The 117,500-nt window shown below is 43.7% G+C and overlaps 3 protein-coding genes across 5 annotated transcripts; 1 reads left to right on the forward strand and 2 right to left on the reverse strand.

The window, feature by feature from the left end:
- Positions 1–44,767: 44,767 nt before the first annotated feature.
- On the reverse strand, positions 44,768–52,729 carry aldh8a1 (aldehyde dehydrogenase 8 family, member A1; the record flags this gene model as incomplete). Its single annotated transcript, XM_083643293.1, has 7 exons — positions 44,768–45,220; positions 47,551–47,712; positions 48,518–48,774; positions 49,414–49,563; positions 49,825–49,980; positions 51,711–51,858; positions 52,580–52,729. 7 exons carry the CDS (start codon positions 52,727–52,729, stop codon positions 44,768–44,770), a joined length of 1,476 nt encoding a protein of 491 aa, XP_083499419.1.
- Positions 52,730–55,167: 2,438 nt separating this feature from the next.
- hbs1l (HBS1-like translational GTPase) lies at positions 55,168–95,438 on the reverse strand. 2 transcript variants are annotated; one of them, XM_083643410.1, is made up of 18 exons: positions 95,299–95,438; positions 94,560–94,625; positions 93,558–93,692; positions 93,046–93,312; positions 77,345–77,453; positions 76,694–76,932; positions 73,410–73,575; positions 71,635–71,752; positions 69,006–69,152; positions 64,739–64,813; positions 62,588–62,705; positions 61,839–61,907; positions 61,600–61,704; positions 60,029–60,119; positions 59,645–59,753; positions 58,271–58,371; positions 56,889–57,033; positions 55,168–56,333 (listed from the first exon to the last, which is right to left on the reverse strand). In XM_083643410.1, exons 1-18 carry the CDS (start codon positions 95,339–95,341, stop codon positions 56,322–56,324), a joined length of 2,115 nt encoding a protein of 704 aa, XP_083499536.1. In that variant the 5' UTR covers positions 95,342–95,438; the 3' UTR covers positions 55,168–56,321. The 2 variants fall into 2 exon arrangements, with proteins under 2 accessions (XP_083499536.1, XP_083499537.1); XM_083643411.1 differs by lacking the exons at positions 55,168–56,333; positions 56,889–57,033; positions 58,271–58,371; ... (9 more) ...; positions 76,694–76,932; positions 77,345–77,453 and adding an exon at positions 90,186–92,472.
- Positions 95,439–103,458: 8,020 nt separating this feature from the next.
- Positions 103,459–115,763, forward strand: myb (v-myb avian myeloblastosis viral oncogene homolog). Of its 2 annotated transcripts, none has more exons than XM_083643551.1 (15): positions 103,459–103,532; positions 106,180–106,297; positions 106,652–106,723; positions 106,960–107,052; positions 107,947–108,167; positions 109,109–109,346; positions 109,650–109,718; positions 110,009–110,113; positions 110,988–111,248; positions 111,923–112,059; positions 112,214–112,328; positions 112,634–112,753; positions 113,105–113,203; positions 113,468–113,551; positions 114,299–115,763. In XM_083643551.1, the coding sequence occupies exons 1-15, from the start codon at positions 103,510–103,512 to the stop codon at positions 114,413–114,415; spliced, it is 1,872 nt and encodes a 623-aa protein (XP_083499677.1). In that variant the 5' UTR covers positions 103,459–103,509; the 3' UTR covers positions 114,416–115,763. The 2 variants fall into 2 exon arrangements, with proteins under 2 accessions (XP_083499677.1, XP_083499678.1); XM_083643552.1 differs by having other exon boundaries at positions 114,302–115,763.
- The last annotated feature ends 1,737 nt before the right edge of the window (positions 115,764–117,500 follow it).

A 117,500-nucleotide genomic window follows, 5' to 3' on the forward strand; every position in this document is an offset into this window, starting at 1 on the left:
AATTATTTTTTATTACTTTTACTTTTGCGTGTGTGTGTAATAGAGAGACCAGACTGGTTCAGCCCCTCTCAGTGGACCACTGTGTGACTGGTTCAGCCCCTCTCAGTGGACCACTGTGTGACTGGTTCAGCCCCTCTCAGTGGACCACTGTGTGACTGGTTCAGCCCCTCTCAGTGGACCACTGTGTGACTGGTTCAGCTCATCTCAGTGGACCACTGTGTGACTGCTGGTTCAGCCCCTCTCAGTGGACCACTGCGTGACTGCTGGTTCAGCCCCTCTCAGTGGACCACTGTGTGACTGGTTCAGCCCCTCTCAGTGGACCACTGTGTGACTGGTTCAGCTCATCTCAGTGGACCACTGTGTGACTGGTTCAGCCCCTCTCAGTGGACCACTGTGTGACTGGTTCAGCCCCTCTCAGTGGACCACTGTGTGACTGCTGGTTCAGCCCCTCTCAGTGGACCATTGTGTGACTGCTGGTTCAGCCCCTCTCAGTGGACCACTGTGTGACTGGTTCAGCCCCTCTCAGTGGACCACTGTGTGACTGGTTCAGCCCCTCTCAGTGGACCACTGTGTGACTGCTGGTTCAGCCCCTCTCAGTGGACCATTGTGTGACTGGTTCAGGCCCTCTCAGTGGACCACTGTGTGACTGGTTCAGCCCCTCTCAGTGGACCACTGCGTGACTGGTTCAGCCCCTCTCAGTGTACCACTGTGTGACTGGTTCAGCCCCTCTCAGTGGACCACTGTGTGACTGGTTCAGCCCCTCTCAGTGGACCACTGTGTGACTGCTGGTTCAGCCCCTCTCAGTGGACCACTGTGTGACTGGTTCAGCCCCTCTCAGTGGACCACTGTGTGACTGGTTCAGCCCCTCTCAGTGGACCACTGTGTGACTGGTTCAGCCCCTCTCAGTGGACCACTGTGTGACTGGTTCAGCCCATCTCAGTGGACCACTGTGTGACTGCTGGTTCAGCCCCTCTCAGTGGACCACTGTGTGACTGCTGGTTCAGCCCCTCTCAGTGGACCACTGTGTGACTGCTGGTTCAGCCCCTCTCAGTGGACCACTGTGTGACTGGTTCAGCCCCTCTCAGTGGACCACTGTGTGACTGGTTCAGCCCTCTCAGTGGACCACTGTGTGACTGGTTCAGCCCCTCTCAGTGGACAGGAGTCCTCTCAGAGCACAGGACACCCGCAGCTGCTGCCTCTGTGACGCCATGTGCCTCATTAGTGAAAACATTTAATCACATAACTATTGTCCCCGTGGACTTATTCAGGTGTGTGTGTGTGTGTGTGTGCGCGTGTGTGTGCGTGTGCGTGTGTGTGTGCATGTGCGTGTGTGTGTGTCTTTCATAGTACAAGGCCAGTGCAGCAGAAGAATCCCCGGAAAGTGTTCCTTTCTCTCCGCACCTCCTCAGGAAACACACTGAAGGCTCCATTGTCACTGTAGGGCTGAGAGTGTGTGTGTGTGTGTGTGTGTGTGTGTGTGTGTGTGTGCGTGCGTGTGTGTGTGTGTGTGTGTGCGCCCGCGTGTGCAACAAAGGGTTAATGCACTATAACGATTTGACTATTTATCTGACCCTAGTTGAAGGCCAATTGAATTGGACTTGTGCTGGCTTGATAGGTAAATATGAGGGCTGTTTATTAGTCTGCATTAGGACAAGCGGCTCAGGTCACTGGACGGATGGACGCAGGGACAATGTCAATTTAACTGATCAATTGGACAGTATTCCACCTCCCTCCTTTTTTGCAATGACTTTATTCAGGAGGCAAAAACACTGTATAACCTGGATAGATACTTTTGATTGGAATTCAGTTGACTATTGAACTCGTCTCATACATATCAAATACATATCAAACACATATCAAATATACAGGCCGATGACTTGAAACAGGTGATGGTGGGTGTGGCCTGTGGGGTGGGTCAATATTGTCAGACAGCAGCATGACCGCGCTGCCAGTCATGGACAGGAAGCTAATGTAGACACACAAAGGGAATACATGGCGCCTTTTGGTCATGTTTGCTGTGTGTGTGTGTGTGTGTGTGTGTGTGTGTGTGTGTGTGTGTGTGTGTGTGTGTGTGTGTGTGTGTGTGTGTGTGTGCGCGTGTCGGTAAGTGTTTGATCTTGTTCCAATCCTAGGGGTGGTGTGTCCCCAGGCTGACCAATGAAAAGATGGGAAATGGAACGAGCCTCACAGCAATTGAATCTAGAATGCATGGTCAAATCCAATTCAATTCCTGGTGTTGGAATTGAAATGGCATCCATGAAACAGACTTGGAATGTCATCGGAAAGACAGAAGACATGATTGAATTAAAAGAAGAAAAAAAATCAACTATTACAAATAAAATAAAAGATACTTAATCAAATCAAATGCATTCAATCATGTTATGCATCAGGGGCGGACCGGGACAAACAAATGAGAGAGCACACACAGTATTTAGACTTGGGGAACATTGAGCCCTTTGTCATGTTCCCATCAGGTGCCATATGAATCTGGGGAACACTGATCAGAAGATATATATATATATATATATATATATATATATATATATATATATATATATATATATATATATATATATATATATATTATAAATAAAATGACTAAGTAATAAATACACCGAATTAAATTCAACTTCCAGGAGCTCCAACTCAATTCCAAGTCTGTTCCCTGTAGGTTTGATCAAATTCCAATTCCAGCTCCTCTGTTGAATTGGAATGGGAAGGAGAATATCACCCTGCTATACGATCAATATCGTACAACGTTCATCACATGGATAAACAGAATGTACTTCCAACAACAGCCAGTAAACATGCAGAAGAACAAAACAAGTGCAAAAAGGCAGAGGGGGAGACAGACAGACAGACAGACAGACAGACAGGCAGACAGGCAGACAGACAGACAGACAGACAGACAGAGAGATAGATAGGCAGACAGGCAGACAGACAGAGAGACAGAGAGACAGATAGGCAGACAGACAGACAGACAGAGAGACAGACAGACAGACAGAGAGACAGATAGGCAGACAGGCAGACAGGCAGACAGACAGACAGACAGACAGACAGACAGACAGAGAGACAGAGAGACAGATAGGCAGACAGACAGAGAGACAGAGAGACAGATAGGCAGACAGACAGACAGACAGACAGACATAGAGACAGACAGACAGACAGACAGACAGACAGAGAGACAGAGAGACAGATAGGCAGACAGGCAGACAGGCAGACAGACAGACAGAGAGACAGAGAGACAGATAGGCAGACAGGCAGACAGACAGAGAGACAGAGAGACAGATAGGCAGACAGACAGACAGACAGAGAGACAGACAGACAGACAGACAGACAGACAGACAGACAGACAGACAGAGAGACAGATAGGCAGACAGGCAGACAGGCAGACAGACAGACAGACAGACAGACAGACAGACAGACAGAGAGACAGATAGGCAGACAGACAGAGAGACAGAGAGACAGATAGGCAGACAGACAGACAGACAGACAGACAGACAGACAGACATAGAGACAGACAGACAGACAGACAGACAGACAGACAGAGAGACAGATAGGCAGACAGGCAGACAGGCAGGCAGACAGACAGACAGACAGACAGACAGACAGACAGACAGACAGACAGACAGACAGAGAGACAGAGAGACAGATAGGCAGACAGACAGACAGAGAGAGAGACAGACAGACAGACAGACAGACAGACAGACAGACAGACAGAGAGACAGACAGACAGACAGACAGACAGACAGACAGACAGAGAGACAGATAGGCAGACAGGCAGACAGGCAGACAGACAGACAGACAGACAGACAGAGAGACAGATAGGCAGACAGGCAGACAGGCAGACAGACAGACAGACAGACAGACAGACAGACAGACAGACAACACCACACCTGAGACACGAGGAGACAGAGGAAGCAGACGTAGGTGGGACAGATGGAGAACTCGGGGATTTTGTTGTTGTTCTTGTCTTTGAAAAATGGTACAGGCTCCTATATGTCCCTCATGTTGTGTCAGTGACACCGTACGTTGCCATGCACTCCCACACACACACACATCTTACAGCTTCCTACGCCTGTCTTTATTCACTGTCACCCTCGCTTCACAGTCACATGCATGAATCTATAGCTCCCTCTCCTTCCCATGTCACTTTCTCCTCCCCACATTGTTCAGTCAGTCGAACCTGAACAATGAGCAACGGGAACAGGCTGTAAATTGAGCGCATTGTAAGAATGAGAGAAAGTCATCAAGGGGGAGATATGGTACAATTGCGTGTGTGTGTGTGTGTGTGTGTGTGTGTGTGTGTGTGTGTGCGCGCGCGCGCGCGTGCGTGCGTGCAAATGTTCTCAAAGGCCAAGAGGAATCAGAGGCCAAACGGGGCCATCTGCTCCTACAGTCAGGAACTGACCAGTCAGCATTAAGTAGACCTCTCTCTCTCTCTCTCCCTCTCTCTCTCCCTAGCTCTCTCTCCCTCTCTCTCTCACACCCACACACACACATCCTCCCACACACTGACAGACAGGCTGTGCAGTCTCAGCGGAGCGCTAAGGGCCGTCGCAGAGCAGCAGCGCTGGAGGCGACAGGCCACCATGACACGCCGGCATCATTACTCCTCCATTCACAGAGGATTCGGTGTCAGCCTTCAGAAAATGGCTGATTTTGTTGTCCTCCCCACCTAGCACCCCACCCCACACCCCCCACCCCCCCCCCCCCCACCCCTCATGGAAAAGAGGTATCACGCCTGGTGAGCTTCTCCCAGCGAGACACTTGGTGCCAGGGGGTGTATTTTTAAAGACGGTTTGGAATTCATTCCAGTGACGGAGTTAGAAGTTTGAGTTTCAGAACAAACTCTGCAGCAGAGCAGCCCAGCTTGAGACCTTGTAAGCTTAAGTATCTCTGCTGGTCTGGCCTGCCTGCCTGCCTGCCTGCCTGCCTGCCTGCCTGCCTGCTCAACCTGATTCTGTTCGATACACACAAGTCTTATATTTGCATCCTCTCTCACAGTCCCATGAGAGCCATTTCCTCTTGCAACATCCACTTTTCACTCATCAAACAACAAAGTAATAATACTTTGTTACAGTACATTACTTTGAGAGGATCTGTACTATACTTCAGTATTTTATATTTCTTTCACTTTTACTCCACTCATTTCCTAAATAAAAATGTATACTTTTACTCGACATTTCCCCCAAAGCAGCTCCGTTACTCGTTACTACAAAATAAAATTGGAAGAGATTTGGTAGTCTGCGAGCAAGCAGGTTTGGTGAATCAGTGCTCCTACAGTAGCTTGGAGCTTACATGATCACGATCCACAATCAATCCATTCCAGTTAGTGGTGGTAACTGGTAATGCACCATAACGTTGTTCGCCAACCGTGATCAAACTCAAGAAGAAGAAGATTTGCACTCAAGCCCGGGGACGTCAGCTGGACATGAACACGAGGAGAATCGACGATGACTGCTTGCTTTTTTATTGACAGCCCATTTACTTGTACTTTTACTTTCAATACTTAGCTACATTTAATATCAGAAAATTATTTTGCACAATAAATATCAGATACTTTAAGACTTAAGTAATATTCTAATATTACTTATTCTGGTAAGACATCTGTACGTTTATTCAAGTGTGGCTTTCAGATAGCCTACTTCATCCACAGCACTGGTTAAATAACTCACACAAATGACAGAACAGACAGAACAGTGTGTTTGTTTCTGCCTTTATACTCCTGCAATGCTTCAGTAGCCAGCTGTATAGGACAAGTAGGTGGAGCTGGGCAGACAGGGATTAACACACATGATCATCATCATGTCAAACAGTGAAGACGAGTTATTATCTCACACTGAGCTGTGCATTCTCTCTCTCTCTCTCTCTCTCTCTCTCTCTCTCTCTCTCTCTCTCTCTCTCTCTCTCTCTCTCTCTCTCTCTCTCTCTCTCTCTCTCTCTCTCTCTCTCTCTCTCTCTCTCTCTCTCTCTCTCTCTCTCTCGTCTCTCTAACACACACATAATAAACACACACCTGCGGTCTGACCTACATACATATAAGTGACAAGTTCCTCAGCGTTGGGTTCCCTGTCAGACAGCCGTTAGGTAACAAAGAGATGGATTCGGCCTTATCTGTGTTGCATAAGGTGTTGATGGACCTTCTGCATTTCATAAGGTGAAGATGACCTCTGCTGCTGCTCACCTGGCTAGCTGATACCCAGCAAACATTTAGATGGTGAACCCCAACAATTCTTAGAGCGGGCGGGGTTACGATTTTTGCATCAATAATGTCATATTTTCTTTTTGAATTTCTTTTTGCAATTCAATAGGTTTGCTGATATAGGCATGTTTTGTTTTTGTTCTTCCAGCAGCAACCTGCGCGTTGAATACATTAACAAGCAGCAAAAGAACAGTCTTTACTATGGAGCATCCCCACCTAAGGACGTAGAAAGTATGGGACAACATTCTCAATCGCTTTCCACCATCAAAGGGCTTTCAGGTGGTTTCTCACCACTTCCAGTTCTCCTCGTGATTCATCATATGTAGCCTAGGGCCACCATAACCTTTTTGTATCTGAACTAGTATTTCAATGAGTGCATTAGCGTATCGCTAAAAGGCCTGCTGGAAACATCTTCTGCACTGACCTGATTTCCTGATTTGTTTTGCAGCAGGTCACCCAAGACTTTGTGTGCTCTCTCGTGTCCTAGTTTTCTAAGGCGACGTCCAGTCACTTGACAGTCAGTGGATGCTCCGCTATTGTAAACCTCCTCTTAGTCTTAATGGAAACAGCTTATGTAACAGCAGTATGGTGATGACGCGCATGGAAATAAGGAAAACAGTAGAGTAAACCAACAACCTGTGCTCAGTGTAAACCACACTCAGCCCATCATCTCAGGGCCATTCGTTTTAGAGAGGACCAGAGCAGAACATCAGAACAACCAACAGAAGAACAACCCAACCTGTATCACTGCCCAGTTCAAGCTGTGCAAAGCATCCTCCTGTCCTTCTCTATTATAGTGAGAATAAGCTTCTGTCTATAGCTCTTCCTAAAGGCTGGAGAAGAGCACGCAGTTCCCCAAGGCCAAAATACTACAACATGTTCTTCAAATGGAGAAGAACACTATTTATTCAAGCATGACTCGTGGTTGCCTGAGGAGTTGAGCACATTAGCTAAAGTGCGCATGTACTGTATGGCCATCTTTAGCCTACTTTATATACACATTTTCATCTTTGTGTCATCTTGGATAAACAGTGTTTTATCTATATCTTACTACTATAATGAGGCAGCCTCCGGTTCCGCTCTGCGGCGCACAATTGCTCGAGTGACATCACCCGATCATCAGCCTAATCTTATCTTTCTTTAATATTGTCCTTCCTTGTCCAAGTACGGCACCCAGATGGTGGCGGTGCAGATGATGGGCAAGGTGGTTGAATTGTGAGATTTCAGTAGGGACAAACAAGGTGAAAGGATCTTCCTGCCAAGAATTCCTCGCCATGACAAAAATGATGGGCTTCCGTTCATCTTTGTCAGACAGCAGTTCACAATCAGATTGGCTTTCTCAGTTAGCATCAACAAAGGTCAAAGGGCAAGAGAATGACTGAGTTGGCATCTACCTATAGCCTACCTCAGCCAGTGTTTGCTCATGGCCAGCTCTACACAGCCTCCTCCGTGAGAAAGCCGGCCAGCAGCAGGAAAGTACTCAGTGAAGGTCATGAGAATAACAGACAACGTGGTCTATCAGGAGCTGCTGTAATCCTGTACTCATATAAACATTTCCATAACTGCGCCCATTGCGCATCATCTCCAGAGTCTCCGCCCTGGAAATCAAACCCACAAGAATGGCCTGATGCCCAAAACTCTCTGTATCTCTCTCTCTCACACGCGCACACACACACACACACACACACACACACACACACACACACACACACACACACACACACACACACACACACACACACACACACACACTTTTTACTATTTTTCTCAGTCTGCATGAATGATGGAATGATGATATACATCATGATATATCATGTAGCCTACAATGTCAGAAAAGGGTCCATCTATGCACTACAAAATGTGTTCCAACTCTAATGACTGCCAATACATAGTACTGTTACACATTTGTTTTTATTATGACAACACACGTTTTGCAACACAGCCAGAAAACATTTGGTAACCAGCAAAACAGTCATTAGGACAGCAGACATGTATGTAGGCTAGTTAGAGGAAATGTGTGTGATGTTGAGAGGTTTAGGTGGGCTTACTTGTTGCTGCGTGTCGCCCCCCGGCACTGATGTGGTGCTCCTCACTGGCCAGCTCGCTCTCCGGTTCAACCATGGGTTCAACTTCAACACGGTTTGGCTGACAGTTCATGTGTATGTTTTCTAACAACCTCTGAAAACGCAATTGAGAGAGACTGAACACTAGCTATCTAGCATGTAGCCTACAAGTCAGGCTGAGTTCAATGGTTAAGTCCGTTTTGAAATCTGTTGCAGTAGCTACTACGGTTGCACTGCATCCCCCCCCCCCCCCCCGAGTAAATTTGCATTTTTCCATGAGCTAAATCAATTAGCCTACCAAACTTGCTAGCTAACTCCATTGTAAACAAAACGCACTTCGTCCTCCCCAAGAGACCTTTCTCACGGGGGCCATTTTGTGTCAAAAAGGCAGGGTGAACACAGGTGCAAGCAAAACACTAAATGAGGGTTTCCAACTTCCATGATTGGAATTTGGAAAGCCTCATGGAAAGCCACCAAAATAGAAAACTTTTTTTTTACAATACAATACAAAATTAAAACTAAAATAAAAAATAATAGTGATGAAAAAAGCTAATCTTTATTGTAAAGGATATGGAGGGTTTAGCCTTGCTAGCCCACAGCAGCCGTCTCATACACACCGTAGGCTATAGCCTATCTTGTAGAAATGTTTTTCCTTATTCTAGCTTTCCCTAAGAGCAAACAAATGAACCATTCTTCCAGTGAAGTGCAACCACCCGGTTTTAGTTCCTCCCTTTCCACGTTCCACCTATTCTATTGCTCATCTTTTATCAGATGACATGTCTGCACTCCTCCATTTTACACCAGTCTAAAATAATACACATTCCCTGAAACGTTGTCACTGCAAGAAAGTGCTCCACTGAAAACACATTGTCCTCGTAGCAACAAAAAAATCACTCATCTGAGAGGAGTGTGATCACAGTGGAGGATAGGTGCATCTGACTGACTGCATCTCTTCTTTAATTACACACCCCATGTTCTGCTTGGTCATGTGTCGCTTTCACCTGCTGGAGGAGTGTGACTCTAGCTGTCATACTGCCACAGTGGCCCCTATAGGCCGTTAACTATATTGCACGTCACAGGCATTGACTGGTGTAACTCCAAATATTTTGCCTTCTGTAGCCAAATGGCTCTCTCTCTCTCACACACACACACACACACACACACACACACACACACAGACTGGGGTTCCTTGGCTGAGTTTGTTTAACCTGCTTGAACTCTGTATTTTCTCAGGACTGGGCTTCATTTCATGGCTTATCTTCCACAGGACCCGACCTGTGGAAAATTCCCTAACCAAAACCTGACATAATAGCCTTGAGAGAGGGGAGTCTGCAGAGAGAGGGAGAATGAGATTGAGAGAGAGAGAGAGGAAGGGGGGGTCTGCAGAGACAGAGAGAAAAAGAGAGGGGAGGAGGAGAGAGACAGATGGGGAGTCTGCAGAGAGGGAGAGAGAGGGGCGACAGAGAGGGGGGAGTCTGCAGAGAGAGTGACAGAGGTTGTGAGAAAGAGCAAGCCTGCAGCGTGTGACACATGACATTCAAGTGGAGAAAGTGATGAAGGGAAACATGATAAGTAACCAAAGCAAAGAAGGGTGAACGTGACAGACAGACAGACAGACAGGCAGGCAGTCAGACAGACAGACAGGCAGACGGACGGACAGACAGACACAGAGAGACAGACAGATGAAAGTGATGAATAATGGGGGGCTTGGATAGGGAGACTAGAAAGTTTGAAAAAAAATTCTTTGCTTTTGTCTTTAATGTTCTGTTTTGTTTCTCATGAATACTGAGTTACTGCTGAGATACTGCTTTTATTTTTGGAGAAAACAATGATTTGAAGTGTATCAGATGTCACACCGGATAGCATTGTATCGTGTTATACAAGATTCAAGTTTATTGTCCCAGAAGGGCAAATTGGATATCTTTACACGAGATCTTGAAAGAATGAGAATTGGGACATAAACATACCTGTCAGACTATAGAATCTGAGACACGAAAGATGATGCTTCTAGGTCAAATTCAGATGGGATCAATGTTATGTTTCCATAAACTCTCTCACCCTTTCTCCCTCTGTTTGACTTGGAAAACCTATGTGAACGATCATTCTTCTGTGCCTTCTGTCACACACATTTTCCAAATAAAACATCTGCTGTTCGCGCATGTAAATGTATGATTGCAACACGAGTATCGAACATTCACAGAGATCTACTGTATCATTCTCAGCTTTTGGAAAAAGAAAACCCCCACCTCTGGCCATGAAACTACCGTGCACAGACATATCAACGAGAGACTCTCTCTGGGAGGCCTATCTCTCTCCCCTGTAGTCGGCACTGAAAACAGATCAAATACTAACGTTACCGGGCGAGAGGTTCAAGTTTCCCTTGTGATGCAAAACGCCATATTTTCTCTCCCCTCTTGGCCTGAGGCTAAGCGAGGTGAAAGTGATATGCTTGCTTTGGCCGGAGCTGCTGGCAGTGTCCTGGCAGTCACGTACAGCAGGGCGAGACCTGGCTTCAGTGAGCCTTCCTTCTCCTAATGAATGAAACATCCAGGAGATGGAAGATAAGGAGAGGAAACGGAGAGAATGAAGATAGCGGATTGCTTTGTTCCCATTCTGCTTCCAAAAATTAAAAAAGAGGTGGTGTTTGTGTGTCTTCTTATACAGCTATCTTAATGAGAACCAATTTGAGTTTTGTACCTGGGAAGTGAGGACATGCAGATTTATTTCACCCTCTGCCCACAGTAACATGTCATGTCACACGTGGCTGACCTTGCTTGGCTCCAGCGTGTGCTCCAAGTCAGATTCCCTCCCCCCTCTTGCTCTCCTCTCTGCCTACTGTATAAGAAGAATCCATGACAACTGTTGAATCTTCACTGCATCTATGACCCTCTGTATCCTATACATCATGTATACTGAGAAGATCGCAGTCCCCCTTTAACGCAGTTTACATGGGTTGTTCGGCCGAATACATTTCTTATAAGACAACTTCCTGACTGCTGGCTTCATTCCATATGGTTCATATTGGCTGGAAATGCTGTTTATTGCAGGATGAGGAATGATGATTCCATTCCATAACAATGTGTCTCTTCAAGTCTTCTTTACAAACAAAATCTTTACCACAGACTGAGCAGAGCAATTAAACTGTTTATCTCCTGTGTGGACTATCATGTGTGTCTTCAAGTTTCCTCCATGGCCAAAACCTTTACCACAGACTGAGCAATTAAATTAAGCCTCTCCTGTGTGGATTTTCATGTGTGTCTTCAAGCGGTCTTTACGAGTAAAACCTTTACCACAGACTGAGCAATTAAACTGTTGATCTCCTGTGTGGACTATCATGTGTCTCTTCAAGCTAACTTTTTGACCAAAACCTTTACCACAGACTGAACAATTAAACTGTTTATCTCCTGTGTGGACCATCATGTGCTTCTTCAAGTCTCCTTTTTGATGAAAACCTTTACCACAGACTGAACAATTAAACTGTTTATCTCCTGTGTGGACTATCATGTGTCTCTTCAATTGTTCTTTATGACCAAAACCTTTACCACAGACTGAACAATTAAACTGTTTATCTCCTGTGTGGACCATCATGTGTGTCTTCAAGGTTCCTTTATGACCAAAACCTTTACCACAGACTGAACAATTAAACTGTTTATCTCCTGTGTGGACTATCATGTGTGTCTTCAAGTATCGTTTATGACGAAAACCTTTACCACAGACTGAGCAATTAAATTGTTTATCTCCTGTGTGGACTATCATGTGTGTCTTCAAGTTGTGTTTATAACCAAAACCTTGACCACAGACTGAGCAATAAAATTGTTTATCTCCTGTGTGGACTACCATGTGTCTCTTCAAGGTTTGTTTATAAGCAAAACCTTTACCACAGACTGAGCAAACAAATTGTTTCTCACCTGTGTGGACTATCATGTGTGTCTTCAAGTGTGACTCATTACGACATATTTTACCACAACCTGAGCAGCTGAAGTGTTCCTTCCCAACTTCACTGTTTTTCTGTGGGTCTAAACCTGACTGACTGACAGTCTCAGAAGAGTCTGAAGTCTTGTCATCACTAGTTGGTTGTGAATGACTAGCTGGATATAAGTATATAAGATATAAGTTCCTGGCTGGTTCTGATACTCCACAGTCTTCTTCATCAGCTTCTGTTTTCATCTGTTCAGTTGAGCCGGTGGCTAGAGGCTCTGCCTCTCTGTTCTCCTCAGTTTGGCTTTGATGAAGCAGTGAGGACTGAGGTTTCTCTTCATCTTCACTCTTCACAGGGACAGCAGTGAATGGGAACTTGGTGATATGGGCCTCCTCCAGCCCTTGAAGCTGCTCTCCCTCCTGACTGGTCGAGAGTCCCTCCTGTTCCTCTTTAATGTGTGGGGGCTCTGGGTCCTGTTCCTCTTTAATGTGTGGGGGCTCTGGGTCCTGTTCCTCTTTAATGTGTGGGGGCTCTGGGTCCTCCTGACTGATCCAGAGTTCCTCCTGCTCCTCTTTAATATGTGGGTGCTCTGGGTCCTCCTGGTGCAGACTGGGGCTCCACTCCTGCTGCTCAGGGGGAACCTCTTCTTTAATGACCAACTGCTGCTGGAGGTCTGGAGGCAAGGCTTCTCTGTGTAACTGCACAGCGTCCAGTAGTTTATCTCCAACAGCCGCAGTTAGGCGCTGCTTCACCACAGCTCTCAGATTCTGGACTTTAGACATTTTCATTTTCACAGTGACTGTTAGTCACTGAGTGACAGGAACTTTTCCTCCTTAACTTTACTGATAAGTTTTATCCTTCAAAGCTCCAATAAATAGCTTCACAGCTAACGTTAGCATCACAGCTAAACCATTCATCTGAGTCCATTGAGTCTTTCTTCTTCCTCTGAGTTAACGCCGACCCGGTTCCACTTAATATATTCGTGATAATATCATACGAGTCTTCTGTTTGTAAATTAAACTTCTGAAAGTATAACCGGGAAATAATACGCTACTGCTAACGTTAGCGTTACTCTCATACATGGAGCTTCGATCACCACCACGCAATACCCAGAATTCTTCTTCTGGTGTTTTATGCATTATTCTTCTTCGTCTTCTTTCGGGGTTTACGGCGGTTGTCATCCTTAAATAGTGCAGTACCGCCACACACTGGTTTGTATGAGCATAACAAACTAACTAGCTATATCCGTTGTCCACCCAAAGTAGAAAGGAAAGTACTAGTAGGCCTACTTCCATGATACAGTGCGAGCCGTAGATAATAATATATCTATCTCCGTCGCTGGAAGCTTGATGACGTCGACGGTGGGTCTGACTACGTGAGACTATTCCATACACGATCCTGTCCCATGGATGTATTAAAAGAACGTACTGTCCGGACTATACAATACCCAGAAAAACGAACAGTCGGGGGGGGGGGGGGGGGGGGGGGGGAAGGTGGGGAAGGGGAGGGAGGAAGGGAGGGCAGAGAACACAACAAAACAATCAGAGAACAGTTAGCAAGTAGTGTCAAATCACACCACATGCGCACATACCATGTTGACTCCAATCCTAATCTCCCTTCACTTGCTCCCAATTCAAGCTAGATCTGACTTTAAGGTGCTCCTCTTAGCATTTAAATCATAGGCTTGCACCATCATATCTTTCTGACATCATCATCCCTTATTCCCCCTCTTGTCCTCCATTCTCAAGATGCAGGCTACCACTGTTCAGAATCAAGAAAAAAAATATCAGCAGGCAGTAGGCCTAGCCTAGAGGTTCTCCTACCAAGCTCCCTATCTCTGGAACAAGCTAGTCAGAGAAGCTACTTTAGTTGACATTTTCAAATCTAGACTCAAAATCTACTTGTTTTCACAGTCACATGACTTACCTTAGCACTGCTGCTTGGGCTCAACACAGATCTTTCTCCTACCCTAGCATTCTGTCTGTCTGTCTGTCTGTCTCTCTGACCCTAGATTACTGTCCTTTCTCTATCTTACCCTAACCCTTGATTGAAGCTTCTTCTGTATTAACTTTTGTTTTTATGTTCATTGTATTATTCATTATTCACTCTTCATTGCCTTTTAATTGATCATTTGATCATTCTGTTGTTTATTGGAAAGTGTATTGAGACAACTTGGTGTGATTGATTGGTTGATTGTGATTGATGAGAAGATCATATATCATTATCTTTCATTTAACTTGAATGAGAGAGAACATCCAATCACAGCATGTTGTGGCCATATGTTTAATAAATAAACAGACAAACACATTTCTCTGTGTTTATTCATTATGTAACATGACATGAAAGCAGAGTTGAAGGCACTATCAACCCATGAATCTGGCAGCAAGATCAAATGTATTTCAGCAAGTTGAAACTCTCTCCAGTCATTTCCTCTTGTCCTCTTTCATCACACACAACACTACATTGAGTAGTAGGAGTAGGAGTAGGATAGGAGTAGTTACTGTTGTTGTTTTTACAAACAGGCTACATCAACAATATTATTCTTGTTAAGTCACGTGTAGTTTTTCCTGCCAATAATGTATGTAATAATGTTCAGTACCCTATAGGTGTCAGGCTTCACCAAACATTTGAGTTTAGCTGTAGTTACACTGGTGGTTTTCTTTTGGTGCTGTTTTGTTCTGCTATTTTACATTCAAGTATATGGAGTTATTTTGCATTTTCCCAGAAAAGGGGGCAGGGACATGTCTGATGTATAGTCCACTATTTCTGCAATAGTTAATGGTTCTGAACATTGTTTCCATTTTTACTAAAACATTTGCCAAATAGCCATTTTTGTGATACATTTTTATTGCATTTTCTTTGTGTGATACATAAACACAGGACCACAAAGCACAAAAACAACCATTCCACATACAGACAGAAACACTCAAATCCCCCCTCCACCACAGAGAGCAATTAAGAGAGCTCCCACACATGTTCATGGATAGAATTTCAAAACGTTTGAAGATGTTTTCAATGATCGATAATAGAATTTCCATGTAATGTGACTCTGAATCAATTCAATACCAGAAATTATTACTATGGACAAATAGGACATAGCTGCTCTTTATATTGGTTTTTAGTGCTTTAGTGTCACTGCATCATGGAAGCTATTGAACTAAAACAGGAATTTCAATTTTACATAACAATATTCATATAAAATACAAGAAGCACTAAAATCGACACATATTAGACTATAGAGCTACCTTACGTCAACAGCTACAGAGAATAGATTTGACGTTATGTTACATTACATGGAAGGTTATCCACGGGAAGATGACTGTAACAATTGCATTACACACAACAGAATTTCATGACTTTTCCTAAACTTTCAAGGATTTCACTAATTCCATGACTTTTCCAGGTTTTCCATCGAACTCTGAATTAAATGTTTACACTCGTGTGGATTTTCATGCGTGTCGGAGAAAATTTAAGTTACATTCATTTGTATTTCATATTCAATAAGCTATAATTGCATACAGTGATTGGTATTACTTATACTCATAAACTGCACACACACACATAGGTCAAAGCAGATTTCACCCTCTGCCCACATTAACATGTCACACGTGGCTGACCTTGCTTGGCTCCAGCGTGTGCTCCAAGTCAGATTCCCTCCACCCTCTTGCTCTCCTCTCTGCCTACTGTATAAGAATCCATGACAACTGTTGAATCGTCACTGCATCTATGACCCTCTGTATCCTATACATCATGTATACTGAGAAGATCGCAGTCCCCCTGTAACGCAGTTTACAGGGGTTGTTTGGCTGAATACATTTCTTATAAGACAACTTCCTGACTGCTGGCTTCATTCCATATGGTTCATATTGGCTGGAAATGCTGTTTATTGCAGGATGAGGAATGATGATTCCATTCCATAACAATGTGTCTCTTCAAGTCTTCTTTACAAACAAAATCTTTACCACAGACTGAGCAGAGCAATTAAACTGTTTATCTCCTGTGTGGACTATCATGTGTGTCTTCAAGTTTCCTCCATGGCCAAAACCTTTACCACAGACTGAGCTATTAAATTAAGCCTCTCCTGTGTGGATTTTCATGTGTGTCTTCAAGCGGTCTTTACGAGTAAAACCTTTACCACAGACTGAGCAATTAAACTGTTTATCTCCTGTGTGGACCATCATGTGTCTCTTCAAGTCTCCTTTTTTACAAAAACCTTTACCACAGACTGAACAATTAAACGGTTTATCTCCTGTGTGGACTATCATGTGTGTCTTCAAGTCTGCTTTTTGACCAAAACCTTTACCACAGACTGAACAATTAAAATGTTTATCTCCTGTGTGGACTATCATGTGTCTCTTCAAGTGTTCTTTATGAGCAAAACCTTTACCACAGACTGAGCAATTAAATTGTTTATCTCCTGTGTGGATTATCATGTGTGACTTCAAGCTGTGTTTATAAGCAAAACCTTTACCACAGACTGAGCAATTAAATTGTTTATCTCCTGTGTGGACTGTCATGTGTGTCTTCAAGCTACGTTGTTGACCAAAACTTTTACCACAGACTGAGCAATTAAATTGTTTATCTCCTGTGTGGACTATCATGTGTGTCTTCAAGTTTACTTTTTTACCAAAACCTTTACCACAGACTGAGCAATTAAATTGTTTATCTCCTGTGTGGACTATCATGTGTGTCTTCAAGTTTCCGTTTTTACCAAAACCTTTACCACAGACTGAGCAATTAAATTGTTTATCTCCTGTGTGGACTATCATGTGTTTCTTCAAGTCTCCTTTATGACCAAAACCTTTACCACAGACTGAGCAATTAAATGGTTTATCTCCTGTGTGGACTATCATGTGTCTCTTCAAGTCTCCTTCATGACCAAAACCATTACCACAGACTGAGCAAATGAATAGTTTGTCTCCTGTGTGGACTAGCATGTGTCTCTTCAAGTTTCCTTTTTGACCAAAACCTTTACCACAGACTGAGCAAATAAATTGTGCCTCTCCTGTGTGTATTTCCATGTGTGTCTTCAAGTTTCCTTTTTTACCAAAACCTTTACCACAGACTGAGCAATTAAACTGTTTATCTCCTGTGTGGACTATCATGTGTGCCTTCAAGTTTCCTTTATGACCAAAACCTTTACCACAGACCGAGCAATTCAATTGTTTATCTCCTGTGTGGACTATCATGTGTGTCTTCAAGCTTCCTCTATGGCCAAAACCTTTACCACAGACTGAGCAAATTAATAGTTTGTCTACTGTGTGGACTATCATGTGTGTCTTCAAGTGTGCTTCATTACCAAATCTTTTACCACAAACTGGGCAGCTGAAGTGTTTCTTCCCAAAACCTTCACTGTTTTTCTGTGGGTCTAAACCTGGCTGAGGTTCACTAGTTTCCATCCATTCGGCATCATTGTCTTCAGTCTCAGAAGAGTCTGAAGTCTTGTCATCACTAGTTGGTTGTGAATGACTAGCTGGATATAAGGATATAAGATATAAGTTCCTGGCTGGTTCTGATATTCCACTGTCCTCTTCATCAACTTCTGTTTTCATCTGTTCAGTTGAGCCGCTGGCTAGAGGCTGTGCGTCTCTGATCTCCTCAGTTTGGCTTTGATGAAGCTGTGAGGACTGAGGTTTCTCTTCATCTTCACTCTTCACAGGGACAGCAGTGAATGGGAACTTGGTGATATGGGCCTCCTCCAGCCCTTGAAGCTGCTCTCCCTCCTGACTGGTCGATAGTCCCTCCTGTTCCTCTTTAATGTGTGTGGGCTCTGGGTCCTGTTCCTCTTTAATATGTGGGGGCTCTGGGTCCTGTTCCTCTTTAATCTGTGGGGGCTCTGGGTCCCCCTGAAGCTGTTCTCCCTCCTGATTGGTCCAGAGTTCCTCATGTTCCTCTTTAATGTGTGGGGGCTCTGGGTCCTCCTGACTGATCCAGAGTTCCTCCTGCTCCTCTTTAATCTGTGGGTGCTCTGGAGCCTCCTGGTGCAGACTGGGGCTCCACTCCTGCTGCTCAGGGGGAACCTCTTCTTTAATGACCAACTGCTGCTGGAGGTCTGGAGGCAAGGCTTCTCTGTGTAACTGCACAGCGTCCAGTAGTTTATCTCCAACAGCCGCAGTTAGGCGCTGCTTCACCACAGCTCTCAGATTCTGGACTTTAGACATTTTCATTTTCACAGTGACAGGAACTTTTCCTCCTTAACTTTACTGACAAACGTTATCCTTCAAAGCTCCAATAAATAGCTTCACAGCTAACGTTAGCCGTTAGCGTCACAGCTAAACCATTAATCTGAGTCCATTGAGTCTCTCTTCTTCCTCTGAGTTAACGCCGACCCGGTTCCACTTAATATATTCGTGATATCATCCGCACGTACTAGTCTTCTGTTTGTAAATTAAACTTCTGAAAGTAGAAACCGGGAAACAATACGCTACTGCTAACGTTAGCATGGGAGCTTCGATCACCACTACGCAATACCCAGATTCTTCTTCTGGTGTTTTATGGATTCTTCTTCTTCGTCTTCTTTCGGGGTTCTACGGCGGTTGGCATCCTTAAATAGTGCAGTACCGCCACACACTGGTTTGTATGAGCATAACAAACTAACTAACCTAGCTATATCCGTTGTCCACCCAAAGTAGAAAGGAAAAATTTAATACTAGTAGGCCTACTTCCATACAGTGCGAGCCGTAGATATATCATCTTTTTTTTTTTTTCGTAGATATATCATCTATCTCCGTCGCTGGAAGCTTGATGACGTCGACGGTGGGTCTGACTACGTCAGACTAGTTTCCAATATTAGTATGTACTGTCAATGTTTCCAACATACACGATACTGTCCGGATACAATACCCAGAATGCCTTGCGGCACCAAAGAAAGACGAACAGTCGGGGGGGGGGGGGGGGGGGGGGGGGGGGGGAGGGAGGGCAGAGACCACAACAAAACAATCAGAGAACAGTTAGCAAATAGTGTCAAATCAAACCACATGCACACATACCATGTTGATATTTATTTTACTTAGATGAGAATACTAACTAGAACTAGAAAATGTCATCACTTTATAGCCTACTACTCCAATCCTAATCTCCCTTCACTTGCTCCCAATTCAAGCTAGATCTGACTTTAAGGTGCTCCTCTTAGCATTTAAATCATAGGCTTGCACCATCATATCTTTCTGACATCATCCCTTATTCCCCCTCGTGTCCTCCATTCTCAAGATGCAGGCTACCATGCTGTTCAGAATCAAGAAAAAAATCAGCAGGCAGTAGGCCTAGCCTAGAGGTTCTCCTACCAAGCTCCCTATCGCTGGCCTGACTCCGCCAGATGGGGGCGGCATTGTTCCACATGTGAACCAACTTACATCCATCTGGCTGCGTCAGGTCACCCTATCTCTGGAACAAGCTAGTCAGAGAAGCTACTTTAGTTGACATTTTCAAATCTAGACTCAAAATCTACTTGTTTTCACAGTCACATGACTTACCTTAGCACTGCTGCTTGGGCTCAACACAGATCTTTCTCCTAGCCTAGCATTCTGTCTGTCTGACCCTAGCTTTCTGTCCTTTCTCTATCCTACCCTAACCCTTGATTGAAGTCTCTCCTGTATTAACTTTTGTTTTTATGTTCATTGTATTATTCATTATTCACTCTTCATTGTCTTTTAATTGATCATTTGATCATTCTGTTGTTTATTGGAAAGTGTATTGAGACAACTTGGTGTGATTGATTGGTTGATTGTGATTGATGAGAAGATCATATATCATTATCTTTCATTTAACTTGAATGAGAGAGAACATCCAATCACAGCATGTTGTGGCCATATGTTTAATAAATAAACTGACACATTTCTCTGTTTATTCATTATGTAACATGACATGAAAGGAGAGTTGAAGGCACTATCAACCCATGAATCTGGCAGCAAGATCACATTTATTTCAGCAAGTTGAAACTCTCTCCAGTCATTTCCTCGTGTCCTCTTTCATCACACACAGCACTACATTGAGTAGTAGTAGTAGGATAGGAGTAGTTACTGTTGTTGTTTTTACAAACAGGCTACATCAACAATATTATTCTTGTTAAGTCACGTGTAGTTTTTCCTGCCAATAATGTAAAGGCAGCACTTCACTTCAGGACTTAATTGTGTGACACAGTTATTATGAAATTTGTGTGGCAAATGGCAATGGACAAGCTGAGCACTGGCTTTATTACCTTCTATCCCCTGAGTACATCAAAGAGCCAGGTCATTTGCTAGATACATTAGATAGATTAATAGATATATAGATATGTTTTATTTGTGTCATGCACCATGTGGTGCCCAGCCCAAATGGACTTACAAGACACAGAGCATTCCGGTTCAACAAAACAAACAAATTAACAAGCAAGTTACACATAGTTCATACATGCACAAAACAAGACAGAATCATATATTCAGATAAACAACTTCTCCATTCTCAGTTGCCAAGCTCTCGAAATGCATGATGTTGAAGCTCTCCTGATAAAACTGGCAAAAAACTGAAGACTTCCTCTCTGAATAGCCCTTCCAACTTAACGTCATCTCCTCACCAGGATAATTCAGGTTTCTTATTTTGCATTAACTGAAATAAAGGCAGTCTTGGTTCCTCGTATAGCGTACAATGAAACAAAAAATGAAATTCATCCTCCACAACACCCAGTTCACATGATCTCCTCCTCAGGACAATGTGACAATCAATCAAGTCCAGGAGACAAAACCCATTGGAATTATATTAGATAATAAATTATCTTGGTCAAAACACCTTGATAAACTTGTAGTTAAAATGGGTAATGGGATTTTTGTTGTTAAAAGATGTGCAAAATTTCTGTCGCCGGTGATTCTCAAGCAGGTTATTCAAGCTATAATTTTGTCGTATCTTGATTATTGTCCAGTGTTGTGGTCTAATGCTGCAATGAACAAGCTAAGGAGACTGCAGATGGTACAAAATAAAGCAGCTAGGATTGCACTTCATTGTGATAATAAAACAAATGTGTCAGCCATGCACAGCTCCTTGGCTTGGTCATTTGTAAAAAATAGACTACTCTACTCACTTCTTATGTTTATGTGGAATATTCTTGACACTAAAGACCCCTTATCTCTGTATGAAAATGTATCTGTAAGTCATAACAGGCACACATACTCAACTAGACATGCTACTGCAGGAGGTTTTACACTTCCAGTAGTTAGAACAAATGTGATGAAAAGAACTGTCATGTTTAGAGGTATGCAGGAATGAAACACCCTTCCCACATATATTACACAAAAGAAAAGCAAAAAACATTTTAAATTCTTGGTAAAACAGCACTTACTACTGTGATAATGCTATGTATGTGTGTGTGTATGTATGTGTATGTACTGTATATATATATGTGTGTATGTGTAATGTGTATGTATGTATGTATGTGTATATATATAGAGAGAGCATATTGAAGCATGTCCATAACTAATATATATGGTGATGGTAATAGTTATATGTATAATTATATATATAAGATATGGTAATGGTGTATATATATAGGTATACATAATATAATATGTAATGTAGTTTTATGTATATTCTACACATCTGTAATGGTATGTAGGTAATTCTGACTATGCAATATCTTGAAAGGTACAGTATGTATGTATGTAATATCTGAAGTTGTACCGTTTGTACAGAATGTATTTTTTATACAGAATGTAAATTTTGTATGATATCTTGAAACTATGCAAGTTGTTTGACCCCAGGAAGAATAGCTGCAGCTCTGCTGTAGCTAATGGGGATCTTAAATAAAGACAAAGACAAAGTAATAGAATTGAACCTGCCCACCTGAATTGCCAGAGGGAGGGTACCAGTTCTCAACTGGGCACATAGATACATTCTGCATCTATCCAGGGGTAATGTAACGTAAGGTTCTGGACTAAACATATTTTTTAATTTGGATATATGTTCTGAGTTTTGGTTTGAGCCAGATGTCATTAGCCAATTTGTCTTTAGAGTCAAGAAATAGCCTATGTTTAATATAGTGAACATTACAGCGTAAACCGTTTCTGAAAATAAATTGCTGGTCAGCTTCCCTGAACACAGCATTCATATCATTACACCATGGATAGTTATGTGCTTTATCCCAGTTACAAACTTGTTTTGCTATACTCTCTCTGGCATATTAGATAGACGGATCCACAATCTCAACATTTCACCTTTTTGTTTGATCAAACAAAGCTCCCAAGTTACACGTCTGCTTGAAAAGCCAACACAGGTGCACATAATAATCAGATTGCATGTTTTGGATGGCATTCACCTTGGAAAATTCCTTACTTCCCCAAACTCCAGCTGCATAAAATAAAAAAATAAAAATGGTGACACACATGCATAATAAAGCTTTGAAAATGTAGCATAACCAAGTTAACCAAGTTTTTTTTTACAAGTTTTCACTTTACATATTACTGTACCCCAGGGCTCTACCAGCAGTGTCGGCCAACACACTAATGCCCTCTTCAAACATAAAATGTTCATCAAAAGTAAATCCAAGATATTTATCTGAACTGCTATATGCTAATGACATAGCTCCAACATGAACATTCCATTCCATAACAATGTGTCTCTTCAAGTCTTCTTTACAAACAAAATCTTTACCACAGACTGAGCAGAGCAATTCAACTGTTTATCTCCTGTGTGGACTATCATGTGTGTCTTCAAGTATCGTTTATGACGAAAACCTTTACCACAGACTGAGCAATTAAATTAAGCCTCTCCTGTGTGGATTTTCATGTGTGTCTTCAAGTAGTCTTTACGAGTAAAACCTTTACCACAGACTGAGCAATTAAACTGTTTATCTCCTGTGTGGACCATCATGTGTTTCTTCAAGTCTCCTTTTTGACCAAAACCTTTACCACAGACTGAACAATTAAACTGTTTATCTCCTGTGTGGACTATCATGTGTCTCTTCAAGTCTCCTTTTTGACCAAAACCTTTACCACAGACTGAACAATTAAACTGTTTATCTCCTGTGTGGACTATCATGTGTCTCTTCAAGTCTCCTTTTTTACCAAAACATTTACCACAGACTGAACAATTAAACTGTTTATCTCCTGTGTGGACTATCATGTGTGTCTTCAAGTTTCCTTTATGACCAAAACCTTTACCACAGACTGAGCAAATAAATTGTGCCTCTCCTGTGTGTATTTCCATGTGTGTCTTCAAGCTGTCTTTACGAGTAAAACTTTTACCACAGACTGAGCAATTAAACTGTTTATCTCCTGTGTGGACTATCATGTGTGCCTTCAAGTTTCCTTTATGACCAAAACCTTTACCACAGACCGAGCAATTAAATTGTTTATCTCCTGTGTGGACTATCATGTGTGTCTTCAAGTTTCCTTTATGACCAAAACCTTTACCACAGACTGAGCAAATAAATTGTGCCTCTCCTGTGTGTATTTCCATGTGTGTCTTCAAGCTGTCTTTACGAGTAAAACTTTTACCACAGACTGAGCAATTACACTGTTCATCTCCTGTGTGGACTGTAGGAGCCATGTATGTGTTGCATATTGAGTCTACTGCATAACTGTCACTTATGGTAATTAGTGGGTGTTACTTACCTGGGAGGTGTGTGTTGCTGATGAGTGTCATTCATAATGCCTGTCAATCATTCAATCAGATGAGTCAGAGGGGGTGAGTGGGGAGCTCTGATTTTCTGTTTACCGTTCATACTAGTTTGATTTGTTTTCCGCAAGCAAGACGGCATTTATTGTATGTGTGCTGCACGGATGGAATAAATCTACAAAACGCATCTACTGGTCAAGGTGTGTTATTTTCCAACGGCGAGTAAGACAGATATCCTCCCCAGCTTAGCCTCTCAGCGGCTACAAACATTTTGAGTTTGCCGCTACATATTTGTAAACAGAAATCGCGAGGATTACGGATCGATCTTTCTATCCATGGAGCCACTTCAGCATACGGATGCGTCGGGACTTTGATCGGGACTTTTATGTTCGGGACAGTTTGCTGGCGTATCACGCTGAACACAGTGAACAGGACGAGCAAGGACTATCAACTGTCACTTTCTCCGGGAGAACAGCCAGATGACAACGCAGCGCAACCAGTGGTATGTGTGACCCAAAGTTGATTCTTGCTGTGTATTGGTTGTTGTTTGACGCAGTTTGAATGGGTTACTGATACCTGTCCATTGGGGACGTGGTTGTGCATTTTTGCTGTGTTGGCTTGGCTGTTGCCCGGGTTGTGGTGTTAACAGGTTGGAGGCCTGTTGTGCCTGCTCGTCTTTGGATTTGATTTGGATGTGGAGATGGACATTGGATGCTGTTTGATGGGAATGCTGCTGCTGTAGCATATTCATGCATCGTTTGCTGTTGAATTTGGATTTTGCTCTACTGCACTGTGCATAACTTGTTGAGGCAACATGAGTACATCGGGGATTGGTGCTGCTGCTGCTGCTGCTGGATTGGAAAAAGAAAAGAGGAAAAGTACTCTTACTGAAAAGGGTGTTGGCTGGAAAATTGAAAATCTCCAGAAAGAGCGTCAGTCCACAGTGAACAAAATTAAAGGTGTAATACATAAATTGAAAGAGCTCATGAAAAATGATGATAATGCTTCACAAGTGCGTTCACAGCTTGATACAATGAAACAGCTGACAGAGGAAAGCATTTCATTTCATGAGTCATTGATGCCTTTAATTTCCCCTGTGGAACAGGAAAAACAAAATGGCTGGTTCACAAGCATAAATACATTCAACAAAGGCTTCATTGTGGATGTACAGCAATGGCTGTCAGAAACTGGGAGATCCCACATTCAGACTGATGAAAACACAGCTAAACCACCTGACAATGATGATCCTCATGGCAACATGCACAGTCCGGAAGCCACAGATAACCCTGATTCTGGTGGTCAAGATGTTCTGCGTGAACACCAGGATGGAAATGCACACAGTTTGGAAGCACCAGATAAGCCTGACTCTAGTACGTAGTCAAGATGCTCCACTGATGGAACACCATGCCACCACATCCATTGCAATACTTGATGAAATTAGGCCATGTGACAGTATTTCAAATACAGGCCGCAGAAAGCGTGGTTCCAGGTGCAGTAGCTCCAAGTCTAGTAGTTCCAGTGGTTCCAGTACTACTTCATCTGCTCGCATTAAGGCAGAGGCTGAAATGGCTGCCCTCTTAGCCCGCCAAAGGATGCTGAAGGACAAACACGCTCTTGACGAGAAAGAGGAGCAGCTAAAGAAACAAAAGGAAAAATTTGAACTTGAAGTGGAAATTGCAGCATCTGAGGCTAAAGTAAATGTTTTAAGAGCTGCTGGCGGATCTGTTGCACACAGCTCTGTGTTTCGCAAACTCGAGGACATGGATTCTCACTTGGATAAAAGGAGTCACACTCTAAATCCTGATGCAGATTCATTCATTCCACCTAAACAGGTGCATTATGGGAAAGCCTTCCTAGATACTGGAGTTGTTGATCCTAATGTGATAGGCACAAGGCCCAAAGGGAGTAAAATGGCTGCAGCGGTTACATCAAAAACGATCCAGTATGTTTCACAAAGTTCAAAATCAGATGGTGTAGTGCCTCCACAGCCTCCATGTTCAGATGCTGGCATGCCTGGCATCATTTCAGGTCATGAGGAGAAGAATGTTTTTTCCATAATGGAGAAACAAAACGAAATAACATCTTTGCTGGTGCGACAGCAATATCTCTCTTCCCTGCCAAGGAGAGAGATTCAGATGTTTGACGGAGATCCCCTGCAGTACCACACTTTTATGAGAGCCTTTGAACACAGCATAGAGGAAAAGACTGACAACGCAAGAGACTGCCTGCATTTCCTGGAACAATACACTAGGGGGCAGCCAAAGGAGCTTGTCAGGAGCTGTCAGCATATGGCTGCGGACAGAGGATACAATAAAGCCAAGGCACTACTGCAGGAGCATTTTGGAAATGAACAGAGAATTGCATCAGCCTACTTGGAAAAGGCTCTCTCATGGCCAACAATTCGCTCTGAGGATGTGAAGGCTCTGAAAGCATATGGCTTGTTTTTGAGAGGATGCTGCAACGCCATGGAGGAGGTACACTACATGTGTGAGTTGGACATGCCAGTCAACATGCTCACAGTGGTCAAGAAACTGCCCTTCAAGTTAAGAGACCGTTGGAGAACAGTAGCTTGTGAAATTCAGGAAACCTACCAACGCAGAGCTACTTTTCTTAACATTGTGGACTTCATCGAGAGGCAAGTGAAGATTGCAGCTGATCCTATATTCGGGGACATACAGGATGCCCCAACAGCAACAGCAACAGCAAACCGAGACAGAGGTAAACCATACATCCAACCTCGCTTGAAATCCAAGGGAAGTAGCTTTGCTACTACTGTTGCTACCATGGAAGGAAAGGCTCAAACTGAAACCAGAGTCAATGAGAGAAGCTCATGGGTGAAAAGTACTTGTCTGTACTGCAAAGGTGGACACAAATTGGAGTGTTGCTTTCTATTGGAAAAGAGAGCTCACAATGAGAAGATGGCCTTCCTAAAGGAAGGTGGAGTCTGTTTTGGCTGCTTGTGTACAGGACACATCAGTAAAGACTGTAGGAGGCGTCTCTCATGTAAAGCATGTGGTTCCAGACACCCAACTATGCTTCATATCCACCAAAGGGAGAGAGGAGCAGAAACAGACCAAGTTAAGAGCAACTCCGATGTAGCAGTGGGCAGCACTCTGGTTGTGCAAACAAGTGGTCTTACTGGGGCCGGTGACCAAGACTGTAAACTCTCCATTGTCCCTGTGCAAGTTAAATCAAAGAAGGGGCATAAAATAGTAGAAACTTATGCTTTCCTAGATCAAGGGAGTTCAGCATCATTCTGCACAGTGGATCTGATGAACAGGCTGAACATCTCAGGGAGGAAAACCAGGATTCTCTTGCGCACCATGGGACAGGAAAAGGTGGTGGAAAGCTGTATTGTCTCAGGCTTGGAGGTGGCTGGATTGGATAGTGACCAATATTGTGAGCTGCCTGCTATCTTCACGCAAAAGAAAATGCCTGTGAACAGAAATAACATTCCACAACAAGAAGACCTGCTCAAGTGGCCTCACCTGAAATATGTGCATCTGCCTGAGATCAATTCAGAGGTTGAACTTCTGATTGGATTGGATGTGCCCAGAGCATTAGAGCCATTGGAGGTCATCCGCAGTGTTGATGATGGGCCATATGCCATAAAAACTATGCTGGGATGGACCGTCAACGGACCTCTCGGCGGAGACATCGCTGCAGCTTCTGATGGACGACATGGAGTCACCACCAATAGAATTTCTGTAATAAAACTGGACGAACTGTGGAAACAGCAGTTTAAAGCAGACTTCCCTGAGTGCAGTCATGATGAACAGCTGGGGCCGTCGAGAGAGGACTGCCAGTTCATGGATATGGCCAAGAAGTCTACTAAGCTTGTGGATGGCCATTATTGCATCGCTTTACCTTTAAAGAACAGTGAGGTAAGCATGCCGAACAACCGCAAAGTTGCAGAACAGCGTGCCCTGAACCTGAAAAGGAGGTTTCACCGATATGAACCATTTCATCGAGATTACATCACCTTCATGGACAACCTCATATCACAGGGCTATGCTCAGAGAGTGCCGGATGAAGACCTTGAGCGCAGTGACGGCAAAGTTTGGTATATTCCCCATCATGGTGTATACCACCCTACAAAAAGAAAGATCCGTGTTGTCTTTGACTGCGCAGCGACATTCCAAGGCACTTCCCTCAATGCACAACTTCTACAGGGGCCTGACTTAACCAGCACTTTGGTTGGAGTCATGACCAGATTCCGAAAGGAGGCTGTCGTTCTGATGGCAGACATCGAAGCCATGTTTCACCAGGTGCAAGTACCAGCTGAGAATGCAGACCTGTTGAGATTTCTTTGGTGGCCCAATGGGGACTTCGGACAGCCCATGGAGGAGTACAGGATGGTTGTACATTTGTTTGGGGCAACTTCATCCCCGAGTTGCGCAAACTTTGCTCTCAGAAAGTGTGCGGAAGACAACAAGGAGCTCTTCAGCCAACAAGTAGTCTCCACTGTTCTAAATAACTTTTATGTGGACGACTGCCTTGTATCAGTGGCTTCTGAGCAGGAGGCAGTACACCTCTACCAGGATCTCCGGGCTATCTGTGCCAAAGGGGGCTTCCTGTTAACAAAGTGGATAAGTAACAGGCGTCAGGTGCTTGCTACGATACCTGAAGAACAGAGGGCAAAGGAGGTTAAGGATATGAACTTGGATCATGACACCCTTCCAGTGGAGAGAGCTTTAGGTGTGCAGTGGTGTGTTCATTCTGACACCTTTAAGTTCAAGATACTGATTCAAGACAGACCTCTGACACGTAGGGGGATCCTCTCCACTGTCAGTTCTATCTATGACCCTCTTGGAATCCTTTGCCCTGTGGTCCTTACAGCCAAGAAGATTTTGCAGGAACTGTGCAGGAAAGAGCTTGGGTGGGACGACAAAATACCAACACCTGTAGCTGAAGAGTGGACAGACTGGGTTGCAGAGATCCAGTTGCTGGGAGAGTTCAAAGTTGCCAGATGTTTAAAGCCTGCAAACTTTGGAGAAGTAACGTCTGCACAGTTACACCACTTTGCAGATGCGAGTGAAGATGGGTACGGCACAGTCACCTATTTGCTTTCATGTGACAACCACTCCCAGCTGCACAGTGCTTTTGTTATGGGCAAGGCGAGGGTGGCACCTTTAAAGCAGATCACCATCCCTCGTATGGAGCTTACCGCTGCTGTGGTGGCTGCTCGTATGGATAAGCTGTGGAGGAAGGAGCTACAAATGCAGCTTCTTGACTCAGTTTTTTGGACTGACAGTACTTCAGTGTTGAAGTATATCAGAAATGAAACATCTAGATTTCGGACCTTTGTTGCCAACAGGGTCTCTGAGATTCTCGGCGTATCTCATGCATCTCAATGGAGATATGTTAATACATCAAGCAACCCTGCTGACCTTGCCTCAAGAGGAGCCAAGGTGGAGTCATTCCTGAAAAACACAGTCTGGATATCAGGTCCTCAATTTCTCAAACAACCAAAGGAGGACTGGCCTGTTAACCCAGACTCTTTGAGAGTACTCCCAGATTCAGATGATCCTGAGATCAAAGGCACCATTTCTGTCAATGCTGTTCAAGCCAAGGAGGAAATGGATGTAGTGACGCACCTGAGTAAGCGTATCTCATCCTGGACTCGTCTGAGGAGGGTCATGGGCTGGATCTTGAGATTCAAGAATCTACTTTTGAGTCTCAGTCAGAAGAGGAGAGAGATTGCTGCTTGTCACGCTCAGTCTGCGACAGATCAAAGTCAACAAAGGGATGCTATAGACAAAGAGATGCAAAGTGTCAAGACTCAGATGCACCGTGACTGTCTCTCAGTAGAGGAGCTTGGAGAAGCGGAGCTGGAGATAATCAGGTGTTGTCAAAGGAGAATATTCCCAGAAGAATTCTCCAGTCTCCAGAAGGGAGAGAATGTTAAAAGGAGTAGCCATATATATCGGCTCAACCCAGCGCTTAAAGACGGCATCTTGAGAGTTGGCGGACGTCTCAGTAGGGCTGCTATGCCCGAGGAAGCCAAACATCCCATCATACTGGCTAAGGATCTTAACATCTCAGATCTCATTCTTCGACATGTACATCACGAAGTGGGTCATGGTGGTAGGAACCACATGCTGTCAAGACTGCGCCAGCGATATTGGATCACCGGAGCCAGTGTGGCCATAAGAAAGATTCTTTCTAAATGTACAGTCTGTCGGCGGTTACATGGAGCGCCAGGCCAACAGCAGATGGCAGACTTGCCGCACAACAGAGTTTCACCTGATGAACCACCATTTACTTTCGTTGGAGTGGATTGTTTCGGTCCATTTATGATTAAGCGAGGAAGAAGCCTAGTAAAAAGATATGGTGTTATCTTCACATGCCTATCTATTCGAGCCATACACATCGAAGTGGCTGCATCTCTAGACACAGACTCGTTCATCAATGCTTTACGCCGTTTCGTGGCAAGGCGAGGACAAGTCAAAGAGCTACGCTCAGATAATGGTACTAACTTCGTTGGTGCAGAGCGCGAGCTGAAGAGGGCCATCGAAGGATGGAATCGTGAACAGATCAGTGACGTACTGCTGCAGAAGGGGATCAAGTGGCTGTTTAATCCTCCCACTGGTTCACATCATGGCGGAGCATGGGAGAGGCTGATTCGGTCAGTACGAAAGGTGCTCAACTCTACTCTGAAGACACAAAACCTTGATGAGGAAGGTCTCTACACAGTGCTCTGTGAAGTGGAGGCTATTCTTAATGGCCGACCGATTACTAAAGCATCCACAGATCCGAATGATTTAGAGGCGCTAACTCCGAATCACCTGTTGCTCCTCAGAACTCAGCCATACTTGGCACCTGGACTGTTTCAAAAGGAGGATGTCTATGCTCGTCGTAGATGGAAACAAGTTCAATATATGGCTGATCTATTCTGGAAGAGATGGATTAAGGAGTATCTTCCACAATTGCAAGAACGACAGAAATGGTCTGGTATCAAACGGAACTTTGCCAATGGAGATGTTGTGTTGATCGTTGATGATTCAGCACCTCGTAATTCATGGATCACAGGAAAGGTCGTGGCCGCTGTTCCAGACAAGGGAGGACTTGTACGTCAAGTGAAAATCAAGACTCAAACTGGATGTCTGGACAGACCTGTGACGAAGATTTGTCTGCTTCAAGAAACAGAGGATTACTGATGGATTACTTGACATGACTTGACTTGACTTGCTGCTGGACACTTGCTTGACATGACTTAAGAGTGCACTCTGACCTTCTAGGCTCCGTAAGTTCTAGAACCTCTGGCCTCAAACAATTTAGATTAGGTTTCGAAAAGGACTTCCAAAAGAAGGACATTCAGAAAAGGAGTTCTAAAATAAGGACATTTCGAAAAATACTTCCAGATTAATTACATTATATTTATATATATTTAAAAAAAAAAAACGCAAAAAAAAGAGTTCCGGATCAAGCTTTTGATTGTTTTTCTTGTCTCCTATGTATTATTGTGTAATTATTATTGTAATGTCATAATAATTAGGGGCCGGTATGTAGGAGCCATGTATGTGTTGCATATTGAGTCTACTGCATAACTGTCACTTATGGTAATTAGTGGGTGTTACTTACCTGGGAGGTGTGTGTTGCTGATGAGTGTCATTCATAATGCCTGTCAATCATTCAATCAGATGAGTCAGAGGGGGTGAGTGGGGAGCTCTGATTTTCTGTTTACCGTTCATACTAGTTTGATTTGTTTTCCGCAAGCAAGACGGCATTTATTGTATGTGTGCTGCACGGATGGAATAAATCTACAAAACGCATCTACTGGTCAAGGTGTGTTATTTTCCAACGGCGAGTAAGACAGATATCCTCCCCAGCTTAGCCTCTCAGCGGCTACAAACATTTTGAGTTTGCCGCTACATGGACTATCATGTGTCTCTTTAAGTTTCCTTTTTTGCTAAAACCTTTACCACAGACTGAGCAATTCAATTGTGTATCTGCTGTGTGGGCTATCATGTGTCTCTTCAAGTTTCCTTTATGACCAAAACCTTTACCACAGACTGAGCAATTCAATTGTGTATCTGCTGTGTGGGCTATCATGTGTGTCTTCAAGTTTCCTTTATGACCAAAACCTTTACCACAGACTGAGCAATTCAATTGTGTATCTGCTGTGTGGGCTATCATGTGTCTCTTCAAGTTTCCTTCATGACCAAAACCTTTACCACAGACTGAGCAATTAAATTGTTTATCTCCTGTGTGGACTATCATGTGTGTCTTCAAGGTGTGTTTATGACCAAAACCTTTACCACAGACTGAGCAATTAAATTGTTTATCTCCTGTGTGGACTATCATGTGTGTCTTCAAGTTTCCTTTATGACCAAAACCTTTACCACAGACTGAGCAGTTAAATTGTTTATCTCCTGTGTGGACTATCATGTGTGTCTTCAAGGTGTGTTTATGACCAAAACCTTTACCACAGACTGAGCAATTAAATTGTGTGTCCCCTGTGTGGACTATCATGTGTGTCTTCAAGCTGTGTTTATAACCAAAACCTTTACCACAGAATGAGCAATTAAATTGTTTATCTCCTCTGTGGGCTAACATGTGTGTCTTCAAGTTTGCCTTATGACCAAAACCTTTACCACAGACTGAGCATTTAAATTGTTTATCTCCTGTGTGGACTACCATGTGTGCCTTCAAGCTTCCTTTATGACCAAAACCTTTACCACAGACTGAGCAATTAAATTGTTTATCGCTGGCTAGAGGCTCTGCCTCTCTGTTCTCCTCAGTTTGGCTTTGATGAAGCTGTGAGGACTGACGTTTCTCTTCCTCTTCACTCTTCACAGGGACAGCAGTAAATGGGAACTTTGTGATATGGGCATCCTCCAGCTGCTCTCCCTCCTGACTGGTCCGGAGTCCCTCCTGTTCCTCTTTAATGTGTGGGGGCTCTGGGTCCTGTTCCTCTTTAATGTGTGGGGGCTCTGGGTCCTGTTCCTCTTTAATGTGTGGGGGCTCTGGGTCCTCCTGTTCCTCTTTAATGTGTGGGGGCTCTGGGTCCTCCTGAAGCTGCTCTCCCTTCTGACTGGTCCGGACTCCCTCCTGTTCCTCTTTAAATTGTGGGGGCTCTGGGTCCTGTTCCTCTTTAATGTGTGGGGGCTCTGGGTCCTCCTGAAGCTGCTCTCCCTCCTGACTGATCCAGAGCTCCTCCTGTTCCTCTTTAATATGTGGGGGTTCTGGGTCCTCCTGAAGCTGCTCTCCCTCCTGACTGATCCAGAGCTCCTCCTGTTCCTTTTTAATATGTGGGGGTTCTGGGTCCTCCTGAAGCTGCTCTCCCTCCTGACTGATCCAGAGCTCCTCCTGTTCCTCTTTAATATGTGGGGGTTCTGGGTCCTCCTGAAGCTGCTCTCCCTCCTGACTGATACAGAGCTCCTCCTGCTCCTCTTTAGTCTGTGGGTGCTCTGGATCCTCCTGGTGCAGACTGGGGCTCCACTCCTGCTGCTCAGGGGGAACCTCTTCTTTAATGACCAACCGCTGCTGGAGGCCTGGAGGCAAGGCTTCTCTGTGTAACTGCACAGCGTCCAGTAGTTTATCTCCAACAGCCGCAGTTAGGCGCTGCTTCACCACAGCTCTCAGCTTCTGGACTTTAGCGTGAGTCATTCTCATTTTCACACAGTGACAGGAACTTTTCCCCCTGAACTTTACTGACAAACGTTAATATCCTTCAAAGCTCCAATAAATAGCTTCACAATCACAGCTAACGTTAGCTTCACAGCTAAACCAGTCCATTGAGTCTTCTTCCTCTGAGTTAATGGAGCCCCGCTTCCACTTCATATATCCGTGATAATATCATCCGCACGTAGGCCTACGAGTCCTCAGTTTGTAAATTAAACGTCTGAAAGGAGGCTATAATCGGGAATTACGCTCCTGCTAACGTTACTTTCGTGCATGGGAGCGTTCACGTCCCCACCACATACCCACAATGCCTTGTGGCACAAAAGAAGGGACGAACAGTTGGGGGGGCATTGCCCCCGGGGCAACAAAACAATCAGAGAACAGTTAGTTCCCGTTGTGTTGTTTGTACTAGAATAGACAATTTGATCACCATCTCCCTTCACTGGCTCCCAATCCAATTCAAGCCAGATCTGACTAGGTGCTCCTCTTCGCATTTATAAATCATTACAGAGGCTTGCGCCGTCATATATTTCTGACATCATCATCCCTTCCCCCTCGTGCCCAGCCCTCCATTCTCAAGATGCAGGCTACCGTTCAGAATCAAGACAAAACCCAGCAGGCAGTAGCCTGCCTAGAGGTAATACGCTGACTATCTATAGGCTAGAAACCGCGTAAAACAATAGAACCTACATTGGAAACAGTTACCTGGTCACTATAGTAATGGAACATAACGTGAATACTCTTTATCCAACGACGCTGAAGTTGGCATCCGATTCGCAGCTCCCGATTGGAATTTTCCAGTCCACCTTAAAAAGTGGAATAACGCCTCTAGATGGCGTGGTTCGACCATTTTCAAGCGAGTTCATGAACTGGAAAACATAGGTATATAGGAGGGATATGTTTTGAGAATACATTATAGAATGAATCCTGCATTTTGTTCATTTTTAATGTTGCATGCAATTCTTATTGACCTCAAAAAGGTTCTCCTATTGGTGTAAACAGCTGGAAAAAAGAGTTGATTTCACAGCTTTTGCCCATCTAGACTGCATAAAACCACGTCCAACTCATAGACCATTACATGTATTATATTCAAACCTGGCCTAGATTACAAAGGGGACATTAGACTCTCATTATGGCACAGTGGCTGATTTGTGAAACATATTTCTGATTTGTGAAAGTGCTATAATTGCAGTTTTCCGCTGATTTTGCCCATCTAGACCACATCAAACCAGGTCCAGCTCAAAGACCATCACTCTAATTCTTTTCAAACCTGGCCTAGATTACAAAGGGGACATTAGACTCTCATTATGGCACAGTGTCTGATTTGTGAAACATATTTCTGATTTGTGAAAGTGCTATAATTGCAGTTTTCAACTGATTTTGCCCATCTAGACCGCATCAAACCAGGTCCAGCTCAAAGACCATCACTCTAATTATTTTCAAACCTGGCCTAGATTACAAAGGGGACATTAGACTCTCATTCTGGCACAGTGGCTGATTTGTGAAACATATTTCTGATTTGTGAAAGTGCTATAATTGCAGTTTTCCGCTGATTTTGAGGATCTAGACCGCATCAAACCAGGTCCAGCTCAAAGACCATCACTCTAATTCTTTTCAAACCTGGCCTAGATTAGAAATGGGACATTAGACTCTCATTATGGTCCACTCTCAGATTTGTGAAACCTATTGCTGATTTGTGAAAATGCTATAATTGCATTTTTCAGTGGATTTCAAGCATCTAGACGGCATAAAACCAGCTGCAACTCACAGACCATTACACTTATTCTTTTCAAACCTGGCCTAGATTATAAAGGGGACATTAGACTCTCATTATGGCACAGTGTCTGATTTGTGAAACATATCGCTGATTTGTGAAAATGCTATGATTGCAGTTTTCAGCTGATTTGGAGCATCTAGATGGCATATAACCAGGTTAACTTCAAACACCATCACTCTAATTCTTTTCAAACCTGGCCTAGATTATAAAGGGGACATTAGACTCTCATTATGGCACAGTGTCTGATTTGTGAAACATATCACTGATTTGTGAAAATGCTATGATTGCACTTTTCAGCTGATTTGGAGCATTTAGATGGCATATAACCAGGTTAACTTCAACACCATCACTCTAATTCTTTTCAAACCTGGCCTAGATTATAAAGGGGACATTAGACTCTCATTATGGCACAGTGTCTGATTTGTGAAACATATCGCTGATTTGTGAAAATGCTATGATTGCAGTTTTCAGCTGATTTGGAGCATCTAGATGGCATATAACCAGGTCCACTTCAAACACCATCACTCTAATTATTTTCAAACCTGGCCTAGATTTTAAAGTGGACATTAGACTCTCATTATGGCACAGTGGCTGATTTGTGAAACGTTTATTCTATTTGTGAAAACTGAAAAAGAAAATGTTGATTTCACTGTTTTTTTTACCACCCAGGTCCAGATCAAAAACCACTACACTCAGACGAACAGCTGCACCTCCAGTCATCAGTCCGTCAAGCTCCTGAACTTCGTGGATGACACCACCCTCAGAGTTGACCATCTGGTGACTTGGTGCAATCAAAACAACTTGGAGATTAATGCTCTAAAGACACTGGAAAGATGGTTGTGAATTACATGAGGAACATAGGCCCACCTACCCCCATCACCCTGGTCCACTCCCAAGTTCACAGTGTGGAGTCCTTCCGCTTACAAAGCTCAAACCCCCCTCTTATTCCCCAACCACAGCAGGCCTCAACAACAGGCTAGAAACCTGACACGGAACATTAAATTACAACATTAAATTATAAAGTAGCTGCAGCTTGACTGCATATGTTACATGAACGTACAATAGCCTATTGTTGCTTCCCTCATAAGAATATTTTTACTCTGTCCTTTTCATGTGTATACCATGCACCTTTTGAAGTGGAAATTACAATTGACCACTCCAGACCCTCTTAATACATAATGTATAATACGTAATCTAGTCCAGAGTCTAGTAAAAGGTTCAGGAGCTTAACAGACTGATGACTGGAGGTGCAGCTGTTCGTCTGAGTGTAGTGGTTTTTGATCTGGACCTGGGTGGTAAAAAAAAAACAGTGAAATCAACATTTTCTTTTTCAGTTTTCACAAATAGAATAAACGTTTCACAAATCAGCCACTGTGCCATAATGAGAGTCTAATGTCCCCTTTAAAATCTAGGCCAGGTTTGAAAATAATTAGAGTGATGGTGTTTGAAGTGGACCTGGTTATATGCCATCTAGATGCTCCAAATCAGCTGAAAACTGCAATCATAGCATTTTCACAAATCAGCGATATGTTTCACAAATCAGACACTGTGCCATAATGAGAGTCTAATGTCCCCTTTATAATCTAGGCCAGGTTTGAAAAGAATTAGAATGATGGTCTTTGAGCTGGACCTGGTTTGATGCGGTCTAGATGCTCAAAATCAGCGGAAAACTGCAATTATAGCACTTTCACAAATCAGAAATATGGGTAACACTTCATAATACTGTAACACAAAAAATGGGTAGTTACTGAGGAACGAGTAAGGAACGAACCATTAGTTCATGAATAGTTAATGATTAGTTAATGAGTAGTTGATAGGTAGTTCCTTAATGGTAGTTACTTAAGAACTGACCATTAGTTACCATGTTAACGAACCAGTAAGTAATGATTACTTCCCTAATTTTTTTTTTTTTTATATGTTTTCATTCACTAGTTCATTAATAGTTAATGGGTAGTTCCTTAAAGATCCTTAATGGTAGTTACTTAAGAACTGACCATTAGTTCCCATGGTAGTTACTAAAGAACTGACCATTAGTTACCATGTTAACGAACCAGTAAGTAATGATTACTTCCCTAAATTTTTTTTTTTTTTAAATATTTCACTAGTTCATGAACAGGTAGTTCCTTAAGAACTGACTATTAGTTACCATGTTCGTGAGCATGACTCCACCAAATACTTACCAGTTGTTCATGAGTACTCATCGTTACTTCATGATTACCTTACCATTACTTACCATGTTAGTGCATCATTACTTCCTGCTTACTTTACCATTAGTTCCCATGTTTGTGCCCCCTCAAGTGAAGCAGTACATCTTACTGAGTAGTTACTAAGGAATACACCATTACTTCCTGCTTACTTTACCATTACTTAACATGTTTGTGCCCCCTCAAGTAAAGCAGTACATCTTCCTGAGTTGTTACTAAGGGATACACCATTACTTCCTGCTTACTTTACCATTAGTTCCCATGTTTGTGCCCCCTCAAGTGAAGCAGTACATCTTACTGAGTAGTTACTAAGGGATACACCATTACTTCCTGCTTACTTTACCATTAGTTCCCATGTTTGTGCCCCCTCAAGTGAAGCAGTACATCTTACTGAGTAGTTACTAAGGAATACACCATTACTTCCTGCTTACTTTACCATTAGTTCCCATGTTTGTGCCCCCTCAAGTGAAGCAGTACATCTTCCTGAGTTGTTCCTAAGGAATATACCATTACTTCCTGCTTACTTTACTAGTGAAGACGAATTTATTCAAGTATGCAAATTAAAAAAGTGTAGCTCCTCCCACTTTAGTAAAGTACCCTACCCCACTTAGGAGATCGAGGTACCCCACTAAAACCACGCCCCCGAGGCTCTACGACCTTCAGGGGCGGAGTTACCTTTTTTGGCTCCACCCACCCCCGCCGGAAGCCAGGGAAAGGGGGCGGAGGCTATTTTTTCACATTCGAACTCCTTGGGGGCGTGGCTACAGTTCTAGCCTACTTTGGTTAGGCCACGCCCACCGGAAGTGCGATATGTAAACCCTACCAAAAAAAGTGTTTTTTTTACTAAGTGTTTGAGCCAAGAACTAGTGAAATATTAAAAAAAAAAAATTTTAGGGAAGTAATCATTACTTACTGGTTCGTTAACATGGTAACTAATGGTCAGTTCTTAAGTAACTACCATTAAGGAACTACCTATCAACTACTCATTAACTAATCATTAACTATTCATGAACTAATGGTTCGTTCCTTACTCGTTCCTCAGTAACTACCCATTTTACTACCCTAAATTTTTTTTTTTTTAATATTTCACTAGTTCTTGGCTCAAACACTTGAAACAAAAAAAAAACACTTTTTTTGGTAGGGTTTACATATCGCACTTCCGGTGGGCGTGGCCTAACCAAAGTAGGCTAGAACTGTAGCCACGCCCCCAAGGAGTTCGAATGTGAAAAAATAGGCTCCGCCCCCTTTCCCTGGCTTCCGGCGGGGGTGGGTGGAGCCAAAAAAGGTAACTCCGCCCCTGAAGGTCGTAGAGCCTCGGGGGCGTGGTTTTAGTGGGGTACCTCGATCTCCTAAGTGGGGTAGGGTACTTTACTAAAGTGGGAGGGGCTACACTTTTTTAATTTGCATACTTGAATAAATTCGTCTTCACTAGTAAAGTAAGCAGGAAGTAATGGTATATTCCTTAGGAACAACTCAGGAAGATGTACTGCTTCACTTGAGGGGGCACAAACATGGGAACTAATGGTAAAGTAAGCAGGAAGTAATGGTGTATTCCTTAGTAACTACTCAGTAAGATGTACTGCTTCACTTGAGGGGGCACAAACATGGGAACTAATGGTAAAGTAAGCAGGAAGTAATGGTGTATCCCTTAGTAACTACTCAGTAAGATGTACTGCTTCACTTGAGGGGGCACAAACATGGGAACTAATGGTAAAGTAAGCAGGAAGTAATGGTGTATCCCTTAGTAACAACTCAGGAAGATGTACTGCTTTACTTGAGGGGGCACAAACATGTTAAGTAATGGTAAAGTAAGCAGGAAGTAATGGTGTATTCCTTAGTAACTACTCAGTAAGATGTACTGCTTCACTTGAGGGGGCACAAACATGGGAACTAATGGTAAAGTAAGCAGGAAGTAATGATGCACTAACATGGTAAGTAATGGTAAGGTAATCATGAAGTAACGATGAGTACTCATGAACAACTGGTAAGTATTTGGTGGAGTCATGCTCACGAACATGGTAACTAATAGTCAGTTCTTAAGGAACTACCTGTTCATGAACTAGTGAAATATAAAAAAAAAATTTTTTTAGGGAAGTAATCATTACTTACTGGTTCGTTAACATGGTAACTAATGGTCAGTTCTTTAGTAACTACCATGGGAACTAATGGTCAGTTCTTAAGTAACTACCATTAAGGATCTTTAAGGAACTACCCATTAACTATTAATGAACTAGTGAATGAAAACAAATGAAAAAAAAATTAGGGAAGTAATCATTACTTACTGGTTCGTTAACATGGTAACTAATGGTCCGTTCTTTAGTAACTACCATGGGAACTAATGGTCAGTTCTTAAGTAACTACCATTAAGGATCTTTAAGGAACTACCCATTAACTATTAATGAACTAGTGAATGAAAACATATAAAAAAAAAAAAAATTAGGGAAGTAATCATTACTTACTGGTTCGTTAACATGGTAACTAATGGTCAGTTCTTAAGTAACTACCATTAAGGAACTACCTATCAACTACTCATTAACTAATCATTAACTATTCATGAACTAATGGTTCGTTCCTTACTCGTTCCTCAGTAACTACCCATTTTTTGTGTTACAGTATTATGAAGTGTTACCGAAATATGTTTCACAAATCAGCCACTGTGCCAGAATGAGAGTCTAATGTCCCCTTTGTAATCTAGGCCAGATTTGAAAAGAATAAGTGTAATGGTCTGTGAGTTGGACGTGGTTTTATGCAGTCTAGATGGGCAAAAGCTGTGAAATCAACTCTTTTTTCCAGCTGTTTACACCAATAGAAGAACCTTTTTGAGGTCAATAAGAATTGCATGCAACATTAAAAATGAACAAAATGCAGGATTCATTCTATAATGTATTCTCAAAACATATCCCTCTTATATACCGTTTTCCAGTTCATCAACTCGCTTGAAAATGGTCGAACCACGCCATCTAGAGGCGTCATTCCACTTTTTAAGGTGGACTGGAAAATTCCAAACGGGAGCTGCGAATCGGATGCCAACTTCAGCGTCGTCTTTATCCATACAACTAACGCTTAATGATATCATCGAATATACACGGAATGACAGTGCCAAATCTGATGAAAACTTGTAATTCACATGCTCGGCATACGGGGTACGATCATGATGGTACAATGGGTAGGCCTACATCAAAAAACTACTCCACCCACCAGTCGGCAACTGTGCTACAACGGAGGGAGGTGGTTAGATAGAATCGCGCATGCGCAAAGTGGGTCTCGATGCCGTTGCTGTTGCTCCAAGCTGTGGTTGCTAACAACTAACATACTCCAGCGGTTATCATCATCATCATCATCATCATCAGTATATAAATGGGAGCTATAGGGCTCTGTCTGTTTCTCTGTTTTTCTGTGATGTCATAAATCAGGGGACGGCTTTAGCTCAGGAGGTAGAGCGGGTCGGCCAATGACGCAAGGGTTGGCGGTTCGATCCCCGCTCCCTCCCAGCTGCTGTCGTTGTGTCCTTGGGCAAGACACTTAACCCCAAATTGCTCCCGATGGTGTGTAGGCACCCTGCGTGGCAGCCTGCCGCCATTGGTGTATGAATGGGTGAATGTAGACTATCTACTCATTGTAAAGCGCTTTGGATAAAAGCGCTATATAAATGCAGACCATTTACCATTTTACCATTTATAAATCCCACTGTGACATCATCAGTGATGTCATAAATCCCACTGTGACATCATCAGTGATGTCATAAATCCCACTGTGACATCATCAGTGATGTCATAAATCTCACTGTGACATCATCAGTGATGTCATATGCTCATTCGTTTATGGTAGGAGCTGGCAAGTGGCAAGTGAGAAACGCGTCATCTCTGGCAAAACCATGGATGCTAATAGCCGTTAGCTGTCTAAGCTAACAGCTAATAACAACATTAACGTTTAGTTGTATGAGTTTAACCAACTATTGTATTGGTATGCTGATTGGTCTGAAAGCTTTACTATTATTGAAAAGAAAAGAAAAATGTGTCAAAAATGTGTTTTAAATTCTTACAATCGTGGGCGCCATGTTGAAATGACGTCAAATGACGCGGTGGGAGCTACTGGGGGTTGAGAAATCATACCCAAGTTTGCGGGTAGGAACTCCGAGTTATAGTGGCGTTTTATTTGATTTTTGCTAGTAGCAACTGGCAACTTGCCACATCCCACTTATAAACGAACGCAGCAATACAACTCACTGATGAAATCCCACTGACATCATCAGTGATGTCATAAATCCCACTGATGACATCATCAGTGATGTCATAAATCTGACATCATCAGTGATGCTGGTCTCATTGGCCACACAGCAGCATCATTTGGAAAATGGAGACCATGGAGAGCACGAAAAAGACTTGAAATCGTTTTTTCAAACCATAAACTCATTTGGAAAGTGTTTATTTAAGCCATAGACCGGGAGAGAAGTCGTTTGATTTTCCCATTGAGTTCAATGATACATTTTTTCCTTTTGGACTGTCATGCAGCTAAATTTAGCGAAGGAAAAAAATGGCGTGGCCATTTTCAAAGGGTCCCATGATCTCTCACTTCAAGATAGGCTATCTGAATGAGAATGGGTTATATGGGTTGGGTTAGGGCTACACACACCTTGAGTTCCATGCACTTTCTGTTGAAAAGGTGTCTTTCCCTTTGAAAATGTTTAAAGTCAAAAATCAGTTTTTCTTGTTCCTTCAGTTAGATGTCTGAGCTTCACTGTGCTGAATGATGTCTGAGTTTGACACTAGAAGCTGTTTCCACAATTGTCTGCTGAAAGTGGAAGTTTCTCTGAGCTCACTGAAAAGGCGGTTTTCAACAAGCATGATTCGTGACATCACGACTCCTGGAGCCAATCACTATCAAGTATTCAGCAGTTAAAGCCTCAACACATTCTCACTCCCAACTTGTCATATAGCCTACTGCAGATCGGTCAGGAACCCTTGTTGTCGTCACTTTGTCATGAGTTGGGAGTGAGAATGTGTTGAAAGACTATGTTGTATGCTGTGATTGGCTATTTCGATTCTAGATCACCCTGATTGGTGGCTTTTAGGGGTGTCACAATATATCGTCCCACGAAATTTCGCGATAGTAAAACGTCACGATACGTATCGTTGAGATGAAATCTCATATCGTGAAAAAAAAAAAAAAAAAAAAAAAATTTTTTTTTTTTTTTTTTTTTCAAAAGTAGACAAAGAAACGTCTTTGTTTGTTGAAGTTCAATGTGTGGAAAGTAGTTCAGTTGAACAAGTCTCTGAAGAGACACATGAGAAGTTATACAGGAGAGAAACCATTCAATTGAGTTTCTGGCAAAACTGTTTACTTGACAGGAAAAACTGAAGATGCATAAAAAATAGACTAAGAAAAGTCTTGTTGTTTGAGTTTGAAGAAAAACTGAAGATACATAATGAGAATTTATACTGCTGAGAAACCTTTTAGTTCAAAGTAAATCTAAGTGACGGTGTAACTCCTTCTATTTCAAGATAAGCCTTATCTCCAATCTCATGATTTTTCTAGTTGTTATTGTAATAACAATTTCCCACAACAGCATGTTTTGTATTTGTGCATTTCAAATAAAATACTACTTTTCCAGTCATATATTGTCATTATTCAAGTTTAAAAAAATATTGTTAAAATCGTATCGTATCGTATCGTTATCGTGAACCCAGTATCGTGATACGTATCGTATCGTGAACTGAGTGTATCGTGACACCCCTAGTGGCTTTGGATTTTTTAATTGGGCAGAAGTAGGGAAAGTTATTTTAAAGTCGAGCTGAACCCGTTCGTCACGTGCATCTGAGTCCGTTTCAGACTGAAAACAAATTGAGAGGCGGACCATATACGGTGTCGATTATTTGATTTGACAATTCTGAGGACTGGCTTAAATGTATTTTATGCTCTCCATCATTTTTGAAGAACTGCCACTTTAAAGTGACAACCGCTGGGGAAAAAGCACTGCTTCAGAAAAATCCAACACTTTATCATTCTCATTCTTATCACTCTCTTTATCATTCTACTGCATGATTGGAAACAATGTCACTTTTTAATTGCCTGGTGAGAAGTGTCATCACAGATGCTTGGAGCATGAGTGTCCTGTAGTAGGGCGTCATCCAGTCCATTTAGCTCCCTCACATTCCTGTTCCCTCTCCAAACATGTTGAATGACTGCAGGGACAGTTCATTCACCTTTCAAACTACGTCAGCAAGCCAGGGAAAATATCAACCCACCACAAAACAGTGACTTCTGAGTACGCAGGCTTTGCACTAGAAGTACACATTTCCCAAGTGTATATAATCTACAGACTAAAGCCCATGATGACACACAGGAAGTACAAAGTGTGCTGGTGAAAACAGAATCACTGACTCCATCTTCAAACCGATCCCCCCCCCCCTGTCAGCACATTCTAGTAATAAGCACAAAGTGCGACGTCTTATCTTCCTGTGAGGAAATAGTTCACACGAGATGGTTTACTGACCTTGTGTCAGAATATCAAGAGCTGCCATTACATTCCACAGACAACAATGACATAACTCAGAGTTCACTTCAAAGACCCTCAGGGGGGAAAAACACATTGAACTGCGTATGGTATGTATATGTATAAGTATATTATATCAAGTGCTGTAATTGAAAAACAATTTCAAATTCACTGGACTAATTCAAGCACCATGAGATTTAGTATTGATGAGACATTGGTGAAAACATGATTAGTTGGTGAGGTCCTGAGATTTATTTTGCAATAAAAACTCCCCAGCCACTGAAACTTTGAGACACTCCCAATAGCCTCTCCCCACGTCACTTTGGTATTCGCGACATGCGAGCGACTGGCGTAGCGAGATTTCAGCTACCAAGGCAAAAAAAAAATGTATCTCTTCACTACACATTTCTGTTTGTTCTCTGCTCTAACTAGCTAGCTTACTTGGCTCTATTGTAAACATGTGACTTTATTAGCCTTTTTCACTTCCCACCCAGTTCACACATTTCTTTGTCTAAAATACAGGAAGTAACACAGGTGCAAGCAAAACAGTAACGAAGGCCCCAGCACTGGATCACCAAATGGATTGGAAGTTGAAAATCCTCATTAATGTTCTGATTGCACCTGTGTTACTGCCGGCATTTTAGACACAGAATAGGTGAATTGGGTTAGAAGTGAAAAAGGCTAATTGTTTACAATTGCATGAATGGGAGGAGTGAGAGGCATGAGGTCTGCATCAGAGACTTGGTTAGTTAATAATAAGCAAACCCTTAATTTAGTGACCCTTATTGTAAAGTGTTACCCTTATTTTCTATTCTTTTATTGTCCTAATGTCTTCTGCATTTCCCAAACAGAGAATTCCAGACAGTGCTTGTTGTCAGCCATCTTGCTTGCCTCCCTCAGTGTTTGATGGTGATCGTCTTCACCTCTGTGAAGAAGTGGTAGGAGTCCTTCCCTCCTTCCCTCCCCACGCCGGAGTTCTTCATCCCTCCGAAGGGCAGGTTGAGATCCCTCACCAGCCAGCAGTTGGTCCACACCAGCCCCGCCTGCAGCCGCTTGGCTACCCGGTGCACCCTCCCCACGTCCCGGGACCAGACGGTGGCGGCCAGGCCGTAGCGCACGCCGTTGGCCCGGGAAACGGCCTGGTCCTCGGTGTCAAAGGGGCTGAGGCAGGTGACCGGCCCGAAGATCTCCTCCTGCATGACGCGCGAGCTGTCCGGCAAGCCCGAGATGACAGTGGCCGGCATGAAGTAGCCGGAGGCGTTGCGCTCGGGGAGATCCAGCTGGTCAACCCCCTCGCCACAGTGGATGGTCCCGCCTTCTGATTTGGCCAGTGCCACAAAGCTACGAACCTGGGGATCAAGAGAGAGAGAGAGCTTCTGGTTAGGGATGGACTGGGATGAAATCCTTGGCCGATAACCGATATTAACATTGCCGTTAAGGCCGATAACTGCTATTTTCTATGGTAATCCAATTTTATACATAGAGACACTGCATGAAATAGGCCATGCCCATCACGGGGGAAAGCTCTCCATTCACTCCCATACACCAGCATCATTTTCCTTGAATTAAACATAGCTAAAAGCTGTTGTGTGGTGGGCTGTGCAGACAACAAATGTAAAACATCGCCTATTAACGTTTTTTTGTACTCCCAAGCAAAACAAGGAAGCCATTGAGAATTGGCGAGAAGAAAAATGTGGATCTTGCTGTCAATGAAGTAAGTTGGAGTGTTCATTTTCCGTATATATGATCTTTGTGTGCACACCTGACCATGCACGTGACATAGGAGAATGCCAGGATTGGGGGGGAGTTTGTGTTTTCCCCCATTTTGGGCGTGGTTTCTGAATGACGACGCGCTCCGCAGTGTCTCTATACTTAAAAACACATAAACAATGTGAATTGTATTTCCAAAACATTTGGAAAAGCCCATAAATCATAGATTTACTGCATTGTTTCCTCAAAATATGCAAATCTGGGCCCATAACAATAACCAATATTAATATTGCTGTTACTTTGCTCATCTGACCGATACCGATATGATTGCCTATTTCTGACGCAATTAAGGGTAAGGAGGAGTGCACAAATCAGCATATCTTTGCAAAGATAGAAGCATCAAATAATATTCTGCAAGAAAAAATAAAATGCCCCCAAATGGAATTTCTTTCTTTCTCAGCACTTGTATCTAAGGATGACAATTCACAGATTTTAAATGCAGACAAGACCAGATTGATGTTTTTTTTTAGTAAGACAAAGAGGTAAACCACAGTCACTGCCACAGATCATCTCTACACAGGGCAAGGAACTTGAAAGAGTGTCAACCTACAAGTACTTAGGTTTTTGAATAGATGACTTTCTCACTTTTACGTCTCACAGAGACACTCTTGTGAGAAAACTCAGGGTGAAGCTGGGGTTCTACTTTCGCAATAGGGCATGTTTTTCTTTTGTGGTAAGAAAGCGGCTTGTCTTGGCTACCTTTCTGCCGATAATTGATTATGGAGATATCCTATACATGCTCCTGTGGCAGCACTATGTAAGCTGGACACAGTGTATCAGATGTATACATGCTCCTGTGGCAGCACTATGTAAGCTGGACACAGTGTATCAGATGTATACATGCTCCTGTGGCAGCACTATGTAAGCTGGACACAGTGTATCAGATGTATACATGCTCCTGTGGCAGCACTATGTAAGCTGGACACAGTGTATCAGATGTATACATGCTCCTGTGGCAGCACTATGTAAGCTGGACACAGTGTATCAGATGTATGCATGCTCCTGTGGCAGCACTATGTAAGCTGGACACAGTGTATCAGATGTATACATGCTCCTGTGGCAGCACTATGTAAGCTGGACACAGTGTATCAGATGTATGCATGCTCCTGTGGCAGCACTATGTAAGCTGGACACAGTGTATCAGATGTATACATGCTCCTGTGGCAGCACTATGTAAGCTGGACACAGTGTATCAGATGTATACATGCTCCTGTGGCAGCACTATGTAAGCTGGACACAGTGTATCACGGAGCACTGAGGTTTGTCTCAAACTTTAATCCTCTAAACACCGTTGCACTCTATATATGAGAGTAGGATGGCCCTCCTTATCCTTGCGCAGGTTGAGTCACTGGTACTTTTATAAGGCCATTCTGCGACAGCTCCCACCTCACTTATTACCTTGCAGGAAAACGGCACTTATCGGTTACGTTCTCAAAATAGAGTCCTGCAAAGGCTCGGACTGAGTTTGGCAAAAAAGGCCTTCCAGTTGTCTGCCCCTCTGGCCTGGAATGAGCTTCAACAATCAATGAATCTGCAGGAGCTTGTCTCACTAAACAGTTTTAAAGCTAGGATAAAAGTCATGGAGGAAAATGAAATGCAGGTCTGTAAGTATTATGACCCATGAATGGTAAGAGTATTAGTTTGAATCCTGCCTGTATTCACTGTGAAATGTGTTGTATTTCTTTCTTTTAATCTTTGGTTGTTTGCCTAATTTATGCAAATGTTGTGGTGATATGTTATGATATGTTGTAATTGTATGTCTGTAACCTTGTGCTGCTTCTTGGCCAGGTCTCTCTTGCAAAAGACATTTTTAATCTCAACGAGACCAACCTGGTTAAATAAAGGTCAAATAAAAATAAATGAAACAAGTTCTAAAATATAAATAAAGTGGTTGACGGTGTGTCACTACCTTCTCCAGGTGCTCTTTGCTGATGAGCGCTCCGTTGTTGTTGCTGGGGTCAGAGGGAGCACCTGTCTTCCACTTCCTGGCCGCAGCCACAAACCTTTCCAGGAATTCTGGGTAAATACTCCGCTCTACGTAAATCCTGCTGGTGCACAAGCAGACTTCTCCCTGGGAGGTGGGAGGAAGACAGAAAAGAAAAAAGACGTGGACGAAGAGGAAAGGGTCAGGCAGTTGACCTGCCCCTGCCTCATGCTGAACTATGGGCTGTGATCGCCCCCATGTGGACAACTCATTCCACTGCATCCTCACCCCTTGATAAGAAAACCTCAACTTGAAACAATCCTCCATACCAGTGATTCTCAACCTTTTTAATATAAAGGACTCTCAGACCCAAATCGGAGAATATGTTCACTGTCAGAACCCCTTCAAGGACCGCTGGTGGTCCCCGGACCCCACGTGGAGAAGCACTGCTCCCTACACATAATTTCACTCATATATCTAATTAGCAGACAGCTTTTTAGCCTGGTAAACCATCCAGTTATGTGAACTCACATTTTGTTTTGTTCTCTGGGACCATCTGGCCTCCAGCGCAGGGCGGGCCTTTTGAGAAATTACAAAGTGTGAACGGGCCAATGAGGGACCTGCCTCGTAATTGACATTGTTAACTGGCCAATCAGGGACGCCGCTGGCAAAATAGTAATGGCTGCTTCCATGGCTGTCCGGCTCCAGATTTGACTGGATCCGACGCTGGATTTGGCGACGCTGATTGCCTGAAGGAGTTGTCTGTCAAGGCAAGTACTCCCACCCACCCACCCACTGAAATGACTGTGTACTGCTTGGAGTCCAGACTGATGCATAGAGTGAAGCAGAATGTGAGATCACAAATCAGGGTGGTTAACCAGGCTAATGGGTCTTACCCAATGAGAAGACATGTTTATGATACCGAGTGGCTCATTAATCACCCGATTCTCACCTGATTGGAGAAGCTGGAGCGAACGGTGGTGGCGATGCATTGGTCCAGGTCTGCGTCGGCGAAAACGAGGGCGGGGTTTTTACCCCCCAGCTCCAACGAGAGCTTCTTACAGTAAGGGGCACTCCGCTCTGTGATTCGCTGGGCGGTCGCCGTGGAGCCGGTGAAGGAGACCAACGGGACGTCGGGATGGCCGACGAGGGCGTCGCCCGCTCTCGGCCCGGTGCCGAATACGATGTTGATCACTCCTGGAGGAACACCTGGAGAGACAGACGGCTTCATCCATCAGTTCACAAGGTAGTAACAAATGGGAGTAAAGAGGTGTTTCAATGGGGACAACTGGATGGGAGAGTGTGGGGAAATCTAGTCATGGGATATGTCGGCACATCTTCACACTGTGTTACCATAGAGACACTGCGGAGCGTGTCATCATTCAGAAACCACGCCCAAAACGGGGGGAAAAGAACCCCCCCCCCCCCCCCACCCACTCCCAATCCTGGCATTCTCCTATGTCGCGTGCATGGTCACGTGTTGCACACAAAGATCAGAACGCTACATACAGAACATGAACACTCCAACTTACTTTACTGACAGCTAGATCCACATTTTTCTTCTCGCCAATTATCAATGGCTTCCTTGTTTTGCTCGGGAGTACAAAAAAACGTTTGTTGTCTGCGCAGCCCACCACACAACAGCTTTTAGCCATGTTTAATTCAAGGAAAATGACGTTGGTGTGTGGAAGTGAACGGAGAGCTTTCCCCCGTGATGGGCGTGGCCTATTTCATGCAGTGTCTCTATACCTGACGTGACGGTGAAAGAAGTAGGCAACTGTGAAATCCCACAAATCAAGATACAAGTTTTTTTTCTTTGGCATTGCATTGTGGGTACTGTAGTCGTACCTGCCTCCTGCATCAGTTTGCACATCATCCAGGCAGTGACAGAGGTCATCTCACTGGGCTTGGCTACCACTGTGTTGCCCGTAGCAACCGCAGGGGCAATCTTCCAGGTGAGCAGGTAGAGGGGGAAATTCCAGGGGCTGATCAGGCCAGCTACACACGCACGCACACGCACGCATGCATGCACGCGCACACGCAGACACACACACACACACACACACACACACACACACACACACACACACACGCACAGGGAGAGAGAGGAAGGGAGAGAGACATTGGGAAATACTTATTTGCATCTCCACCATTCATCGTGAGCCACTCTTAACAGAGAAACTCATAAAGGGCAAAGGGTACGCTGTAAAGAAAACCGATTTCAACACACACACACACACACACACACACAGCTCTCACCCACTCCCACAGGGCAGCGGACAGTGTAGTTTAGGCAGCCCATGTGGTCCATGCTGGTGCAGTCGGTGGTGTGGTGGAGCACCGATGAGGCAAAGAAGCGCAAGTTGTACACCGATCTGGGAATGTCCACCGTCCGTGCAAACGTCACTGTTTTACCTGCAGTGTGACACCAAATCAGTAGAAACGGTTAACGGATAAGAAATACAGGGCTTCTTCCCATGATTCTACATGCCCATTATCGTAAAAAAAAATCTACCAATATTTAAAATAAACAAGGATGATTCGATTTCCAATATAATGTGCTGAGATACTGGTCAGTTACTACACTTCCTCAAAATTACCTAGACAGGCATAACTACTTGCATTTGCAAACCAAAAGGCCAACCAGGGCTGTGGTCAACACACTTTCATAAATTGCAACTGCAATGTGTAATATGTGATAATAACATAACATAATAGTATTATTATAGACTGGCTCTGAGAACCTCTTCTGAGTTGAGACTTTTGCTCATGTTTCAATGAGACCCTGGTGTCGGCTGTTTATGAGTCAAGACCGGTTACAAGAAGGCACATTTGTTGATTACACCCGGATGGATAATAGACCGTAAAGTTGCTTTCAGTGGAGACCGCAAATCATTTTTTTAATCACAGATGGTTGAGAGTTAATGAACCCGTCAACAAGGCAATCCAATTTAACTCTTTAGCAGACGCTCCACACTGCTTTAACCCAGGGGGGCACGGTGGTGCAGTGGTAGCGCTGTCGGCTCACAGCTAGAAGGTCCTGGGTTCGATTCCCACCTGGGACACTGTGAGCGCTGAAGGAGTGCGTGCCCGTCCGCCCGGGTGGGGTCGTCAAAAGGGCCTTTCTGTGTGGAGTTTGCATGTTCTCCCCGTGCCCCCCTGGGGGTTTCCTTCATATAGGAACCCTCCTGTAGTCCTGCATGCAGGGCGGACGTATCTCTGCAACCGTAACTCGAAAAGACTCAGGGGTGGCGGCATTGGATTCGGGGTGAAAAAATACATATAGACCTTTACTGGCATCGCTATTGGACCTTCCGTTTCTCAGAAAATGTCAACTTTTCTCTGATTAAATCAGAATTGGCGGCAACCTCAAACTATCCAATCAGAGAAAAGTTGACATTTACTTGGAAACGGAAGGTCAGATCGCGATGCCTATAAAGGACTAATTTTCAATGCCACCATCTTTGAGTCTCTACGAGTTACGGTTGCCGAGATACATCCGCCCTTCCTGCAGGACTACAGGAGAGAGATAGAGGACAGCGGGGGGTGGGGGGGGTTTCAAGTCACTGACCAAACACTCTATTTCAGTGATTGCTGTCAGAATATAGAGCCATTTAACACTTATTTGAACACAAAAACATCGCTGAATGCAGCTTTAAACCTACATCATCCACTTTATTCCCACCCACCATTTGTGTGTCTATTTTTGCTGTTGACTCATTTAAGGTCAAGTCTGGACAGAAACAACAAACGGTTGGCTTCTGATTGTGCTTGTTGGCCTCCATGTTGAAACCACAGGCAGCAGTTGTATGGATTTAGAACCTATGGTCCTTTTAACTGTATGCATCTGTGCAAAATAGTTTGGTGATCTGCATCTAATAATTTGCCATATTGACTAAATAATAACTCTTAGTCGGTCATCATCAGGCATTGCTACACCTGTCCTGGGAAATATACAGTAAGTGGGTTTTGAAAAAGTGGGAAATATTTGGTTGAGAGAATGAACATGGGGGGGGGGGAGGTCAGTTTTTGACCCTATTCTCCATTACAGGTTGCCACTGACAGATGAATATGCAGATTGTGGAGTAACTGGTTGTTTGTTGTAACACGTGTTAAAACCACCATATTCAAACAGGACATGACACCTTGGTCTCTGGACTCTGCTTGGGCGAACTCCTCCAGGTTGGCTTCGATCAGGCCGGCCAGCTTGTTGAGGACCTGCGCTCTCTGCTCTGGGCTGCGGGCGGACCAGTCAGGGAACGCCTGCTTAGCTGCTGCCACCGCCATCTCCACCTGCAAGCAGCACGATGTGAGGAGTCTGCACACTGCTCTCCATGCCTTATATTATGTCATGCTTCAGCGTGGAGTGTGTTCTGTTGATTCAGAGTGTGTGTGTGTGCATAAATTGAGAAGTGCTGATGACTTCAAGTTCAAGTTCAAGACTTGTGATTATATAAAATACTAAATGGCAGGGATTGGCAGTGACACAATTCCATTTCTTGTTTTCTATTGTCAGGTAGTAGGCCTAACGCCCATTGACCTGTGTGTTTAATGTGTTTAATGATTAACTGACTGTTGACTAAGTACAGAGCAAAGGTTCTTCCCTCTGACTAAGCTCCTTGAATGCCTAACATTCTGCATCAAAATGCATTTAAACTATCCCATACAGCATACAAAAATGTCACATATAGCCTACTAGAGATTATGCTCTTGCATCAAAATACACAAAAATCGAATTTGTACATGCTTTCTATGAAATATGTTTTGAAATGCGTTTTTTTTTTTTTTTTTTTTTTACACTTTCTTAATTTCTTCCTAGATTGAATGAATGGCATCCTAAATACATTCTGGTTATATTTTTCTATTTTAAATCAATTTCTATTAAACAGCCTGTAGTGGGTTTCATGTGCGTCTGTTTGCATTCCTTGCAGCTCATACATCTTGACCCTATCCAGAAAACAAACAAACAATATGGCTATAGTGACAGGAGGAGAATGGACGACCCTGCTCCCACCTCCTCTTCACCGCTGTCCGGTACTTGGCAGTAGACCTCTCCGGTGGACGGGTCGTATGAGTCGATGTGACTCCGGCACGGGACGAACTTTCCTCCGATAAAGTTCTCCAGAACCAGCTGGTGCGTGCGCTGCTCGGACGGTTTCGACATGACTGTCAACTACTAGAGACAAATTAACAAACAATCAAACAGAACCGACAGAACCCAGCAGACTGCAGAAATGCCTCCAGTCCTCGACACAAGAATGTGTCTTGTCGTAGAAAAAGTGCAAAATCATGTCACTAACAGTCCCGCCCCCTTAACAACGGTGGCCTCAATAGACATATAACAATATCTCTCACATCATGACATTTCTTGAATGTCTCTTATTTGATTTAACCTTTGTTGAAGCCTATAGACTATTTCCATAATGTACATTTCTAATTTTGTTGTTTGACATAAAACATGTTTTGTGTTATTGACTTTTTCTCTCCATATTCTGCATTTCACTCAAGTAAAACTGCAGAGTATTTTCAAGTATGTTTCCCCCTGAAATGTGGCAGTTTTCATTGCCTCATTAGGGAAGGAGGTGTTGACTGTGGAGAGGGGCTGCAGACAGTGGTTTACATGGAGGAGAGGAGATAGGGGGCATAGTCCTCACATAGACCTCCAGTCTCCTGCACTCATAGCCAAGTTTCTCTGGTAAAGACAAACTATAAAATTAATCTTCTGTACCTGCATTCATATTGTGCCACCCACCAGCAAATGTGTGTGATCTGTGACCACAATAGGTTATACGGTGCCCCATATGGGACATATTGAGATTGATAGGTTTTTGAGTTCTGCATGTGACAACAGCATGAGTGACTGTAAAGAAAGTCATGACCCTGATTGTTGACCAATGACTGAGGCCACAGCATTACTCATCCAATTAGAAGAGACTGATTCATTGCCAATGAGGGGGGAAGGGGTGTTCTTACCAGATAGCCCGTGAGCCGCCATAGGAAGCTGATGAGCAAAACATACAGAAAGAGTGACAGGAATCATTAGGATCATATTGAGTTTATGCCCCCAAAACACATCGGAATCATGACACACAGCCATAGTCCACTTAGATAGCAATGAAATGATCGGTGTGCTGCACTGGTCATTTAGGGTCTAGTTATGGATTTATTTATGTTTTTCTGACTTCTGACATCCAGTCAAGTCACCCTTTATGAATAAAATATTTGTGTTTTTGTTTAACTCTTTGTATTATGTGTGTGGTATGGATTTCCTAATGTTTATATCAGAAAAAGCTCTGATTAGTTTTCAGTTGACATGAGTGACACACACACATGGTGGGAGTGAGAGGAGTCGCAGCACTAACGGTATGTTACGCGACAATGCCACTTTTGAGCTGCATGCAGAGTCCTACACAATACACAGATTGTCATCCTCCCAACTTAACACTTTGATTAGAAACCAAACATTGTACAGTACAGTACAGAGCTATGCGCTGTTTTCTGGGTGTGCATAAAATGGCCCCTAAACTTGCAGTATATGGTGACATGGGATGGGAGCCATGTGAAGTGCGACATAGGGGGGACATGGTGCGACTGTGGAATAGATTTATTAATATGCCCGATAACAGACTTACTAAACAAATTTTTCTCTGGGATCTTTCAAATAATTACTCTTGGTCAAATGCGCTTGAAAAGATATTTGATATGTCAGGTCTTCAATATATATATAGAAATAAATTATCTTGTTCTGTTAGTCAAATTAAAACAATATTATTTGAAAATTATAAACAGAAATGGTCAGAAGAAGTTCTGTGTAAACCAAAATTGAGAACGTATAGTCTGATTAAACACATTTATCACCCAGAGCACTATGTCACCCTTAACCTGAGCAGAGCTCAGAGGTCAGTTTGTGCCCAGCTGAGATGTGGTATCCTGCCTCTGGCTCTGGAAACCGGGCGCTTCCACTCAATTCCTGAGGAGGACAGAAAATGTCACCTGTGTGATCTGGGAGAGGTTGAAAATGAAATGCACTTTCTGTTTTACTGTCCGTTATATCACAATCTTAGACATAGGCTTTTCTGTAAAATTTCTTTTGATGAAGGTCCTGATCTGTTTTCTATGTCTGATGATTGTAGACTTCAGTACTTGTTTACTGAAAAAGTGTTCCAGGTTGCTCAGTTTGTGTTAAATGCCTACCAACAGCGTAGGATGGTACTTTATGTTTGAGATATAATCTTTTCTTTCATTGTCTGACATGTTCTGGAGATGTATCATATTCTGTTCTTTCATTTTCTTTTTCTTGCTCCTGTATGCTTTGCAACTAGTGTCTTGTAAGCCCATGTGGGCTGGGCACCTTAAGGTGTATGACACTTTGAAAAATAAATAACTAACTAACTAACTAACTAACCAAATTCCTCGTATGTAACAATACAATTGTTACATACGAGGATAAAAGTGATTCTGATTACAGTAGTTGAACATGACAATATCAATGAAAACACTTGTCTAGATGTGGTGTGAATTTTCTAATGTGGATGCAGTTCAGCTTAAGACTGTTGAAATCAAAACTCAAATCACAGATCACATCACCTTTATTCACACCGTCATCACCAGCATGTCTGATTTAACACAGAGAGAGAGCGAGCTGCTCCAAACTCCCTCTCTCGACCCAGCTTAGTTCTGGATAGGAAGCAACACATCAGCCCTTCAAAAAGCATTTTTGCTTCATCTCACTTGAAGTGTTTTAAATAATGTCTCTTTTTTTTAACACAAATGAGGTCTAAATATTAAAAAAAATAATCATGGAAGCTGTTGGGTTTTCAACCAAACTTCTGGGATGAAGGCAGAATTCAGTTGGCCAACAACTGAAGCTTCCCTTTTTGTTCACAAACTACTCGACCTTGGTTCGAGTAAACCGCAGCTTGTTCCTGCAGCTTTGTCATTTGAACAACGCAAAAGAAGCTGAACTCGGAGATGGAAATAAATCTTAATTGTGTTAAACTGAACATCAAAGACTCCTGCATAAAATAACAGACGCAACGGTTCCTCTCACTGTCATCTAAATTTTGCTTCTAGCGAGGAGATCGATTTTGTCTTATAATAAAAAAAAATAAAAGATTTGTGATGTGCCCTATCTCCACTCCTGTCCTGCAAACACAGTTGAGAATGGCTGAACCAGATCGACGTAAATTAATTTACATAAGGGATAAAAAATGGACCGATTCTTTCTCATTGAGACACACTCCATAAATACCGCAGCAAGCAAGTGGAGTCCTTGTGCCTGGCTGATACGTTACGCGCCTCCAACACTTTAAACTACCTGAACTAGTTGGGCCAAAGCCAAGTTCTTATTCCTATTCAGTCAAGATTACGGATCGGCCGTAGCTCCTTCAAGGGTCTATCAGTGTGAAAATACTCTCAGCGTGGCCGGATTGTCTTTGGGAAGTGGATGGATGGAAGGGTGGATGTGGGTGTAGCTGGGTTGGGTTTGTTTGACGGAGGAGGCTGTAGCGTGGTGCTCCGCATCACGGGGAGGATGTCAGGCTGCGTGGGCATCTTGCCACGAGGTTGTTGTGATCTAGGTGGGCCGTTGCAGTTTAGTGTTTGTGGGAAGCAGCTGTCACAGCACTGGATGGACAGATGGATGGATGTGACGCTCTCTGAGTTCGTGAAGGACACGTCTGTTAAGGAATTGCACTTTTGTCTCGCGCTGCATGCAGTCAAGCATCTGCTTTGGACCGTCCGGATGAAGACGGTCGTCACTGTTTGATCTGCAAGGACAGAAAAGCCAAAGGGACAACGGCTAAGGTTACTTTTATAAGTGTGTGTGTGTGTGTGTGCGTGTGTGTGTGCGTGTGTAGGAGGGGGGGGGGGGGGGGGGGGGGTAGGGCGACGACACAGTGGTTGGTGTCACTTACAAAGGATGGCAAGTCCAGTGCAAGACATTGATTCTAGTGGTATTAAACACAATATTTCAGCAATCTTTCGGTAAGAAGAACCTTTCAGTCTGATGTAGGTCCTTCCTTGTGACCAAAACGCAACATTTTTATCGATAGAAAAATAAAGTTAAAGGTTTTTATTATTATATTGGCCCTTTTTGCCTTTATTAGATAGTAGATAGAGAGAACGTTGTGCCCGTTCATCTATTTTTTTTGTCTTATTTCTCATTTCTAAAAGCCAAAAATGAGTCGCAAAGAAGATTTGAAGCTATAAAACTCAAGTAGTGCCGGTGATGAAAAACAACTACCCCTTATCTTAAACAAAATGCTACAACATACAATGGTTACTCTTGAGATGACTTCTGCGGCCGTTTTGTTCCACCTTACCTCAGTGACGACCCCTGCAGCAATGGTGGAGCCTACGTAGCGCAGCATGAAGCGTCCCAGTTCTTTGTAGTCCTTGTACAGCTCCAGTGACACCGGCCTCTGGGTCTGGATCTCCACAATGGCATTCATCCCCTTCCCCAAACACCTTCAAAGGCGAGAGACACAATAAGCCACCGGGCCACACCCGCCGCGATTTCATCTCAACCGCTCAAACTAAAAAGACCCGATCTCGCAGCTTTAGAACTGAAAGGCAATTAAGTATCGTTTTCTGTGTCCATCGTCTATGAAGAAGCTGTGTGAGGAATAATGGTGGAATAATGCAAAGCGCCGTTTCTTGTGCGTTTGTCGCATGGAAAGAAAGACTGCACAGAAACATCTGCCCTCGCCATGTTTTCAACTGAAAAAGGGGGTTTCACTTCGTTTCCGAACTCAAGCTCTCACTCTAGTGCCATATCGCTGCACTAGGGTGAATCAGAAGAAATTCTATCAAGCCGTTCTTGAGATATTGCGTTAACCAACTTGGGAATGGCGTTCGTGAGGTCACAGTGACCTTGAAGTTTGACCACCAAAATGTAATCAGTTCATCCTTGAGGCCAAGTTAATGTTTGAGGCAAATTAGATGAAATTCCGTCAAGGCATTCCTGAGATATGGCGTTAACAAGCTTGAAAATGGCGTTGGAGAGGTCACAGTGACCTTGACCTTTGATCACCAAAATGTAATCCTTTCATCCTTGTGCCCAAGTCGACGTTTGAGCCAAATTGGCAGAAATTCCATCAAGCCGTTCTTGAGATATCGCTTTAACGAACTTGGGAATGGCATTCGTGAGGTCACAGTGACCTTGACCTATGACCACGAAAATCTAATCAGTTCATCCTTGAGTCCAAGTCGATGTTTGAGGCAAATTTGATTAAACTCCGTCAAGGCATTTCTGAGATGTTGCGCTAACAAGCTTGAAAATGACGTTCGAGAGGTCACAGTGACCTTGGCCTTTGACCACTAAAATCTAATCAGTTCATCCTTGAGTCCAAGTCGATGTTTGAGGCAAGTTTGATTAAATTCCGTCAAGGGATTCCTGAGATATCGCGTTAACAAGCTTGAAAATGGCATTTGAGAGGTCACAGTGACCTTGACCTTTGACCACCAAAATCTAATCAGATCATCCTTGAGTCTAAGTCGATGTTTGAGGCAAATTTTATGAAATTCCGTCCAGGCGTTCCTCAGATATCGCGTTAACGAACATCGTATGGACAGACATACGTACGGACGGACAACCCGGATCCATAATGCCTCCGGCCTGGCTATCGCCGGCGGAGGCATAAAAAGGCTTGATTTGTATGTTTACAATACAAAACACAACATAATGGCTGCCTCCAGCACTCACTTCGGTTTCTTCTTGAGGACCTCGCCACTGCTTTTGTGTAGAACACTGACCAGCTTCCTTATGGTGGCCGGCTCACTGACTGTCTGGTAATGCAGCAGTACCTACACAGACAGACAGACAGACAGACAGACAGACAGACAGACAGACAGACAGACACACACACACACAGAGTGATAAAAATGTAGATGCATGACTTTTTGTAATTAAAGACGAAATGAACCCAAGTGGCACGTGGGTCGGAGTCACGTTTCAGACTGAAAACATAACTTGTCTGAGATGACAAGTTGAGAGGCGGGCCAAAGTAGCATGTCGATGTTTTTATTTGACAATTCTGGGGACTGGATTTTTCTTTGGCCAATCCTGGCGACGTGTTCCGCCCCCAAATCAAGTGGGATTCAGCGTGTTGTGGCGTTTTCCTCGGGAAGAGCCAGGTGACGCGAGGTTAGTGGAGCTACGCGAGTAGAGCCGCAGGCAGCCAGCTGCCTTTTGTGTGGTGTGGAGCGGTGAGTGCAGCCCGTCGGCCTGGAATCTCCGAGGGGCCGGGGTCTGAAATCGGCCTTAACAACGTTAACTAACGTTATCCTGGAATGCGACTTTAACAAGCCAGTTACATTTCTTTGCATTCTTACTGTAGACATTACGGTTTGCTTTATTTTGTATGTTACATACAATTGGCCAAGTTAGTAGTTAGTTTATGTGCTAGAAATTCTGCCAGATTACAGACACTAGGTGCCATTTTCTCCTTTATTTGGAGGAGAAAATTATCCTGAAATAAAGATTGATTGACAGCTGCCATGTCGTGATCGGTCGTGATATGATTGGTTGAAATGGGGACGAAACTTGATAGTACTATGTGACATCAGGAAACTGTAGATTACAGTTATGAATGAAATCTTGAAAAATGAACTTTTGGTGTGAAAAAGTGTGAAAAACTAAAGAAATTTGATTTTTGTGAATGTTTTTGCATGCATGAATAAATAGGTGTACTGAATATCCAGATATTGGGGGGGGGGGGGCTACAAAAAACACATTTTTGGGTTCAGCTCGACTTTAAATGAAAGAAAGTGTCGCACACTCTGGTTCCATATGCATACTTTAATGATGACGTTTCGGCCGTCCGGCCTTCTTCAAAATCAACAGCAGTTAATGATTTTGAAGAAGGCCGGACGGCCGAAACGTCATCATTAAAGTATGCATATGGAGCCAGAGTGTGCGACACTTTCTTTCATTTAAAGTTTATCTTCAGCTGTCAGCACCTCACCACAACCTTTGGTGTGCGTTATTTTGCCTTTTATAATTCAGCTCGACTTTAACATAAAATAATCTTAGTTTGTGTGTGTGTATGTGTGGGTGTGCGTGCGTGTGCGTACTCACAGGGAAGCCTTGTGTGATGGGGACCTCAATGTTAAAGAGGAGGATTCGTGCTCTGAAGCGGGAGCAGGCTTTGATGGGCTCCTTGGGGTCACAGAACACACAGCCCACACTGGAGGGAAGCAACACTAAATAAATATGACATAATCTCAACATATTAAATTAGATATAACAAGTCAAGAGTAAGAGAGGCTACATTTTAGTGGTTATATTACACAAATAGCAGCCACAACTAATACAAAACGAATGGTATGACATGTCAAAATTTAGACCGAATAATCTTCATTCAACATCAAGTGTCTAAATGAACATGGCTAAGTTAAACCTTCAGATAAAGGACAGTGTTCGCACTATTACAGGTTATCTTGTGGATTGTAAGAGGTTTACTTGATCTTGATGATGTCCATGCCAGTGACCGTCAGGCTGACATGGTCTCCTGCTGCAGCCCAGTCCAGAGCCTCATCGTGAAGTGTGATTCCTGCAGTACAGATATATGCAGAGTGTGCAGGTCACCCAGCTGCCACAGGATGGCAGTGTTGCATCACTAGAAAGATCACCACTCACTTCACGAGTTCTCCACCAAAGCTACATTCAGATGCAGCTGTCCTTGATGCTAACATGTTATTCACTCAGAGTAGCAGAAGCCATGCGTGCATCAAGCCTATCTGTATAAGGTAGGTTTGGTAAAATGGCTGCCCGTTAATTTCAACCTAACTTGCTTGCACATCGCATATGCTGAAAATATTTGCCCTTCATGCTTCCACCTTGGAGCAAATACAATAGATTATTTAATTTATTTCCTTTAGGCCACATATTGGGAAAATACCTTCTGGGCTACAGTACATGAAAATTTAAAGCTGCATTCAGCAATGTTTTTGTGTTAAAATAAGTGTTAAATGGCTCTATATTCTGACAGCAATCGCTGAAATAGAGTGTTTGGTCAGTGACTTGAAAACCCCACCCCACGCTGTCCTCTATCTCTCTCCTGTAGTCAGGCCCGGTTCTACAGGGGTGCAAAAGCATGTATTGCACCCTTATTTTAATTGTCTGCATGCTCAGTTGAAAAGTAAAAAAAAATAATAATAAATGCTGCAGCTGCAGACTTACTGTTTAAACTTGAATTATAATTGTTGTTTTTCTTTGTTCTTTGATGTGAATTTATGGCTTTTTGGCACCTATATGTAACCTTTTAAGGTTGAGATAATTGTATTATCATTATATGGTCCAAATATTTCAGTAAAGCACTTGAAACACTTGAAATATTCTTGCTTGGGTGGTATCATTCTACTTGAAATGATGGTAAAATGTATTATTTTTAGTAAAATAACATGCCTTCGGCCGGGCATCTCCACCCCTTCCTATCTAGGATGCATCCCTAGTCATCTTATTCTGGAACCGGCCCTGCCTGTAGTCCTGCAGGCAGGGCGGACGTATCTCTGCAACCGTAAGTCGTAGAGAGTCAGGGATGGCGGCATTGGATTCGGGGTGAAGAAATACTAAAGTGCTTTCTATGCATCGCGATATGACCTTCCGTTTCCAAGAAAATGTCAACTTTTCTCTGATTGGATAGTTTGAGGTTGGCGCCAATTTTGATCCAATTAGAGAAAAGTTGACATTTTCTGAGAAACGGAAGGTCCAATCGCGATGCCAATAAACGACTGTACTTTTTCATCCCGAATCCAATGCCGCCATCCGTGAGTCTCTACGATTTACGGTTGCGGAGATACGTCCGCCCTGCCTGCAGGACTACAGGAGAGAGATAGAGGACAGCGGGGGGTTGGGGGTTTCAAGTCACTGACCAAACACTCTATTTCAGTGATTGATGTCAGAATATAGAGCAATTTAACACTTATTTGAACACAAAAACATTGCTGAATGCAGCTTTAAGCTGAAGTACCAAGGTCAGCCACCATGCTATTTTAGCACCAAGGCTGAGTCGCGTCTCAGTGCTGGCGTACCTTTGACAGTGCAGGTCTCATTGGGAGGTACAGCCAGGAGTCTATCTCCCGTCTGAATATATCCAGCCTCGATCTTCCCTGTTACACAGAAGCCTGAACCCTGGTCTGTGAACAGAGAACGCAACTTTAGCCATCTCTTTCATAACAACACTGAGGTGAAGGAACTGATGGAATGAGCAGAGGTGTAAACAGAACCACATAGTGTATCGTATACGAGTATCTGTTTGCTGTGACTTTACCTTTGAACACATCTGAAACACACAGTCTGAAAGGCTTGTCTATAGACCTCTGAGGGGGCTTGAAGGCATCTTCAAGAGAGAGGGGGGGGGGAGAAGACAGCAGACAGGAAACGGTAAAGAGGAAGAACACCATGAGAACCAGCACAATGAGGGAAAACCACCAGAAGACTGGTGTCCAGTGAAGATGAATCACTTTCTCTGTAACTGGTTGAGTAATGCTGTGGTGGCCCCATCACACCAGAAGCCTTCAGTCTGGATCAGCACTTTCTATACCTACAGTAACACTGTTGACACACAAAGACTTAGAAACTACGGTATCATCAGAACTTTCCCTCGTTCATGATCGGGGCACACTGCAAATTATATCAGTCTTGAGTCAGTCTAGTGTTGAGTCTTAAAATCATATTTCACTTAGAACAACAACAAAATCTCCTACTGGGGTTAACTTCACATGTTTTGAGGGAAATCTCTTGCTTCACGAACGTTCTTTAAAAATGTGTCATGATCTTGGTTTCAGGTGGGCTGATAATGTATTTCAAGATGTCACTCGTTTAATGCACACTTAACATGCATACTGGGAAGAACATTTGAACGTTGCCCTATCGGTTCACACATTTGCAAATGAACCATGAACATAGGGCAGCAGAAATGCTATATCAGCATTTAAATTCTGTCTTTTAGCAGAAAAGAAAAGTGTCCGCAGACAGCAAACCCTTTGGGGAACTTGAGGCCAGGCCAGTGTGCTTTACCAATCTGCTCCACCAGGCAGGGTCCGGAGTACCAGGAGGTGAGTTCGGGAACAGAACTCTTGGTGTCCAGGTTTTCTCCTGACAGGCCGCTGGTGGGGATGTAGAAGACATCACACTCCTGCAAACACAGAAAACACCCTGGCTGAAACACAATCCAGCAGGGAATATGCTACGGGGAATACTTTCTCTTGGCCAAAGAGAACCAGGTTTTTTATTTGATGTGGTATAAAAAGGAAAAGTGACCGATTTTACTCTCACTGGAGGCCGCTGATTGAATATATCATTGGTTCTCAAATGGGGGTCCGTGGCACTTTGCAAGGGGTCCCCGAAAGGTTTTCAGGAAAATAAAAATAAAAACCTTTTTTTGTGTGTGCAAAAGCTTCATAGTTCAACGAAAATATTGTATGCTTTAAATCTACAATGGTTCATGGATTACATTGTAATCTAACAAACCTATCAATTTAAAAATCAAGCACGTTACCGTGGAAACAATTATAATAATATAATATTAACTTTATTTATATAGCACCTTTCAAAACAACCGTTACAAAGTGCTGCACAAACAGGCAATTACAGTGGTTATCACAGTGTCACAATTCAGTGCATAGGATAACGAATAAAAACCATCCAATAAAACCAGATAAAAGATAAAAAATAAAAACACACATACAAGAAATGGTAAAAGAAATAAAAACCAAGATCAAGGAAATGCCAAGCGATAAAAGTAAGTTTTAAGAGATGACTTAAAGGAGGACAGTGAGTTAGCAAGTCTGAGATCCTCGGGTAGATGCCACGGGCAGGTACAGTATATAGTAGTTTAAAAGTTCAGACAGGTAGCTCGGTGCCAAATCATGGAGAGCCTTAAAAGTCAAGACTAAAATTTTAAAATCAATTCTAAAATGGATAGGCAGCCAATGAAGGGAAGCTAAAATAGGGGAGATGTGATACAATTTTTGAGATTTGGTTAAAAGTCTGGCGGCTGCATTCTGAACACACTGGAGTAGTTGGGAGATCCTGTTTTGGTTCAGGCAAGTAAACAGGGCATTACAGTAATTCAGACGAGAGGTAATAAAAGCATGAATAACTCTATGAAGATCATTAAAATAGAATAAAATAATAAAAAATAGAATAAAAAATAAAAGATCTAATTCTAGAGATATTTCTCAGCTGGAGGAAACAAGTTAGAGTTAGCTTTTTAACGTGGGATTCGAGAGTGAGGTTCTGGTCTTAAGTGACTCCGAGGTTCTTCACAGAGGGAACTACATGTTGGGCTAAATTACCCAGAGCAGGCAGAAGTTGGCCATGGGAGGGCCAATAATAAGTATTTCCGTTTTGGAGGAGTTAAGCTGCAGGACATTTTCAGCCATCCAGTTCTTAACAGATGCTAAACAGATTTGTAAGGAAGAGAGTTTTGCCGGATCCGACTGTTTACAAGATATATACAGCTGCGTATCTTCAGCGTAGCAATGAAAGGAAATATTATGCTGTTTGATAATGAGGCCCAGGGGCAGTAATTAAGCTTAGCCCCAAATCACAAATCAGAATGAGGGGGTCCCCCCCGGTATATTTTCTATCTTGTAAGGGGTCCTCGGCCGAAAAACTTTTGAGAACCTCTGGAATATATCAATGGGCTTCCCCCAGATGACGTGGCTCCTTAGAACTGGGGCCTAGGCCCTCCGGGGGATGGACGAGTACCTCGCTGCCTGCCCACCACACCTACAGCCGAGCGATACCTACCTAACCTCATGAAGCCTAAATAGGCCATTATGACCCAGATGCTTGCAAGTATAAACCCTGATGACTTGAGTTATTACTGCTTTCACTGCTATACTACTTTCCACCATGATATGTTTTTTTCCCCTTTCCTTTTCTCTTATTTATTTATCCTTTATTGTTGATGTAGTTTTATTTTATTTTATATGTATTCTTATTTTATTGGGAGTAGGACTGGGTGGTGGGGAGGTGGGTGGGGGCAGATGTGGTGGTTGGGATGTTCCAATGTAGTTAGTAAAAAAAAAAAACATTTGTTAACTGTATTGTAACTGCAATGCTGCCTGCTCAAAAATAAATACTATAAAATCAGGAAAAAGAAAAGTGAAAAATGGTGTAATAACCGTGTGGGCAGTCAAGTCAGATTTGGTGCCGACTCACCTTGAACCCCGCCTGCTTGAGGAAATGGCCAAGTTTGGAGAGGATTTCCTGGAAGCGCTCTTGTTGCCAGTTCACCTGTTTTGTGTACACACACACACACACACACACACACACACACACACACACACACACACACACACACACACACACACACAGAAACGTTACCTCCAGCAATGCTTTAAAATGGAAATGTTTCAGCCACATGTCAGTGACTGGAGGGCAAAATCCCCAAAAACCCCAAAAGAAAGGATGGCACTCAGTAGAAGGCATCCTAATAATATGTGCCAGCTCCACATTTCCCCCAAAAGTTCATCACTTCTTCCATGCCCCATTACCAAATTGTTTCACGTTAGGATTCCTGCCACTTTTCATAAATTTAATTTAGCCAATTATCTGAACACCACAAGGCGCTGCCCTTCTACCACTGGACCAAGTTTTGGAGAAATTGGCAGTTCTATTCACCTTATGTAGCCACGCCCATTTGACCCGGTTGTGTGGCCGTATCAAAACTTCCGGCTAAAAATAAAATAAAATAAAATGGCTGCGCTGCTCCAATATCATCTAACTCTGAATTAACTACCGTAAATTTCGGACTTTAAGGCGCACCGGTGTATAAGCCGCACCTTCAAAGTTGACTATTTTTTTCTTATATAAGCCGCACCGGTCTATAAGCCGCGGCGGGTGTTTTGATGTTTAATTACCATATGTAAGGGTTCGTGCACAGAGGGGATTGTCGGAAAAGAGATGGCTGTTTGGGGAAGCTCCCATTTATTAACATTTCAACAAAACAAGTTGCATATTTGCATAACGTATTCAAGTGTTACCATTTAGTGCAATAGTAGCTACAGAACATGTACTGTGCTGTGTAAATTTAGGGGTCCTTGGCATGAAAAAGGTTGAAAACCACTGATCTACATTATAGCCTACAGTAGTACCATAACAAAAAACAAAGCTTACAGCGCTTGACGAGGCAATATCAATGGCTAAATTAAATGTGTTTTTTTTTAAGTGCAAAATAAAGTGCCTGTAACACGACAGTAAGCGCGTAAGCCTAAAGTTGCAGTAACACGGCTGCTTAAAATATACGGTAATCAGCCTACCAGAAAAGTCATTAATCCTCGTCTTCATCTTTTAGGCTAAGGTGCAGTACACGGCTGTAACCAGAAAAGTCAAGTCATTAATCCTCATCTTCGTCTTCTTCCTGCGTACTAAAACCACCAAAGTCCTCATCTTCAGTGTCGGAAACGAACAGGCTCAGGGTGGCTTCGTCAGCCACTCTCCTCTCTCCTTCGTTGTCGCTCTCAAAACCAACGAACTCCTCTTCGTCACTGTCGGAATCGAACAGCCTCTGAAGGCCCTCAGCTGGCGGCGTCCTCCTCTTCATCACGCAGCAGTCCAGCCTTTCGGAACCCGTTGGTGATCGTGGATGTTTTGACACTCCTCCACGCTGTCAGGATCCACTGGCAAACTTGAGCCTTCAGTCGGATCTGAACGGCACCTCGGCCGTCTGCTCTCTGTGTCAACACCCTGATGCCAAGGTTACGTGCTGCTACTCGATTTCCTTCTTTCCTTCTTCTTCTCGCCGCCATCGTCGTAACACAGCCAGTTCTCCATCTTTTGAAGCATGATGTTAGATTACAACGAGCTAGTTGTGTGGCTTAGCCTTCCAAAATGTTGCTGTTAGTTTTTTAGAATGTAATACATAGAATTGGGAATGTTACATTCAATTTCATTCAGACTGTCTTTCAGGCTCAATCGCTGCCTTTTTCCCCCCGGAGCGAGGGAGGAGGGAGGGTGTTTTACCGTAGTGGCTGAGAGAGGGTAGTGGCACAGTGCTCCAATCAGGTCGCGAGGCACATTTTTTGCAACATCATCCAATCAGGGTCTCGCTCTCGTAATGTCTGTCTTGCTCTCGTTCTGCCTCATACCAACATCCATAGATTTTGGAGGTTCCCGAGTGGCCGTTTGCTGAAAAAATCCATAGATAAGCCGCACCGTTATATAAGCCGCAGGGGCCAAAAAAGCCCAAAAAACGGGAAAAAAGCCGCGGCTTATAGTCCGGAATTTACGGTAATAATTTAGCCAATAGTATGTAACATCATACCAAATAAAAGCAAACGGCAATGTCTAAGAATGCAACGCCATGTAACTGGCTCGTTAAGTCTCGCATTCCAGGGAATTACGTTAAAGGAGAATTTCGTTTTTTTTTAACCTGGATCCATCTCCTGGCATTAATTATGATTTGGCCACTCACCAGGCGATCTCCGCGGCGTTTCTGGCCGTCCTAGCGTTGTTTTGACATCAATAGCGTCCAAGTCAGTTGTAAAATGGAGCTGACTTGGGGCCAAGTGTGAGCCTGTCTTTCCTGCATCTAAATAGCTATTTTTATTCCCGTTTTCGCCAAATATCGTCAGAATCTGATCCCTCAAGAAGCACCACAGTGATATTTTGCCAAAGGCTGTTTCCTGGAGTCCCACAGGGATCAAATTACCTCAAACGTGATCTCGGTCACCAAGTCTCGTGAAGTCCCGCGATACTTTCCTGCCGACTGACCAAGTACAGGAGGACGCTTTGCGGTGGTGGTTTTAGCGCAACCTATGTGGGGTTTGGCATAACCTTCGTTATTTCGAATCCCACATAGGTTACGCCAAACCCCACATAGGTTGCGCTAAAACCACCACCGCAAAGCGTCCTCCTGTACTTGGTCAGTCGGCAGGAAAGTATCGCGGGACTTCACGAGACTTGGTGACCGAGATCACGTTTGAGGTAATTTGATCCCTGTGGGACTCCAGGAAACAGCCTTTGGGGAAATATCACTGTGGTGCTTCTTGAGGGATCAGATTCTGACGATATTTGGCGAAAACAGGAATAAAAATAGCTATTTAGATGCAGGAAAGACAGGCTCACACTTGGCCCCAAGTCAGCTCCATTTTACAACTGACTTGGACGCTATTGATGTCAAAACAACGCTAGGACGGCCAGAAACGCCGCGGAGATCGCCTGGTGAGTGGCCAAATCATAATTAATGCCAGGAGATGGATCCAGGTTAAAAAAAAACGAAATTCTCCTTTAATGTCTTCGGGTCTTATTGACGTTAGTGGCTCGAGCGCAACTCGGAGGAGAGAAAACTATCTGAAGCTTTCTTTGTTGGAGTCCAGGTATGTTTTACAAGAAAGTGCTCGTCATTGTCGACAAAAACGTTATCTGACCTGGCTAACAGTGGATACTCGCTTGCTTGCTGTGTACCGGCTCAAAGTAGTAGGCTACGTTCTTTATTTTACCCCCATCACTGTCCGCTCCAAAAACAACTCTCTTATTTTGCGCCGTGACCGCCGGAAGTGTTAAAAGGACCCGGAAGAATTTGGCCCACTGTAAGGTCTAAACATAAGGTGAATATGAATGAACAGGAAATGAGCTCTCCTGTGCCCCCATGTTGTTTCATTAGGACAATAACAGTTTGCCTCTTCTTATGTCTGCTGCCACCAAGGTCTTCACTGTTAAGCGTCTTTGGGTTTTGAAGAGCGCTATATAAAATAAATGAATTATTAAATGAATTATTAAGGTTGATGCCGTTACTTGAATCCGTTCAGATTCAGAAGTATTTTTTAAGTACCTCCCGTTTTCCATTCTTGCCGTGGATTCTCACTAAAAGCAAACGTGGGCTACGCAGTTTTATTTTAGGTTTTTCTGCATTGAAAAGTCATCAAATGCCTCCTCAATGATGTGGGGGCAGTGTTGTAGTCAAGTCGTTATATCTCCAATCCAAGTCACCAAAGAAGAGTCCGAGGCGAGTTCGAGTTGAGTCCCCATTACCTGAGTCTGAGTTACTGAACATGAGCATAAATACACATGTAGGGTGGAACACAAGCGCCTGCCCTTGCACAAAATGTAATAATGTCATGGTATTAATATATAGCTATCAATATCGTATGCCAAATTATTAGGGCCTATTACAAAAAGACTAACAAAAACAAACAAAAAACAGTCTTCGTCAATTTTAACAAGTCAAGTCCTCGTCTTGTCTCCAACTTTCGAGTCCGAATGCAAGAATGCTCGAGTCCAAGTCCGACTCACGCTCCTGAAAATGTGTCCAGGACTTGGAATTGAGTTGGTCTCGACTACAACACTATGTGGGGGAATAAACAAGTATCTATTTTATTCTAAGATGTTAAGAAGAATTAAATGTTGGCCTAATGTCATCCAGATATGGCGTTTTGAGTGTATGTGTTGTCCCTGCTGTATATCAGTAATGTGGAGCTGCTCTGACCTGGTCCATCTTGTTGACGGCCACGGCCAGCTGAGTGACGCCCAGCGAGCGGACCAGCAGGCCGTGCTCTCTGGTCTGACCGCCGGCCTCGAAGCCCGCCTCAAACTCCCCCCGGCTGGCGTCCACCACCAGCACTGCCACGTCAGCCTGGAGGGGGCGACACAAGCACGCAGATAAGCATTACGCTCACACCCACACACACACACTGAGCTCCAATGGGCAGCTGCATTCTGATGTTTGGACGACATTGTTTTCATGTGAATTGAGATGGTGACTATGAGATTTAAAGGAGAACTAGAGATTCATTCTGCATATGATCTCACACATCTGAAAATTAAACAGTTTTGCAGACATTCATTTAGTTTGGAAGTAGAGATGAAACGATACGAAAATTTCATATCACGATTATAGTGACCACAATGATCATCACGGTTATCAGTATTATTACGGTATTGCTAAAATGTGTGGGAAAATGCTCAAAAAGTACTAATACACTCACAGAAATCATTTCACCAAATTTTATATTGAAAACTCAGACCAAAAAAGGACTGATACACTCACTGAAATCATTTCTCCAAGGCTGTGCGTTTGCATCTGGGAGACTGTTGCCAACTTTGGTTGATGATGAACAGTATTTACCATGTTTTTCAAAGCACTGTAATCACGGTACCACGGTTTTAATGATAATGAAAATTTGAAATGGTATGGTTATCGTCAGGAATTTTATCACGTTATCATTAAAACCGGTTATCGTTTCCTCCCTATTTCGAAGTTACTCAGATTTGATTAGTTAAAGTTATGGACCAGTGATGTCATTTGTGCATGAATGGCATCACTGGTCCACAATGTATGCACATTCATCTCACACATGACACACTCAAAACCTTCCTTACCCGGGGAGCAGAGCAATTTAGAGAGAGTGGCGTCAGCGGAGGACCAAAATGCGTGACTCATTAGCCAATGAACAGCCAGGAAGGGGTCTCGTGGGTACTTTTGAATGCTAAAATAAAGCTGATAATGTACAATTTGATTCTAAAAAAAACTTTTAAAGTACAACACAAACTGTCCATTTTGCTGCAACTCGACAGTGCTGCTTAATCCAGAAGCTTACTTGCAGGAACTCTTGAGTGTAAAAGAAACTGGTCCATTGGAGTGAATGGACATGTCGCGACTCTCCTATATACATGGCTCTGCTGGGGAGCTGTGCACATGTACCCCTATTTCACAACGAATGCACAATATACTAAATTATTTGTTATTTGTAAATTATTATTAAGTTCTTGTTTATTAATGAGCTCACACTTTACTGTCTGCATTTGCAATTAAAGTCCCCCCCCCCCCCACTGGGAGGGGACCAGGGTATGAGATTTCCTCTGAAGCCTGGTGCGTGACGTGGTTTCCCCCTTTCCTCACTACAGAAACCGCTTAGTCACGACGTGATGAGGCTAAACGTGACGGCAAAACGAAACACCACAGTCATCTGGTGAAAAGAGAAATTACACCCGAGTCCCAAAACACAGAGACGAGGCAAAGCACACCCATGGTTGCAAAAACAGCTCACCTCCACCCAAAACCACAGAAAGCTATTTCAAACCAGGCTGTGGGGTGTGGTCTGCTGAGGAGAGGAGCCATTATTCTCATGAAACGGAGGTTTTGCAAAGCTCAGCTCAGATAAAATAAGATTAGACGCCTAATCTCCCCTCAAGGATCAGTAAGGTCCAGCTCAATAAAGCCCACCGTACGGATATATACACGGTGGTGGTGGGCGGGACGTAACGTCTGTGCAAGTGTAGAAATGGCAGAGGCGCAAAAATCATTCATCTATCTAGAATTCCGGGACCGTCCATGTATGTACAGTATGTACAGTAGGTGTGTCCTTCGCATATTTACAGAACCGTCCAATGAACTTCCAACTCGGCACGTGCGCTGCTGAGTGCGGAGTGCAATGCAGAATTTTGTGCGATTCAACCGATCGCAACACAGTCTTCCTGCATAAATTACAGTTACAGTTACGTAAGTTACAGTTAAAATTACTATGCATAAATTATAGTTAGTCACTGAAGTTTCAGTTAGTTACTAAAAAAGTGTAAAACTTGCATAAATCACGGTTTTGCGACGAAAGTCAAAACCGCCGCAACTTAGCATGCTCACAACACGGGTCGAAAGTCAAAAAGGTTGCAACTGAGCATGCTCAGTAGAGCTGCAACGATTAATCGATTAGTCGATCGACAGAAAATTGATCAACAACTATTTTGATAATCGATTACGGTAATCGTTTTGAGTACAATTTTAAGAGAAAATGTCAAAATTCTCAGATTCCTTAAATGTGAATATTTTCTGGTTTCTTTACTCCTATATGACAGTAAACTGATATTATCTTTGAGTTGTAGACAAAACAAGACATTTAAGGGCGTCATCCTGGGCTGTGGGAAACACTGATCATCATTTGCTACCATTTTCTGACATTGTATAGACCAAACAACTAATCGATTAATCGAGAAAATAATGGACAGATTCATCGATTATGAAAATAATCGTTAGTTGCAGCCCTAATGCTCAGAAAACCGGTTTGCGTAGGCTGACTGGATTTGGGCAGTTGCTTGTTAGGAGGTGGCTTTGCGTGGCATACCTGTGCAGCTCCTGTGATCATGTTGGGGATGAAGTCTTTGTGGCCCGGCGCGTCCATCAGGGTCACCACCTTAGAGGCCGTCTCAAACTTGGTCATGCCCACATCCATCGTCACACCTCTGGAACAAAGCACACGGAAAGAAGTCATGGGCTTTTTATTGATTTATTTATTTGTATTATTTTTTTATTTGTGTGAGCGCACTTAAAAACCACAATGAGGTGGTGTTTTGTATCCAATAATGCAGTGTGATAGTCACTATGTGTGTGTGTACTGTACATACTAGGGGTGGGGGAAAAAATCGATTCACCTAAGTATCGCGATATTTAATGTCACAATTTTTTGGATCGATCTTTTATTCCAGAATCGATAATCGCAAATTAAAAAAAAAAAAAAAATTTTTTTTTTTTTTTTTTGGGTGCTTGCAGTCAGGCCACACAAACTGAAAAAAGAAAAGAAAAAAATAAACAAAAATCGCAATAAATCGTAATATCGAATCGCAATAATCGTAGAATCGCAATACTTAAGAATCGCAATATAAATCGAATCGTCACCCAAGAATCGTGATAGTATCGAATCGGGAGATAAGTGAATCGCCACAGCCCTAGTACATACATGTGCCTTTTTGTGTATATATCTATACTGTACTGTATAGCCCCTTCTAAACATGGAGTGAAATCCGGATTATAACCAGCTGCTAGCCAGTCGGCCTGCATGTTTAGAAACAATTAGCCGCCTTATGCGCACTCCCGCGAGTGCGGATCATGACCATCTGAGCCCCTAGTATAGGATCCGCATTATTGGAAAAGCGGCTGTTTAACACCGGCAGCTCATGTTCCGGATCATGTAGCTGTTATGTCTGAGTGGGCGGGTGGTGGCACTTTACAAACCATTAATGTCCCAGTGATCATTATTTTCATGGACGTAGCGTTAGTTACGTGGCTGGATTATTTGGAAGAGAGCCAAATTAGGTGAGTAAACAAGTAAAAGTTGAATCGTTTCTTTGTCCCCCATCTGCCAGTTTAAAAATGCAACAAGGAGATGATAGCCTAATACTATAGCCTACTGCATAGGCTAAAGTACCCGCTAACGTTCACGTAGCCTATTAATTAATTATTCATTCGGGCAATCGCTTATATCAACAAATTAAATGAGCAAACTCACGGTTTCCTCAAGTGCTGCAAACGGCTTGAATGGTTTCTTTTCCTCCCTGTCTGTCTTGTAGGCTATGTAAAAATGCAAGAGTTGCATCAGCCTATATCGAGACATAGTGTAGGCCTATAGCCTAATAAATTGAAAACTAGTCAGATATGACTTGAATGCCACTTGTAAAATCACCCACAGTGATTGACGACGGTGCGACCACTATTTTGACTGGGCGGCTTTTGGGCGATGTAACAAAGGCAAGCGCTCATTTTTGGCACATTGCCACCCCTCGTTATTGCCTGAATGGTCGGAATGGATCCTCCGTTAAAACGGCATGTTTTTTAATGGAGTTTGGTTACAGATTCGCTAAAGCCGTTTCCATATCACATTTCTTTTTATCGATACACGCTACCGCACCACCTCCCCCTGCCCACTCTACTCGCTATCGGCTAGAGAGAATACGGACCATTTCCAGCTGTTTCTAAACACAGACTCCTCATGGCTAGAAAGGTAAAACCGGAAAATATCCTGCTCTGGCTAGCCGGACATGATCCAGACTTCATGTTTAGAAGAGGCTTATGTGTGCATTTATGTTTTCCTACATGTGCGTATTGTCACACGCCTAAATGTACCTGTCCCTCTCCTCGCCGGTCTCGTCCAGCACCCAGGCGTAGGCGAAGGAGGCCTTGCCGGCCTTCTTGGACTCCTGCTCGTACTTGTGCATGGTGCGCTTGTTCACGTTGCCCAGCAGATACAGCAGGTGGCCCATCAGCGTGCTCTTACCTGCGTCCACATGACCTGCAGAGAGCGGAGGGAACGGTTTAACGCTGCCAAGCCGGGTAGGGAGGGGTGGAACGAGGGAGGCGTGGGTGGAGGAGAGGTTGGGAGAGATGAGACGGGGGGGGTAAGAGAGCATGGCAAGGAGAGATGCTATCGCCTTCGCAAGAAGCCCCCGGGTTCGATTCTCGCCTGGGTCACTGTAGGCACTGGGGTATGTTCCTCACATGCCTTCGGTGCCTAGTGCCCAGGGGCCGGTTGCACCAACTGGTCTTACACTGGTCTTAAGCTAAGTTGGTCGTAACTTTACGACCTAACAGCTACGCCGGTTGCACCAAGACGGCTTAAGCCTTATTTTCACTACGACCAGGCATAACTCCTACGCCTGGTCAGGAGGAGGCGTAGAGCCTGCCTGTAACAGAGATCTCCGCGGAGACCTTTTTGAACGTCATCGTCGTAACACCGCCAGTTCGCCGTCTTTGAAAGCACGACGTTAGATTATAACTAACTAGTTGTGTGGCTTAGCCTTCCAAAATGTTGCCGTTAGTTTTTTAGAAGTTAATACATAGAATTGGGAACGTTACATTCAATTTCATTCAGACTGTCTTTCTGGCTCAATCGCCGCCATTTTTCCCCTGGAGCGAGGGAGGGTGAGAGGAGGGAGGGTGTTTTACAGTAGTGGCTGAGAGAGCGTAGTGGCACAGTGCTCCAAGCAGGTCGCGAGGCACATTTTTTGCAACATCATCCAATCAGGGTGCATTCCCTGGCAATTCACATGGACGCGCATTGCTACGACCAGCATAGTTAAGACCAGACGTAAGCCGTGTTGGTGCAACAGGCGTAAATCCATGGTCTTAACTAGGGATGCACCGATCGATCGGCACGTGACCGGAAATGGCCGATTTTCACGTGATCGGCCTCGATCGGTGATCTGTTCCGGTCACTCTAAATAGCCGATTCTGTGAGCCGATTTTCACATGACGTGCGCGCACCCCAAAGCACCGAGACAGGCACCCAGCCACCACACCACACACGCCAGCATACCTTCCTCATTGTGGATTTTTTTCACCGTCAGTGAAGTAGACAAAGCTCGCAGTTTGTCACACATGCAAGTCGAAAATAAGCCGTGGAGACAGAGATGCGGTCGAGTCCCGCTCGGCTGGAGTCCAGTCAGAGCGGCTCGCTTCACCTCACTGGCCCCTCTCTCTCTGCTCTCTCTCCCCGGGAAGCGGTGCTCCAGCAACCCGCCACCGCGCACAGCCGGCTTGGCGAGGTGAACGCGAGCATTGTGTCCAGTATGATAACCATTCCCCGACCTGCTTTTCCATTCCACATCAGCGCTGCTGCCTCAGCCTGTCAAGTCATGTTGTAACGTGACGTGGATACAGGAGAGACTATTTGTTTCGTATTGCAAATAGAACGACATGAGAACGACGGACATAATAATAAAAATGCATCGGACTCACAAGTGTGCAACGTTTTCTGTGCGTGACGATATTTTTTCGGATGGCAGATAAAAATACGCATACCAAACTTCGGACTGTGTGTAAACTCCGCCTGATATTCAGACTGAAGATCGTTACTGTAACTCATAAACTCATTTCCCCTCTACTCAAGAGGACTGGTCTGGAGCCAGTCTATAAACTCCTTGTCCATGGATCATTTTGATGTTCTGTTGCACCTGTTTTCTTTTGGAAAAGTAAATGCATGATAGCTGTGGGATATAGGCTATTGGATTTAATTTAATTTTTGTATTCATTGTATTTGCACAAAAAAGCTCTGTCCAGTAGCCTAACCTGGAACACTTTTATTTTGAGTGTTTGAGTGAGAAGGTCCTACTTCATGCAAATGATAAGAATTGTTTATTTGTTTATTTGGATCCCCATTAGATGTAAGAATTGTTCTATGAATCTTAATTTTTAAACAAAGTTACAAAAACGTTTGTGTAAGCTGTCAATTGTTGTTTTTAGAAAAAAAAATCGGAATCGGCAAAAATCGGTATCGGCAAGTCAGACTATTCAAAAATCGGAAATCGGAATCGGCCAAGAAAATGGCAATCGGTGCATCCCTAGTCTTAACTAAGACCGACGTAGGAGTTACGACCAGGCATAGTTAAGACCAGTTGGTGCAACCGGCCCCAGGTGGGCTATCTGGTGAGAAGGGCCTTTCTGTGTGGAGTGTGCATGTTGTCCCCGTCCTCCCTCCATAGAACATCAATGTACCCCCACTAAAAACATGCAAGAAGACATCGCCTGACCAGTGTTGGAGGAAGGACGAGCCAGGATGGGACAGAGGCGGAAGACTACCGGTAATTTCCTGTGGCACTATTGCAGCATGATGTGTGTGTGTGTTCTGCCACGTTAACGTGTGTGCTGTTGCTGACTAATAAAGACGGGGGTTTGTCCGTCTGGTTTCTGGTTTCAGCCTGGTTTCAGGCAGAGAGAAAGAGGAAGGATATGACAGGAGGGATGAGACAGGTAGTGCACAGGAAGAGAGAGGGAGAGGAGATAAGATACGGAAAAGGGGAAGAGAGGAGGAGAGCAGAAAAGAGCGTTGCACAAGCCGCGTGAGATGGTGTCACTAAGCCGAGCGAGATGGTGCCACTAAGGATGGACGGTGTTGAGAGGGGGGAAGGGAAAAGACCCGTGGCGAAACGAAAGGTTTCACAGGCTGTGGGAAACGAGCGTCTGCACTTCTGAAAGTACCTCGTCACTTTTTTCTGCTCTAGCCGAGAACGAGAGAATCTGAGTTTGCAACTGCATGGTGCTGCATGGGTCTCTCTACAATATGCCTCATTTAGTGCAAATACGCACGACAAATGCACAGGTCAAAAATCGATGGAAATTTAGAGCGTATAAGCCTACCTCCTGTCCCATTTACATCTGATACATTTGTAGTATGTATACAAAAATGATGTGTGCAGAAAAACCAAGTAAGCAGAACTTCCCTGAATGTATTTCAATGTAGACTAGCGTGTGCCCTAAGTAAAAAAAAAAAAAAAAAAGTTTGATCTACATTGTTGTTTTTCTTTGTTTTGTTCACAATCCATTGTGTTCATCCTTTTATGACTGTGCTGAAATCTCGGTGTACAATCTGCTTTCGCCTGAACTTGAAACTTTGAGTGAGTGAGGTTTCGTACCTATAACCACTAAGTTTAACAGAGGCTTGCCCCCCTGTCTCTTCTCCAGCTCGGCCTTGACGTTGAGCTGCTGCCTGGCCTTGCCCGGGGTGCGGCCTGGGGTGGGCGCGGCGGGGGGCTCGTCCGAGCCTTTCGATGGGGTCTCGGGACGTTTGGAGGCGGCCTCTGGAGTCGCCGTCGCGTCTTCAGGGCTGCCACCTCGCCGGGCTGAGGCGGCGACAACGCCATTCTCCCCGGTGCTGAGGAGACAAGTGACAAGAGTTTTACCACACCGATACTCGTGATACTACTGATACTACTAATTCTGCTACTATGCATACTCCTACTGGTACTCTTATTCTAGATGGCCCTGTATAAAAGAATTCAAACTTGAGTGATGTTTTGAGCATCCAATGCTATGGTTTAACTGCTTTTCATTTTTAATGGCTAGGAAATCCAGCAGTGGCATATATGTAAACCTAACCACTTGGCAAAGGCCAAAAGATTTTCAATGTAAATAGTGGGAGGAAGTGTTTTTACTGTTTTCTTGAACTTAGTAAAGCATCCTCTGTGTGTGTGTGTGTGTGTGAGAGAGAGAGAGAGAGAGAGAGAGAGAAGAGAGAGAGAGAGAGAGAGAGAGAGAGAGAGAGAGAGAGAGAGAGAGAGAGGTACCTGGGCACATCAAAGCCCATGGTTTGCTTCTTGCCAGAGACGGTCATGCGGGCGACTTTGGGTACCACTTCTGAGTCCAGCTTGTTGTGGGACACATCTCTGCCTTTAGCTGAAGGGAGGAGAGGAACACAGATGCACACTCGCTGGCAGACAATAAAAAAGTACTAGGATGCTTTACAGTACACTATACAGTAGCTAATTCCTTTCAGCTTCAAAATACGGTACCTTTAATCATTTAAAAACCCTGGACAGTTGTATCGTCATTGGTTAACATTCACTACGATCTCCCACATCCTCAGAAACAAGAGAGACACGTTTCTTCCACTCTAATCTTCAGAGATGATTTTTCAAAGATAAGAGTAGCTTTTTTTTTTGGCTCACAGCTAAAGCATACATATTATGTAAAGAAAGTAAAGAAATGCTGGATTTCAGGCTGTGCGGTCTGTACACAGATTAGACTTGGCTTCCGTTTTTCTAGCTGTGGGAATGCAGATTATGCAGCCACACCATACATTACCTACCCCACCATTTTTCAAAGCATACAACTTTTTTTTCTTTCTCTTGTACTTATTTACTTGTATACTTATTTATTTACTTGCATTTTTAAATTCAAACGTTCACGCTGTGATATAGGCCGGCCTCAACATGCTGCTCCGACTAACATTCATCCCCAGATTCAGAAGTCATAGAATTTAGTTCATAAAACAATCCTTTCTTCAGAGACTATTTTCTGGTGGAATCATACAGTACATTCTGTTGTGTGCAACAGAGAAGGAATTTTGCATTCATGTGCTATGGATGAATTGGAAAAAAGAATTTCCTACTTTGTAGTTATAGCCAGACAAACTTTAAAAGCACGACGAAGCCAATTCCATATTGTGCTTTTCACCCACGTTTGCTTATCGTTTGTCAGCTGTATTCACGTCGGAACTTCCCAGCAACATGTGAATGCACCAGTATTAGGTGTAAAGTATTCAAATTAATGTGGACAATTGAATTAAATTACCACACAATAATAAAGTAACTGACAAAAATGAACCCAAGCGTGATGTTCACTGTAACTGTGTCGGAAGCAGGTTTCTGAAGGCGGATTTTCATACCCTACTGAAATGAATGGAAACAATTTAAGACACCTAAAAAAAAGTAGGGTACACTTTGGGAAATGGTGGTCATGTTAAGAAGTAAGCAAAAAAGTAAATGGGCAAAAACATGCACATACAGTATTAAAGGAACACTCCGCCCATTTTCAACCAGCTTTGACCATTAGAACATCAGTAGTATATCAGAAAACTGTAAACGGTTTTGAAGTCTGTCATTTAATTTGACAGTTATTGAGTGTTAAAGTGTGGACCGGTGACATCACTGGTCCACACTAACTCAAATTAATAACTCATTAACTCAAATCAACTCTCAATAACTGTCAAACTATTCATCATTCATCTAGGTTGACAGTTATTGAGAGTTGATTTGAGTTAATGAGTTATTAATTTGAGTTAGTGTGGACCAGTGATGTCACTGGTCCACACTTTAACACTCAATAACTGTCAAATTAAATGACAGACTTCAAAACAGTTTACAGTTTTCTGATATACTACTGATGTTCTAATGATACAAAGCTGGTTGAAAATGGGCAGAGTGTTCCTTTAACAAAAAATGAATTGGGACACATTTCCGCTTGCATTGGCGGCCTCTGGGGAGAAATGATATTTTGTAACCATTTCCAGGGAACAAGACACATAACTGCACTTTCCTGTTTGTTGCGTATGTGCTTTCCCCCGAACGTATGCATGCTATAGTGTGACCATGTGTTGCAATCAGTTGCAGTCTGAGCCTGCTATCTGATTGGTCGTCGATATTCTGCAGTGTATTTTGCTGATGTCACTGCTTTGTCATCCCTGTCCCAAATGGCCAGCAGTCCCAGTCATATCAGCCTACTAGTACTGACTCATTTAGACTGGGCTGTGCATCCAAAGCCTACTGCACACTGTGTGTGTGTGTGTGTGTGTGTGTGTGTGTGTGTGTGTGTGTGTGTGTGCACGTGCGTGACATCCTGGTTCAGAAAGAGTTAATTTCAGAAGTGGCCGTTGCATCCCGTCTCCACATAAATAGAGCAGCGTGACGCAGCGTTTCACAGAATAATTCTTTTGAAAAGGTGTCATCTCAGTTAAGTAGCAGGCTGAGTGCGTATGTGTGTATTATTGCACACACACACACACACACACACACACACACACACAGACAGTAAGGTAAGGTACACAGGTAAGGAATTGTCATTTCGCTCATGTTTTCTTTTAACCGGACGCTGCCAGATGGACGGTATAGCTCCACATACGTTTCACTAAACCAGTCGATCTGGGAATGCAGTAACCAGACCCGCTGACGGAGGCGGGCACTTTTTCCAAGCTACTTGGCAGGTGATTGGATGACCCATCTGTCTATCACTGCTGGTGGGTGTTAACTTCAACCAATCAGATCGCCGAAGGTGCCTGTGCCTGATCTCCGTGGTATTCATTGATTGAGTCCTCACCGTCGTAAAGTCACCTTCGAAGCATGAAGTTAGATTATAACGAACTAGTTGTGTGGCTTAGCCTTCCCAAATGTTGAGGGTCGTTTTTTAGAATTTAATACATAGAATTGGGAACGTTACATTCAATTTCATTCAGACTGCCTGTCACTTCCGCGGCGGCAGCCATGTTGACGAGTGAAAAGAACTACAAAGACCAGGTACCCACTACTTGCCCAGACGAGCCTGAGCCCGCCTAAAGGGCTCATTATGCTTCCCGCATCAGCGAGGAACGCGAGTGTCCGCGCGGAAAAGTGACGTCAAATCAGCAGACACGCCCCTCCGCAAGGCTCCGTGCGGACGGTTTTCGCCTGGCCGTGCGCACCCCGAATTTTGTATCTACGCGGACGCGGACGCGGCTGGGCGGACAAAGTGGAGTATTCAAAACTCGCTCTCAATTCCGCGAGCAGAAACCCGCACAGAGTATAAAAGCTCCACAAGTTTCCTCGTCAGGATTCCGTGTCTCTCTCTCATTCCATCTCTTATTCGCATAATCCAGGCTTAAGGCTGCCGCTGATTCGTCGGGCCGGCATGGTTCGGCCAATCATCTTAACTGCCTGTGCATGACAAGATGGATTACGTCGAGAGAATCTCTTTTGATCTCGCGAGGTTATCCATCTTGCAAGCAAGGTTAGTTTTCTTTGGCGTGTATTTAAAAAGGATATCATTTGTGCTTCTTCTATTTTCTTTTTGCATGCAAAGAAACACGTCACAGTTCATTCATCTTAACATAAAAGAAACGGAGGGAAAGGAGGTGTGATTCGTGGGAATGAAGGACTTTCTCTCACCAAGCGATCTCTAAATGACTGGCTCTGCATTAGAGAGGAAAAAGTCCCTCTCATTGTGAAACACTGATTCACAAGCCGGGCAGCGCGCTGGAGGCAAAAGCACCACATTTTGGTGAAATAGCAGCAGCTACATATACGTATATATTCCCACACACTTGTCCACATGACCACATCCCTTTGAAAGGTGGAAAAGGGGGAAAGCCAGGGCAACTGCCGGCTGTGCATCAGATGGCTTTATCATCATCGTCATCATCATCATCATCAGTATATAAATGGGAGTTAGGGATCTGTCTGTTTCTCTGTGCCACTGTGATTGTCCCACTGTGATGTCATAAATCCCACTGTGACATCATCAGTGATGTCATAAATCCCAGTGATCATAAATCCCACTGACATCATCAGTGATGTCATAAATCCCACATAAATCTCACTGATGAAATCCCACTGTGACATCATCAGTGATGTCATAAATCCCACTGTGGACATCATCAGTGATGTCATAAATCTGACATCATCAGTGATGCTGGTCTCATTGGCCACACAGCAGGTGAGCTGCACGCAAGGCCGCGCAGCGGCCGCTAGCTGCGAATGCGAGCTGCAGGACGGGCGAGGCCGCGCCTACGAATCGAGCGCGCATAGTGCGCGATATCCCTAGTATACTATACTAGCGGACCCGTGGGGAGCCCCCGGTGAGTTAGGCCCCCCCTGGTCTGGAACATGACATCATCACTGAACTTATTAGCCTCAGCCAGCTCTTTACACCCCCTGAAAGTTTCAGCCCGAACGCACGCACACACACACACACGGACACTTCTCTTATTATAATAAGAATAGGAATGTATGACTAGTCTTGGGGAATGGATGGGTCAGTACAACTCTCGTCTCTACAGTAATCGCAATCATCAGATGGAAAAATGCTCTCTGGGGAATTGCCCTTAGTTCTCCAGCTGGGTGTTGGGGGAGTTTCTTGTCCTGAATCCTGTGACGTGGAGGTTTCTACCATCTGTGTCTGCACTGACCAGCTTCCAAATGACTGCTACGGCACTTCAGCTGTGAAACAAATCATCTCAATCAAGCCACTGAGAACAATTAAGAACTAAATCAATCCGTAATCCACCTAATCACAAAAGGCCCAAAACAAAAACCTTAAACCAAACCACCACAACAAAACAAAACCACGAACGATCTCGAGCCCCAACTGAACATTACCCCCCTGACAGTGTCAGCTGTACTAGTAATTACGTTGTTTTTGTTTGTTTCGCTTTTTTTAGACCTTCAAACTAATAATTTAACATGGGGTAAAACAGACAACCCCTGGTTCTATTGATTAATCTGAAGTGATAAACAGTCGCCTTTTTACCTGGCGGACAAGGTCCCTCTGCCAATCACGTTAATGGATCTGCAAACAACTTGACAGTCAAAGCCATGCTGGGCTCCCCTGGGGGCAGCTCTGGCAGGAGGGTCTGAGAGCAACAACAAGACAGAGCAACCAGGTTGTGAGGCTTAGACCAGGATGTCTTTAGACTGTTTAGACTGACAGGTAAACAGTCGGTGTCCTCCCATCCAGGATTTCTCTGGCATAGGAGACCCTTGGAGTGAGTCAGCGTGGGCGAGTCACCTGTACGCCTTGGCCTGAGGGCCCAACTGAGCCCAGGATGGAAGGAGGGCTCAGCCCAGGATATGCAAATACTACCCCCCAAAACACACACAAACCTGCACGCAAACACCAAGCAACAGCAGCAGCTCTGGCTGAGAGCAGGTAAGCAGGGTTTCTGACAGCCTAGTAGGCATGACACGAGAGCAATGGAGAGAGATGCTATCTTCAGCCAAAACCAATCCTTTAACTCAAAGAGTTAAAATCCATCGATGTTTTTTTCAATATGTCAATTAATTATCCAAGATAACACACCGTACCACGCACTGACTTTGCATGGGAACAAAATAAAAATTAAGAAAAAAGCTTTGATCAAATGCTGACATAAATACTGAATATACTGAATTTCATTAACTGATTTTAGGGTTATCAGTGGAAGAGAGAATTGTTGAAGGATAATTCTTGTCCCTACCACTTGAGGCCGCTAAAGGCTGAGTGACTATGTTACACTTCACTCACTGATTTGAACAAAACTCTATAAGTCCACTGATAAATTAAAATAAATAAAAATAGATAACAAAAACCCCATCTAACTTAATTAACTGCTTGATGAATGCTTGACGATGACTTGACTTAATACTGTGTACACTGATGGGTTGTTGATTTTCTCTGATCGGTTTGATAAATGGCATCCTCTCGTGACGATGTGGCCCAACACGTTACTCTTTCACTGATAGCAAGCTGTCATATGGACCGACTCACAGATACCAGAATCTGCCCCAAACCCAGTAAGAAGAATGCTGATCTAGGATCATTGTCTGACTTGTTGGCGCTCAAAACGAGTCTTTGAAATCAACCGATTCACCGGGCGAGCCTCAAACAATAGGTGCTGGGAATGGTCTGATCGACCAAATTTGGACGATGGATGAAAATAATGAAAATGATTAATAATATGCTGCTGGGCTGGCTGAGGCGAGGGGAAAGCTGAGTGGGCCCACACTCTGACCCCTTTCAGGATGAGTCACACCCAGTGTCAACACCACCCAGTGTCAACACACCACCACTCAACACTTAAAGGGTGCCAACTTTGAAGACATCCCCTGCCTGCTGCTCTACACCCACCTACTCACCAGACAGTCCATTTTGACTCACTATAATGTCAATCAGTGGAGGATTCTCTTCTATGCAGCCTAAAACCTGATTTTGGTGATTTATCTTAGTATTTTTGTCAACGATCTAAACACACGATAACTAATTTATCCGTGGCAATGATTTATTAAACCAGGCAGCATGCCTGGAGTGTCCAAAACTAGACATGACACAAGACTCTGAGGTTGAAGATTCGGCGGTGGATGAAATGGACATTGCACTCTTTGAATAATAAATGGAGCTACGGTAAATGCAAGCACCTTCTTGAGGAGAACCTGCCAGAGTGCAGGTAACTCCTTAAGTAGGGTTGCACCGATCCACTTTTTTCACGTCCGATCCGATTCCGATACCTGAATTTGGATATCTGCCGATACCGATATTATGCCGATACCAATATTTTTCTTGAATATACAGTATAGGCAAAGATTTGACCAATTAAAGATTTTGTTTTAAATATACCTTGCAAAAACATCAGATCATCCAACTTGACCAAGCTCAAGCAAATCTGCAGGGACGAAAATCCCCACATCCAGATGTGCCAAGCTTAGATTAGATACTAACTAATTGAGACTTGTGTATTTCATCATGTTCAATAAACTTCTAATTATGATGTTTTTTAATACACTTTCTGTGGCGACTGTACATTCGTAATGTTACTCTGACGTCAAGCGAGCAAAGGAGGCAGGAAGGGACCTGGGGGTAACCCAACCCGCCATTCAAAACAATGAGCGATGTGAATTTTGTAAATAAACAAGACACGTACTTTGGTTTTTAGCCCGAATATTACAAAAGACCCCACTGATTCATAACAGGTCTAAAGTCATGGTCTAGTAGTCGGGCGCACTTCGTGACAAGACAACAGTAAAACGGACAGGTTTTTGCATTGAGTTTGGCGTCCGTCGGCGTAACCCATAAAGGAGCGTTCACACCGAGATATTTATTTTTCGCTCTGTCGCTCAAGTCAACCCTTTGGAATCGCTCTGTCGCTCTGTTTAAATCGCTCATCAACAGGCACACGAAATGACGGACATGTGGGGGATATAACGTTACGCAATGTCATGCTGTTTGTCCACTACGAGCCACCGTCATTGTTTACAAGCTAAGCCTATCAGCGTGCTCCTAATGCGAGCTGCATACCGGTAGGACAGACTTCACTTCATGTCAGCTGTCAGCCTGTCAATGCGGTTTGTTGCTACACAATAAACCAGCGGTTTGTTCCAAGCCAGTGGGATCCTTGACTCGCTCTCACACGGCAGCCAATCGGCATTGAACAGCGAGCGACTGATGCCAGCGTATTTTCGCTCGAGTTGGAATATTTCATCTTGAGCGACGAGCGTATTTTCTCCCTATCGCTCTGTCTCTGCCGCTCGGATGCCCAGCGATTATTCTCCCAGGCGAATATACGCTCAATCGCTCGTTTGCATTGACTTTGTATGTAAACTCGACGCCAGCGACAAACTTTAATAGGTCGGTGTGAACGCAGCTTAAGAGAACGAGCCCCGTACACCCAGCGTTGCGTAGCAACAACACCCGAAGTAAGTCTAGAGTTACATTAATAGTTACCGTAATACGAATGAATGCTGCCAATTGCTACGTCAATGCTTTATGAGGAATATTAGTATTTAACTTCAGTTTTAAGTTCAATAGAACCCAAAACACCATATCACTGTCCAACTCTTTTAGTCTTGCAATTACAAAACACAGCCTTGTTTGCTGTTCATGCACACAAGATTGGCCTAGACTAGAGGAAAAAAGCAAAGAGCTAACTGTACAGTCACTGACCGAAAAAAATATTTTTTCCTTTCTCAGGCTTTTTTTTTAACTGCTATGAGTCCAAATGCCACACAGGCTTGATGTTTGGACCAGCCTTGTAGGGAGGAATGACATTTTCCAATGTTTGCAAATTGCACCACAACGCAACAAAGTAACCATGTTTGTGCAACAATTTGCGTGCCTTGCAAAAAAAAAAAAAAGGCAGAGGCTGCAAAGACACAAAACGATTTGATCTGTCAAAGCCTTCGACAAAAGCTGTGAAAGCTGAGAGACATGATCAGATTTTCCTACGTAGGTGGTAGTGGTGGTGTCGGAGCGAGAGAGAGAGACAGAGAGAGAGAGACAGAAAGAGAAAGACAGAGAGAGAGAGACACAGAAAAGAGTAAAGTGATCGGTGTACACTTGGGGTGACATTTTCTCCCAGAGTACAGCTTCCTCCTGAAACCCACACACACTCACCTCAAGAGAACAGGCCAAAAAAGCACCTGGACAGTGGACACGCACACGTGGACACACACACACACACACTTTTTCTTAGCAGCAAACATTTTGCCATTTCTAGTAATTCACCGAGCAAAATCTGAAACCCAAGCATAGAGTCACACTCACACTCGTACACACACAGACCACAACATCCCAAAGATAACTTATCATTTCCAAACATCATAATGCGACCGTGACTACTACAGGTACACTGAGAAACCTGTTTGACTGATTCATGCTTGACTTCTCATCATCACTACCACTATCAACCCTCTATTATCTATCCTCTCCCTCAGGCTCACCAGTCTGTTTGACACCCTTAAGGTCCAATTCACTCCGCTTTTTGCACCTGTACAAAGTTTACACACGCGCACACGCGCACAAACACACCTCTCTCTACTCTAAACTAAAGACATTTAACTCATTGAGTGCCAGCCACTTTTGGAGAACGGATGCTCCCAGTGCCAGAGTTTTCAGAGCGTTTTCAGTGATTTCTCGAGGCCCACAGAATATTGTGTGATATTACTATGTAAACACCGAACACGCACAAGAACGAGCTGGCTCTATTGTATCATCAGCAAAAAAAAGTTTATTGATACCATTTTCCGTTCTTTAGTTATGAGCCGGAGAAGATAGGTTGTTTTCAGCGTTTTCAGGCTTTTCAAATTATTAGCTGAGATAATCCGCCTTTTGTGAAATGCAGCATTTCAAGCACATTCACTGAGTCTGAAGATAATATTTTCTGATGTAGTGACGTAGTTGTTGTGTGATGCCCTGCGTGCGCCACCCCCCTCCCCCCCTCCCCCCGTAAACTCCTCCCCACACTGCACACAGCCTCACGCAACCATTATATTTTCGGAGTGCTGCGTTTGTGTGCTGCTGTCGGCTCTCAGCGCCACAGCAGGGAAGAGCCAACCCGGATTGCTGAATGGTTTGGCGTCAGGGGCTGCTTTCCTGGCTGCTAATCGGGTGGAGAAACTATACAGACAGACAGACAGACAGACAGGGACAGAGGGGCTCAGTTGTGAGCGCGGATTGACTCCTGTTCGGAGCCAATGTCAGCTCCCGCGACAGAGCAAATGGCTCTGGGAGCATGCATCGGTTTGTCTTTGATCCACGGCTTTTAGGCTGTTTCTCGGACCTGTCTCTAATCTGGACTGCACCGAGCAAGCACTGTCGCCACCTAATGAGTCCGTAAAATAGGTTATACACCTTCAATACCTACAATAATTGGACAGGAGATGCAGGGGGCTTTGATCGATGCCCCACCGTCAAAAAACGCATTGGACGTCTTTCGACGTCCATGGCACTCTACGTCACTATTTAATTGGACGTCCTTCGACGTCCATGGCACTCAATGAGTTAAAGGAACACTCCGCCCATTTTCAACCAGCTTTGTATACGATAGATCGGCAATACGTCATTTTGTAGGGGGCACATGGTCTTGCCCCCTTTTAGGGGGAAAACACAAGCCACTCGCCGTTGACTTCAGTGTAAAATAGCAGTACAAAAACAATTACAGAAAAATTGCAGAATGAATCTTGTTTATTCATGACATGACAATATATTACAACTTGGCCGGCCACAGAATGCACAAGATACATTGTAAATATGACTTTGACCCATCTAAAATCATGTGACTCATGACCCGGCCGTCTGTGTGACCTGGTTCCGGTGTCCGCCTGTGGGTCAAAGTCATATTTGCGGTGTATCTTGCGCATTCTATGGCCAGGGGAGTTGTAATATATTGTCATGTCATGGTGTATTTGGGTCATTAACAAAACAAAATGTATTCTGTTATTTTTCTATGATTTGTTTGTGGTAGTGCTTTTACATTCAAGTCAACTTGTGTTTTCCCCCTAAAGGGGGCGGGGCCATATTGCCGATCTATCGTATCATTACAAAAACAGTAGTATATCCGAAAACTCTAAACAGTTTTGCAGGCATTCATTTAGAAATGTATAGATATTTGACAGTTATTGAGACTTGAGTCGATTTAAGTTGTGGACCAGTGATTGGTCCACCACCACAACTTACCGTAAATTCCGGACTATAAGCCGCACCTTTTTTCCCGTTTTTTGGCCTTTTTTGGCCCCTGCGGCTTATCTATGGATTTAAAAAAAAAAAAAAAAAAAAAAAAAAAAAAAATCTCTCTTTTTTAGCACTCTTTCTAACTATAAATCCTATATAACTATAATAAGTTTTAATTTCCTCTCTTGCCCTCTTTTCACCACACTGTATGACACTGTATGACACTGTGTGCACTGTAAAAAACAACACAGGTGGTGTTGTGTTATGTTGTTTTGTTGAAATGTTAATAAATGGGAGCTTCCTCAAACAGCCATCTCTTTCCCGACAATCCCCTCTGTGCATGAACCCTTACATATGGTAATTAAACATTAAAACACAATAAAAAAAAAAAAAAAAAAAAAAAAAAAAATACCATTAAAACACCCGCGGCTTATAGTCCGGTGCGGCTTAAGAAAAAAATAGTCAACTTTGCAGGTGCGGCTTATACACCGGTGCGGCTTATAGTCCGGAATTTACGGTAACTCTAGTCTCGGCTCCCAGACGTTTGGTGAGCTGCGCCACCAAACGTCTGGGAATTTCACTGTCAGAAACTGTCTGTCCGAGCCCGGCGAGAACGGCCGGCAGCAGACACGCCTACATTTGTTATTAGAATTTTATTTGGTAGCGGCAATGCCATTTATCATAGTCCTAACACAGAGCATGAAGCTGATATGCTCCAAACAAAATTTATAGCTGTTGTTTATTTTACAATAATGTTTCCTACCCGGAAGTGGTCCGCTTGCTACTGTGAGTCATCAGCAGGCTCTGTAACGTTATAGCCTCGGGAGTCTGGCTTATCGCTGGGGGAAAGACCTCTAGCCGCCGGGGCCGGATGAAACACGTCCTATTAACAGGTTATGTTTGTTTCTAAGTGATTAATATGTTTCTCCGCAAACGCGGCGATGTTTTGCGAGACACTGGTTCTGCATGAGCTTCCAGAAAGCAGGCCCGCCCACAACACTCATGATTGGTTCTCCGATGCAAGGCTTCCAACAGCGCCACCTAACGTTATGCAAAGATTTAAATAGTAATATTCTCAGTCTTACAGGAGTGAAACGGATTAAGACTGAGGGCTGAGTCTACGGTAACTCAAATCAACTCTCAATAACCGTTAAACTAAATGAATACCTGCGAAACAGTTTACAGTTTTCGGACATACTACTGATTTTGTAATGATACCAAGCCGGTTGAAAATGGGCGGAGTGGAAAAATTAAGCAAAACAAAATGAGCCGGGGTAAGAACACGAGTGGAATTTTGACATTAGTCAACACCTTTTCCCCCTCCTTCCTCAAAACTACAGGACATAAACTAAAGGCATGACACTAACAGTGATGTGACTTCTAAGGACTTTGCAGTAGCTGTTGTTGCTATATGATGTTATCTAACAGATCTTGATGCAATCCTGTTCCAGTGTTACACCTGGTCTTTTTTTAACATTCATCCTTTGACTGTCAGCTTCTCATTTCAAACCAACAATGACTCACTCTAAAGAGAAGAGATGGCCTAAGAGACTTAGGCCTAACCTAAAAACACACACACACACACACTGCACCAGATACATAATGCAATGTTGTTTCCAAATTCCAATACCTTCACTTAGAAAACATGCACGCCTTCCACAAAAACTATATTACATCATTGCTCCTCTGATGTAATTACCAGTAAGTACAGTTTATACTGAATAGACAATTCTCATACAGTAGTACATATACATACTCGGCTATTATATTATACAACCCCATAAGAAGGGATAATTTCATGTTTTATGTAGAGCCCGACCGATATATCTGTCCACCGATATTGCCCGATAACCGATATATCGGTATCGGGCAATATGTTTTTTTTTTGTTATAGACAGCATGTTGTGTATATTTTATCTTTTTTCTTAACTCAAGTTATATTTTATATTTGTTCTATTTGTGTTTTTCTATTTCTAGTTATTTATAATTATTAGCTTCCCAGTGAAGTTTACCGTTTCATTGCACTGATATAATTTTGGACAATAAAGTTGATTGATAAGCTGTAAAATATCCTCCCTACATTACATATCCCAAGTCATATCTTTGTCAAGTGTTTGATATTTGAGGGATCTTTGCCAAAAGAAGTAATATAATGGGTATATATAATATAATATAATATAATATAATATAATATAATATAATATAATATAATATATATACGGTAATATAAGAATATCGGCCCTACATTTTCTACTCCCTAATATCGGTATCGGCCTCAAAAACCCACTATCGGTCTGGCTCTAGTTTTATGTAAAATCACCATGATTCTGGTACACATTTTCACTCAGACACACATACACACACACAGCCAGAGAGACACGCCCAGACAGAGGCGTATTCAGAGTAGATAAATGAGGTCATCTTTATTTCAAAATTGACAAATAACCCTCAAGCGCTGTGTGACGAGTGACGACACACCCAGTGTCAATCAAATCCATTTGTACATCAGAATTTAAAAAAATGTATAAGAGCAACAAAAAAAAACGTTTTACATTCAATGATACATTTTTTATTAAACTACTTTGTTCAATATTTAATTAAAACATGTACAACAACACACTACTAGAGTGTGTGTTGGGTGTGTACGTGTGTGGTTGTGGGCGCGCGCACGCACGTGACGTGCATGTGTTCTCGCTCGCTCATGGGAAAATCTCCAGGTGTCCTCCAAACCAAAATGTCTACTCCATGATCTCAAACACAGGCAGCAGTAAACCAGTACAATGGTTAACTGATCCATATTCCAATGGAAGCAGCACACCTGCAGACAACATCAACCTCTTGTTTCCTTGCCTTTTGAGATGGGCTAGATGCAACTCACACTGGAAAGGAGGCCAAGATGGCATAAGAGATACACGATATATACTTTTCCCTGGGTAAGATCAGACTACACTAGTGTCATAGAAAAATTGCAATTAAAAAAAGCCAATGGCCAGCCAAGTATTACAAAAATATACTAAAAGTTAAAATGTACAAAACATGCTAACCTATAATCGCTGAGAGAGAGGAGGAAAAGTCAGTGAGTCTCTATGAGAAAGTTCTGAAGATACAAATAAAAATACCATTTTAAAGCTGCCAAAATGACCCATCTGTATTGTCATTCTCTACCTGGTGAAAGCCTTTTTCTGATTGGCTTTAACAATGTCGTCAGGTGAGGGCGTGTCAAAGAGGAAGTGTGTGATTGGCTGGAGCGGCGGGCTCTGCTGCTTTGCGGCTGCGACCAGCGAGGCCTGTGAGCTGTAGAGGAAGGCCTGGTAACGGCTCCGTATCCTCTGCCTTCTCCTTTGGCTCTCCTTCAGCCTGGCCTTCCTCGTCTCCTGGCTGGTGGCGTGAAGCGACAGCGCCTTGGCAAATACAGATGGCAGGGCGAAGACGGTAGAACCCGACCGCAAGGCGACTGGAGACGGCGAGGAGGGGGACGAGAGGTCGCCGTCGTAGTGATGGGGACCCACGCTGGGCAACTGAGCCATGAGCGCAGTCAAATCTATATTCTGCCCCGACCCAGACGGTCTGGAGTCTTGGGAACATGCTATTGGATGGAGCTTACGTTTGGTCCCGCAGTCTTCTAAACTGCCTGCCGAATCGCCTGCCCTGTCTGATTTTGCTGGCGACAGGAGCGAACTGAGGGAGAATACTGGCCCATTTGCGGTGGTGGAGGCGTTGCCTCGGTGCTGAGAAGATAATTGTGACAGAGAGAGTACCTCGGAGCGGCCTGGCGGTGGGTTCAGTGCATTTGCTGGAGATTCAGTGCTGAGCGGCTGAGAGACGCCTAATGGATTGTTGGTTTGATGCTGCGAGGCGAGCTGGGACAGCGAGAGCGATCCACTTAGGCCTGGAGGAGCGCTGTTGGTTGATTGAGAAAGGGAGAGTGTGTGTGCTGGTCCTTCAGTGTTCTGTGACTGAGGGAGAACCTGTGTGTCCTTGTTCTGGTGCTGTGACGCAAGCTGAGACAGTGACAGCGTCTGTGCTGCTGCTGCTGCCGAACCCTGTGCCATTACTGAAGTGATGTTGCTATGGGGACCACCAGCAAAGGGGTTATAGAGAGTGGGGCTGCGGTTTGAGTGTTCCTGCATTAGTTCAGCCAATGATGGGCTTCCCTTAGGATCAGCTGTTGTGGCTTTGCCTCCAGGCCCAATGTCGACTGAGTGACTGCTCTGCAGCACAGAGCTCAGACTCCGGAGCCCGGGGGGGGCGGGCGCCAGAGAGGAGCCTGAAGCCGTCAGTGTGGGGTTGCTGAGCGACAGGCTACTCAACGAAGCTGCCAGGAGGGAGGGAGGAGGCGCTGAACCCAGAGATGCTGCAGACATATTCAAGGCCGCTAACGTTCCAAATGACAGACTGCTCTGGGAGGTGGACGTCAGGGAGGGAGGGGCATTAGGACCTGCGGTGAGAGCGCCTAACGAGGCGATGCCAAAACTTCGGCCTGGGTCAACCAGTCCCGCCCCCCGACTCTTCTGCTCATGCCGAGACATGAGCTCCACCAGACTGCTGCCACCGCCGCCGACGCCTGACGCGACGCCTCGCCCGCTAAAACTCTGACTCTCTGGGTCAGCTTTAGGTTGAACCAGGAGGTCACGCAAGTTCAGCGCTCCGGCCGGCGCACATGGCTGCTGCGTGTGTGCGTGTCCGGCCGCATGGGGTCTGTGTGTCTTGGATGGAATGTCTGTGAGAGAAGCGGACAAGCAGGCTCCTTACCTTACAGAAGCCAATCGCAGTCGACGAGAGGAGAGACAGGAAGGAGGACCACAGGATAGATTGACAGCAGATGGATCATACCATGAATATGAGGGAAGAGGGAGAAAGAAAGGCATTTTGTTAAAGATTTGTATGTTTTTAAATGTTCCTGCCATCCCACAGTCAGCCAGATATTGAAATATGAACTTTTTAGCCCCCCCTTTTTTTTTTACTATATTTGCATAGTTCTTTGGGTAATTCAATTGCATTACTATTCCATGGCCTAACCTGAGGCAATTTCCATTGCCAATATTTGTACACGTCTATGTTGAAATGCTATTTCTGCACTGAATAACCCAGATCTTATTTTGCCTAGATAAATAACTGTATAATGAATATACTGTAATCATTAAGTAATTTGTTATTTGGGTTATTATTTCTTCAAAAAGGAGACTAAATCTATAAAATATCGGTTATCGGCCATAACAGCAATATTGGTTATTGGTATCGGCCAAAATTTTCATATCAGTGCATCCCTACTAACGAGGTCATATTTTGGCTCGTTAATCACAAACCACTCCAGGCGTACCTTTTTCTGGCCGGGGGGCAGCCGAGGCCTCTTCTTGACTGGTTCTTTGTACTGGTGGTGCTTTCTCCTGATTAGCTTTAGGTACCGACGGCATCTCCTTATTGGTACTTGTGGTGAGCGGGCCCTCCTTGGTGCCTTCAGTCAGGACTGCATCCAGAGCCTTCTGTGGGTCAAAACCACATCTCATGGCTGCCTGGGTCAAGGCCGAGTCTGGCACTGCATCTCCCAGCACAGTCCGCATCTGGTCCAGACACGAGTACAGCTTGGCTACAAAGAACACGTTTTTAGTACAGCAACACACACACACACGCATCACATCTAGGGTCCAGAAACAAGTACAGCTTGCATACAAAACACAGAAAAAGAGAACCAGATTATAATAAACAAAACCACTGAACTAACATGATCTTCATACATTTCTAAAATCTGGATTTTACTGAAACAAAATAAGAGTCAGAGGGCCTCTCTTATTGGCCACTAGTGTAGTCAGTGCAGTCTTAAAATGATATTACCTTGATCGAGAGGGTCAAGATTATGGCTGACGGTAGGTGACATAGGTACATCCGCATCCTCATATTCTTCCTCTTCTACAGGTGCCACGTTGGGTGCTTGCCTCTCATGGCGTGACGAGTAGATAAACTGTGCCGCTGTGGAAACCAAAAACATTTTAAATCGTTGGCCGATTACAAGCTATCTGGTCAATGATAAAAAGTGAGTGAAGGGTCATCTTTGATTAATTCAATCATTTAGGGCAGCAACTAAAGATTATTTTCATTATCGATTAATCTGTTGATTATTTTCTCAATTAATCGATTAGTTTGCTGACAGCTCAACGTTGCTAGCAAACATACTGTTCTGGAGATCCGGCAGGATGGGGGTCGCTGGTTGGTTGGTGCTTGTCATCGTTCACTCCGATGTTCGTAGTCATACTGATTGTGCGATACTGGTCCTATTTATACCACCAACAGGGTAGGATTTATGACATCACTGATGCTGTCAGTATGCGTCAGAGGGACTTATGACATCACTGATGAGGTCACTAACTTATGACATCAATGGTGATGTCGTCAGTGCTCTATGAAATCATTGATTATGTCAGAAGGTCCATCCTAAGTGCTATTAAGGCTGTTACACACCAAGAGCGATGCGAATATACAGCACGAAATTGCGATGCAATTTTTTACCCACCTGTCAATCACAGCAACAGATGTGTACACGTCAGAAGTGAATTTCTGAAAAATCGACCTTGGTCCGAAAAAGTAAATGCCGCAATAGCGCTCAGCGAAACTTCGCCGTTGGTATGCACGGTTGCATTGACTGATATTGGTTCGGAAAATATTGATGTGCGAAATTAATTGCAAGAAGAAAAAATCCCGATGTGTAAGGACCTTTACTGCGTTCAAGCAAGTGCAAATTCTGTAATATGCCAGACATGTGTGTTACTGATGACATGATCATCCATCACCTGGCTGCCTGGCAAAAATATTGCCAGCCATTCACTGTCTGATACCAACCTGTTGCTGGTGATATACAGTAGTCATCGTCCACAGACTGTCCATACATGTCATCATCGTCAAAGTCTGGGGGAAACACAAGGTTCAGATGTTATTCATACATACCGCACGTACGTACGTACACACACACACACACACACACACACACACACACACACACACACAATATGGTTGCAGAAAAGAGTCCTTTGTGATAGCTGTCAGTTGCCTTGTCAGCAACTCCACCAAGTGCATAACGCTACATACAATTTGGTAGATGGGGAATTCTCTAGGGTAAATATAAGTCTGACAATTAGGAAGTACTCTTAGTAATAGTGTAAGGGGGTGTAATAATACTGTAACAGATCCATGACTGCATTAATTATCATTTAAAGTAAAACACTGGTGAAAGCTAACAAGCTAACGTTAGCATGCTAAGTAGCTGACGTTAACTGTACCAAACGTAAACAAGGAATACGTTAGTTAGTACATACATATGGTGTCAGGTTCTAACAGTATGTTTGTTTATAGAAATAAAGTTAGCCATCAACGTAAGTGCACTTTAGCTTGTGCCAGGTGCCAAGTGACACGACAGCAACATGATCTTGCCAGCTAGCGTTAGCTGTCTGAGCTAATAACTGAATGCAGAGTGCAGACTGAATGTTTAGCTTCCCTGCTAATGAGTTTAGCGGGTTGTGAGGCCTTGCCTTGAGCTTTAGAACAGTCACCAGCACCTTCTCATTTACGTGATAATATCTACCTTCGTCGTAGTTGTAACCTCGGACATTTCTGTGCCGAGACATTTTGCTTGTATGTCTTCTCTCAGCCCTCAGTCAATGTTTCTCGGCTCACACACAGACTGCTGTAGCACTGCAGCAGCATGCGTCTCACTGAGCTCCAACTGCCATTGCTGCTGTGTGTGTGAAACTGCAGCAGTAGGGGGTTGTCAAACGTGATTCTGCAGTCTGGAGAAAAATATTTTAAATATGAATGTACTGTTAATATTTACTTTTCCTGCATCTACGTATGTTGTTTCATGTTTTACAATCTAGAAAAAAGTTATTTTCGTGCCAGTGTTTTTTTTTTCGCCGCGACGTAATTTCCTGTTGTCGTTCCACCCGTGCGGCTGCAAAGATCCAGGATCAGATCGACAGAGAGAGAGAAACTGACCCTCCAGTCAGCTAATAGTTTTATGAGCAAATAATTGTCAGCAATGAATTGATGTAAGAATAATAGGGAGGAAGAATAGCAATTAGCCCAACATTTAGCTTGTTGTACTATTAATCACCATGATTAATTATCACAAGAGGATCAAGGTGTATAATATTTGAACAATGATCTGGTGGTCACTAAGTTATGACATCACTGATGATGTCATCAGTGATCTATGACATCACTGATTATATCTTGTCAGAAGGTCTATGACATCATCAGTGCTCTATGAGGGTCATACAGCACTGATGATATGACTGATGAGGTCATAGTATGACCTCACTGATGATGTCAGAAGGTCCATGGCACAACCAGTGAAAGCCATTAGCGGTTTCACATGTTGTTTTTGAGTCTTGTGTGTAAATCTGGAAATCATTGTCATTATTGCAAGTTTCACTAGTCATTTGCCTGTTAAAGCCCTGCAGCATAATGTATTTCTACAAGACTTAATTCAATAGTAGTAGTAGTGTTGATGGTGGCAGTGTTGATGATGATGATGCAATCAAGCGGTCGTATGAGACACACAATTCAAGAACAATGTATGATGTCTCGTTAATTGAGAAAGGGAACAATATACAATATCACAAAGCTAAAGTTCAAGTTTTTAGCTGCGGCATAGAGCAGCAGCTCTATAAGTCACTCTGTTGGTTGGGTGGTCCACCAAAAAATCTCTGTCGATAAAACAAACACACACACACACACAAACACACACACGTGCGCTTGCCCTGTCACAATGTCAAGTGTGACCAGACTTTATGACATCATCAGTGTCCAGTGATGTCACTCGGGCTGAGCATGCTAGTTGGACAATTGTGCGATGATGCTACAATGTCAAGACTGATGATATCATCACTGATGACATCTCTCACTCATGACATCACAGTTGCCCAATTGCCGAATTACATCTTCAATGAGATCATCACCAAGGACATCACAATGATAACATCACTCGGGCTGAGCACAACTTGGTCCACAAAACCAATGTCAATTGAGTGGATGACATCAGAATGGAGTGGTTGACGTCACAATGGAGTGGATGATCTCACTCAAATTCGCAGCATAGCTGTGCAGCAGCTCTTCTTCTTCCACACAAAAAATGTTGGTCCTCACTTGAAGCAGATGCATCATTCTGGCACGGGATGAGCACGGGGATGTCATATATCACATATGTGACATAACTGATGCCATCATCACTGAAGATTTCACAAATCACTTATGCACAGAGCCATTGTGACAACATGACAACTGTGACTGGCCACAGCTATAGCGGATTCAGGTTTAGTTTTTTTCTCTCTGCACTACATTGAGAAAATCATGTCAGTTAAAGAGGTCATGGAGCATAGAAAGAACAAGCATGTCTGCACAAATAAACACACACACGCACGCATGCACGCACGCACGCACACACACACACACACACACACACACACACACACACGCACACACACACACACACACACACACACACACACACACACGCACAAGACTTGTGAGCCCACCTGTGATCTTTGGGTGTGATCTAACCATTTCTGTAAAAGGTTATGCCCTTTGGTTAGAGCCCAACCCAGGCCCACACTACACCCCTCACACACACACACACACACACACACACACACACACACACACTCGCACACACACATTGTTATGCATGCACAAACACACAATGAGTGACATCACTCTTTCCTACAATCTTGGTTCCACAACCTATGCAGCCTGAGCCTATCTATGACAAAATGTGCAAAAATAAAATAATCAAGATTCAAGATTTTATGATTCAAGATTCAGGATTATTTTAATAAAGTGACATGGAGTCGATGTAAAATGTCCATGTAATAAGTCCGTAAAATGTCAAGTCCTTTAAGTGTAGGTGCACTGTGTACGATAGATAGATAGATAGATAGATAGATAGATAGATAGATAGATAGATAGATAGATAGATAGATAGATAGATAGATAGATAGATAGATAGATATATAGATAGATAGATAGATAGATAGATAGATAGATAGATAGATAGATAGATAGCTAGCTAGCTAGGTGCGTGCGGGCGTGCGTGCGTGTTTGACTGTGTGAATGGCATGTCGTCGTGGTCCGACATAGATGAAAGGGAAGTCAATGAAAATGTCACAATAATCTGATACTGCCAGTGATGCAGGTACAGCAGGCAGTGGCGCATCTGCACAGTGATATGAAATATGAGGTTTGGTGTGTCTTCCCTATCTAAAAATAGAGCCGAGTATAAAGAAAGACACCTGCTTAGGTCATTCTAAAGACCTTTTCACAATGAATGGCTCATATTGCAAGTGACAGTTTGACAAAGCGCGGCCTAGATTGACACAGGGTAGTAAGAAAGAGAGAGACAGCAGAGCGCAGGGAAGAAAGAGGACAGGGTAGCTCTCATCTAATGGTGATGATGCCATTCAAAAAGTTAATTTGGTGTGCGCTCAGTTGACCTTAAGAGAGAGAGAGAGAGAGAGAGAGAGAGAGTGTGTGTGGTGTGTGTGGTGTGTGTGTGTGTGTGTGTGTGTGTGTGTGTGTGTGTGTGTGTGTGTGTGTGTGTGTGTGTGTGTATGCGCGAGTGCGTGCGTGCATGCACGCATGTGTGTCTGTGAGTAGGCGGAGGTCTCCCCTCTAAATTTCCACTTCCTGGATCTTGATGTTTTACATCGACATGGCAAAACAAACACAACTGCACACACAGACACACACACATCACACACGCACGCCCGTGCACACACACACACACACACACACACACACATGCATGCACGCACATACGTACACACACACACACAAACACACACACACACACACACGCATGCGCGCACGCGCACACACACACACACACACACACACACACACACACACACACACACACACACACACACACACACACACCAGGCTGCCTTTAGGGTCACAGGTGATGAGGAGGGAACTCTTCCCTTGCATCACTGTGTTTCTGGGACATTTTGAAACCATAAGGCAGTAAGCAGCAGCTGATAGGCAAACATGTTCCATCTCCATTGCATACGTGGAATGTAATTTAACGTACCAGTTTCAACATTAAGACTGCTAGTTTTTGTTATCGTTTTTCTAACAATTGCTGTTATTTTAACGGCACCTTCTGCAATTCACAGAACTTCAGCATCGTGTGATATGAAAATGATTATCTGAATGAAAAGGCAAAAGATAAGTTGTTGTTTTTCTCAGATTATTCACACGGGCGTCATTTTTCCTTTAGACAAATGTATACACAGATGAATCAAATAGAAAAGCAGAGAAGCTGTCAGCGGGGTAAGGTGTATTTTCACACCTCTGCACAGGATCTGAGCTTTAGTTTCCTTTGAATTTGCTCTGTGCACCGCCTGGTCAAATCTGTGCCCCGGTGGCTCACCGCACAGAGCGCCTACCATCCGGCCCACAATCCTTTGCTGCATGCCCCCCCGCTCACACTCTCTCCCCCATGCCTTCCTGTGTGTGTGTCTCTCTCTCTCTCTCTCTTTCTCTCTCTCTCTCACACACACACTGTCTGTCCAATAAAGCATGAACATGCCAAAAATACATCTTAAAAAAGAAAACAAAATGTTCTGGTGGTGAGGCCACGGTGTGTATTGATGAATGGAGGAGCTGGCTGGATGGATGGATCTGTGAGAGAATGAATGAAGGAAGGGTTAAGTATAGATGATCAAACAGATGGATGGACAGATTGGTAGAAGGATGAGCCGAGCGGATGGGATCAGTGGCTCGTTATAAGAATGTATAAACGATCGCGTTATTGACAGAAAGATGGACAGACAGTGACACACAGAGACAGAGAAAACATTCAGGCTTTGCTTTCGACACGTGATTTTCGTGTGTCTGCAACTGGATTGGATCCAATATAGGAGGGACACAAAGTCTTCTTGTGATGGATGGATGGACGAAGATGCGAGCGATGGCATCAAGTGAAAGCCAAGGATTATTTGCACCTCTGTCAACAACAGCGTGTGCATGTGAAAACAGATTAATAACAGCGTGTACATGTGAAAGCGGATTAATCTGGTTTCATTGTGGAGCAGGACAAAGCCTTTGTGTTGGCGGGTGAGGGGTGAGGTCCGTCCAAAAGGTTGGCATCGGCAATGAGGTAATACTTTACATAATTCGCCAAGGGCACCAGGCGTCAGGGGACCAGTCTTTCACAGGAACACACCTCCAAAGATAATGCAAAACCAATGCCCGTGGCTGTCTCTGAATGGTGGGGCCAACAACTTCAATGACGAGGAACATTTGAGATCCCAAACTTTGCGTCTGCATGGCGTGAGGTGGTGTGAGAATAAAATGTCATGGTGAATGGTGAATTGTTCTGAAAACTTTGATGTTTGACCCACTATTTTCCATGTATATTCATTATGCATATAAGCAATGCATCATTCAATTTTCATATAGACATTTTTCTGAACGAGTTCCAAAATAATTATTTGAGTATGTCAATGTGGGTTTTTTTCAAGCAAACAAGATCTCATTCCATAGCTGTTTGAACTCAACTTTTCCCTACCTGTTCGACTCAACCATCCCCCACTGCAGCCCTCACAGACACGCACACGCACACACACACACACACACACACACACACACACACACACACACACACACACACACACACACACACACACACACACACACACTACACAATCGTTTAGTCTTCCAAACAGTGGCTTTGAAAGCCTGGTGGGATGATATCTGGAGCCCGGGGGCCATCATTAAAAATCATTCAAATGAGCCAACCTGTGCACACAATGCTTTGCAAAGGGGGCAGCCCTCACAATACCTGTCCTTAACCTGTCCAATCACAATACCTGTCCTTAACCTGTCCAATCACAATACCTGTCCTTAACCGGTCCAATCGCGCCCATGCAAATGTCTTCAGCCAAAAGTCAATGGAACTTAGGCCCCCTGCTCGACTTACTAACTATGGGGTATTTGCATAGCCTGGCTCCCTTCCTTTAATTTGGTTTCAGGTAACAAGATATAGTTTTTACTATTACCCTCGAGGGAAAGCCAGAGACGTATACATACATGTAGGCCAGTGGTTCTCAACCTGTGGTACGAGTACCACTGGTGGTACGCAGGGCTCCCTCCCTCTCATACTTTCATATGGGGTCATTTCTGAGGTGAAAAGTTGGAGAACCTCGCAGGTGCACACCCCCGTGTTACCTCCGGCTTGGTCGGGTGTGCATACAGGCACGATTGGCTGGTGTTTGAGGGTGTGAAGCCGAATTGGGGGCATGTGTCCTGGTCGCTGCACTAGCGCCTCCTCTGGGCGCTCTGGGCGCCTGCGGGGTGGAAGGGAACTGGTGGGAATAGCGTGATCCTCCCATGTGGTACGTCCTGCCGCTGAAGCTCTCCCTGTCAGGTGAAAAGAAGCGGCTGGCAACTGCGCATGTGTCGGAGGAAGCATGGTGCTAGTCTACGGCTCTCCCCAGATCGGCAGAGGGTGGAGCAGCGACCGGGGCAGCAGGGGGAAAAATTGGCCAAGTACAATTTGGGAGAAAAATGGGGGGAAATCAAAAATAGAAAAGTTGGAGAACCATTGATGTAAGCATTTGCATGCGGGCACGCACATTGTACACATGTACACACACACACACACACACACACACACACACACACACACACACACACACACACACACACACACACACACACACACACACACACCTCGAATAGGCCTACTACCTCTTGAGTCAAAATGACTAGAACAATGCTTGTGTTATGTACCCAGGTGTGTGTATGTCTCTATGGGATTTGATACCTAAGTGATTGCAGCCAGGCAACCATGTGATTGTACATTATATCATAGGCCCGCTGTCTGATAATGTCAGATGTGGCACTTAGTGGCACAAATTCTCCTCTCTTTAACAGTTATATTTTCCCACATGATTTTGTCTGTTTATAAATAATGACATTTTGCCATCTCTGAACAAACAAAACCATTATTTGCATCCATAGATAATTGAATTAAGAGTACACAATTAAAATGTTTTCGTGCTACTTCACTCGACCCAGATCCATTTTTTATAGCCTTAATATTTCTCTATGTGTAGCTTAAGTGCTTCACTGAGCACTCTGCCCACACTGTTGCATCCAATAAAACAGTGAAACTTGCAGTCCATGACAGTGTGTGTGTGTGTGTGTGTGTGTGTGTGTGTGTGTGTGTGTGTGTGTGTGTGTGTGTGTGTGTGTGTGTGTGTGTGTGTGTGTGTTTTGCCCCTCATGCCGCCAAGATGACTGCCCTGGGACAATAGCCTGCTCTGGGGTGATGGTAATTACAAGTGACCAGGACAATACGGAATACGGACGCGTATGGAGGAACTAATACAATGAGAAGACACATTTATATAAATAAACCTATAAGGTCCCCCCCCCCCCCCCCCCCACTGAATGGCTGAGTGCTGCCCCGGTGCAGGGAAGCTACAGGCCTTAGCTGCAGGAAGAAAAAAAGCTATCCCCAGCCACCAGAGAGTAATACTACAGAACAGAACTATGACAAGACAAGACAGGAGCAGTATGTCCATGCATGGGTTTGCTCATCTTCTACACGATGTTGAAAAACAGGACGATCTTGTTTGCAATTTAAATCTGGCTTATTTTGAATAAATTCAAAGACATCCCCAGCAGCAACTTGAGGATTAACCATACAGGGAGTCTGGGTCTGGTGTTCTATTAGGCCTATGGGAAGTTTTCATAATAAGTGGCCTATATGCAATTATATAGAGTTCACAGAAAAGTCAAAATGCCACTGTGTTCTTTTTGTCTAGGCAAGAGCAAAGCAAGATTGCCCCTCCTCAACCCAAAAGCTCATTTTATTGCCACACGATAAGAGCCAGGTCTTGTTCCTCGCTTTATCAGTGAGAAACATCTGTATCTACGACACCATCAGGCCCTCCAGAAACAGGTAGCCGAGGAGATAAGTGATGCAACTTCGCTTTCCACGCATGGCACACACAAAACACACACATTCTGCAATTGTTTACATTGTCCAGATACAATAGCCCCCTTTCCTTCCTTTTTTCACCAGAAAAAAGAGAAGTAACTCGTGAAAGTAGTTTTTTAGCGCGGACAGTCTGCAATACGCGCCTTTGACAACAGTGTGTGAATGTTGCCTTCACATCCTTGTCAGAGTGTTAACTTTACAACGGTGACGCGTTCCAGGGATGTAGTGGAGAGTAATCCACTTTACACTCCGTTTATTGCATAACTTGTATTTGCAGAGTAAAGTTTACCCACCTTTTTAGGCTGACACAGCTAAAAAATAATTATTATTATTACCCATGCAATTTCATAGTAGGTAATGGTATGGGACTTGCAATGTATCAACAGGGTTTGGGGGAAAGCATAAATGAATGCTTTTCCGAAGATACAATCGAATTTTGTTTGGATAATCGTATTATCAATGGTTTCACAATCATAGGCTATAATTAATACCATACAGGCACATCTCGACTCGTCAACTCGAAGAAACACGCTCAACTCGTAATGCTACAATTTCCGACAGCAATTGAAGGCAGCTGTGGTACTCTGCTCAGTCTGCTGGCTCGGCAGTGGGGCAGTGGGCATGCGCAGTCGGCCACGCTCTGGAGCGGCAAATTTTGCGGGAGGAGTTGTCTGAGAGTGAGTGTGGTCTTTATAATGTCAGCCTGCCTCCTGGTCGGCAGTAGTAGTACACACTCACAGCACACACAGCGAACAGAACCCCGAGAGCCGCTCTCCACACCTCAACATGGCTCGGCGGCCGAGACACAGGTGAGCGCCCACACAACACAAGCCAAGTCCACTTTGAACCTTTCCTTGTCTGTCTCTGTTACTTTGTTGCTGTGACTGTGAGTGAGTGGGATATCATTTTGGCTGCTGTAAACGCGCGTCGCAGCATCTTCGTGCATGCTTATACTAGTGTTATTTCAAAGTGTTATTCCAAAGAGTTTAATGTTTATTTTCGACACAGTTGTGTTTGTATTTGTGAACCGTTTGGGGTTTTTATTTCCCCCCTGGACATTGAAGTCGAGTATAGGCTGCTATAGTGTGGGTGACTCGCGCGCATGACAGGTGGCGATGGTCATCTGGCGTGTGCGTGCCTCGCGCTGCTGTCAGTGGAGAGCTCTCTCTCTTTCTCCCTCTCTCTCTCTCTCCCTCCCCCTCTCCCACTCTCTGTCCACATATTAATACAAGCATAGAAAGGATATAAACATTTAATGCAGTGAGATATTGAGTCAGTCAGTTACATTATGCCTAATTGTAATTGGCAACACTGTTGCACTGTGGCAACTCTGATCGCCGAGACACATTGTCCAAACTATCATTCTGCACATGGCTACATTTACGACGGGGTGTGTGTTCAGATCAGAATACTGCGCTCGAGCAAGCCATACACCTGCTGCCGTGCTCCAGCACCGCCAGTTCATGCACGCACGCGTGCGCGCACACACACACGCACACATTTACAGGCGCGTGCCCGCCGTGCAAGACAGTGCTTGGTCTAATCATTCTATGTCTATAATACATTCTGATACAATGTAACTGGTCCTATCTGTACTGCAAACGTGTTAAATTGACTAAACTCACAGCCTTAATAGGCTATAGGTATTGCAATTACAGTCATTAATTATCTGAAGCCTTAAATATATTGTTTTCAGTGCGCGGGTTTTCCGGTGACTAGCAGTCGGTCAGACAGACTTGTGCAGCCCACTTGCACTTTCACTTGCGAATTGAGTCTTATCTCATTTATAACTGACATTAAAAAGTATATAAAGTAAAGCCTTGTAGTTCCAGCTTGATGCAACTTGCAGACAGCCATATAGTGGCTGGCCACAGACGCAGCCGTCAGCACTGCCGCCTTCACAGCATCTCTGACAGCGACGGGCGCTCTCTGTTATTTTATGGAAACTGCACTGCACTTAATGAGATGCAACTTTTAGGCTACTTCATTCTGGCGCCGAAATCGACACAAACCTTCACTTGCTGTCCGATCATTTTGGTCACTTTATTGAGTTTTCTTTTGGAAGCATTAATTAACGCATGGCATTAAACTCGCATGCAATATTTTTTTTGTTTAGTTTCTCCAAGCACTTGTTTGTAGGGCGGTAAATATTCTAGTGTAAACAGGTGCAACGCGAGTTCAACGTGTCTCCAAACATCTCACTGGCACTGACTCAGAACATGCCATTTTTTTAGTCCATATGATTCGCCATGCTCAACATGATCTGTAAACCTGTTAAACTTTTCTTTCATTCTTTTTTATTTGCTTGACAAAATGACTAGTCCTATTGTTTCTTTTGTTCTCAGCAGCATGGGAATTAGGCTACAATTTAATATTTATGTGCATAAAATGACTGATACATCAAAACACACTATTTCATGTATTCATTTAACCAATGGCAGTATTTAACAAAATGGACGAACAAAACATGATAAGGAAGTTAATCCCCTAGATATTCTCTTGTTGTTCATAGTGGAACACACACACACACACACACACACACACACACACACACACACACACACACACACACACACACACACACACACACACACACAGACACACAGACACACACACATCCCGGTGGAATTCCTGTTCACCTGTTGCTCTGCGAGACACCAAAGTACCTGCTTCCACGTTGTCCATGGTCTACGCTCTGATTGGTTAATAACTAGTGTAATGTTGTGTGTGTGTGTCTGTGTGTGCGTGCGTGCATGTGCGTGCGTGGGTGTGCATGTGCTGTACAATGCCAGTGCAGGTCTGAACACGCCAGGCTCATGAAATTATGATCACATGTGCCAATCCCAGTATCTGTGGAAACCAACAACACTGGAACCTGTTCATCTACCGCCCCCCTTGCTCTCTCTCTGTCTCTCTCTCTCTGTCTCTCCCTCTCTCCCTCTCTATTTCTCTCTCTCTCTCTCTCCCCTCATGGGTGTCTTCTTGGCTAAAAGCCTGTACCCAAACCTTCAAGAATGACTGGTTCTGTCTGTGCGGCCACCTGATGAGTTAAAGGGTGGCCTGAGTTCTTCATTGTAAAGAGATTATAATAATCTCTTTATAATATGCCACTTCAAATAATAGGACAATAAGTAGCAGTCTATTTCCCAATCTGATTATTAGGGAGTCATTTGGAAATAGACTGCTACTTACTGTCCAATTATTTGACAATGTATCGTCTTACACTGTTGTTTCTTTTTCACGCAACCTCCACCTCTCTGTTTCTTTCTCTTTCTCAGTTTGTCTCTCGCAGTCACTCTCTCATTCTCTCTCTCTTATGATTGGGTGTTTCACAGTCGTTTCTTGACCTGTTTATTGTTGTCTTGTTGCTGAATTGTGGCAATACAGCTGTTTTACAATTCAAATGCATTGTCTCTCTCTCTCTCTCTCTCTCTCTCTCTCTCTCTCTCTCTCTAGTGTTTACAGTAGTGAGGAGGATGAGGAGGAGATTGAGATGTACGACCATGACTATGATGGATCCCTGGCTAAGGCAGGGAAACGCCACCTCGGCAAAACACGCTGGACACGCGAAGAGGTACACACACACACACACACACACACGCACGCACGCACACACACACACACACACACACACACACACACACACACACACACACACACACACACACACACACACACACACACACACACACACTCACACACAGACACACACACTCACACACACACTCACACTCACACTCGCACACACTCTCTCACACACACACACACACCTGCCTATATGGCTTTTCCTTGTTTTCACCAGTGTGCCCCTGTTCAAAACAAAATATGCATATTTCAGATAGAAATTGCCATGAGAGAGAGAGACACTCAATTTAAATTGCTGGAGTTGATGTTCATTGTGTTGAAGTCCACATCGTTTTTCTTTCAGGATGAGAAGTTGAAGAAGCTTGTTGAGCTTCATGGATCAGAAGACTGGAAACTCATCGCTAGCTTACTAACTGTAAGTAGTAGGCCGGTGGATACACAGTATGCACAAACACAGACATGCATAATATACACCCACACTGAGAGCAAGCATCGAGGTACGGCAAACATCTGAAACAATCTAGTCTAAGTCCTAAAGACTTGATAAATAATAATAAACTGAAGCTTGGCTATTCATAATGCATGCTCCTAATAATAACGCTCCATATGTGGATGATGACTGTCTGATGGCTTTGCTCTCTGACCCACCAGAACCGCACAGATGTGCAATGCCAGCACAGGTGGCAGAAGGTCCTCAACCCAGAACTCATCAAAGGCCCCTGGACCAAAGAGGAGGACCAGAGGGTAAGAAAACAGCTGCTCAGCACCTCAAGGGAACCTTCACGGTCCATACAGCACTCAGTGGCTCACTCAAGAGACAGAGGACACAGTGACAAACAGTTTAGCACAGAACCACTTCTGATGTAGCACACACCCTAGAAACGCAGATTATAGTGAATTCCTCATATCTACATTAAACTGCCTTCTAGTGAGGGAAATGTGAAAAGCATTAGGCTGGTGATAAACTAGGTATGTGTTTGGACTAATGTGGTTGGGGGTACCACTCTCAGCAGCAGGCAATAACTTTTTGTTACTATGTGATTCATTAAAGCAACTATTCTGTGGCAACTCCCTGGCTGCTGTTGCACATTTTAGTTTCCCCTCCCAAAAGAGTTGTGCTGAAGTTGTCCAAAGGAGTTCTAGTTCCATGCAGATGTCACTGTAATGATTAGCAGAGTGGATATAACGTTCCACTGGAAACTCCCTCACGGCACACCGGCAGGTGTTCTCAGTCACCTCTGGAGAAAGAAAGATAAAGAGGGAGGGATAGAAGGAGGGAGGAGAGGAGAGGCGTGTATGCTTCAGTGAGACGTGAATGAGTTTCTGATTGAGTTTTCTTGAAGACTAAAAAAAATCTCCCCTCTCAATTTCTCTCCTCCATTTTGTTTTCCCATCCCACCTGCTGTACACCTCTATTACTCTTTTTACCTTATCTTTTTCATGCACTGTTCTCCTCTCCTCCTCTCCCCTCCCTGTTATTACCCTATCCTTCCTCTATACTCACGCTACTCCGTCGCTATTCACTTCTCTTCCTCTTCAATTCTCTTCCTCCTCCTCCTCTCTCTCTCTCTCTCTCTCTCTCTCTCTCTGTGTCTCATACACACACACACAAACACACACACACACACACACCCCCAGGTGATCGAGCTGGTCCAGAAGTACGGCGCCAAGCGCTGGTCAGTGATCGCCAAGCACCTGAAGGGGCGCATCGGCAAGCAGTGCCGCGAGCGCTGGCACAACCACCTGAACCCGGAGGTGAAGAAGACGTCGTGGACCGAGGAGGAGGACCGCATCATCTACCAGGCCCACGAGAAGCTGGGCAACCGCTGGGCCGAGATCGCTAAGCTGCTCCCTGGCAGGTGAGGCGGGCACGAGGGAGACGCTGAGGCTGAAGGAGAGAGGGAGAGAATGATAGAGAGAGAGAGAGAAGCTGGAGAAACAGCTGAAGGTTTAGGGTTGTGTGGGTAGGATGTGCAGAAGGAAAGGAGAGATGCAGAAAGGAAAGGAGGGATGGAAACAGACGACAAGGTGATGTGAGCAGACATGAGAGAGGATGGAGGGGTGGATAGAGAAAGTAAGATAGGGAGAGGCGGTTCTTTACAGAGAAAGAGGAGTGGACTAGAAAGACACAGAGAAAGAGGATGAGAGAGAAAAGAGTTTTGCAATGACTAATTGTTCTGCACTGATAACTTTATCAGTGTTGTGTCTGTACTCGAATGTGTGTGTGTGTGTGTGTGTGTGTGTGTGTGTGTGCCTGTGTTGATAATGCTATCAAGTAGGGCTGGGTACTAATTCAATATTACCATATTCTTTCAGTGGAATCACATTGTGATGATATGAGGATATTTTAATATTGTGACACATTTCTGCTGCCTAAATTGATGACAAGCAAATCTCTCATAAAATGAGGCCTGGTAGGAATATTTGAATACTTCTGCTTTGTTTGACATCTGACATTTTGACATTTGACGTCTGACATTCAGTTCAGTGAGATAGACATTCATCTGATTAACAGGATTTTGCATACATGAACCATATTGTGATATATATTGATATCAAGAAAAACCATTCTGATTATCATATTGATTTCAACCATATTGGCCAGCCCAGCCCTACTATCAAGTACCAGTAGAGGTCCATCCAGGATATCTCTGTCTTTGCATTTTGCATGTGTGTGTGCTCAGAAAGGACGCAGGCATGAGGATGTATTTTATAGCTGATTACCTCTAACTTCAACCATGTGTGTGTGTTTGTGTGTGTGTGTGTGCGTGCGTGCGTGTGTGTTATTCATGACATCCAGGACTGACAATGCTATAAAGAACCACTGGAACTCCACCATGAGGCGGAAGGTGGAACAGGAAGGCTATCTGCAGCTCGCGGCGAAGAACAACAGCTCCTCGCTCTCCATCGGCCATGGCTACATCAAGTCCACCAATCACATCATGGGCTTCTCCCACCACCACCACCACCCAGCCAATCACGCGTCACTCTCTCCCCTGTCGCCGCACCACTACCCCTACATCTCCGACACACACCGAGTGAGTGCACCTGAGAGAATGAAAGTTTCACTTCACTGAATAGTTCCACATCAATTTAGACTCCACTAATGTGGAATTTTAGAAAGCTTCAAACAGTAGGCAGGTACCTGAATGTACCTGAGGCAGGTACCTGAATGTACCTGAGGCAGGTACCTCAATGTACCTGAGGCAGGTACCTGAATGTACCTGAATGCTAATGATTGTGTAACTATTAAAGGTAAAGATTAAAAGTAAATGTAGGCTCGAATGTAGTTTGCTGTTGTGTGGTTGTGACGTTCGACTTGTCTCTGATTGGCTGAACAGGTGCCCTTCCCCATGGCCCTGCACTTGAACATCCTGAACATTCCCCAGCACGGAACCGCTGCTATCCAGGTAAAGACACAAGACACAGAAAGTAAGAAAGTATACAGTTTGATTCACCACCAACCTGACATAACAAAACACAAGACACACAAAGTATACCGTTTGATTCACCACCAACCTGACAGAATGACAGTAAGAATGGATGAAGAACAGGAGTGATTGAGCACTAAATAAATTAATATCCGTCCGTCCCATCCTCCCTCTCTCCCCCCTCTCTCTCTCTCTCTCTCTCCATCCCCCTCTCCCCCATCCTCTCTCTCCCCACTCTCCCTCTCTCTCTCTCTCTCTCTCTCCCTCAGAGACACTATAATGAGGAGGACCCGGAGAAGGAGAAGAGGGTGAAAGAGATCGAGCTGCTGCTCATGTCAACAGAGAACGAGCTGCGAGGCCAGCCATCACTACCAGTGAGTGTGTGTCAAATGTGTCAAATATTTATTATACATTATTATTATTATTATTATATTATTATTATTATTATTATTATTATTATTATTATTATTATTATTACTATTATTGTTATTACTATTATTATTATTACTATTATATATTGTATATTTATATATTTCATATATATATTTACAACAGTGACAACACATTTGATGTGTATAATTGACCCTGGCTTTAAGGACAATAGTTGGATGTGTGTGTTGATGTGTAAAGGCAGAAGGAAGCATCTGGGGGTCTGTTTGTGCAGAAGTGATGAAATAGTGCTGTATCTCGCCATTGACCCCTTGTGCAACCCTCTACCCACCACTGCTGCCACTACGCTGCTGCCAGCTTTACATACAAGTTCCCTTTCTCTCTCTTTTTTTTACACCCCCTCCCTTTCTGACACTATTGCTCTTCCTCTCGTGCGTGTTGGACTCTTTTTATACACACTTCCCTATGCTCGCATTCATCTGTGACAATTCAATGATGGTTATTTGCAGAGCCATGTATATAGAAGAGTCACAACATCTCCATTCACTACAATGGACCAGTTTTTTTTGTATTACTCTCAAGAGTTCCAGGAAGTAAGGTTCTGGATTAAGCAGCACTGTCGAGTTGCAGCAAAATGGACAGTTTGTGTTGTACTTTGAAAGGGATTTTTTTAAAGAATCAAATTGTACATTATCAGCTTTATTTCAGCATTCAAAAGTAGTGTGAGACCCCTTCCTGGCTGTTCATTGGCTAACGAGTCACGCATTTTGGACCTCCGCTGACACCACCTCTCTTACTAGATTGCGCTGGTTATTTGAAAATGTCACTCTTACTACTGTACCTCCCTTTCCCCCCCAGATCAATCTGCCCTATCCCTGCTGGGTGGACCAGAGCTCTGTGAGTGACAGCTTGGAGGGTGCGGCTATGTCGCTACATCACCGCCACCAGGCACCCGCCCCCGCCCTGCCTCTGGACCAGGGCTGCCTACCTGAGGAGAGCGCCTCGTCGACGCGCGCCCACACCAACAACAGTACCAACAACAGCAGCAGCAGCAGCCATCACAACAGCCCTGCTTTCTCTAACACTCATGCTGAGTTCATGGAATCTGTCATTGACTCAGTAAGTACCTGCATGTCCTTGTTATAATGCATCTTTTGGTTTGGTCTGTATATTAAAAACGGACGTGCCACCAACAAATATTTTCGGTCGGACCAAAAAAAGAGGTAGCTCACCAATTTCGAAGATAGAGAATAGACATCGATTTTACCCAATCATTATTGGGCCTTGACCCATTTTCTCCCGCCCTTTTCCTAGAGCCTCTCCTCATTGGGTGAGGTCAGTACCAGCGGGTTCTCGGATAGGAGCATTCTCAGAACAGACAGGGTCTCGCCCAATCAGGGCTCAAGAACTGCTCATGGTGCAGTGTCATGGGCTGGTGTCACCTGCTCTACTCCCAAGCCTTCACCAGTCAGAACCCTACCCTTTTCACCTGCGCAGGTAGCTAAAAAAAATAGCTGAGTTTGATTAGAATCCATCCAATCACCAACCTGCCATCTGATGACATCAACAAACAATCATTCAGAACCAATTACTGTCTCCTGTGGCTTCCCCATTTATCCCTTTCTCATCTCTTTGATTGACCTCAGTCATTTCATCTTTGTCTTTTGAGCCAGTATCCTGTCACATTTAGTCCTCTCCAACCTTTCCTTCCATGATCTGCAAGATTCTTATGACTTAAAACACAACCTTTAAAGCTACTTTCATTAATTAGTTGACTTGCATTTGCCTCACAGTTTCTCAACCAATCAATGAGCCCAGAACACTCGGACAACGACAGTCACCCAATGAGCTCGCCTGTGGAATCCAAACCCCTGATTGCCACGCCCCTGCACCGTGACCACACCCTCAGGCTCCAGAAAGAGAATGACATGTGAGTGATTCTATTCTATTCTATTCTATTCTATTCTATTCTATTCTGATGTGTGGTATTATACTAAATATAAACTGTTATCTTTATCAGTGTTTCAAACCCTTTGCCTTCAAAAACTCACCTCTTTTGCTCTTTGTCTCTCTCTCTCTCTCAGGTTCAGGACGCCAAACATCCGTCGTTCGATCCTGGAGTCGACCCCTCGTACCCCCACACCCTTCAGGTCAGCTCTGGCCATGCAGGAGACCAAGTATGGACCCCTCAAACTACTGGTGAGGAAGACACACACACACACACACACACACACACACACACACACACACACACACACACACACACACACACAGACACACACACACACACACACACACACACAGATAGCATGCATTGCTCAGACACAGGCACAATTACAGTCAGCATATACACACATTTGCTTTGCATATAACTTTCGTATCTGTGCATACATACACGCTGAAGTTTAGGGGGTTTAACGAAACATCTAATTTGTCATTGAAACCACTATTGTGCTACCCAGTACAGCTGCGCTGACTCACCGGGGTATTTGGGTCTTTTCCAGAATGCACCACTGCTGGACCAGGAGATGGTCGAGTCCATCAAGCAGGAGCCTATGGAGTGCAACATCTCAGCAGGGGTTTCACCAGATGAGCAGCCTCCTCTGAAGAAGATCAAACAAGAGGTACTTTCCACTCAACATACACAGGAACACACACACATATGCTGAGACTGAAATAAGAAACAGCATTTCTACTTGCTATTTTGAGAAAGCAAAAGTGGAGGGAACATTTTTAATAGAATTTAAATGTGCAGTTGTGTTAGCACTTGTGGCTAAATGTTTAGAATTTGTTCATAGCTTTCTAACACGTTTTTGGCAATAGTTGGAACTCAGCATAGTTATTTTATGATAATGATATACTATTGTACATAGACAAGGAAAATGATCAGTGTTGTTTGAGAATATTTATTGGGTTTTGGCCAAATTAACAGGATTGTTTGTGATTGTTAATTTCGTGTTGTGGGCGTGTCCTAGGTGGAGTCACCGTGTGAGAGGAGCCCATGCATGCAGTGGGAGGGACAAGATCTCCACACACAACTGTTCTCCCCCACCGGCCCTGCACAGGAAGTACCTGTAAGTGCACAGGAAGTACCTGTCAGCTCACGTTTTACCTTCTTTGACACCACGCCAATGTCAAGTTGTCCTTCATTACTGACAAAGCTACTCAACTCGAAATCTTCCCCTCAAGCATTCCATTAGTTCCGAATATATCTTTTGCTTTTTGAGCTCCTTCTTGGCCTTTTGTCATTTGTTTTATTTTGTAAGTGCCTTTAATTGAATGTCCTCTCATGAACACTGTGGTGATTTGTCTCTTCTTCCCTCTTGCCCTCCATTCAGGACCTGCTTACCAGCTCAGTACTGAGTGAAGACGCACACAAGACCTACCACCTCGCTCGCAGGGCCATGGCCAGCCCACTACAGGTGTGTGTGGTGTGTGTGTGTGCGTGTGCGCGCGTGCGTGTGTGTGGTGTGTGTGTGCGTGTGCGTGTGTTATGTACATGGATGCACCGAACATTTGGGCCGATACCGATCACTGTTGTTAACATTGCTGTTATGGCCGATAACTGATATTTACAGATGTTGATATGATCTGTATAGAAACAAGTTTCTATGATAATAAAAAAAAACATACTGAAAAACACAACGGGCCCTATCTTGGTACACCTGTTTGCGTGCCTTATGCTCTATGTCCCTGCAGGGACGATAGCAGTCCGCCTCGCCCAAGTGTCCAGGTGTTATGCCAAGTTTTGCACCCCCGCCGCCAAACGCATCCGATATGATAATTATAACGGGCGTAGAGGTAATACCGTGGCAGGGGGAAGACAAATGCGCTTCTGCATGCCCCCAATTTGCATTGGATTCGGCGTTAAACGAGCGCAAAACAAGCGCAAACGCTAAATTACCGCTTTTGCGACGATAGGGCCTTTTTTATTCCCAAAACATTTGGAAAACCCCATAAATCATAGATTTACCACATTGTTTCCTCTCAATATGAAAATTGATACCTATAACCGATACTAACATTGCTGTTATTTTGCTCATCAGACCGATGATATATTAAGAAAAGGCTAACATCTCTCTCTCTCTCTCTCTCTCTCTCTCTCTCTCTCTCTCTCTCTCTCTCTCTCTATCTCTCTCTCTCTCTCCCTCTCTCTCTCTTGTCAACAGCAGCTGAGTTCATGGGAGCAGGTGACCTGTGGGAAAACAGAGGAACAGGTCTTGGCCTCAGAGCAGAGCCACATCAAGTACATCAACACTTACCCTACCAGGACACTGGTCATGTAGACACACACACAATTAACACATACACACAGACAAACACATACATACATACATACATACATACATACACACACATACACACAAAACAAACATGTGCATGCACACACGCACACACAAGAGACATGTGTTGATCTGCAGACATCAACAGTCCCTGCGTTGGAGGCAGCGCGATGGGTTTCTTATTTGTTGTGGTACAACAGTTGGGAGAGGCACGATGCCATTGGTGTTTTTACACTTGTTGGATTTGAACCAACCAAAGACTATTGATTTTGTTTTTAAATTCTTTTTTATAGAATTGCTTCGGGTTTTGTGTGTGTGTTTTTTTTAATGTCCATCCTATCTCTTTCATTATTGTATTATTATCAATGTTGTATTATAAGTGGGAAAAGGTGGCTATATAATTTGCATTGGGCTGTATTCTTATTAATAATTCTGAATTTTGATATTAATATAAAGAACAAGTTGATTAATTTATTTCTTCTGTTTTGATGACTTTGTTGTTGTTGTTTTTTACAATTGGCCAATGGAGCAGTGTTTAACTTCAGTATTTAAGCCCGACTAGCATTATCTCCAAAAGGCATGTTAATGAATTCAAAACTGACCTCTGTATTTGATTCACAAAACTATTTTTTAGCAAACTGAAATCTTGTCAAACCATGTGTCTACTGAGAATTTCAAGTGTTTGGTCTGTGCCATATGTCAACATTTTAATGCTGAACGTCAAGTTTATATTTCGACTATGAATGATGTTATGCTTACATCACAGTAAGGCCAGCCTTGTTTAGTATTACCTGATTAACAAAACACCATTTAAAAAAAAATTGTTTTCATTTCAATATTGCAGTTATTTTCTGTCTAGCCTTTACAGTATCCTGTATAGGGAAACATTTCAAACATGAACAAACGTTATTTTCGTTAATATCTATATATCAAGCCTTAAATGAGCTTACTGTTTATTCTGAACCCACGAGCTTCGCCCAGTAAGAGGAAGACTAAGCTGCACTTGAATTTTGAGTTGTCCACTAAAAGCGAGAGCGCTAAACACTGATGCTACAAACAAAAAGCCCACGGAGTTGAAACTCTTGTATGACTGTCGTTTTTTAAACATTTCTTTTTGTATGTATTGTTTTATAATGCATATTCAGTCAGCGTATTGTTTTCTTACTAATGCTGCGGTAGCCCGTCTCAAACACTTAGCAGACAATCGTTTCTTTTTATATTTGATGCCTTGTTTTTTTACTAGCTTCCATGCAAAAAAACACATTTTATAAAAGCATTTATACAAACCAAGTTTTCATGTGTTTTTCTACTTTTGTATACTGCCTAGTGAATAAAGTGTGTTGTTTTTTTTAAATTACACCCATGTGTTCAGTGTTATTATGTTTTAATATGTGAAGAGGAATACACAGCCTTCAAAACTCATTGATACACTCTGGGTATTCTTTCACCCAATCTGGGAACCCAGAGTCTATTTTTAATTGAAAAATAGACTCTGGGACAGCCCTACCGTTTTTCCCGGCTTCCTGTACAGCGCACCTCTCCTGCCACCGTCACTTCCTTTTCCGCGTCCGTGCTCCACTGTTTACAGTTTAAATAGCAACTTGCGCCTCGACTTTCCAGTAATTTTCCACTGTTGTTGTAAGACGAGTTGACGTCTTCTATGCAGTGTGTTTATGCATTAACGTTATTAGCGAATAGCCGATACGGACGCGGAAAAGGAAGTGACGGAGGCTTTTCCGTCACTTCCGCTTTCCTTTTCCGTGTCCATTTCGGCTATTCACTAATAACGTTAAAACTGCGTAGAAGACGTCAACTCGTCTTACAACAACAGTGGAAAATTACTCTAAGGTCACGGCGCAAGTTGCTATTTAGATTGTAAACAGTGGAGCACGGACACGGAAAAGGAAGTGATGGTGGCAGGAAGCCGGGAAAAACGGTAGGCTGTCCCAGAGTCTATTTTTCAAATAAAAACAGACTCAGGGTTCCCAGATTGTCTTTCACCATATCTGTAGTTCAAGATACTTTGTTGTGAGAAGTTTCATGTAGGAACTATTTTCTTTTGCAGTCTCATGTAGGAACTAGCTAGCAGCTAGCGGGTGTAGTTCGGTCAAAGAAAATAGTTCCTGCATGAAACTGCTCATAACAAGGTCTGTGGATTATCTTGAGTAACAGGGTCATGATTTCTGGAAAGAGACATTGCTGTTGAGTTTATCAAATCTATTTCTTTGGCACTTTGAGCACCACAAGCCGAGTGCCATCCAGCTCCATTGTATTGGAGAGAAGCCAGAAACTGCGGCCGATATCTCCAAGACTCAGGCAACTAACACAAAACAATATAGATGGATAAATAGCACAACAGGTGAGAGGGAATATATGTATGTTGGATTTTAGGGTGAGCTGTTCCTTTAAAGCTAAATAGCATATTTCCATCTGTTTTAACTGTGTAAATATGCTCTTATAGTCATAACTAAGTACAAATAGCCTGCAGTGGTTTAAGTTTAAGGAGGGTAAATAGTGTCCTGAAGCCGCTCCATTGGCTGAAAGTTTGAAGTTTACAAAACCAGACACTATCTCTGTAGTATTCAAATCCTTGTGAAGACTATAGTATTCAAATACACAACTCTCAACCCCCCTTCTCCCCTACAGACACACACACACACACACACACGGATGTGCGCGCACACACACACACACACACACACACACACACACACACACACACACACACACACACACACACACACACACACACACACACATCCCTGTCGATACAAAGGTTTGTCGCTTCATAAAAAATGTCATAAAACTTCAAACAGATCCTCCATCAATTAGGAAGTGAGCCATAGAGTTTATCAGCCAGCTTTGATAAAGAGGTCATAAGCAAATGTGTCCAACCGTCCCCTGTGTTTCTCTGGAAATGAAACAGGGAGCTACAGTATTGACTGAGAATGAAAGAGAAAGTTTGTTACTGTAAGTTACTGTAAAGGTCGTCTTTCACTTTATATGTCTTGAACAGATCAGCCCCCACTTCCGCTACACAGAGCCCGGTAGTCTAAGTAGCAGACACAAGAATCAGAATCAGAATCAC

Source organism: Poromitra crassiceps (assembly GCF_964638095.1).
Source record: "Poromitra crassiceps genome assembly, chromosome: 9".
Classification (NCBI taxonomy): domain Eukaryota; kingdom Metazoa; phylum Chordata; class Actinopteri; order Beryciformes; family Melamphaidae; genus Poromitra; species Poromitra crassiceps.

Excerpts from the sequence above, each read along its gene's own strand:
- hbs1l (XM_083643410.1), bottom strand. The coding sequence starts at position 95,341 with ATGTCTCGGCACAGAAATGTCCGAGGTTACAACTACGACGAAG. Across the intron at positions 60,120-61,599 it reads TGAGACCTGCACTGTCAAAG|GAATCACACTTCACGATGAG; the intron begins GTACGCCAGCAC and ends TCTGTACTGCAG. Across the intron at positions 57,034-58,270 it reads GTCCTCAAGAAGAAACCGAA|GTGTTTGGGGAAGGGGATGA; the intron begins GTGAGTGCTGGA and ends TCGCCTTTGAAG.
- myb (XM_083643551.1), top strand. The coding sequence starts at position 103,510 with ATGGCTCGGCGGCCGAGACACAG. Across the intron at positions 106,298-106,651 it reads CACGCTGGACACGCGAAGAG|GATGAGAAGTTGAAGAAGCT; the intron begins GTACACACACAC and ends TTTTTCTTTCAG. Across the intron at positions 113,552-114,298 it reads CCATGGCCAGCCCACTACAG|CAGCTGAGTTCATGGGAGCA; the intron begins GTGTGTGTGGTG and ends TCTTGTCAACAG.